The sequence below is a fragment of the Lagenorhynchus albirostris genome, chromosome X (genome assembly GCF_949774975.1).
Source record: "Lagenorhynchus albirostris chromosome X, mLagAlb1.1, whole genome shotgun sequence".
Classification (NCBI taxonomy): domain Eukaryota; kingdom Metazoa; phylum Chordata; class Mammalia; order Artiodactyla; family Delphinidae; genus Lagenorhynchus; species Lagenorhynchus albirostris.
Window position 1 is genome coordinate 28,853,337 of NC_083116.1, and position 111,566 is coordinate 28,964,902.

The 111,566-nt window shown below is 47.5% G+C and overlaps 1 protein-coding gene across 12 annotated transcripts; it reads left to right on the plus strand.

The window, feature by feature from the left end:
* Nucleotides 1-37,723: 37,723 nt before the first annotated feature.
* On the plus strand, nt 37,724-106,196 carry SEPTIN6 (septin 6). Of its 12 annotated transcripts, XM_060136820.1 has the most exons (11): nt 43,524-43,667; nt 51,661-51,775; nt 59,175-59,370; nt 77,170-77,356; nt 80,303-80,464; nt 86,351-86,447; nt 89,166-89,334; nt 92,179-92,311; nt 94,794-94,984; nt 97,052-97,096; nt 103,801-104,835. In XM_060136820.1, exons 1-10 carry the CDS (start codon nt 43,608-43,610, stop codon nt 97,053-97,055), a joined length of 1,314 nt encoding a protein of 437 aa, XP_059992803.1. In that variant the 5' UTR covers nt 43,524-43,607; the 3' UTR covers nt 97,056-97,096; nt 103,801-104,835. The 12 variants fall into 12 exon arrangements, 10 of the variants coding, with proteins under 10 accessions (XP_059992799.1, XP_059992804.1, XP_059992803.1 ...); XM_060136816.1 differs by lacking the exons at nt 43,524-43,667; nt 97,052-97,096; nt 103,801-104,835 and adding exons at nt 37,724-38,013; nt 105,400-106,196; XR_009538374.1 differs by lacking the exons at nt 94,794-94,984; nt 97,052-97,096; nt 103,801-104,835 and adding exons at nt 93,309-93,551; nt 93,838-94,308 and having other exon boundaries at nt 43,523-43,667.
* The last annotated feature ends 5,370 nt before the right edge of the window (nt 106,197-111,566 follow it).

Here is a 111,566-nt window from a genome sequence, read left to right on the forward strand (position 1 = left end):
AATAATAATAAATAAATACGAATTTTAAACAAAAAGCAAAGGGCATCACTGTGACATCCTCCGATCCAGAAATGCCACTGCTGTCCTCAGTTTCGGTAGGCATTGCCATCTCTCCAGATATAGGACATGACCCAGTTAAATGCTGTGGGACAGGACAGGCAGTGAGGCACTGGGAACCAGAACAAGATTGTAAAGTGAGCTTTAGGGGCCTAAGCTAAAGGCCTAGGCAGGTGACCAGACTCGTTTTTCCCTTCCACCTTCTGCCAGCACAGATGCTACCTATCACAGCTCTGCTTCCTCCAGGCAGCTCTAATCCTAATCACTTCCCTCTTCACAGCATCTTTGTTGCCTGTCACACCCAACATTTCATCGTATAGTATCCTGAGTGGTTCTCATATGACTTACATCTCAATTTCTCATCTAGGTTAAAGGTCCCCAAAGCAATCACAGGGGAAAAGGCAAGGATTTAGCAACCAGAACTGAGGCATGATGGGATGTGGGGCTGGGCCTCAGGAGTAAGGGGGCTGCCCAGTTGTCAGAACTGAGGTCTGAAGTCAGGGCTGGTCCAGTAGTAAGGATGACCCCAGGCAGAATCTGAGAATGCTGGGCTGGAACTGCTGACATCCTTCTGAGCTAGAGCCTGGGGCTGGGCTGAGTCTGTAGCTAGAGGGTTGGTTGATGCTCAGAAAGTGGCTCCAGTCATGGAGGGGGAGGAGGAGAGTCTGGGAACCAGGCAGGACCTGAGCCTGCATTGTTCCTTGGCCTCCCATTCAAAGCCCTTTACAATGTGACCCCATCATAATGATAACAGTTAACATCTGGTGAGCACTTCCTATGTGCCAGCCACTGCTCCAAGTTTACATGTATTAGCTCATTGAATCCTCAAACTAACCTTGTGAGCAGGTTCCATGATTACCCCCATTTTACAGATGAGGAAACTAAGGCACAGAGAAGTTAAGAGGTTAAGTGACTTGCCCAAGTTTGCACAGCTAGCATGTGGTGGAGCTGGGATTCAAACCCAGGCAGTCTGGCTCAAGGGGCAGATGTTCACCCAAAAGCCTGTGCTCTGAAATATTTGCCTTGTGACAGGGGGCTTCAATGCCTTAACCTGAAGGATTGCTCGAATGGTGGAGATCTCAGACACGCGGGAGCCTGATAGGGGAGAAAACGTTGATCTTGGAGACTTTAAGTTAGAGGCACACTCAACTCTGCCCTGAACCCTAAGTTTCATGGCGGCTCCTCTGTGAAACCGTATCTGTCTCTTACATGAGATAAATGAGGAAGAGAATCCCCTGCTTGGGTTTGTGGTATCTTTCTTTTCTTTTCTTTTTATTTTTTTGGCCACGCCACGCTGCGTGCGCGATCGTAGTTCCCCAACCAGGGATCAAACCCGTGCCCCCTGCAGTGGAAACGCGGAGTCCTAACCACTGGGCTGTCAGGGAAGTCCCTGTGGCATCTTTCTAAATGACCCAAGGCCTCCAAGCCATGGCCTTAATGTTTCAATGGCCCTTGTACGGGCTGAGGCTGAGTTCACCTGAACATTGTTTCCACTCAGATGGGCAGAGCCTGGTGAGATCTCAACTTGAAGCATTTTTGGTAGTATTTTGTATCGTGCCTCTTTGTCATTCATTCTGTTTCTGGAGTTCGAGAAATAGGGTCTGTGCCTTTACTGGCACTGAGTCTATCATCATCTGTGTATTCTGTGGCTTTGGGGAGACCATACTCTGTTTTCTTTCTTTTATTTATTTTTTATTTTTTTTGCTATACGTGGGCCTCTCACTGTTGTGGCCTCTCCCGTTGCGGAGCACAGGCTCCGGACGCGCAGGCTCAGCGGCCATGGCTCACGGGCCTAGCAGCTCCGCGGCGTGTGGGATCTTCCCGGACCGGGAAACGAACCCGTGTCCCCTGCATCGGCAGGCGGACTCTCAACCACTGCGTCACCAGGGAAGCCCTCTTTCTTTTTTTTTTTTTTTTTTAATTGAGGTATAGTTGATGTATACTATTATATAAGTTTCAGGTTTACAACCTAGTGATTCACAGCTTTTAAACGTTATACTCCGAAGATAGTTACTATAAAAGATATTGGCTATATTCCCTGTGCTGTACAATATATCCTTGTAGCTTATTTATTTTATACACAGTAGTTTGTACCTATTAATCCACTGCCCCTATCTTGTCCCTCTCCCCTCTCTCTCCTCACTGGTAACCACTAGTTTGTTCTCTATATCTGTGAGTCTGTTTCTTTTTGTTATATTCACTAGTCTGTTGTATTTTTTAGATTCCACATATAAGTGAGATCATATAGTATCTGCCTTTCTCTGTCTGACTTATTTCACTAAGCACGATACCCTCTCTGTCTACTTTCACCTATTGTTAGGGCAGGTGTGGGCAGTCCCTCACGACTGGTCTGCTAAGAGCATGATCCCTTTGTTCGGTGTGCTGGGGGTTTGGTCCAGGTTTGTAGAGGGGCAAGGAGGACCTCAAGCTGGGCACGGGCTTTCATGAGAAGACACTGTCCCTGGGTCAGCTCTTCCAGTGGGTGGCTAGGGAAAGGGAGAAGGAGAGAGCATCGCGGCTGGTCGCAGTGCCATTGCTAAGGGATTTGCGTGCCATCTTTGGCAAGCATGTCACAGGTTGCCAATCCCTGGAAGAAAGACAACCCTGCCTGGCCCTGCCAGGACAGTTGAGGGATCAAGGTCAACTGCCTGCTGGGTGCACTAAGACGCTGGAGGCGCCAGTTCAGTAATCCCTATCCCGGGGTGGTTCCCATTCTTTTGGAAGTTTAGCTGCTCCCTGAGGGCACAAGGAAGAACCCGCCCCAGTTTGGCCACCCTTTCCAGTTGGCCAGCTGGCATCATCAGGAGTTCTGTTCCTAGGGTCCCCTGGCAGCCAGTTTGGCAAGGGCGGGCTGGGAAGAATAGTCAGTTGATTTGTTTCCTGTCTGCCAGAAGCTCAGAGCTGCTGGAAATCCAGGCGGATGCAATAACCCGACATGGTTTCATTCATCAAGATCCAGAGGGAGGGCACACTCCTTCCGAAGACAGATCGGGCGCACATGCCTAATCTAGCAAGTCGGGTAGGGTTCACATTTCTCCACACATTTCAAATTATAATTAAATGTCAGGGCTGCCTCATGCACCTCCTTCTGTGCTCATAGAACACTTGTTTCTCAGGGGTCCTGGGGACAGAAGATTTTGTAAAGGAACAAAAGAGACCAAAAACACATATACAAGTTATTCATATTTATGAGTGAAAAACGAGTAAGACAACAGATTGGTGAGGCTTCTTTGCCAAGGCAGGAATTGGATTCCAGGCTGCGGGAATGGCAGGACAGCGCCCAGAGCAAAGCGGGTGGGGACACAAGAAGAATATTGTGCTCAGTTTTTGGGACCCATCTACAGGGGTGACCAGCAGTGAAGGGACTTCAGGTGAGAAGTGATTGAAAGTTGGGAATGTTTAGCTGGAAGAGGAGAAGGCTCACAGGGAACATGACAGCTGCCTTTAAAAAACCAGACGGCTGGGCTTCCCTGGTGGCGCAGTGGTTGAGAGTCCGCCTGCCGATGCAGGGGACGTGGGTTCGTGCCCTGGTCTGGGAGGATCCCACATGCCGCGGAGCGGCTGGGCCCGTGAGCCATGGCCGCTGAGCCTGCGCGTCCGGAGCCTGTGCTCCGCAACGGGAGAGGCCACAACAGTGAGAGGCCCGCGTACCGCAAAAAAACAAAAAACAAAACCAGACAGGCTGGCCTGTGGGAGAGAGGAGGGGACTTAAGGCAGAGTGGAGGAGTGGAAAGTGTGGGCTATGGGTTCAGGAACCCTCAGTTGAAGTCATTGCTCTGCAATTTACTAGGCCTGCTCTCTTTGGTCATTTAATCTCCTTGAGCCTCAGTTGTTTCATCGGTGCAGTGGCTTGGAAGATAATACCTTCCTCCCTGTGCTGTAAGGATCCAGTGAGAGGGGGTCTATAAAAGAGTGCTTGAAATCTGCAAAATGCTTAGCAATTGATATTACTATCAGTCTCTGTGGTCCTGGAGCACAGAGCCTGGTCCAGTGGGTGAAACTGACAGAGAGGCAGACTGTGGTGCAGTACAGTTATGAAGAGGTACCTAACCACTATAGGGGTCATAAATGAAAATAACTGCTTTGGGTAGTAGTCAGTTCATCATCACTGGAGATGTTCAGGCAAAGGCTGGACCAGCATTTTCTGGGAGGCTGTGTGGGGGAATTACTGCATATGGAAGAAAGTTGGAGTAATCACCTCTAAGGTCTTTTCCATCCCTTAGGGTTGAAGATTCTATACTGAGTTTCTGCCAAGACCTGTTGGTGCTCGATGCCATTCCCTCTCACTTACCTCAGGACCTTGCTACAGCAGTTGCCCTCTCTCCCCTGCGTCAGTTTTTCCCTCTCTACTGGATCTTTTCTATCACCACACAAGTATGCTGTTTAAGCTCCAATCGAAGAAAAAGAAAAATGGTTTCCTCTAGCTATTGCCCCATCTCTCTGCTTCCCCTTTTCTAACACTTGCAGAATGATGGTCTGCATTTGCTTCCCCCCACTCAGTCTATGTCCTCCAACTCTCTCTTTTACATACTCGAAACTGGCTTTTGTCCCCTCCACTCCACCAAAATTGTTCTTGTTAAGATCACTGTGAGATAATAGAGAATATATATATTGCTCTCTGTCCTGGTTCCTGGCACGGAGCTCCTAAAAACCTCACAATTTCCTAAGTGATAAGAATACTCAGAGCATCTCTTGTTCTAACATCTGTCTTCGACCCCATCCCTGACACAGGGCTCTTAAAACCGTTATAAATTCCTAAGTGACGAGAGCAATGAGGAACATCTTTTGTTCTACTGAGGTGATTCTGGGTGGGCTCCTGGATGGGGGCTGGTCACCAGAGAGACCAAGCCATGATTAAAATCTTGGGATTTTCAGCTCCTCCCACATTCTCCAGAGAGAGGAGAGGGCCTGGAAATGGAGTTAATCATGGATCATGCCCATAATATTTATGAAAGCCTTCATAAAATCCCAGTAGTAGGGGGTTCAGGGAACTTCCAGATTGGTGAACACATCCATACCGGGAGGATGACACATCCCAGCTCCACAGGGACAGAAGCTCGTGCACTTGGGATCCTCCCAGACCTCAGCCTCTGTATCTCTTCATCTGGCTGTTCTGTAGCCTTTATCATATCCTTTGATAAACTGGTAAATGTGTTTCCCTGAGTTCTGTGACCTGCTCTAGAAAATTAATCAAACCAAAGAAGGGGGGCATTGGAACCTCTGATCTATAGCTGGTTGGTCAGAAGCACAGGTGATAACCTTGGCTTGCGACTGGCATCTGAAGTTGGGTGTGTGTGGCAGTCTTGTGGAACTGAGCCCTTAACCTGTGGAATCTAATGCTATCTCCGGGTAAATAGGGTCAGAATTGAGTTGAATTGGACACCCCACTGGTGTCCGAGAATTGCTTGTTGGTGTGGGGAACACCCCCCGACACACACACATTTGGTGACCAGAAGTGTCAGAAGTGAAATGTTCTCTCTGTAGGTAAAGGAGACGTACAGGGAAGAAACACACAGTGGGGAAGAACTGGGTTTTTCCCTACATGTGAAGGAAAAAGACTGAGGTTTTCCCTATATGATCATCAACAACTTACATGCTGTCAAATCCAAGGGTCAGTTTTCTCCATCTTCCTGTGACTGGTCCCATCTGCATAACTGACAAAGTTGACCTTTTCTTCTTCCTCCTCCGGGACACCACACTCTCTGGCTTTTCTCCTACCTCCCCGGTTCTCAGACTCCTTGGCAATTTCCTCCTCATCCCCTGACTTGTAAATCGTGGAGTGGCCCAGGGCTGTGTCTTCAGATCTCTGTTCTTTCCTAGTGTTTCCTAGTGGTCTTATCTAGACCATGGCTTTAAATATGTACTGGATATGGTTCTTGCATCTGTATACTGGACAACTCCCACAGTCATAGTTCCACCAGGGACCTCTATCTTTTTTTTTAAATTATTTTATTGAAGTATAGTTGATTTACAATGTTGTGTTAATTTCTGCTGTACTTCAAAGAGATTCAGTTATACATATATATACATTGTTTTCATATTCTTTTCCATTATGGTTTATCACAGGATATTGAATATAGTTCCCTGTGCTATACAGTAGGGTCTTTTAAAAAAATTATTTTATTTATTTTTGGCTGTGTTGGGTCTTCGTTGCTGCGCGCAGGCTTCCTCTAGTTGTGGCGAGCGGCGGCTACTCTTCATCGCGCTGTGCGGGCTTCTCATTGTGGTGGCTTCTCTTGTTGCGGAGCACGGGCTCTAGGCACACAGGCTTCAGTAGTTGTGGCACACGGGCTTAGTTGCTCCGCGGCATGTGGGATCTTCCCGGACCAGGGATCAAACCCGTGTCCCCCGTATTGGCAGGCGGATTCTTAACCACTGTGCCACCAGGGAAGCCCTACAGTAGGACCTTGTTGTTTATCCATTCCATATGTAATAGTTTGCTAATCCTGAGCTCCCGATCCATCCCTGTCCCACACTCCTCTCCCTTGGCAACTACAAGTCTGATCTTTATGTCTGCGAGTCTGTTTCTGTTTCGTAGGTAAGTTCATTTGTGAGGGACCTCTGTCTTGAACTCCACATCTGTATAACCAGAGGCCTCCTTGGCATCACCACCCGGATGTCTTGTTGCTGCATCACATTTAGCAGGGTCAGCACCAAATCCTCGATGCCTTCCCCCTAGACCTGCTCCTCCCACAATCCTCTTCATTTCCAAAATGGAGACTCCATGCTTTCAATCACTCAGACCCAAAACCTTGGGGTCATGACGGGGTTCAGGGCAGGCCACCCCCAAATATACCACTTTGGTATATTAATTATTTTGATTTAAAGTTATCTGAGAAACAGCCAGTGCAGAAAGGACCCTATGACCCTCCTCTCTGTCCCCCTGAAAACAGGAAATACACCTCCCAAGGGAAAGGTCCTCTCCCTGCACCAGGAGGTAGAGAGACATCCTTATTGCCAGAGATAGGGAGGTTTCTTCAGTTCTTAGAACAGTGCCTGGCACAGGGTAACAAACTCTGCTTAGTTTTTTCACCGATTAGTACCCAAGTCTAAGTTTCTTTGTCTTGTCAGTTCTTCACACATTTATTGTTTCTTTGTCTAAAAGGTATAAAATCTGCCTGCTTTGGTCATTTCTTTGAGTCTCATATTTCTATGAATTTCTGTAAGTACCAAATTAAAATTTGATTTTCTCCTGTTAATCTGTCGCACTTCAATTTAATGACTAGATCAGCCAGAAGAACCTAGAAAGGTAGAGGAAAGTTTTTTCCTCCCCAACAGTCATTACGCATCCCACAGACAATTCCTCAGCAAATCCCGTCAGCTCTATCTGCAACGGGTATCCAGAGCCCGGCCACTTCTCACTTCTCGGTAAAACATAAATCCGATCAGATAATTTCTCTGCTCAGAGCTGCCCAATGGCTACATCTTACTCCAAAGCCAAAGCCAAAGTCCTCATCTCCAACTATTCTCCCCATCACTCACCCTGCTCTGGGAATCAGTTGACCTTTTTGTTATTCATTTAACATGCCAGCCAAGCTCCTGGCCTGGAATGCTCTTTCCCCAGATGTCTGGTTGACCTGCTCACTCACCTCCTGCACATCTTCTCGGTGAGGTCTTTCCTGACCATTCTATTTACAATTGCAGCCCCTCCTGCCATCCCCTCTCTTTTACTTTCCCTTCTCTGCTTCCCTGCTTTACTTTTCTCCTTAGGACTCATTATCACCTAGCATACTATATGTTTTACTCACTTATTTTATTCCCCCCCTTAGAATGTAAGCTCCGTGAGGGCAGGAATTTTTGTGTTGTACACTGAAGTCTCTCCAGCTCTTAGAACAGTGCCTGGCACAGGATAAGTGCTCAATAGATGTTTGTTAATCTCCCAGACGGACTGGTAAGTGACAGACGCAAGTTGCAGAACAAGAAGAATCAGTGTGATCTAATTTATGTAAAAGAATACCCACAAAGCACCACTCTGTACCCGTATATATTCATGCATATGGATGTCAATGCACAGAATAGGCCCTGGAAGGAGCACACCAAAGCACTAACAGTGGTTATAACTAGGGCTCTTCTCAATGGGCCCAGGAGTGGGAGAGGGGTGTCCAAGGAGATTTTAGTCATATCTGTAATGTTTTCTCTTTTTTTCCAAGGAAAATGTATCCCTGTATTACTTTTGTGGAATTCAAAAGAAATAAAAATGAGTCAATTAAAAGTTATAATTAAAAGTTATATTTTGCAATAGTTTCCGGAAAGTGAACAGAAGAGTTTAAAGGACTCAGTAGTGCTAAAAGCCATTCTCAGGGCTGGGGCATCTAGGAGGCACCCCTCCTCCACTGTCTTCCTACCCCCCCACCCCATAAGACACATGATTTTTGTTTGCTTGTTTGTTTCTTTTGGCCACACCATGCAGCTTGTGGGATCTTAGTTCCCCTACCAGGGATTGAACCCGGGCCTTCACAGAGTCCTAACCACTGGACCACCAGGGAATTCCTTCTTTTAAAAAATTTATTTATATTTTAGTTATTTTATTTTGGCTGCGTTGGATCTTCTTTGCTGCGCGCAGTCTTTCTCTAGCTGCTGCGAGCGGGGGCTACTCTTCGTTGCGGTGCGCAGGCTTCTCATTGCGGTGGCTTCTCTTGTTGCAGAGCACAGGCTCTAGGCGCGCCGGCTTCAGTAGTTGTGGCACGTGGGCTTCAGTAGTTGTGGCTCGCGGGCTCTACAGCGCAGGCTCAGTAGTTGTGGCGCACAGGCTTACTTGCTCCATGGCATGTGGGATCTTCCCGAACCTGCCAATGCAGGGGACACGGGTTCGATCCCCGGTCCGGGGAGATCCCACATGCCATGGAGCAACTAAGCCCGTGCGCCACAATTACTAAGCCCTCTTGCTGCAACTACTGAAGCCCATGCGCCTAGAGCCCGTGCTCCACAGCAAGAGAAGCCACTGTAATGAGAAGCCTGTGCACCACAATGAAGAGTAGCCCCTGCTTGCCACAACTAGAGAAAGCCCAAGTACAGCAACGAAGACCCAACACAGCCAAAAATAAATAAATAAAATAAATAAATTTATATATAGAAAATATATGTATATACCACCCCAGAATACACCTCTTTGGCATATTGATTATCTTTACCTGGTTATTTTTTATTTTATTTCTTTGTGGTATGTGGGCCTCTCACTGTTGTGGCCTCTCCCGTTGCGGGGCACAGGCTCCGGACGCGCAGGCTCAGCGGCCATGGCTCACGGGCCCAGCCGCTCCATGGCATGTGGGATCTTCCCAGACCGGGGCACGAACCCGTGTCCCCTGCATCGGCAGACGGACTCTCAACCACTGCACCACCAGGGAAGCCCTACCTGGTTATTTTTAAGAAACAGCAGACACAGGTGAAGCTCTGAAAACTGAGTGGAAGTTACCCTTTTGTAAGAGACTTTTACATTTGTAGGGGACGTCTCCAAATGTAAGGATGTCTCCCCCTCTGTACACGCTTCTCTAAGCGTGACTCTAAATCTCTAGAAACTTATCAATGCAGAAGGCAATGACTTGAATCTGCATAACACCCTTAATCTGGTTTACTGTTTACTGTGCTTTTCCTGCTAACCTCCCCAAACTGTTTCCCACACCCCCATCTCCCCAATATATTTTGTCTTTAGCTGGAGATGGTATTTAAGATGGCAGCTTGGGCCATTTCAGGGAGTTACTCAGTTTTCCTGGTTATCTCTCACGTGTACAGGAAGCATATATATTATTAAACTTCTGTTTGTTTTTCTCCTGATAATCTCTTTTATTACAGCCTGTCTCAGCCAAGCACCTAGACGGGTAAAGGGAAAATAATTCTTCCTCCCCTACAGTCTGTAGGGGAAAACCCAGTTCTTCCCCACTGCACGTTTCTTCCCTGTGGGTCTCCTTTACTACTCGTGCCAAACACTTCACTTCTGGTCACAAAATGTGTGGATTGTTTTTTCCTTTTTTATAAATTTATTTATTTATAGTAGTGGCACATGGGCTTAGTTGCTCCGCAGCAACTAAGGGATCTTCCTGGACCAGGGATCGAACCCGTGTCCCCTGCATTGGCAGGCAGATTCTTAACCACTATGCCACCAGGGGAGTCCCAAATGTGTGGTTTTTTTCCCCACATCAAACAATTCTCTCTGACACCAGCTAGGTGTTCTACAATTTAATTCAGTTCTGATATTGTGTACCAGTGATAGCCTCAGACCCCACAGGTTAAGGACTCAGTCTCACAAGACTGCCCCCCACCACTTCAGCTGACAGTGGCGAGCCCAGGGTATCACTTCCGCTGCTAGCCAACAGGCTAAAGGGCTATAGGTCTGGGAGGTTCCAATGATCCCCTCCTTTGGTTCAATTAATTTGCCAGAGTGGCTCACAAAACTCAGGGAAACACTTACCTCCGTTTACCGGTTTATCAAAGGATACGATAAAGGATACAGATGAACAGCCAGATGAAGAAATAGGCTGAGGTCTGGGAGGGTCCTGAGTGCAGGAGCTTCTGTCTCTGTGGAGCTGGGATGTGTCATCATCCCGGTGTGGATGTGTTCACCGACCGGGAAGCTCCCTGAACCCCCTACTATCGGGATCTTATGGAGGGCTCCTCATGCGGGCATGATCCATGATTAACTCCATTTCCAGCCCCTCTCCACTCTCTGCAGGATGGGGGGTGAGGTTAAAAATGCCAAGCTTCTCATCATGACTTGGTCTTTCTGGTGACCGGGCCCCCATCCAGGAGCCCTTGGGCAATTTGCAAAAACTGGGCCCTCTTCCTCATTCTACACAAAGGAGTTTCCGGTTTGTAGAAGGAAGGTGGTAACGACGATAATACCTACTTCTGAGGTTGTGGTGGCAATTAAATGAGTTTTGTACTGCGTGTAAAAGCTCTTAGAACAACGTCTGGCATATAGTAGGTGCTCAGTACAAGGAGGCAGTTATTTTTACTTTGATTGAAATCACCTTTTATTTAATTTACTGGTTATAGGGATTTCCCTGGCGGTCCAGTGGTTAGGACTCCACATTCCCACTGCAGGGGGCGTGTGTTCGATCCCTGGTCGGGGAACTAAGATCCTGAAAACGGCCCCCCCCAAAAAAATTTACTGGTTATACAGCCCTGCAGGAAAGAATGAACAGAGTGGGCTTTGAAGTCAGACAGACCTGGTTTGAATCCCAGCTTGGGGACTTAACTAGGTGACCTTTGTAAGGCACTGCACGGTTCTGTGCCTCGGCCTCCTCCGCTAGATAGGTCATAATAATTACGTCTGCCTTCTAGCAGTGTCCTAAAACTTGAAGTTGCTCCTCCAAAGACAGCAAATGATGCTGGCGTGTGGCAAGCCTTAGTTAATGGGAGCGGGGTTTGGTTTTGGTTTACGATCTCCATTTGGCTGTGAGCTTCCTGTCTGGCCTTGGGCTCGCCGTCCTCTCCCTGGAGCTTGTCTGCTTCAACTGTCATTCAGAGAGTAGTGTCTGGCTCTCCCCTCCTGCAAACCGAGCCACTCAGCCTCGGCACGCCCCTTGGCTCCTGCCTGATGGGCTGTGACGGGCCCTGCAGGAGAGTTGCTGGCCCTGCCCACCCTCTGGCCCCCTTTCCAGCATCTGGGTCACTCAGCTCCTCCGGGGAGGGGACTTCAGCGCTCCTGGTCTTGACTTTGGTGACTAGACATTGAGTGCTAAGTCTATTTGTCACTGAGATGTCGAAATGGCACAAGTGCGGCCACCTTGCCCTGCAGCCCCAGCTCCTAGCTTAGGAGGAGGCGGAAGCAGGGATCACTGTTGTGCCCCCCGCCATTCCCAGGCCTGCAAGTGACATCTCTCTGCTCAGTTCACTGTCACACAGGAGGGTTCATGTGCGGTTTTCTCCAGAGCCTAGACTGCCCTCCCGCCACTCAGCTCAGCTTGTCACTTCCATCCCTCAAGCAGCGCCTCACACTGCCATCCCGATACAGCCTCAACGCGACAGCCACTGTCCTGGGCTCACTTCATGTGCCCCTTTGCCCAGGCCTGCTCAGCAGCCGCATAGAGGAGGAGACTTCTCCGGGGCAGAAGCACACAGCCTGAGCTGGTTGGACCCCGGGTCCCTGCAGTGTCCTTCACAGGGCTGTCGGCTCCAAGTGGGTCCTCTTCAAGAGCCCCGCTGGCTGCCAACTGGCCCACTCCAGGGAGGCAGTCCTGCCAAGGGCTGCCGCGATCGTTGTTGTGAGAGAAGCAGCTTGTCCCCCATAGACACATTGGCTTCCATACTCACGGATGTGGACATGCCTCAGGAATTTGCTTCCTCCACTCCTCGAGTTTTGAAAACTGGCTAAAATGGGCAGCCGAGGAGAGAGGGAAAGACCTTACTGTGATTGGAGCCCTAGGTCTGGCGGTGACCGGCTGTGTGATCTTGGGCCATCACTTAACCTCTCCGAGCCTCTATTTTTCCATCTGAAAAATGGACATGAAAGGAATGACTTTATTACCTCCCAGGCCTTTTGTGAGACTCGAACGAGATCATGGATGTGAATGCTCTTGGCCAGATTACAGGTGATGAGGGCTGCTGCTGTGTGTGTGGTGTGGGTGCAGCATTTCCACTATGACGCAAAATGCTGATTTTGTGTGTGTGTGTGTGTGTGTGTGTGTGTGTATGTGAGAACAAGTAAAATTTGCCATTGATTCTCCTCTGAAGTACTCAAAGACTTTGCTCAAGCAAGTGTCCCCTCCTGTTCTTACATCATCAACTCCCCCCAATGGAGCATTGCCATCCATATTCAAGCATACTGTGCTGTTCCCTCTCTTTAAGAGAACCACAACCTTCTTGAGCCAATATCCCTGTCTACCCACCACTCCATTTCTTTTTTTTTTGAAGTACAGTTGATTTACAGTGTAGTGTTAGTTTCTGCTGTACAGCAAAGTGATTCAGTTTATATATGTACTTTCCCATATTCTCTTCCATTATGGTTTATCACAGGATATTGAATATAGTTCCCTGTGCTATACAGTAGGACCTCATTGTTTATCCATTCTACATATACTAGTTTGCATCTGCTAACCCCAAACTCCCACTCCATCCCTCCCCCACTCCCCTCCCCCTTGGCAACTACAAGTCTGTTCTCTATGTCTGTGAGTCTCTTTCTGTTTTATAGATATGTTCATTTGTATCAGATTTTAGTTTTAGTTTTTCGTTTGTTTGTTTCTTTTGGCCGAGACTTGAGGCTTGTGGGATCCTAGTTCCCTGACCAGGGATTGAACCCAGGCCCCGGCAGTGAAAGCGCCAAGTCCTAACCGCTGGACTGCCAGGGAATTCCCATTTGTGTCGTATTTTAGGTTCGACATATAAGTGATATCATATATTTATCTTTCTCTGTCCAACTTACTTCACTTAGTATGATCATCTCTAGGTCCATCCATGTTGCTGCAAATGACATTATTTCATTCTTTTTTTATGGCTAATATTCCATTGTGTGTGTGTATATATATGTTTGCATATAGTCTTGGCTATTGTAAGTAGTGCTGTTATGAACATAGTGCTGTTATGAACATGTATCTTTTCGAATTAGAGTTTTGTCTGGATATATGTCCATGAGCCCACCACTCCATTTCTGTGCCCTCTTTTGCAGCAGGACTGCCTGGAATTCAAATTGTCTTCTCTGGCAGCCTCTACTTCTTTACCTCCCGTTGTCTCTTGAACACATTCCAATAACGTTCCTACCCCACCAAGCCTCAGAATCCGCTCTTGCCGAGGCAGGACCGGCTACACCATTTGCAGGGCCCAAGGCAAAGTGAATACGTGGGGCTCTCTGTTCAAAAGTGTATTTTTTCCCTACAGTTATCGTAACAAATTACCGCATGCCGGGTGGCTTAAAAGAACAGAAATTGATTCTCTCACAGTTCTGGAAGCCGGGAGTCCAAAATCAAGGTGTCAGCAGGGTAGGTTCCTTCTGGAGGTTCTGAAAGAGAATCCATTCCTTGTGTCTCTTCTAGCTCCCAATGGCCACAGACAGCGCTTGGCGTTCCTTGGCTTATAGATTCATCACTCCAATATCGGCCTCTATCTTCACCTTCTCTGTGTGTCTTTCCCCACTCTCCTCCCATTAGGACATCTGTTGCTAGGTTTAGGGCCCACCCTAATCCAATCTGATCTCACCTCAAGATCTTTACCTTAAGTACATCTGCAAAAACCCTTTCTCCTAATAAGGTCATATCCGGGTGGACATACCTTTTGGGAGAGAGGTCATCATCCAACCCACTGGAAAAAGTTGCTTAAGAGTTTCCAGATGGCGACAGAAGAGCATTAGACTAGCGCAAGACCCTGCTGAGAGCGGACTGTCCAACTGCACAGGTTGCGTGCCCGTGAGGCAGGAGCGTGCCAAGGTCATCCACGGCCTCCCTGCCTGCTGTCAAGTCCAATGGTGAGTTCTGAGTCCTCATCTTACTGGAGCTCTCCGGGCATTTGATGCAGTCCATCATTCTGTCCTCTCTTCGACCCTTGCTTCCCTTGGCTTCTGGGACAGCAAGCTCTCCTGCTTTTCCTTTGATTTCACTAGCCAGTCAGTGAATCCTCAATGCCTTCTGCTGGCTCCTCCTCTCAGCATCCTCTAGCGTCTGGAGATTGCAGAGCCACAGGGCTCTGGCTTTGGACTGCTTCTCTCTGTGCATTCCCTCCTTTGAGGGTCTCATCTGGTGTCAGGTTTTTAAATGTCCCCCCTGCTGCTCTGAACCCTCCTCTGGGTGCTAGACAGACAGATCCAGTTGCCTGCTCGACAGCTCCCCTTCGAGGTCTAATAGGCCTCCCAAACTCAGCGCGTCTAAACTGGAGTCCTCCCCAGCTTTCCCCGAGTCTCCTCCGCGTCACTTAATGGCATCTCCAGCCTTCCAGTTGCTTGGGTGAAGACCTTCGCATCACTGTAATGCCGCACTTTCCTCTCATAACTCAACAAGTAGTCTCAGCAACAGCTCGCCAACCCACTCAGAGGGAGGTCTCCACTTCTTGCTGTACGTGGCTCACAAGGCCCTCTGTGATCGGGTCCTCCTCTACCTCACCCACCCCATCTCCTGCTAACTTCACCCCGACCTTCACTCCCTCATGCTCTTCTAGCCCTCCCCCACCCCACCTGCTTGTTCCTTGATTATGCCAAGCACACTCCCACCTCAGGGCCTTTGCACCTGCAGTTCCCTCTGCCTGGCGTGATCTTTCTCCATTCATTCAAGATCCTTTTGCTCCCTCACTTCATCCAGTCCTGTTCAAATGTCCCCTGACCACCGTGTCTAAAATGGCACCCTCTGGTCTCTCTCTCGTCCCGTCCCCTGCTTTATTTTTATCCCTTTTGCTCTGTGTCAATCTTTCCAACTAGAATGTGAGCTCCATAGGTTTAGGGACTTGTTTTTTTTCACTGCCATCACCCCCACTACTAGCGCAGTGTGTGACACACACACACACACACACACATATTTGGCCGCGCTGCGCGACATGCAGGATCTTAGCTTCCCAACCAGGGATCGAACCAGTGTCCCCTGCAGTGGAAGCGCAGAGTCCTAACCACTGGACCTCCAGAGCTATTCCCGTGGCACACGTATATTGAGTCAAAGAGTGACTCAATCTGACCATGTTGCCCTCCCAGCTTAAAATCCAACAATGCTCCTTCACACCTAGGTGCCTCTGCGCATGTTGCACTCTTCTCGGAAGGTGCTTCCTGCTCCTAGTCTGCCTGGAAAACTTTTATTCATCCCTTAAGACCCAACCCAGCTGTCACCAGCTTCGTGAAGCTCCCATGTCTCCAGGCAGTTAGCCAGTCGTTCCTCGTGACCCTGCGGCACCCTGCACAGGCCTCAGTTAATGTCTGAGTCTCATGCGATTGGTCTGTCTGTCCTCTCCAGTAAGCGGTGAGCTTCCTGAGGGCAGGCGCTGGGTCTTCTCATCCCTGTATCCCCAGAGTCTAGTCCGGTGCCTGCACAGCTATCAGTGAGTATTTGGAGAAGGTTTGCTGTCTGAATGAATAAATGAACCAACAGATGAGGGAAAAAGGGAATAGAAAGGAGGGAAAGGGGAACTATTTCTATCTCAGTAGGTGCTCTCAGGGTTCCTGGGAGCCCTGTTCTCCAGACTAATCCTGACACGCTCCCCTCATCCAAAGTTTCTAGAAACAGGTGCTAACCTCTCTGCCACAGTGATTTAATTTCCACCACCCCAAATTAGGACCCACGATCTGACAAGTTTAAGCATGGGTTTTAGAGACAGTAAGACTGAATTCTTGAAATCTGTCACCTGCAGGACCTATGGCTATTCAGGTTTATTTTCTGGTGAATGTGACCAAGAATCAGGGCTTGTGGATCTAATATATATTTGCTAGAGATTATTTGAAAATACAGGTACGTGCAGGGAAAACCCATCCACAATCCTACATCCTAGATGCTAAACATTGTTACTATTTTGACATAACTTCCTCTGGCATGTATGTAGGCATCAACATATGTGCATGTGTGTATATGAAACATAATATATACCTGTAAGTGCATATGTGAAATACATGAATGGAATCTCCCTGCACCTTCCATTTCATACCAATGGATCATATTGTAGCAGATGCCTGCCCACTCTCTTCATTCCATGAGTAGCTGACAGTTGGGTGTCCACACCAGACACCCCAGGAGACCTGGCTCTGCCTAGACTCCCCATGCTGCCCCCACCTACAAGCAGGACCTCTAGATGTGCCAATGTGCCCAGAGGGCCAGGGCCAGCTGTGGGTAAATAGAGCAACGGGGGGCAGAACCAGGAGTTGGGGTGACCCTCCCACCTATTCCTCAGATCCTTCCTGTGAGGTCCAGGAGCTGAGGCAGGGGATGGAAGGAGAAGACATTTCCACAGAGATGGAAACTGGGACCCTGCTTGGAGAAATCCAGCAGTGGGGGGCTCTGCAGCCTGAACTGTCAGAATGCTGTGTTGCTGTGTTGCTTTTTTCCAGACATTTCTGGCGTATCATGCTGGATGGTGTAAGAGACACTCAGATTTTCTCCTCTATGTTAAAAAACAGGCAAAAAACCAGTAACAACAGTCTCCCTCAATCACTCTTTTTCCTTGCCTCTCCCAAGGTAACACCTTTCCTAGAGGGAAATTATGGGAATAAAAAAGATGGTTAAAGAAGATGTGATACAGGGACTTCCCTGGTGGTACAGTGGTTGAGAATCCACCTGCCAATGCAGGGGACATGGGTTCAATCCCTGGTACGGGAAGATGCCACATGCCACAGAGCAACTAAGCCTGTGAAGCCACCACAATGAGAAGCCTGGGCACCGCAACGAAGGGTAGCCCCCCCCCCTCCGCAGCTAGAGAAAGCCTGCACACAGCAACGAAGACTCAAAGCAGCCAAAAATAAGTAAACAAACAAATTAATTAAAATATGCTGTACATATATACCATTGAATATTTCTCAGCCATGAAAAGGAACGAATTTGGGTCATTTGTAGAGGCATGGATGGACCTAGAGAGTGTCATACAGAGTGAAGTAAGTCAGAAAGAGAAAAACAAATATCGTATATTAACACATATATGTGGAATCTAGAAAAAAGGTACAGATGATCTTATTTGCAAAGCAGAAATAGAGACACAGACGTAGAGAACAAATGTATGGATACCAAGGGGGGAAGGGGGGATAGGAGGAATTGGGAGATTGGGATTGACACATATACACTATTGATACTATGCATAAAATAGACAACTAATAAGAACATACAAAAAAAAAAAAGAACATACTGTATAGCACAGGGGACTCTACTTAAGACACTGTGGTGACCTAAATGGGAAGGAAATCCAAAAGAAGAGGGGATATATGTATATGTATAGATGATTTATTTTGCTGTACAGTAGAAACTAACACAACATTGTTAAGCAACTATACTCCAATAAAAATTAATAATAATAAAAAAAGATGGTTTTTTTTTTAATAAAGTGGAACCTGGGGGTAAGAACTTGGCTGGACACTAGGGGGCAGCAAAGTGCGCCTATTCTTGGAGGAAGACAAGAAAGCCTTTCACATCCAGCCGGTAAGGGGAATCAATCTTTAGCCATATAGCAATAATGGCTCAGGCACTGAATTTACAAATGACTGGCCATCACCCACTCCAGCGTCAATATTTGGAAAAGAAATAAGAGTTTAAATCTCAGCTGAGCCACTTAGGATATGCCCTTGGGCCAGTCGCAATCTATTTCAAGTTACTCATTCTTTTATTTATTTATTTATTTTTGGCTGCGTTGGGTCTTCGTTGCTGCGCGCGTTGCTGCGCGCGTTAGTTGCGGTGAGCAGGGGCTACTCTTCGTTGTGGTGCACGGACTTCTCATTGCGGTGGCTTCTCGTTGCAGAGCACGGGCTCTAGGCGCGCAGGCTTCAGTAGTTGTGGCGCACAGGCTCAGTAGTTGTGGTGCACGAGCTTAGTTGCTAAGTGGCATGTGGGATCTTCCCGGACCTGGGCTCCAACCCGTGTCCCCTGCATTGGCAGGCGGATTCTTAACCACTGCGTCACCAGGGAAGTCCCAAATTACTCATTCTTAAACTAGGGATACCTGCTTCCCAATATCACACCTTCTTCATATAGTTTTCTTGATAATTAAGTGGATTAACTAAGGTAATAGATAAAATGCTTGGCATAAAGCAAGTGTCCATATGTTAAATATTATTATTACCATATAAAGAACCAAGGGAATAGTTATTTGAATACCTATTATGTGTGAAGCACTTTGAATCCTTAGAGCAATCAAGTGAGGAATGATGACAAATTAAATGAGAGAGTGAATGACAGATTAGAGGTTAAAGAATATGGCCAAGGCCAAGTAGCTAGCAACAGTAATAGCAGCTAATGCGAAGCAGGCACTAATTATGCGCCAGGCACTCACTGTTCTAAGTTGCATGAATTATCTCACTTCTTACAGAAGTCCTCTGGAGTGGGTACTATGATTATGCCCATTTGTCAGAAAGGGAAACTGAGGCACGACAAGTAACTGACCCAAAGTCACTGCTTTTCCCTAAGGTTGGCTCTGTCTTCTTGATCTCCAATTCCCAAGTAAACCCTTATAAAATAATCATCAACGGGTATTTATTTTATGCCAACTATTTACAAGACATCGTGTTGAGCACAGTGAAGACTTGCACTGTTACTGAGGAACATAAAGGAAGACCTGAATGTTTGGAGGGATGCACCATGTTCAGGAATGGAAAGACTCAATATCATAAAGATGTCAGTTCTGGCATACAGAATTCATAGTTATGAGATAATAAAAAATATAAGTATTGGGCTTTGACCCAGTTGCTGGCACAGAGCTTCTGAAACCCTGTAGTTTCCTAAGTGACGAGAGCAGTAGGAGCATCTTTTGTTCCAATATTTGGTTTTTAACCCTGGTTTCTGACACAGGGCTCCTGAAACCCTTGTAATTACCTGGGTGGTAGGAGTGTCTTTTGTTTTCATGAGGCGACTCTGGGTGGGCTCCTGGATGGCTCCTAGATGGGGGCTGGTCACCAGAAAGACCAAGCCATGATTAGAAGCTTGGGATTTTCAGCCCTTGTCCCCCGTTCTCTTGAAGAGGGAGAAAGGCTGAAAATGGAATTAATGTTCAATCCTGACTATGTGATAGAGCCTCCACGAAATCCCAATAGTATGGGCTTCAGAGAGCAACCACATTGGTGAAGAGCTGGAGATGCCGGGAGAGTAGTGCACCTGAAGAGGGCATGGAAGCTCCACCCCCTTCCCACAGAACTCGCCCTGTGCATCTCTTGCATCTGGGTGTTCATCTGTATCCATATCATATCCTTTAATAAAACTGGCAAACGTAAGGAAGTGTTTCTCTGAGTTGTATGATGAGCTGTTCTAGCAGATTAATTGAACCTGAGGAGGGGGTCATGGGAACCTCTGATTTATAGCCGATTGGTCAGAAGCATAGGTGACCTGAACTTGCAATTAGCATCTGAAGTCAGGGTGGGGGGCATCTTTTGATACTGAACCCTTAACCTGTGGGATCTGACACGATCAAATTGTATCAGAACTGATGTGAGGGAGTTCCCTGGTGGCCTAGTGGTTAGAATTATCTGGGCTTTCACTGCTATAGCCTGGTCTGGGAACTGAGATCCCACAAGCCACCTGGCACGGCCAAAAAAAAAAAAAAATTGATTTGAATTCTCAGTCACCCTGCTGGTGTCCAAGAATTGCTTGTTGGTGTGGGGAAGCACCACCCCCCACACACATTGGATTTGTGTCCAGAACTGAAATAATAGCTAATGAGGGTTTAAAAAAATGTTGTGCCAGACTGTAAATACTGTTTTGCAATATTTTTTCGTTTAACATTATATCTGAGTTCACTCCCTTTCAGTGCACATATAGATACACATACAGAGTCAGCGCTTTAGAAGGATGTATGTCAAACACTGGTAACCTCTAGGGATGAGATTAGGTTTGGAGATGACTGATGAAAGGGAACTTTTACTTTATTCTTTTGTTTTTGTTTTCTTTTTAAAATAAGAGTGGAGGGGCTTCCCTGGTGGCGCAGTGGTTGAGTCCGCCTGCCGATGCAGGGGACACAGGTTCGTGCCCCGGTCCGGGAAGATCCCACATGCCACGGAGCAACTAAGCCCATGTGCCACAACTACTGAGCCTGCGCTCTAGAGCCCGCAAGCCACAACTACTGAAGCCCGCATGCCTAGAGCCTGTGCTCCGCAACAAGAAAAGCCACCATGATGAGAAGCCTGTGCACCACAACAAAGACCCAGAGCAGCCAAAAAAATAAAAATAAATAGAAGACATTAAAAAAAAAAAAGAATGGATTCATGTAGGATGGACCTAGAGATTATCATACTGAGTGAAGTAAATCAGACAAAGACAAATATCATATGATATCGCTTATATGTGGAATCTTTAAAAAAGGCTACAAATGAACCTGTCTACAAAACAGAAACAGAGTCACAGATGTAGAAAGCACACTTATGGTTACCAAGGGGGAAGGGGGAGGAGGGATAAATAGGGAGATTGGGATTGACATATACACACTACTATATATAAAATAGATCACTAATAAGGACCTACTGTATAGCACAGGGAAATCTACTCAATACTCTGTAATGACCTATATGGGAAAAGAATCTAAAAGAGAGTGGATATATGTATATGTATAACTGATTCACTTTGCTGTACAGCAGAAACTAACACAACAGTGTAAATCACCTGTACTCCAATAAAAATTAATTTAAAAGAAAAAAAAGAATGGATTCATGTGTTACTTGTGCCATTAATAATAAATTTACATTTATAATATAACGATACAAACTTAGTGAATGGGAATTGGAATCAAAAGGGTTTGCTGTCCTTCTTAGAATGTTCTAAAATGTCAAGGCAGTTGCTTGTGTTTAACTGTGAACAAATAAAAATTTATTGTTTTGTACTAAAAAAAAAGGATGACTCCTATGATTTTGATCTGTGTGACAGGCTAAATGGTGGTACCATGCTCTGAGAGGTGGGACACTGATGAAAATCAGGTTGAGGGTCAAGAGCAGGGAGGAGATGATGTATTTGTTCTTGAATTTGTTGAGTCTGTTTCTTTTGAAATATCTAAGTGGCAATGCCAGACGGGCACCTGCATACATGAGGCTGGAGCTGGACAGTTTGGGCTGGAGGTGCAAATATGTACTATATTGGATATTGTCCTTAACAATATTTTTTAATAGTCAGCAAAAAAGCATTTTACATGACTCTTTATTGTAATGATCAAAAGTGGAAGGTATATGGCCTTCCCTGGTGGCGCAGTTGTTGAGAGTCCGCCTGCCGATGCAGGGGACACGGGTTCGTGCCCCGGTCTGGGAAGATCCCACATGCCGTGGAGCGGCTGGGCCCGTGAGCCATGGCCGCTGAGCCTGCGCATCCGGAGCCTGTGCTCCGCAACGGGAGAGGCCACAACAGTGAGAGGCCCGCGTACCGCAAAAAAAAAAAAAAGAAAAAAAAGTGGAAGGTATAGCATTAGAAGTAAAACTCAGGGAAAGTGATCCTGCAAAGGTGACCAAATACACAGGTTTCAAGTGCTCTAATTTGACTGAAGAAGAGGACTTAGAGTACCCAGGAGAGTGAATGGACATCCAAGGTGTCTGACACGAAGATTGCAGACCCAAACATGGCCTGGGAAAGGGGGAGTTGTTGTTTGTGCCTGCCTGAGATTTTTAGCTAAATTAACGAATCTAATTTACTTAATAACTAATACTTAATGGCTTTTATTATATGTCAGTACTGTTCTAAGCATTTTATAAATTTTAACATATTACATCCTCATAATAACCCCCTAACATAGGTAATCTTATTATCATCACCTGAATTTTACAGGGAAAGAAGAAATTGGGGCACAGAGAGGTTAAGCATTTTGCCTAAGACATATAGCTAGCAAGAGACATACTGAGATTTAAACCTAAAGGGTCTGGCCCCAAGGTCCACGCTTTTTTAAAATTTATTTATTTTGGCTGTGTTGGGTCTTCGTTGCAGCATGCGGACTTCTTAGTTGCAGCACGTGGTATCTAATTCCCCGACCAGGAGTCGAACCCATGCTCCCACTGGACTGGGAGGGAAGTCCCCATGCTTTGTTTTTAAGGCCAACGCACATGAATTAGGAGGTCCCAACCAGCTTTTTTTTTTTTTAAGTATTAACTTTTTTTTTTAATTTTTATTTATTTATGGCTGTGTTGGGTCTTCGTTTCTGTGCGAGGGCTTTCTCTAGTTGCGGCAAGCGGGGGCCACTCTTCATCGCGGTGCGTGGGCCTCTCACTATCGCGGCCTCTCTTGTTGCGGAGCACAGGCTCCAGACACGCAGGCTCAGCAGTTGTGGCTCACGGGCCTAGTTGCTCTGCAGCATGTGGGATCCTCCGAGACCAGGGCTCGAACCCGTGTCCCCTGCATTGGCAGGCAGATTCTCAACCACTGCGCCACCAGGGAAGCCCCTAACCAGCTTTTTTAAAGGACTTTAAAAAGTTCTAAACATGGAAAAATTCACTTGTTATACATGGAGCGCCTGCTTTGAAAGGCAAATAAGATTTAAACAATGTATTCAAGCCAAGAGAAATTTGGGGGCCCAGCTGTCATTGCCTCATACCTCATGCCATGAATTTTGCAAGTCCAGTTTACCACATGGTGGGATGGAGAGAGCAATGAAGATTATGAATTTCCTCTGTGCTCACGCCTTTAATCATGAGCAGTTTAGGAGCTGTTTAGAAGAGACTGATCCCAAGTATGGAGATTTACCGAGCTGCCATCTCCAATCAAGGACTTTTTGGAATGATTCCCCAAGTCCAATTTGTTAGACTTCCAGTGATTCACAAGCTTATATTTTCTTATGGATGTGACAAGACATCTGAGCACATTGAACTTGAAACTGCAGGGGACAAACAAAAGCTCTGTTGATTTGTTCAAGGAAATGCAGACTCCAACTGGACATGTGGATTGGGCAGATGGTGACTGGAAATCCCTCATTTTCCATCGCTGAGCCTTCTTGAGTTCAAGGCATTCATAGATTTTGAAGAGTTCTGCACTATATTGGTGGAAAATAAGTCACCATTGTGCGAAGATCCCTTCCCTGGGTGCAAGGGGAGGGGTGCAGAGGAGAGTTTAGACCACAGGATCCTGAGAACCCAGGACTGGAGGAAGGAGCCTCTTACCTTAGTCCAGATACGCAGAGTCAGGCATCTGTAAGCCAAAACAGCAAGAGCAATAACAGCAGGGTCAGAGGCAGCTTCCAGGCCTGGGCCATGCTTGGCCAGTGCCAGGAATTATTGATTGTCCTGTATTTCGCGTAGCCCGGTAGGATGCAGAGGGCCCAGGGGAGTTTAAGGCACAGTGGTGAGGTGGTCAGAAGAGGCTGATAGGTTTTATTTTTCTCTAGTATAATAGGTTTTTTTCCTGGTCAATGCCACGCAGCATGAGGAATCCCAGTTCCCTGATCAGGGATCAAACCCGTGCCCCCTACAGTGGAAGCACGGAGTCTTAACCACTGGACTGCCAGGGAAGTCCCTCTAGTATAATAGATTTTGTTTTTTGTTTTTGTTTTTTTTTTTGCGGTACGCGGGCCTCTCACTGTTGTGGCCTCTCCCATTGCGGAGCACAGGCTCCGGACGCGCAGGCTCAGCGGCCATGGCTCACGGGCCCAGCCGTTCCGCGGCATGCGGGATCTTCCCGGACCAGGGCATGAACTCGTGTCCCCTGCATCGGCAGGCGGACTGTCAACCACTGCGCCACCAGGGAAGCCCTAGTGTAATAATTTTAATGAGATATAATTCACACACCACACAATCCATCAGGTTCATAGGTTTTGGTGAGCACACACAATCCTTTAATTTCATAAACAAACAAAATATACTTTATTTTTTACAATTTTATGTATTTATTTATTTATGGCTGCGTTGGGTCTTCGTTGCTGCGCGCGGGCTTTCTCTAGTTGCGGCGAGCGGGGGCTACTCTTTGTTGCGGTGCACAGGCTTCTCATTGCAGTGGCTTCTCTTGTTGCAGAGCACGGGGTCTAGGCGCACGAGCTTCAGTAGTTGTGGCGCACGGGCTCTAGAGTACAGGCTCAGTAGTTGTGGCGCACGGGCTTAGTTGCTTCGCAGCATGTGGGATCTTCCTTGACCAGGGCTCAAACCCGTGTCCCCTGCATTGGCAGGTGGATTCTTAACCACTGCGCCACCCTGGAAGCCCCAAAATATACTTTAAAAGACAATTTTATGACTGTCTTGGGAGTACAGGCAGTATTAGGTTGTCATTTATTCATTTATACTTTGCTTACAACTAAATTTTCAAACCCACTACTAGTGTGTGTCAACGTTCAGCTCAGTGAACTGGATTCACCCAGAATTTTGCAGGTGAACATTATCCCAACGTCTTAGGTTGGATGGCCAAGCTCTAGACAAGGTTAAGTAAGGTCCTCCTGATGCAGCTTAGAGTGTGTTCTCTTTCTTAAAACTGCCAAAATTGAAGCCCGCATCAGGAGTCTGTCTCTGAAGTCAGCATAAGACAGCCCCAGACTGAATTAGGTCTCACTGTTCCAGGTCATTTTGTTAAGTGTCAGTGTTCTACTCTTATTATTGAATCAATCAAAACTGACCAACGACCAACAGACTTACAAATGTGCGCTTTTGAATGAATACAGTTGGTTAAACTTTTGGGGGATGCTTTTGTATTACTGTCTCTACAGTCCATATAGTTGACCAGCCAACAAGCCATATTTCACTATTACTATCAATGTATGCAGCCTGTACATATCTCCATCTTTTATCATGTGACCTACAATGGAAAAAATGTGGATGCCACAACCCAAGCAAACTTTCCTAAAATTTCAGTTCTCTTATCTAGATTTGTGATCAGAACTACATGGCAGGGGACTTCCCTGGCGGGCCAGTGGTTAAGAATCCACCTTCCAATGCAGAGGATCTGGGTTTGATCCCTGGTTGGGGAACTAAGATCCCACATGCCGAGGGGCAACTAAGCCAGCAAGCCACAACTAGTGAGCCTGCATGCCACAATGAAGAGCCCATGCATGGCAGCTAAGACCCGACACAGCTAAATAAATAATTAATTAATTAATTTTAAAAGAAGAACTGCATGGCAGGCCATTTAAACCTGTCATCTCTGATAATGGCTTAGCTAGTATTTTCTCTCTGTTGTTTATGGAGGACTGATCCATTTATTTTGGAAACCTATAGAGGAGGTGGTTGGTAGATATTCTGTTACGAAAATTGAGAAGCTCGACCTCTGGTCTCACCTAAATGGAAGGTCATATGCCTTCTGGAGGTGGGCCATGAAGCTACTTATAGTGAAGCCCAGATCTTCCTCAGGAAGCTACTTTGACTATTTGCCAACAGGTCAAAAAACACTGCGTTCTGTCCCTGAGTTCTACAATATGGAGCATGACATTAATCAATAACCTGCCATAATCCTAGCAGAACCTCTGTACTATTCCAGCTCAGCAAAGGTCACATATGTCCCCTCCAAGGAGTGGGAATGGGGCATTCCATATAAAAGCAAGCTTCCAGAAAGGGTGTTTGTCCTTTCTGCTAAGATCTTACCTGCACTTGAGGCATGCTTATTTTTGCCTTGCTTACTTTTTTTTTCAAATTTTATTGAAGTATAGCTGATTTACAATGTTGTATTAATTTCTTCTGTACAGCAGTGACTCAGTTATACATATACATATTCTTTTTCATATTCTTTTCCATTATGGTTTGTCACAGGATACTGAATATAGTTCCCTGTGCTATACAGTAGGACCTTGTTGTTTGCTTACTTTAAAAAGTACTTGCTGGGACTTCCCTGGTGGCACAGTGGTTAAGACTCCAAGCTCCCAATACAGGGGGCCTGGGTTTGATCCCTGGTCAGTGAACTAGATCCCACATGCATGCCGCAGCTAAAGAGCCTGCGTGCCGCAACTAAGACCCAGTGCAACCAAATAAACAACTAAATATTTTGTTTAAAGTACTTGCTCTTCAAAGTCCCCACGCCCCATGTCTCTGCAGGAGAATGAAAGGTTCTTAATTCTGGAACCTACTCCCCCACCTGCAATATACACATCCATGCTCACCCTTGTTTTTTTTTTAAATTAATTAATTTAATTTATTTATTTTTGGCTGCATTGGGTCTTTGTTGCTGCATGCGGGCTTTCTCTACTTGTGGTGAGCAGGGGCTACTCTTCGTTGTGGTGCGCGGGCTTCTCATTGCGGCGGCTTCCCTTGTTGCGGAGCACGGGCTCTAGGTGCGCAGGCTCCACAGTTGTGGCGCACGGGCTTAGTTGCTCCGCGGCATGTGGGATCTTCCCAGACCAGGGCTCAAACCCGTGTCCCCTGCATTAGCAGGCAGATTCTTAACGACTGTACCACCAGGGAAGCCCCACCCTTGGTTTTTGACTCTAGCTCAAGATAATGGACTCACACCACTGGAACCCACCTCTGAACCTTTGCTGACCATCTGGCATTTCTCCACCCATTTCTGGTTACTAGTGTTTTCTTCTTAGATCTCAGCTTGATGAGATGATCATTGCCTTTGTCTTGTTCGCCCAACTCCTACTGCCATTCAGGCCTCAACTTAGTTATCACTACCTCTGGAAAGCCTTACTTAATTACCAGAATTAGGTCCCCATCCCCTGAGGGCCCCATAGCATCCAGTGGTTCTCTTTATCACGTTGTATTATAATAGCCTGTATATCTTTCCCTCCACGCCCACCTAGACTGTAAGTTCCATAATAGCACTTGTTCACTGCTGTATCCCCAGCGTTATGTACAGTGCTCTGTAAACCTTTATTGAATAAACAAATAAGTGAATTCATTCCACTGGCTTCCCAACCCTGGAAACCCTGGCCGTATCCATTTTTTTTCCTTTTCTTGCGGTACGCGGGCCTCTCACTGTTGTGGCCTCTCCCATTGCGGAGCACAGGCTCCAGATGCACAGGGCCAGCAGCCGTGGCTCACGGGCCCAGCCGCTCCACGGCATGTGGGATGTTTCCGGACCGGGGCACGAACCCGTGTCCCCTGCATCGGCAGGCGGACTCTCAACCACTGCGCCACCAGGGAAGCCCTGGCCGTATCCTTGACTTGATCCTGCAGCTGGTGATTGACACTATGGGATGTCTGATTTTAAGTAACATGAATTACCCATGAGCAGGCTTGGTTGAATTAGCTGCAAGTCAATATGGCCTGAGGTGAATGAATCTACTTTATCAAGTTATTTAATATTGACCAGTTGAGTATGGAAAATATGTGCTAAAGTCAATGGTTACAATTTTACTTTACTTACTTCTATTAGGAGCAAAATACTAGGTCTGATTATCTCTTGAGGTCCTTCTCGGCAGGTGATGATAGAATCATGTCACTAGCTTACTAAAAGCCCCTGAATGTCTTATTTGCCGTGGTAGGGAGAATATCTGTGCAGGTGATTGAAACACAGATTCAAATGATTGGAGTAGAAATTTTAAAAGAGAGGGCAGGCTCTTGGCAAGTGCCTTCTGTCTTAGTATGATATCTGAAATAATGAATTGAAAAGATGAGGTTAGAGGTGTTACCTGGCCACCAGAAGAACTCACAAGATGGTTAGTACCTTGGTGGATTCACTAAGAGCCACAGTCTGTTCATCACCTTTGAGATTTAAAACACCTCAGCCTCAGGAAAGCTAGTTCATGAGAGCCAATTTCACATAAATCAAAGCAGAGGGCCAATTTACTAACTCACAAAGAAGGGCAGAACACCAAGGGAAAAAATCATAAAGGGAAATACTGATAGATTTTGACTGTACAAATATTTTAAACTTCTTTCCACAAAAGTCTGCTATAAATAAATGACAGTGTTAATATACATATATATAAAGAGCTCATATGAATTAACAAGGAAAAAAGTGTTCCAGTATAAAAGCAGGCAAAGGACACGTACAAGAAATTGACAAAAGAAAAAGGTAACTGATAAATATTTCAATGCTTTCTGCCCTTGGTGGTGTGCTGGAGCCTACTTGCAGGGCTTGAGAACGCACTCACATTGAGAGCTTGAAATCAGTTGTGGTGAGAATATTTACACCACGGAAATAAGCAAATGCTGCATATCAGGGTTGCTTTTTTCTTTTTTTTCCTTCTCAGAGAACCAGCTGTCAAACATTTAGCAGCACATTACTGCACATCTTCTATCACTCTCTCACCTGGATCCTTTCCAACAACATTCAAACCTTCGCAGGTCTTTTCTGCCATCTTTAAAGAAACTCCAACCTCCCACATCCTTCTCTAGCTACCATCTCTGTTTTCCTTCACAGCCAAACTTCCCCAAATAACTGACTATATTTCCTGAATCCATTTAGTCATTTCCCAATCGTTCTTCCACACGCTCAAGCCATTTTTTGCCACCATGTCTCCCCTGAAACAGCTCTTGTTGAGCTCAATGACCTCCATGGACCCTAAAGTCTGTGAACAGTTTTCCCTTACTTCCTTTGACCTCTTGGCAGTATTCAATTCTGTTGACGACCTTCTTGAAATCCTCTTGTCCTTGGGCTTCGGCAGCCCATGATCCTGGTTTACCTCCAACCTCTCTAGTTTCTCCTTTGCAGTTCCCTTCTCAGGTTCTTCTTCTCGAAATGCTGGTGTTTTTCAGGGATCAGTCTTGGGTCCTTTCTTTACTTTCTCCCTAGGTCATTTCATTTATTCCCATGGCTTTACACACTACCTATACACCAATGACTTCTAGATTTATAGCTCTGGTCCTGGCCCCTCTTCTGGGAGCTCCAGTTGCCTACTCGACATCTTCCCCTTCAATGTCTCAAAAGCATCTCAAACTCAAGCTAATCCCAAACTGGAGCCAAAGACTTTCTCTCTCTTCCTCGAACCTGAGGTTCTCCAGTGTTCCCCATTTCAACGAATTGCAGGACCATATAAGTCAGAAACTTAAGAGTCAACTTCGGCATATCTGTCTTCCTCGTCTCCCACATCACAAAATCTGGGTTGTCTTTACCTTCTAAATAGCTCCCCAATAAGTTCTCTTCTCTCCATCTCTACTTCTACTGCCCTAGTACAAGCCTCCATGATCTTTCAGCTGGAAGACTAAAAGAGCCTCCTAACGGTTTTTTCTTTTTTTCTTTCTTTCTTTTTTTGGCCGTGCCGTGCAGCATGTGGGATCTTAATTCCCAGACCAGGGATCGAACCTGTGCCCCTGCAGTGGAAGCTCCGAGTCATAACCAGGACTGCCAAGGAATTCCCCTAACTGGTTTTCTGCCTCCATTTTCTTCTCTTCAATATGCTCTCCATACTGAAGCCAAGGAACTTTTCAAAACACGAGTCTGATCATGCCACACTCCTGTCACAAACTCCTCAGTGGCTCCCATTGCTTAGGGTAAAAAAGTCCAAACAGCTCTGTACAATGGCCAAGGGCCCTGATTATCTGGCTCTGTGCCTATGTCTGCAGCCTCATTTCATTCCCCTCCAGTCTGTCTGTACTCCAGGAACACCAGCTTCCTTTCCGCTTCTTTTTTTTTTTTTTCCTTTCCGCTTCTTGAACAGAGCCTTCGAACATGCTCTTTCCTTTGCCTGGAATGCCCTCCCCACTCCCGTCCTCCCTTCACCTAGCTGACTCTTATTTAATCCGCAGATCTCGATTTAAACATCACTTCCTCCACGAAGCCTCCTACACTGACAAGCTAGACTAAGTCAAATCTGCACCGCCCCCCCAATAAGTATGTCCTTAATTGCTCTTACTGCAGTTTTATTTCTTCATTTTATGCGTGTGATTATTTGATGTTTGTCTGTCCTCCCTACTAGATCATAAGCTCTATGAAGGCCAGGACCAAGTTTGTTTTTACTCACCAATGATCTCCAGCACCTAGTCTAAGACTTGGCACACAGTGGGTTATCTATTAATATTTGTGAGATTAATGAATCAGGGATCCCTGTGTACAGAAAATACGTAAAACTAAGCCAGCTAGTATTTCTCCTTTTGTTATATCTTCCAAGAAGCTAAGAATCCTATTTAAAGCTTAATCATGGCAATTATATCAACCCACTAGATTCAGCATATCTGAATTCTCCTTTTTGATACCGATGTTCTATTCCCAGTTTATTGATCCATAAAATCTGTTTTGGAATAAGGCGCTGTGCATGTGTGTGTGTGTGTGTGTGTGTGTGTGTGTGTGTGTGCACATGTACGCGAGCACACGCCTACATGTGCACATGTATATGAATGCAAAGCTAAATCAATACCTAAACGCAAAGCATTGACAGATTGATAAAAAAAGACTTCACCTTAACCGATGACTAATGGTGGTGATGGTGAGGCCAGTATCTCACTGAGTGTCGTTACCATCTTGATTCCATCTCTGTGGCTCATTTCAATCCTTTCACAGTGCTGGTGGCTCATCTGTGGAAGACTGCAGGGTCACTGGGTAGAGACCTTCTTTCTCTAGATTCTGTGCCATGTCTAGGGGCTGTGGGTGAATGTCATTCAACTCACAGAACTTATTGTCTTTTTAAACCTTCTTTTATCTCGTGAAATGTAACACATATCCCAAAGAGTTCCTAAAGCAGAAAGATAAAGCAAAAATCAATATTTATAAAGCAAACACCCATGTGATCACCACTAGGTTAAGAGCTAGAGCCCTGGGGGAATTCCCTGGCAGTCCAGTGGTTAGGACTCGGCGCTTTCACTGTCATGGCCCAGGTTCGATCCCTGGTCGGGGAACTGAGATCCTGCAAGCTGCACGGCGCAGCAAAAAACAAAACAAAAGAAAAAGAAAACAGAAACAGAGCATTGTATTTATTGTCTATGCTTCATATTGGATACTGCCTTAAGGCACATTTGTTATTTACTATTTGACTTTTAGTGCATATATATCTCTGTCTCCCCAGTTAGACAGGAACTTCCTTCAGAACAGAAGCCATACCTCATATTTCTTTCTACCTCTCCCAGTGCCTAGTGCAGTGCCCTGGTAGGTACACAATGCATTTGACATGATTACACATCTTAGACTAACTCTGATTCTGGGAAGACCACTGAGGACTAATTGTGGTGAACAAGAATTGGTTGAGGGGGACTTCCCTGGTGGTCCAGTGGCTAAGACCTGGCACAGCCAAAAAGAAAAAAAAAGAATTGTTTGAGGAAACACAAGATTGTATCATTTGTCTAAGTCTATGTGTACAAATCAGGGTCTAAGGACAATTAGTATCCCTGATATGGGCAGTGTGCCCAGCCTTCTCTTGAGTTCTGGCTCTTGCCCAACACAGAAAGCCAGCCTAGGACCATGGCAGTAGCCTCCTAACTGGTCTTTCTGTCTTTGGTCTTGCCCTCATTCAATGAGTTCTTCTTGTGGTGACTCAAGTGTGCTGTGTAAACATAGATCTCACTGCCATGTCACTGCTCAATAACCTTTACATGGTGGTTCTCCAGCTGCGATGCACCTCACAACCACCTGGAAATCTTCTTACACACCCATACTTCTACCAAACAAAGATTCTGTCTCGGCAGGTCTGTGGTGGGGTCTAGGCCTTGGCCTCTATAAGAAGCAGTAAGGGTGATTCTGATGCAGCTCAGGTACCATCCACCAAGAAACACTGCTGCAAAGGCTCTTTATTCCCTACAGGGTGAAACCTCAGCATCCTTAGCAGGGCACACAAGGCCCTTAATGGGTGGCCCATTTTAAAGCAGACTCTGTTCCCTCCATGCTACTCCAGTCCCGTGTCACTGTCACCATCATTTCTTGCCTGAACTGCTACAACAGTGTTCTGGTTCCTGAGTCCTAATCGCTTCAATTGCTCTCTGTTCCAATCTTCTCCCCAACCTGGAGCCAGAGTGACCTTTCAAAATTGCAAATGTATTCATATCGTCCCCCTGCTCAAAACCCTTCGGTGGTTCCTCACCATCTAATGGACAGTTTCTCCAACTGGTTCAGGTGGCACGGCAGCTGGAAGTCATGATGGTCTTTCTAGAATGCCAGGAAATAATTGATATAGGATATCGCATCATATGAAATAGAACACTTTTCAAAAGAACACTTCTGCTAGCAGAAAATACGTCTACATTATGTGTGTGCAACACAAAATCATAGCCACAAGCACAGATGTCCATGAAAAAGAAATAAACTGTTGAATTAAGCATAATCAGTCCTGGGATTGTCTTTAATATTCTTTTGCTACATGTTCACTCATTTTGTTGCCTGCTAGCAGATAAGAAGGAGCATCTGTCAAAGACTGAGCAAAACTTTATGGTTAAAAAAATTAAAATAGAGAAGTTTCTACCCATTAACTGATTTGTTTTTCACTGTGCGCATCCGTCTCATTTGCACCGGGCCTGGTTCCAGAACGAGCAGGCGTTGTCCCTGGAGAGCACAGCTCGAGAATCCCTACTCTTGAGCATGAAGGCTAAGCTCTTTGGCATATGACCAATGTGCCCCTTCCAGCTCTGACCCCACCTTCTCTTCCAGCCGCATTTACAACCGCTCTCCTCTCCTCCACCACTCCCTCTGGCCAAGAGTTGGAATTCCCTAAATGTTCTGTCCTTTTCTTCTGTGGTTTTACATATAGTGTTCTTCTACTGTTCCCCCCACCCCTTGATGGCCAGATAAGCTACTACTCTTTCTTCAAGATTCAATCCAAATGGGTCTTTTTTTTTTTTTTGGCCACACCGCACGGGCATGTGGGCGCTTAGTTCCCCGACCAGGGATCGAACCCACGCCCCGGAAGCGTGGAGCCCCAACCACTGGACCACCATGGAAGTCCCCAAATGGGCCTTGAGGTGCCTTCCCTCACCTCTCTGGGTCTCCACCTCTCCAAGGTCTTGCTCCTGACTGATTATATCACTTATCACGTTACTGGTTGTTTGTGGAACCATCATCTGGCACCTGGCCTGGGCGCTCCCTCAGGTCATGGCAAAGGTGCTTGGCACCCATTTTTCTTGAGTCCTCTGGCACTGAGCACAGTGGCTGATATGCAGCTCATATTTGTGGAATGAAGAGTAAAATTTCAAAGGCAGCAAAGTTTATCTTTAGAAACTTCCAGCTCCCTACAGGGGTCCCCTCTCCACCTTTCTGGTACCTCTTCTCCAACCCTAGGCACTCTGTACTCTCATGCTGCCCACTGGTAGAAATCCACCAGGATCTGCCATTATCGCTACAGCCCAGGCTTCAGAATTTTCCCTCAGTATCCTGCCAAACTTTACCCAGTCCTGTGTCCCATCCCTCCATGGCTAGATTTCAGATAAACCAGTGGTTCTCAAACCTTAGCATAAATTAGAATCCCCTGGAGGACTTACTTATTCAAAGGGTCCCAGTCCTCAAGGTTCTGATTCAGTAGGTCTGTCTGGCCTGGGGCCTGAGAATTTGCATTTCTAACTTCCCAGGTGATGCTGAGACTGCTAGACAATGACATATTTTGAGAAGCACTGGAATAAAATAATGTAAAGCCAGGGGCGACAGGTAATGATGCACAAAGGAATCCTTACTTCATCCTGACTCAGCCCTTCACTGAGTTTCTGGTTCTATCAGCACTGTCTGCATTTGGTTAATCTCAGATCATTTTCCCTCTGCTTCACCCTGTCCTCTTCCTCCAGCTTTCTGAACTTACTTTTCAGATGCTTCTCAGAGCGTCTCCACTTTAGACCAACTCTAGTATCCTCTTTCTCCTTTCATAAAGCCACAGTTTCAGGACAAAGCCCTTTGCTGAGCTCTTAGCTCCACTTCACGGCCCTCCTCCCCTGCCCTGTCCCCTTCCCCCATCCAGTCTGAGCACCCCCTGCCCCAGCCGTCAGGTTGACTTTGCTAAAGCTTGACTATAATTAGGCCCCCTCCTATCTAGCAGGGAGGGCCATTTCCCCTCCCCGGGGAGTCCGGTTCCACAAACAACATTAGCAAATTAATGACAGTCACCTGCTGGCCTGGGGAAGTCGCTGCTTGCTCCAGCTTCCTTAAGGACAGTGGAAACACTGAAAACACCACATTTACAGGCTTCCGTTTATTCATTCACTCAACAAACATTGAGCACCTGCCAGATAACTGTGCTGCGCCCAAGGGACCCCACCAGGACACATCGAACATGAAGACATGTTCATGGCAGGGCCTGAGGGTCCACAGTGCCTCTTCAGGAAGGGGATCTTTTGGTCCCACTCATCAACAGGGACAGACATGCAAGAAAGCAACTGACCACTCGTCAGTTGGTCGGAGCAACTGACTCTTGCCTCGGCCCTCCCGTGTCTGCCCCGTGCCTGGGCAAGTGACCCAGCACCAAAGACAAACCCAGCGAATTTCCAAATTTCTTTGTTTTCATTTTATTTTTTTCCCCTCCCTCCCTCCAAGCTTGTTTAAATAAGTATTATAATCCACAGCATTCAGTTACTGGCCTCCTGCATTGAGTCAGGTAAGGTATGTAAAGCCCAGAACGCAGTGAGCTAAAACCTCTCTACACATACGCACACAGCCACTGACACACACATTGACATGTACATACTAACACACACACAATACCGGCACGCACACCTTCTCATACATACCACCACACACCAAAAATTCACACTGACACACACACATCGACACAGACACACTCACTGAAACACACACACTGGCAGGTACACAAGAACAAATACAAACATAGGAGTAAGCACATGCCCGTACACACACACACTGACATGCACTGAAACACACAGACACAGCTGACGCACACTGACACAGACAAATGCACGCCTACTCACACATCAACAGCAAGCCACACCCCACGGAAACCGGGAAGCCCAAGCCCCGGGAGGCACTTGCAGACGCAGGTGACAGGTCTTGCAGGGACCAAGGGGTTGAGGGAGACTTGAGTTACACACTTGGTTCCAGTCTGCGAGGTCTAGCGTTTTGGAGGCGGAGGCCTCCGCGAGGTTCTGAGGGTCCCTAGGGACAGGTGGGCAGAGGGGGGCACACTGGCGGGGCACCAAGGGTTCCCCGCTAAGGTACCCCCAGCGCTGGGCCGAAATGCACGGAGCTTTGGGGAGCGTGGAGCGCTAAGGCGGGAGGGCGGTGCTGCTGGGGGCAAGCAGGATTCCCCAGGAGCCCCGCAGTCAGCCAGCCCAGCTCTGCTGGGCCCTCCGCCGGCTCGCCGAGGCTCCGGGTATCAGCTCTCAGCTCTGCTTTCCAAATGTGCGCCTCTCGTCCCGCAGTCACCCAGATCCCACGTCCGGGTCAGAGCTAATGAGCTCCAGCCCCTCCCAGTCCTCCATGCCCCAGTCTTTGCAGGGAAGACCTGTCTCCCTGCCAGACACCCAGTCTGGAAGCGGCCAGTCCCCTCTGACTCCCCGCCCCCAGCCGGTCCCGGCCCAACCTTACAGCGGTTCCTCATATACAGCCCTGCCCCCGCACATGGCTGCCACCCCAATCCAGGGCCTGGCGCCTCGCCCAGGCCCTGCCCCAGCGCCCTGGTGGGCCTTGGAGACAACAGCCGCCCCTCTTCTCTGCCACCACCATCTGCCCTGTGGGCCTGCGCTGTCTGTCTACAGAACTCCCCTGTACTGTCCCAGATTGTGCCAGGCCCTTCTCTTTCGGCGCCTCCTAGGTCTCCAGCACAGTTGGCACCTCCAATACTTGGCTCTTCTGTCCCTACAGTCACCTCTTGATTGTGTCTCTTCTTTCTTCTGTACCCCTCCTCCCAATCCAAGTCTTCTGCCCGCTTGTTCAGGAAATGCTTAATTGGGCGCTTGGTGGATGCCAGGCCCCGAACTAGGCACTGGGGGACGCATTTTGCGGAGTCCTTGTTCTCAAGGTTCACACGCACGTAAAGAGCTCCCTGAGACAGTGTGAGCAGCACTGTCCCGGCAGGTGGACACTGCCAGGGGAGCGCTTCATATGGCCACCCCAATTTCTCTGCCTTCCCCCCTCCCCGCGCGCACGGGCCTCTGGGTTGGGTCCCTTCTTCTCTCTCGTTGGTTCCCGTTTTTCTTCTTTCCTCCCTCCTGCCCCCGCCTCAGCCGCTCCCGCCTTGGGCCATTTCCCACGCTGCATCCCAGCCCCCTCGCGGGCCCAGCTTTCGCCCATGGATCTGTCTCCCTCCGCGGTCCCGGGTTCCACTCGAGGGTCTGAGTCCCTCTCCGAGACCAGGGCACCTGTCCTCTTAAGGAGTGGAGTGGAGTGGATTGTCCCGCCCGCTCGGGCCTCGGGCACGCCAAACCTGCCAGGGTTCGCCTGTCACTAGAAGCTAACAAGGGGCCACTCCCAGGAGAGGGGGTGCGGGGCGACAGGCCGGAGACGGGGAGAGGTGCCGAGGGCAAGGGAGGGGACCCGCGGTGGCGGTGGGCCGGGAGGAAAAGGAAAGCAGGCGGGCAGAGCCTCTGCCTTCGGAAGGTCTCCTGCACGCCGCGGCCGCCTAGTCTCGGGCTGACCCAAGGTTAAGGGGAAATCAGGGGGCGGGACAGAGTCACCGGAGGCAGCTCCGCGCTCCTCCCCAATATCCCCTTCAGTTGAGCTGGGAGCCTTCAGCCCCAAGCCCCTCCTCTGAGACTCCCTGGCGGTCCAGGCACTACGAGGGAGTGAGTCGTCTGAGCCTCCGTTCACACGCTGAGCGTCTAGGGCTCGGTGGGGAGAGGAGGCGTGGGGTCCGTTTGTATGAAGTACCCAACGGTGGTGAGCTCGGAAATGACAGCCCACAGCACCCGCCGCGTGGAAACCCCAGGGCAGAAGGGGCGTCTCGTCTCAGGACCGCTGGCCTCGGACTCCGCAGGTCACAGCTCAGCTGCTGGGCCCGCAGTGCGGCTCCCCCCAACCGCCTCCTTTCTAAGCTCCACCGTGGGGCGGCAGGTGCCGCAACTCGCCCCCGCCCCAACAGCACTCCCAGGCCGGGATGGGGGAGGTGGGGGGAGGTGTGGTGGAGCAGCGAGACTCCAGCGGCGGGCGCTCCCCTCCAAGCACCCAGAGATCTCGGTGAGGAGGAAGAGGGGGTACAGGGGGCGGGGATGAGGGAGAGGAGGACCGCAGGGCTCTGCCGCCGAGTTGTGCGCGACGGGGGCGAAGGGCGGGGGCTCCCTTCCAGCCTCCGGGGTCTGGGGACTCAGGGATGTAAGGCGAGAGCAGGGGGGTGTGTGACAATTCAGCAGAGGTCGGGACGTACCACGGAGCCCAGTGGCGAAGGGGGGGGCAGAGGACGTGGTCACCGAGGGGAGCCCCCGCCCCCCTTCGCAAAGGCCTACAACTGAGGCTGCAGGGAGAGCCGGAACTAGGCTCGCGGGAGAGGGAAGCGGCGCGTTAAATCCGCCCCCTCCCCGCACCCCACTTCCGAGGGGGTGGGCGATAGAGGAGAGGTTGGAGCCGCGGTGAGGGGGCCCCTCCCTTGCACCTCCCCCCACCGGACTTGGTCGCGCCCGAAGTGTAACACTTTCTCTTTGTCGGAGGAGCTCAACGGTTTCCTGTAGCTCGTGCTGAAGCTCCCGTTGCGGAGGCGCCGGTGGCAGCCCTGGCGGAGGCAGGAGCGATGGCAGCGACCGATATAGCTCGCCAGGCGGTGAGTGCGGGGCGTGGGTGCCAGCGCCGGGGCCGGGGTCCTCGGAAGGGCCGAGGGGACCTGGCCGCCGCCACCTCCACCGCGAGGAGGGCAGTGGGCAGTGTCCAGGAGCCAAGGCGCGGGGTCAGCGACTCAGTCCCCTAGCCTCCCGTCCCCCAGAACCGTGGTGGCTGGCGTGCGGGTGGGGGGCCTGGTCCGGGTTGCGGGCCAGCGACTGAACTTGCATTGCCCAAGAGCTGCAGTCGGCGCCGCCGCCTCCCTGGCTGCAGCTGCGGCCCCGCCGCTGGGGCGTTGCCGAATGAATGGCCGCACTGGCCGCCAAGCCCTCCGGGTCCCGGCACGCTGGCCTCGCTCCCTCCGGCTGCCGGGCCGCGCCCCTGCGCCCCGCAGCCCGCCGGGACCCGGGCCTCCTCAGCCAGAGGGGCTCGGGGCTGGGGTGAGCCTGGGGCGGGAGGCGGCGAGTGGTGAGGGGGGCGGGGAGGTGACTGGCTGGGGTAGGGTTTCTCCATATGCATTACATATGTGACTGCGTCTGTGTGTGTATCACTGTGTGCGTATGAGTGCACGCGCGCGCGCTCCTGCCTCCCCGGGCGGGCGGCGGTGCCCGGCTTGTCTGTGACCCTAGATGAGTCTGCCAGTTTCTTGGAGTGTGCTCGCCTCTCTGGTGCTTGTCCCTGTGTCCGGACGCTTCTCTCGCCGTCTGCTTGTGCTGTGTGCCTCTGGGTCCCATTTGTGCGTTTTGTGGGGTGCAGTCCTCTGGCCTGTAGGTGGTTGGCTGCGTACTTTGGCGTGTTTCTGAGCACCTGACCAGGGTTTTGCGGGCCTCTGGGCAGGGGGATCTGTCTCCGATGCGTGTTCAGTGTAACTGGCTTGTGTGCCAAAACCTGTGGAGCTGGCTTCTTGTTATGGGGACTAAGGAAAATCAGTGCGACGCTTGCAGAAGCGGTGCCCTCTCTCTCTTTTTGTTGGCAGTCGACTCTGGAAAAAAAAAATCCTCATTTAACGAACTGAAGTTTTCCAGACTGGGATGTGCAGAGAAATTATACTGAAGTGACCCGAGGCTCCATGTTTGTTTTTTTAGACCAGAAGTTTCGTTGCCAAGGGAGGGGATGATTCCATTTGAGGGAACAACCTAGCCTTTCTATTCATCCATGGGTATCTGGGATTTTAAGAAGCCCACAATTACCAGCACCCTGAGGTGAGGAAGGAGAGTGAAGTAGAGGAAGGTCAGATCCCATGACACTACACACACACACACACACACACACACACACACACACACACACACACACACACACACACACCCTAAACCTTGTGGCTTACTTATTTAAGGAAATACTCCATGCAATGCAATTTCAGTGCAAAAAATATACATAGCCTCTAGATATTTGGTGTAATTGAAACTGATTTGTTTTCAAAATCTGAATCCAGAGTCTGATAGCATTTCCTCTCCAGGAAATGGATACATTTATTCCATCCTCTTCTTCTTGTTTGGAAGGGCAAGGTGATTTCTTTGGAACCTCCCCCACCCCCCTGAAAGACCCCAGCATGGAGCTCCTTATGCAGTCATGATGTGGAAGGACCAGCAGAAGATGGGAGGCAGTGCTCTGTGATAATGGAATCTGAGAGAATTCTCTTCTCCCCAAGATTGGCACTGTAATATGTATTGCTTTAGTGTTTTGAGGGTTCCCAGAGTACCTTTCTGCTCCTCCATTATCTGCATTTTAGAGATGGCATGCCTTAAGTAGAGGACTTAGTCTCCTGGATTACACTTGCTCCATCCTTAGTGACCAAGAAGGACACTAGTGATTTTTCTTGTCAGCTAATTAATTTGCATCGACCTGCCCATACTCTCTCACCAGTCCCCCTAACCTGAATTAAGATTGCAGGGCCGATGTAGCAAAGGGGAACATTCCAGAAGGTTGTGTTTCACCTCCGGCAACCCAGAGATCCCTTTGTTCTGCAAATGGAGGTGGGGGTGATTTAGGGCCACTTGGTTTGCTTTGGTTGTTTCCAGTTTGCTCTGGCGGGCCTTGCCCTACTGTATGATGAAGAACATAATTGTATGCCAGATTCTGAAGCTGAAAGAGCAGCCCGAGCACTTGAGACCTTGTTATCGTGATAAATGGGTTTCTGGGAAAACTGACGTCACTCTCCATGCCCCCCTCCCCCAGCTAGTGAAGCCCTTGTTTATGTGTCATTTGTCTCTCTGCCTGCCTTTGTGTCTGCAAGAAGTTCTAATTCACCGGGGGAAGATGGAATTAACTCGGGAGGCCTTTGGACGTCTGGCTGCTGATTGTTTCTTCCTGGGAACGAGTATCCAGGATTTGGGAAAAGAAGACTGGAGACTAAACCTAAGTGTGCCTGGCTTAGGAGTTCTTTTTAATGAGCTCTGAGACATGGTGCCCTGCAAGTAGTGCTCTGGTGTGTGTGTGAGGGATGGGCTGTCCTTTCCAGAGTCAGTTGAGGGTCACTGGCTTGTAAGGTAACATCATTAGTGACAAAAACAGACCTTAGAGTTGCTGGATAGGATCCTTATTTGGGCATGCATGCAACTTGGAAGTTCAGCTTTTGTGTACGTAATACAATCCCATCCCATCTGAATGAACACCACAAAGATTCTGTAGGACAAAACTGTTTCTTCATCATGTCCACAAGTGTTTATTTGATTAACTGCTAAGTGTCCAGCACTATGGCTGGCTCCGGTTAACTATACCAGAAAAAAGTAGTAGACATAGTTCCTGGCTTTTACGCTTATTGCAGTCTAGTTGGAGAGGCAAATTGTGGACACGGTGAAATAATTAGAGAACTATAGAAGATTCTTGGGATGTTTCCATCCCCAGCCCCTGCCTGTGAGGTGGCTTGGGCTGCTGTTAATATATACTCTGAGAGGTTCCATGACTTGTCCAAGGTAACTTGGCAAGGCACGGTGCAGCCAGGTAATGGTCTTTCTCCCTAAAGAAAGAGCTTGCAGGGCCTAACGCTGCCCTAGCTGTGCTGGTCCTGGGGCAACTGTCCCGGGGCAGCTATCCCAAGGCAACCGCCTATAGGTGGCTGCACTCTGGTCTTGCTATCAAATGACACTTAACCTTGATTCCCATTGAAGTGCCCTGCCTCAGCCATCTCCCCACCTCGCACTAAAAGTCATATGGTGCCCCAAGCAGGGAGAGGAAAACCCCAATATCCACCCATCCCTCTACTGTGAATACAGCACTGAAGAAAATTTGCATGGCCCCAAATATTAAAAATTCTTGAATCTAGGTCGTGGGTATATGAATGATCATTGTACTATTTTCCAACTTTTCTGTGTGTTTGAGACTTTTCAAAATTAAAAGTTGGAGGGAAATTACAATGTCCACCCTCCTCCCCACAAATGCACATGGCCCCTGCCCTCCGGGAGTTTACAGTCTAGTAGTGGAGGCAGACACAAATAATTATAATTATCTTTGTGATGTGCTGCAGAGGAGTGCTACTGCCCGCTAGGATAATTCATTACAAGGGGACCTGATCCAGCAGTGGACAGGGGCGGTGGGTGACAGGAAAGGCTTGCTGAGGGTTTTAACTAGGAAAAGGGTAGGTGTGAAGATGGGTGAGATCTCACTTCTGCTCCCAGGCTGGGAACATTTCATTTGTTAATTCACGCACTTTTATTTTCATTCATTCCTTCAACATGTGTTTATTGGGCACCGACTCTGCCAGGCCCTGTGCCTGGTGCTGGGGATATAGTGGTGGCCACGGCACACACGACAGCCCTCTCAGAGCTTCCCCGTGAGAGGCCGGTATAAGCCCCATTTCCTCTTCATATCCTAAAACCTGGAAATGTGAGTGTTCGCGGCATTCTTATTACAAAACTGCATTACAGCCGAGCGATTTGTCTGTATAGTATAATGAGATTTTGATCTGCAGTCATGTGCACAGCATTTACTTTGTAGAGTCTCTGCTGTAAATTTTCTATTAATTGCTGGCTTTGTTACCCAGTATGGCCCCTCACTTTTTGTGCTGTAAGGGAGCGAACCCGTTGCATTAGCCTGAGCAAAACTAATTAGAAAGATAAGTCCCCTGGATAAAGGTATTCCAGAACTAAATAGGACTGATTTCTGGACTTGCATGGGTTTCTGGATTATCAGAGCCTTGGTTTTGTATTATCGTGCGCAATTGAGGAGCGCTTTCAGTTGCATTTACGTTAAAACCACATTCCAGAAAGAAAGAGACAGAGAAAAGAAAAGAAAGAAAAAGAATACCGTAGATAAGTGTAACATGTCTCTTTCAACGATCTCAAAACGCTTCCATCTGTATGATTTCATTTTCCCCAGCAGCTTCCTGGATGAGTATTACTGTTCTTTTCATTTTATGGGTTCAGGAAGACCAAATGACTTAGTCCAAAGTGTTACTGCTGGTCAGTGGATGAAGCAATGAAACACCTTCCAGATGACACAGATTCGTTTTTTTTTTTTCAGATTCGTTTTTATATAAAAAAACTCTGGCCTTTTTATCATGTTTCCAAGAAATAAAAATCCTGCCATGTCCCCTCTTCCCCCTCTTTTCACTGCGACACCCCCACCCCCACCTCAGTATACTCATGGAGGTTGAGAAGAGTATACTTGGGTGCTTTGAAGACTCTGATGTTAAAAAAGATTCTCAGCTTAAACTCCAGATAGCACAGTCATGGCTATGTGGGCTTTCTTCCTTCCTTCCTCCCCTCCCTCCCCTCCCCTCCCTCCCCTCCCTCCCCTCCCTCTCCTCCCTTCCTTCCCCTTCCTTCCCTCCCCTCCCTCTCCTCCCTCCCCTCCCCTCCCTCCCTCCCTTCCTTCCCCTCCCTTCCCTCCCCTCCCTCCTCCTCCCTCCCTTCCTTCCTTTCCTTCCTTCCTTCCTTCCTTCCTTCCTTCCTTCCCCTCTCCCTCTCCTCCCCTCCCTCCCTCCCTCCCTTCCTTCCCTCCCCTCCCCTCCCCTCCCTCCCTCCCTCCCTCCCTCCCTCCCTTCCTTTCCTTCCTTCCTTCCTTCCTCCCTCCCTCCCTTCCTTCCTTCCTTCCCTCCCCTCCCCTCTCTCCCTCCCTCCCTCCCTCCCTTCCTTCTTTTCTTTCTTTCTTTCCCATACTTTAAATAAAAATCTTGGAGCCACCAGCCACGTAATGATGGATTATTTTAAGTAACAACTGGAGGAGGCGTGCAGAATAAATTTGAAACACAGACCCTTCCTCCTCGGTGTGGCAGGAGGAGGCTTCTGCTGCCTGCACAGAGGAAGGACCACATGCTCGGGAGGGGGAGATAACGTTCCCGCTTCTGCAGTGTCTTCTCATTAGAGCAGCCATCTGCTGAATTATGCAGCACGCTCTCTGCTGGCCCTGCAGTGGGGTCATCCCTTCCACTCACTTAAAGGTGACTGGGTGAAAGATTCACGGGCCTTCTCGGGGACAGGACCCAGGGCTCAGGTTTCTCCTGCCAGGGCCCTCTCGGGAGCAGAGCTCTGCGCTTTCACGGCCCTGATGAGGTGTGAGGTCGTGTTCAGTTTCCTTTCGCAGCAGAGGCCCCCAGCTCTGAGCACTGGCGCTGAGGCAGGAACTGGGTTTTTTCAGATCCCCTTTAAATGAGACCAGATGGAGGCAGAGGCAAATTCAGGCTCCCCAGAGGACAGCTGGGCGTTCATCCAGAGGCCTGTGAGTAAACCTTTTTTTTTTTTTTCTCTTTTTAACAGATTGGAGATAACAATGACCAGAACACCTAGGAAACTCTAAATGGCCTGATTTGAAGGGAATCTGTCAGGCCTTTGTGGGAAAGTTGACCCACCCTGGGCAAGGGTCACCCCTGGCTGAGGTGGAGCTATTTCACCTAGAATCTGGCTGGCTGGGTTCGGTAGCCCTGGGGCTCTTGAGCAGAGGCCAGGCTGAGGCTCAGGCTTGAGTCAGCAGTGAAGGAAATGGGAGCTAGAGGTGGGAGAGAAGATGCAGAAGAGGGGCACCAGCGTCTCCTGGCCTCCACCGCCTCAGTTGCCTTGTGTGGGCCAGAGGCGCCTTGGTGAGCCCACGGGCTTCTGGGTCATTTTCCATGACCCTTCTCCTCCCGACTGGCATCAGCACAAGCCCAATGTCCCAGAATTCTAGCAGCAGAAAGAAATCTATGCGCCACTTGAGTCAGCTTTTCCATTTGAGAGCGGCGGTCTGCTTGACAGGGCCCTGGGTCCCAGCACCACTCTCTGCCACTAAATCACTCTGTGACTCGGGACAAGTCACTTCCTGCCTCTGAGTCTCTGTTTCCCTTTTTGTCAAATGCGCGGGTTGGATTAAGTGATCCGTAAGGGTGTTTCCAGCTCTGACGTGGTCCACTTCTTGTGTTTCCTCCAGCCTGATTTCTTTTAGGTCCTTGCCTGCTTCTGCTTCTGCTTCCAAACGAGGTGGCGGAATTTAACTCCACCCCTTCCCTGCTTTGACTCCTTGAGCTGGGTGGGGAGACGGCTGTAGAGAAAGCAAGTCTGTGCTTTTAGCTCAGCAGGGTCTCTGGAACTGGAATAGAAACAAACAACCCTTCGCATATTGTCTGTCCGTCCGTGTAGGTGTATATAGCTATTGACTTCCTATAAAGGTACGTGACAGCTGAATTTTTGTCTGTTGAATCCCCTTTTACATGCACTAGGAGAGCTGGCTATCTAATAGAATCCTGCTGTGAATCCTTCTATAGAATGAAAAGCCACTCTGGAATTGATCAGGTGTATTAAAATCCAGAGTTCCATCTATTGGATTTGCCAAAACTGGGCCTTCTCCCTGTATGGTGAGGATGGTTTCCTTTGTGCTTCGTCAGGATTCCCTAAGCTGCTCCCCCACTGAAAGGTACTGGGGCCCCTAAGGGGTGCTGCTAGCTTTGGCAGGTTTTATTTCTCCTCCGAAAGGCCCCCAGATTTCTCTCTCCCAGTTCAGGGCATCGCTACTACTGTCAGTTTCCTCTCAGCTCAGCTTAATTGGAGCCAGGGAAATCGTGATGTTTGATGTGTTAGGCATACTGGAGTTGTTGTTGTTTTAACCTCTGGGAACTTAGCAGTGCTCTTGTGGTTCTTATGGCTGATAATATGGGATAATAAGTGGCATTCACTCCCTTGGTAACACCGGAGGTAACAGATAGGGCTATCATCCACCTGATTGTTTCAGCAAGACTTTTCGCTGCATGTTTCAGGGTATGTGATTTGACTTTGACTTCTGGTTCACATGAATCTTTATAAGAATAAGGCATACTGTATAATAATGTTATACTGCATATAAATATGTTATAATAAGAAGAATAATAAGGTTTTATTGTGTTATTGGGAAAATAAATGTTTTATATACAATAAAACTGCCAGAAAGCTGAATACTTCACCAAATTTTCTGGTTATCTGTACATAAAGCAACTTTTTGGCTGTAACTAAAGATTTTGCTAAAATATCTGAGGCCACTTTCCTGCCTAGGAAAGTATCATCATAGAATCTTAAAAAAATAATATTTTAATTCTGATTATAAAAGTAAAATATGGGGCTTCCCTGGTGGCGCAGTGGTTGAGAGTCCGCCTGCCGATGCAGGGGACACGGGTTCGTGCCCCGGTCCGGGAAGATCCCACATGCCGCGGAGCGGCTGGGCCCGTGAGCCATGGCCGCTAAGCCTGCGCGTCCGGAGCCTGTGCTCCGCAATGGGAGAGGCCACAATAGTGAGAGGCCCGCGTACCACAAAAAAAAAAAAAAAAAAAAAAAAAAGGTAAAATATGCCTACTGTAGAAAATTTGGAACAGAAAAGCAGCAGCTCCTACAGCCCCTCCAAGCCAAAAGCAACCATTCTCACCATTTTGGTATATATTCTTCTAAGTTTTTAAAAATGCATGCATACTTTTTTTCCTCATGATTGGGATGATCTTGTATACACAGTTTTTTATCTAACAGTATTTGGTGATCATTTTCCTATGCCATTAAATATTCTTAGAATATGTTTTTATCAGCTGTTTAATATTCCATCATGCATCATTGAACTATTCATTGAGTTTGAGCGTCCTGAAGATTTGCAGGGTCTCTCAGAGATTGATAGTCAGAGCTGGGGAGGGAGATAGAGGAAGGGAAGGTGTGAGAGATCGGGCCCACCAGTAAGTGACACATGGGGCTGCCGGAGATAATCCTATTTCAGTGTTTCTGTCCTTTCCTAGCATCTTTGTGCCAAGGCCAGAGGAGAAAGTTAAGGACAAGCCCGGTCTTTGGCCATGAGTTCCAAACTTTTTGTTTTGATCTTGTCCTTCAGAATGACAGCTACTAACTTGGCCACCCCGGTTTTAAACGGAGGCCAGAAATTCTCCGTCGACACAGATGCGCCCTCGGTTTCCGGAGGCTTCCTACGTGGCTTGCGTCCTGTGCCACAAAGGTTGGAAGGGGGGAGGGGGGCAGGGGTTGCCCACTTGGGTGCTTATGGGACCCTTTATTTTCAGAATCACAGCAAGGGGAAAACGATGCACAGCTGGAACTGCCCTCACTCGTACTTCATAACACGAACCTCCGACTATTCAATTAAAACGCGCAATCGGTGTGTCCTCGGGGGAGGAGGCGGAAGAGAAAGCGTTGTTTCTGCCTGTGATATGAAATGTGGTATATAACGTATTTCAAGACCGCAGGTGACTGCAGATGAGGAGAAAACAGGAAACGTAATTGGGGAGGGGAGTGGGGCCTCTCCCAGTTCTCAGGAGCACGCTTTCATTTTTGCCTGCCTTTTAGCTCCTCTCAGACGCTGCAGCCTAATTACCCCTGCTGCAAAGCTGAGCCAGAACTCGCTTTTCGTGTATTAAAAATAGTTTTTAAATTACACAGGTAATGTGTGAATACATTCATGCTGTAAAAGAATCAAACAATGCAGAAGCACACTGACTACCCCCCGAGGAAGCCCCTAGTTCCAGTCCCCTCCCCTGAGGTACCCTGAGTTCTAGGTGTGGTGGGTGCCTTTTTAGTCCCCTTTCTCTCACATAGATTTAAGTGCAAATACACGCAGAGGTTTTTTTTGCATATATGGCCTCATACTGTGCTTATTGTTCTGCAGTTTCTTTTTTTCTATATTATAATATGTCTTGGAGATATTCCGATCAGTACTGCATTCTTTTTTTAAATTATTAGACCTACTGCATTCTTTTTTTAAATTATTATTGGAGTATAGTTGATTTATAATGTTGCGTTAGATTCAGGTGTACAGCGAATGAATCAGTTATACATACACTTATATCCACTCTCTTTTAGATTCTTTTCCTATATAGGCCATTACAGAGTATTGAGTAGAGTTCCCTGTGCTATACAGCAGGGCTTTATTAGTTAACTATTTTATATATAGTAGTGTGTATATGTCCATCCCAGTCTCCCAATATATCCCTCCCCGCCCTTACCCCCTGGTAACCATTAGTTTGTTTTCTACCTCTGTGACTCTGTTTCTAGATCTACTGCATTCTTCTTAATGGCTGAGGAATATTCCAGAATATGCACGTACCATAATTTAGTTAACTGGTTTTTCTGTCACAACATATGAAACACCCGAACGAACTTTTTGGCCAACCTAATATTTTTTCCCATTGTCGGACATTTAGGTTTTTTTTCTAAGTTTTCAGTATTATAAATAATTCTGTAATGAGTTTCCTTGTACTGTACGTGGACCTTTGTACAGGCATGTGAGTCTCTGTAGAGCAGATCCCGAGGGGAGGTTGCAGGTCACGGGAGGTGGGCCATTTAACATTTTGGTGGCTGTGACCTTTCTAGCCTCTCAGTTCAAAGCGTCAAACGTGGCACCACCTGCTACTCAAGATGATAACTTAAGGTTTTAGTGTCAGACGTCCTGGGCCAAGTTGCCAGTTCCATCTCCTTTTGTGCACTTTGTAATCCAGGGAACATTCAATTGACTGCAATCAAAGCAGTCAGGACCTCAATTAATCAGGCCACGTTAAGGAGAAAGAGGAAAGAGATAAGCTATCGGAGGTTTAGAGAGGGAAGAGGGAAGAAACTTCCAGGGGCTGTCCAGGGGTCAGTGTCCATTCAGCCCAGTGTCCTGTCGTTTTCACCATTACGTATTTACCTCTGAACAATGAGGACTGATGTTCATAACGGTGACCTTGACATCTTCTAAGATTCATCAAAGCAGAAGTGAATGGTGCTCGCTAGGCAGGATTTCCTAAAGCAGGAACTGCATATACAAATTCATTTTCGAAGCTTTCTCAACTACAAGGATTGAGACATACAGTTTGCTGCTTAAATCTTGATTAGCAAGAAAGACGCATTACCCAGATTCCATGTTCCCTAGTCCCCAAACCTTCCAGTTAACTTAGGTGTATTGGACACCGGCTAAAAAGATACAGAAGAAAAAAGGATTCTAAAAGTTACCAGTGGACTTTACCAAATCCAGACCAATGGTCGTTTCTCTGTAATTCTTCCTGACTTCAATCTTGGCCTCTGGTGATAGAAAACTATTGGGTCATCTCTTACTTTTCTGATCATCCCCCCACCCCTTGGAAGAATTCTCTTCATCTTCCCATTCCTTACTTGTGGGCATTGCTTATATTCAGTCCTTAATTCTTTTCTCCCTGTACTGTCTCTTGAAGAACACATCCAGTTTCATACCTCTCACTGCTAAATTTATATCTCAGTCCTGAATTCTCCCTGAGCCTACAATCCCATATTGCTAAGTACTTAGTGGGTAGATGTGTCACCATAAAATCAAAACTATCTTGTTTTCTTTAGTATAGAAAATGCTTTTACAAATCCAGAAGAGAAAGACAAGCACCCATTTTAAGAAAATGGACAAAGACGTGAATAGTTAACTCGCATATACATAGACACAACACACATATGTAGTTGAACAATAAAAAAAGTTCACTCTCACCAATAAAATGCAAATGAAGTTACATGATGCCATTTTGCAGTGATTCAATTCACAATGGTTAAAAAGCCTCAAACTCAGTGCTGGTCTAAGTATGTGTAAACAGACACTCTTGCATACTGGCGTTAGAAATAGACATTTGTAATATTCTCTGTTGAACGATTTCTCGGTGTGTACCAAAGTCTTTCCAATGTGTGTGGCCTTGCACCCAGCAGGCTTTAATTCTAGGAATTTAGCTTAAGGAAATAATCAGAGACTATGCAAACCTGTAAGAACAAGAATTATTACTTATAATGTTGAAAACTTGGAAACACGCTAAATGTCTAGTAGTGGAAGACGTTTCACTGGTTGAGAAAATGTGGTAAATTCCCACAATGGAATTCTATGTGGCCAAAAAAGTAATGTTTTAGAAGTATACTTAATTACTCAAGAGAACATCCATACTATATTAAGTGTCCGGTTATTAAGCCAGGTGATGAAAAGGAATATACAGGATTATCCCTATTTTGTAAACAAAAAAAAAAGAAAAAAAGTATTATATATAGACTGTAGGGAAATACATGTAAATACTAATAGTGACTGTCTCTGGAGAGTGATATTATGGGTGATTTTTATTTTCTTCTTTATAATTTTCCATATGTTTTAAAATTTCTACAGCGGACATGGATTACTCTTATAAAAAACCTGATAAGTGTAATTTTAAAATAATGGCTATTTAAAACTAGAATCTTCGACTTTTCCACTAAAGCACCCTCTTCTGGCTTCCCTCTTTCTGCCCTTGGTGCCATCGATCCAATCTCCCAGGTGCAGGACCTTGCAGCCTTACAGCTTTGATTGCTCCCGCACTCTCTGCCCAGTCATTCACCGAGTCTCATCCTTTCTTTAGGACGGCTCTCAAATTTGTTCCTCCCTCCTGAGTCCCAAGTCAGATCAGTTCACTTCAAGCAGCATTTATCGTCACAGTGCCTGGCTGTCACTCTGCCAGTTCAGCGTTATTGGAGTCCTCTCCTAATATGTCTTCCTGCCCCTTCTCCCGCTCTCCTCCCATCCATCAAGCGCCCTGCAGCTGGAATGATCTTTTGAAAAGACTACTTGTGTCATGGCCCTTCCTGCTCAAAACACTCAAAATGCCCCTTTTAAACCCCATTGCCTAGGGAATAAAGGCCATACTCTTTCTTCTGCTATTTAGGGCTCTCACAGCACTGGGCTAGGTGGGAGATAACTGTGGGCACGTGGGAGGTGCTTGGGTGAGACTTGACAATGAAATAAATCTTTAAGAATAAGATGTGGAGTTCTCCCCGCTGCCCTTCACTGTCTTCAGTTTGAAAATTCCCTTTCCTCATCTTTTGGCACTTGGACCAGACGCCCTGGAGCACTTGAAGTTTCATGGTGCTGAATTTGGACACAGGAAGAGGCAGCCGGGGGTGATGATATATGGCTCAGGAAACCTCAACTCTGAGTGCCTCCCAATTTCCGATGCCTGCTGAGTAGGAGACTCCATCGAGAAAGCATATTGGCTCTTAGGTTTCTGTCTCCCCTGCAGTCTTGAGGACCAAGAATGAACAGTGGGAAACTTACATCTTTTTTTAAAAAAAAATAATTAGTTAATTAATTTTTGGCTGTGTTGGGTCTTTGTTGCTGCGCGCGGGCTTTCTCTAGTTGCGGTGAGCGGGGGCTACTCTTCCTTGCGGTGCGCGGGCTTCTCATTGCGGTGGCTTCTCGTTGCGGAGCATGGGCTCTAGGTGCGCGGGCTTCAGTAGTTGTGGCATGCAGGCTCAATAGTTGTGGCTCGCAGGCTCTAGAGTGCAGGCTCAGTAGTTGTGGCACACGGGCTTAGCTGCTCCGTGGCATGTGGGATCTTCCCAGACCAGGGATCGAACCCGTGTCCCCTGCATTGGCAGGCGGATTCTTAACCACTGCGCCACCAGGGAAGCCCCTTACATCTTTTTTTGATTGCTTTGATAAAAAGATGGCGAAAAGGGTGAGGGAAAGCAAAAGGGGGTGAATGTAGCCCTGAGTGATGCAGGCCACTCATAAAACCCAGCTGTCTTCAGGTACCCCTCTGGGGCCCAGAATATACCACCCAGGACTGAATGATGGCATATGGTTGTCTGTTGAGACTACTCCACTGGAGGGTGTGAGGTGAGATATGTGAGGGTAGCAGTCTTGCCAGATGGCAGTCACGGGCATGAGGGATCTTTAGTTGTGGCATGTGTGTGGGATCTAGTTCCCTGACAAGGGATCAAACCTGGGCCCCCTGCATTGGGAGCGAGGAGTCTTACCCACTGGACTACCAGGGAAGTCCCAAGAAGAGAAATTGCTTTTTGAAGTCCCTTTGTCGTATTTACTGAACACTTATACATATTCCAGGCATTGTACTAAGCTCGTTACATGTGTTGGCATATTTGAGTCTCCCAATCATCTGTAAGGTAATATTATGTCATTTGACAGATGTGAAAGGAAACTGAGTCTCTGTGAGGAGAATTAACCCAAGGCTGGGAACCTTCTCATCCCCTGACCTCCCCCCCGCCCTCCCACCCCTTACAAGCCGCCTCTGTAGTTTGCTGTGTCTGGAACTATGTGACGTTCATTATGGAGCCTCAAGGATGACTGTACCCAAGAATCCATGATTTCTAAGCGAATGGGTCATTTTGCTTTGGATCAGGGACTAGCTAAGGGGAGATGGGCCCCAGTGGGTGTTAATTCCTAGCACAGAGAGCATTTGGATGGGGAAGTGAGACCCAGGTTGCTTTTAAGCACATTTTCATTTTCTCCCCTCCCTCCCCTTCCAAATTAGGGTGAAGGTTGCCGAACTGTCCCCCTGGCTGGACATGTGGGGTTCGACAGCTTGCCCGACCAGCTGGTGAATCAGTCAGTCAGCCAGGGCTTCTGCTTCAACATCCTGTGCGTGGGTGAGTATTTCCATAGCAGGAAATTCTATTACAGAATATGGATCCTTAATGGCTGGGTGTGGCTCTGCAGGTCATTAGGTTCAATAGTGTGTCATTCTGATCTATTTGCAGGAATTTTTCTGCCCCTCTTCTTCTTTTGTCCCTCTGCTTGTTTTGGTGAGCAGCTGGCTGTAGTTACATTTTTCCCTGCCCAGACCAGAATGCGGGGCCATACCTTGGGGGGAGCTGAGCTGCGTGACACCCAGTGGAAATTCTGTAAGGGAGCTGGCTGGCTCAGCTACTCTTACCAGGTTTGTTCTGACTGCAGAAAATAGGAGCCAGGGCGGAATTGGGAGGGAGGTAATGGCTGTGGAAAGATGCCTGCTTACCAGCTGTGGGCAGTGGGTTGGGTCTGTCTGTTTCCTCTGCAGCCCTGCTGTGCTTGGTACAGTTTGAGCTCTGTGCAGGCACCACACAGCTGTGTGCCAAGTTCTTTTTATTCCCTTTAAGTGTATCTGTGCCTGGACCTTTAGTCTCAAGTGTGGGAACCATGTCTTAGTCACCTCTACTGTGCTAATTACAGCACAAAGAGAGTTCAATAATGTATGTGAAATGAACGCATGAATTATCCCCGCAGGAACCACTCACTACATTTCTCAACCACTTTCCCATGTTAACAGTTTGGGTCCTTACTAGGACTCTGGGAAGTGAACAGACCAAGTGGCATTCATATCCTCATGGAACAGACGGAGACCAAGAAACTCGGGCGGGGGGGATAAGGGACTTAGCTGAGGCAACACAGAATAAGTGGCAGAGCCATGACAGGGACCCAGGTCTGCCTGACCCTTTGTCCCTCCCACTGCTTTGGTAACCGCTGCCAGAGACATCTCTTGAGAATGCAGAGGCACTTTGGAAACTGTCAAGCACTAGTCAAGCAAGTCTCAGGAACAGCGGTTCCTTGACATTCTTTGAGAATCTCTCGTTAGACCTTAAATAATCCCAAATTTGCAAACACGATCACAGTGTAAAATTTTCACTATACAGTGCAGTAAGGCGTACCTGCATATTTTTAGTGACATACCTCCAAACCTTAATGATTCTATAAATACCATAATAATGGCAGTTTTCATGCCCGGTCGGAACACTCAAAACACTTTTGCTAATTGCCTTTTCCTGTTTTTGTACAGAGCATACGGGGAATTCATTCATACTGAGGGTGTGAACCACTACTGAATTGGATATTCTACTCTCTAATGTAGTCTAAAGTTCTGTTTTGTAACTAAGGTCATTCATTTTCTTGGACTCTGTTTTTTCTTCTCCCTCCCTGGCACTCCTCAGATCATTTTCTGTCAGAGAATTAGCTACACACTCGAGGACAAGTAGAGAAAACAAAGCCACTTCTAAGTATGGTTGACAGGCAGTCAGCTAGGCTCACTCACTAGTGAAATGACTCACTCTCACGCACCAGCTTTGGAACCTATGAGATGAAAATATGTGCTTCACGGATTTACATATCATGGGCCTGAGAGTCCAGATCTAGGCTGTTAATTCTTCAGATGCCAAAAGTCTACCCATGGTTACGATGAGGTGCTATTAGGAGAGGGATACAAAATAAACAGCAGTCACGGTGATCGACATCAAGATCGAATACCATCACGTCCAGTATTAGCACTGCCAGATCGCTCCCATCTTTGGCTGATGGCCAACTTATTTCACATAACATTTGATTACTGAAAACCTTTCACACAAACATATTGGAGTCCCTTGGCATTCCTCCCAGAGCTCCGGGTGACCTGCATTGAAGCTGAGGGGGTGAGAAGTGAAGTGACAGGCCCACCCCCATCAGCCTCTCAAACCACGTGCAATTGGGTGGGCTAGTAAAGCTTTAGGAGGGAGGCCGCATAGGTCAGGATGGCTCTCTGAGGGTGGCAGCGTAGGGTAGTTGGACATGTGGTCCACAGGCTCCCCTAGGGCCCGGAGGAAGAGGCAGCCAAGCTCAAGGCAAAGTGAGTGGAAGAAATATTTCTTTATTTCTTTATTATTTATTTTTATTTTTGGCTGCGTTGAGTCTCCGTTGCTGCGCGCGGACTTTCTCTAGTTGCCGCGAGCGGGAGCTACTCTTCATCGCGGTGTGCAGGCTTCTCGTTGCGGTGGCGTCTCTTGTTGTGGAGCACGGGCTCTAGGTGTGCAGGCTTCAGTAGTTGCGGCTCGCAGGCTCAGTAGCTGTGGCTCGCGGGCTCAGTAGCTGTGGCGCATGGGCTTAGTTGCTCCGCGGCATGTGGGATCTTCCCGGACCAGGGGTGGAACGCGTGTCCCCTGCATTGGCAGGAGGATTCTTAACCACCGCACCACCAGGGAAGTCCCAAGTGGGAGAAATAGTAAACCCCTACCCACCCAGGCATCGTACATATGCAGCTGCTTCACTGTGCACCTGCGGGCATGGAATCGCTCAACTGCCCAGGACAGACCCTCCAAGAGGGGAAGGGTAGAAAGGAGACCCTCACACCCAAGGAGTCACCTCCTCTTTCTCTCTCTACTTATGAAGTTTCAGGAAACGGCTGCTCTAATAGCTCCCCTCTTAGCCGTGCAGGTGCACCCCTTGGATGCACCCGCCCAGGCTGGTTAACTGCACTTCCCATCCCTGATCCAAAAAAGCCTGCAACTCATGCATCCCCCGCTCTGGCTGGGCTCAGAAGCCTGTCATTGCTCTGAGAACCCACAATTTGGGCCAAAGTCACAGGCGGCTTACGGTGGCTCTAAGGCTGCAATCTCAGCCCAGCCGTGGGACTGGGTAGCGTCACCGACGTGGCGAAGGATCCATAGCTTGGCTGCTGAAGGTGATCGTTTCTCTCGCAGGACCTTCAGCGACCATACTTTCATGCTTACTGCCTGTGCATAACGGTCAGCTTTACTCCCTTAACGACGATTATAAAACGGTTCTGTTTGGGCATAGAATATGTTTCCCCAAAGGATTTTCTTTTCTTTTCCGATAGGGCATTTTAAATGTAAAATTATGGTAACACTGGCTTTGGTTATTAACAGAGATCTAGAATATTTTTATCACCGTATTGTTTATTGTGGTGCTGGGCTGCCGATCAGAGGCCCCAGCCTAGCGGAGTGAGTACCCTCCGTGCGTAAGTGCGCATGTGCATGCTGGCATGGAGAGGGAGAATTTTTATGAATCAAGAGCGTAATTTATACATAAGGGCACTGATGATGACACCTACGATCATTATTTTTAGAGGGCCAGGCACATGGGTGTGAGCATATTATGGCTCCTCTCCAACAGACGCTACGGTTGACAGTAATTACCGAGTGGGCTGAGGTCCCCCTCCTGTTCTAAAAAGTCTACTAGCCCACTCCCAGTCTACTAGCTTAGCTTTGGAAATCACTCGGATCCCAGGATTCTAGATATAGCACAGGAGGCGTTGGAGGAACGACTAGAGTCAGCAGTGCAAACGTTCTGCTGGGAAAGAGCCCCAAAGAGACTCAGCCCTCGGAACGTGCCAGCAACAGAGAATGCCTGACGAGCGCGAAGGGTCATAAGGCTAATATTTACTTTGAAACTGCTCAGGATTCCAGGCTCAACTAGGCTCTGTTGAACTTGGAGAAACAAAACATACAAGAGAAGCAGGATTGAGGCTCAGTGCAGGAGGAGGGGAAGGGCAGCTAGCACTCTCTCAGGGTTAGGGAGCGATGGTTTCTTCTCTCCATCTCTGGGAGAGGCAGCCGTCCACCTGTCTGAGACAGGCTGCCAGCGGTGGTGTGCTGGTCAGCGTCAAACCACCCACTCTCAGGAGAAAAGTTGCTGTGGTTTGTAGCATTTACCAATTTTTGTGCTGTCATTATTCCCACCATAGCTGGTTTTAAGCTGCCAACATGACATCACTGCACATGGGCTTGGGAAGAACTGCAGGAAGCCGGGCGAGCCGGCTCCAGCACACCCCTGTTTGCTAGGTCTCTGCAAGATCAGGAAGAAGTAGAGGGCAAGGTCACAGAGCCAGGCAGGACCTCGTCCCCATCCATAGGCTCCCTTGGCCAACAGGAGTTCCTGGAGAGTTCCCTTTTGGACACCTTCCGGTTGAACTCAGAGACGTTTCTCTTGGTTTATTCCAACATTCGGAGCCGGAAGAGACTAGCTCCTGATCATTGCTGTATCCCCGGCTCCTAAACCTGTGCCTGGCTCCTATTAAAGGTTCTAAATATTTGTCAAATGACTGAATGAAACAACATATCACACCTATGGGACACACTAGAACATGCATGGGCTCCAGTGTCAGACTGCCTGCGGTCAAATGCTGGCATTGCCACATACTACTTTTGTGACCCTGGGCCAGTTTCTTCCTCCACATTTTATAGATGAGGAACGTGACGTGCAGAGAGACTGAAGAGCAGGGGAACATTCACACAGCTAGGAAGTGGCTCGGTTAATCCATCTGTAAATTAAGGACAAATAGTAGTATTATCTAATACACAGTCTTACTTTAGGGAATAAATAAGGGAATATATGTAAGGTATTTACAGTGGTGCCCACGTAGTAAGTGCTCCAGGAGCAATAGCTGTTATTATTACTACTCAAACCTGCTCATTTTATGGAAAAAGAGACTGGAGTCCAGAGAAGGGGAAGGGCTAGGCTTAGGTCAACCTGCCTGGGACTCTGCATTTCATCACTTGCAAGGACTTAATTGCACAAGGTACCAGAGGATGCAAATGTTAACAGCAGATGAGGAAAAGGGCTTAAGCTTTTCTTTGTCACAGTGGTTTTGAACTCCCGGTAGAGAGGTCAACATCAGACTAGCCCAGGGAGTATAGCTTGAAAAAGCAGATTTCATATTGCATGTTTTAAATTGAATTCTTTTTTAAAAAGCTGGTGTTTCCGGGATCCTATCTACATTAAGTCAAGTGAGAGGAAATCCTCTGGGCTGGTGGAGATGACTTAAAAAGGGTTAAGAAACCCCGCTGTACACTCTGAGGAGGGAGGAGGAGAGAGAAATTGACCCCTCGGGACTGTTCAGGTTTCCTGCTGGAATCTAATTGCCAAGTCCCTACCTTCCTGCAGGGGTGTGGAATCTGCTGACCTGATCTGAGTTGAGCCGAGAGTGGCTCCCCTCCCCCGCTCAGTACCGGGCCCAGGACAACATCCCAGGCTCAGGCTGGGTCTGTGGCAGCCATCCAGAGAGAGAGAACTCCCACCCCTCCCCGCCCCCAGGCTCCACATTGATGGAAAACTGGAACGGGACAAGCACACTTGATTTTCTGCCCTCTTCTCATGCTGCATTTATCACAATTCCCTAGACACCCGCCGGGTCTTTTCTTCCAGACACTCATCATTGAGCATCTAATTTCCACAGCCCTTTTGCACTGGCAGGCGTCCGGGTGGTCATTTTCTCCGTTGCCCTGCCCTGCCCGGCCCACCCGGCCTGCCTTTCTACAGCTGCGCAAACAGGGCGGGCCCTTCCCTCTGTGGTACTGCTCCTGAGGCCTCTGTGTGAGCCTCTTGCTAGGCGCTCCGGGGAGTACCAGAAGTTGCCCATCCCCTGCTCTCTGGGAAGTCTTAGGATCAGGGAGTCAGGGAGCCAGCTCTGGGTGCTGGGGAGTCAGGGCCCGCCACGATCTAGGAGCTGCGGGGCGTTCAGCAAAGAGCTCACAGAACGGGAGAGAGGGTCTGAAAGTGGGGATGTACGTGGACACTGTATTAGGCACGGACAAAGACCGGCGAAAATGTAGCTTAAGCTTCAACGCCCAGAGGGAAGGCGAGTTAGGGAGAGGCAGCCACCCTGTGCTCCCGTTTCAGAGGTGCCGGCCCCTTTCCAGTGGAGCGGCACCCGCACCTTGGGCGGGGAGGGGGGCGATTTCTTCCGTTGCTTAGCCAAGTCTGCCACTTCCCATGGCAGCCAAGTCTGCCACTTCCCACCTCACCAAGTTTTTCTGGGGACCCAAATACTTCCTGTCCCTTTAGGGAGGGAGAAAAGGGCCTCTTCTGGGAGAGTCTTTGCTGCTAGTAGGTATAACAGACCCTGGCTGGAAGCAGGATCTGTGTGAGGAACCATTTCCCTGCATCCTGGCAATCAACCACATTAGTCAGACCTGGCTATGAAATCGGGCTGGGGAGCCGGGTAGCCAGGCTGAGTTGAATGTTCTCCTTGCTTTCTCTCTCTCTCACACTGATCCCTCCACATACAGAAAGCTCTCAGCATAGACACATATTTTTAAAAGCACCTCCTGCATTCATAGCTCATTATTCCGGATAAAAGAGGTTTGCAAGATGCAAAGCTAGACACACCCAGAGGTGGGAGGGGAGATGGACCATTTACGGTTATGGGTTGTGCAGCTCGAACCCTAGCCCTGGACTGCCCTGCAGATATGTGCTGTCGGTCACAAGAGGGGACCTTCCAGGCCAGGATTGGCCCAGGGCAAACCCACTCCCCCCATTCCCAACTGGGAAGGTGTGTCAATTCCCACATCTCAAGGGTTGTGAGCAGGGAAAGGGAGAAGAGGGGTGATGATAGCGCAACAGCAGGGTAGCCCGGGTCTTCAAAGCGCAGTCCTTGGTTCCTGGCAGTGACTTGACATCCTTTGCGTCTCTCAGGAATAACCTCCACAAACCTTCACCAGTCCCCGCAGCCCTTCCCCGACTCGTTGCCCTGGTGTGAAAGCCAGTGGTTTTGAAATTCCAGGGGTTTAATTTATTAGTATCCCGCAGCCTGTTAGTTAAACAAACAACTGACTGGCTTGTTTGAAATTTAAAGGGAAGAATAATTTGTGGCCTGCTAAATTCCCTCTCCATTAGCTAAAAATGGTCTCCCCACTGGGATGCGTATCTGGGTGCTGGCTGGGCCTGGCTGGGAGAGGTGGGGACTGAGAGGAGAGGATACTTATTTGATGAGGGACTGCTGTCCCTTTCTTGTAAACTTGAAAATAGCCCTTAAATTTTTATTATGAAAGCTATACACGTTCCTTGTAGAAAACTTGGAAAATAGAGAAAAGCATAAAGAAAGAAGTGAAAAGCGCACATAACCCCACCACCCAGACATGACCGTTGGTAAGAGTACATTGTACGCCCTTCCAGTGTTTTTCTAGGCATAACTCTACCTCGCCATCACTGCCTTTAACACGGTTTCTTTTTCTGACTATAAAAACAATGCATACTCAATTTTCAAATAACACAAAAATATGAAGACTAAAAGAAAAATGACCCCAGTTCCACTATCCTGAGATGACTGCTGCTAATATGTTGGTGCAGCTCCTTATACTCTTTTCCACTTAACTGAGATCAAATAGTCCATGTAGTTCTACGTGCTCCTCACTTAGTGTCTTACCGTGTACATTTTCCCATGTCAGTGAATATGCATCCGAAACATGTGTAATGGCTGCGTGGTCATTGTGTGAATGCATCATAATTCATTCTTTTGTTTTTCAGGAGAGACAGGTTTGGGCAAGTCCACCCTCATGGACACCCTGTTCAACACCAAGTTCGAGGGGGAGCCAGCCACCCACACACAGCCGGGTGTCCAGCTCCAGTCCAATACATATGACCTTCAAGAAAGCAACGTGGGGCTAAAGCTCACAATTGTTAGCACAGTGGGCTTCGGGGACCAGATCAACAAGGAGGACAGGTAAGGGAGGCGGTGGGGTGGGGAGGCTACTGGGAGGCCACGGGGAGGAGCTCACCACTGGGGTCCCGCTGGACCTCTCAGATGATGCAGGCAGGCAGCAGAGAGCTCACTAGCGCCGCCTCCGCCCAGGGTCCCTGTCTATTTCAGTGTTCTACTCCACACGCTTTGCCAAAAGCAGGATGTTTTTCTATTCCATTCGACAGACATTTATTGAGCCAGGTACTGCCGTGCTCCAACAGTCTAAAAAGGAATGACCTTGTCTCTGCCCTTGAGGCGAAGACTCACGGGAAACCTGGTCTTAAACAAACAAGTTCCTTTGAGTGTGACCTGCTCTGTAAAGGACAGGGTACACAGAGGTAAAGGACAAGCTACAATGAGAACGTGAAGGAGAGAACAGTCAGCTCCATGCAGGGAGGTCAGGGAGGCCTGCACAGAGGAGGTGCCCCTGAGCTGGCCTTTGAAGGGTGAACGATTTTGCTGGACAGACCAGGGAAGGTTGGGAACCCCATCCCGGGCAGGGACAGCTGCTTGTACAGAGGCAGAGGGATGTGGAAGACTGTGGCATGTTCTAGGGGACTGAGCTTGCTCTGTTTGGCTAGACCAGGGGTAGAGTTACTGTGAAGCTAGTGAAGCTTGTTTCAGGGCCCGCAGCTGCTCACGCACCTCCAAAGCCCTGGAACTAATTTCTAGTCATTGTGTTGTTTGATCTTTCTTGGAGGGCCCTTCAAATCGTGTAAACCTAGGGCCCCGCAATGCCTGCTGTGCCCCTGGGCTGGTGCTTGGCGTGAGCTGGGAGAAAAGTGAGGGGAGATGAGCCTGAAGAGGTAAGCAGGGACCAGATCATGGAGGGGTTTGTAGAATGTGTAGCTAAGGAGCCACTGAAAAGCTTTATGAAGTTGAACGATGTAGTCGAACTGGCCTTTGAAGAGGGGGCTTTGGGATAGTATGGGATGGGCTGGAGAGCAGGAAGACCAATTAGGAGACTGTTGGACCAATTTGATCGAGGCCAGCGATGACACAGGTGCTGAGACAGGGAAGAGGAGACAGATTTGATAACTACTGAGTAGGTAGACTCAACAGGACTTGGGGGTTGAGAGGGCAAAAGAAGAACCTAGAATGAGGCTTGGATTTCTGGCTTTGGAGGGTGGACAGATGGTTGGCAGCATTCAGTAAGAGTTACCATAAGAACCAGGTTTAAGAAGAATCAGCTCTGTTTAGGAAGTGTTGAGTTTGAGCTGCCTGCGGACCGTAGAGAGAGGATAGGCAGCTGAATATGCAGGATTAGAGGTCAGGAGAGGGTCTGCGCTGTAAACAGACTTGGGTTACAAGGTATAGGTGATATGTTCCAGCCACAGACACACGTAAGATCATCCAAGGATTGGAGCCGAGTGAGATGAACGCTGGGCTAAAGATAAAAACCTGAGGATGTTAAGTCAGCAGATGGCGGAAAAGACATCCTGGAAAGAGACCGAGCTGGAATAAGCAGAGAGGTAGGAGGAGAGACTGTGGGTGGTTGAGAATGGTGTGCCAGTGAGGGCTGGAGTGAGGCTCAGATGAGGACGAGATGAGGGCTGGGTTGAGGGAGGGGGAGGGCGTCAGGCACCGTCTGCATTTACCTAAAAGTCACATGGCTATCACAGGTGCTCTTCACAGAAAAAGTCATTCATCATTTTGAGCAGTGCTCATCCTTTGAGGATTCCCTTGCTTCTCAGATGAACTGTATCCCAGATTCTTCTATTTCTCCCTTAAAATAACAACAGCCATACTCATTTCCTTATAATGAGTAAATATATTTAGCTCCTTAATAATTGAACTGAATTCTGTTTTCCATTTGAAATTCTAGACGAAGGACACCTCTGCTTTGTATAGGCCTGCTTATTGTGCTAATCTTGTTTGGTGGAGAATAAATTAAACCCTGGGGAAAGGGGATACTTGGGTCACAATATGAGTGATTAATCTCAGCTGCAGATTGCTCAGCATTTCGTCCATTAAATTTTTCACAGTTCTCAGTAACATATAGTCGACATATCTAACATTGGAAAACGCCTGCATAATGATGGTTTGGGAGGGCCAAACTGATAGAGCCCCTTAGAGGCTAATCTACTTCTCTTGCCCCTTAGAGGCTAACCTACTTCTCTTATATTTTTAATATCCTTACTGTTTTTCCTGATTATAAATGTGATAACGTGCTTATATCAAATAATACAAACTTGCATAAGTAAAAATGAGAAGCCTCCGGGAAATGGGCTGGGGAACAGAAGTGGAGTAAGCTCCAGGGATTCGTAATAAAAAGCCGTGTTTTCTCCATTCTGACAGGGCCATGAGGACATAGATAGGTCAGTGCAGCTGCACTGAAAGAGAGCATCAGAAGGCCCTGCTTTACCCAGGGTGCAGGGGCAAACTGAGAAGAGCAGTGACGAAGGCCATATCCTGAAGGGCACCATTTGAAAGCTGCTGAAGCAAAAGGAACTCAAGAGGGAGACAGAGGACAGGCTGGAAAGGGGTGTGCTTAGGAACGCAGGCTTTGGTCTCAGACAGACCTAGGTTCAAATCCCATCCTGCTACTTATTAGCTCAGGGATCTTGGACAAGCGTTTTGTGCTGGTCTCGGCCTATCCATAACCAATGTTGCGGCTGGACCGGCCCTCGTGGTTCTTATTATGATTGCAAGACGCCCTCAGTAATAACCGTCAGGAAACTTGGAGGGGAAAAAAGGGTTTATTACTCACAGGTTCTGGAAAGGAGAAGGCACACCCGGGGCTACACAGCAAGGTCGAGGGTAGAGAAAGAGAGAGAGAGCACCTGGGCCTGGGGTTCTGCTTTCATAGGGATCGAGGGTAGGCGGCCTGTGGTTTTGCGGGCTTACTCTTTATTGGTGAATGTAAAACATAAGAGCGGGAATTTAACACGTGGGGAGAGAAAAAAACAAGTGGCCTAAATGGTCAGTTATAGAAATCCACCAATATCTTTAAAGCAAGGACGCCTGGGGTGGGGGGGTGGACGGGGCTGGTTCCTTATCTTTCTGTGGCTGGCAGTGTGTTTATTCGTGATAGCTGTCCTTGAAGTAGGTGCCTTTTTGAAGTGGATGCCTCCGAAATCAAAGCTTAAATCAGACACTTGGGTTACAAAAATGCAAGTTACAACTGTCAGGGCTTACACTACAACTAGGCACTTAAATTCTTTATGCCTCAGTTTCCTGTAAAGTGGGGATGGTGATAATACTGATATCTACCCAGAGGGTCATGGGTGAGGCATACTCCACGTGTATGGCATAGGAAACGCTTAAACAGTGCCTGGCACGGGGTAACTAACGAACAGAAGATACTGTTATGATCGTGACTTTTATTGGTAGAAGAATCAAGGGAGAGTTGTATTATGTAGCATATGTGAGGGAATGATAAACAGTGTCCAGAGAGATAAAAACTGAAAAATATCCATTGGGTTTGGCAACATGAAGGTCATTAATACACTTAGGAATAATAATTCCAGGGAAATCGTGGGTAGAAACTAGATTGCCATGAGTGAATGGGAGGTAAGGAAGTAAAGGCATCAGAATAGCAAAAGGAGGGACTTCCCTGGTGGCACAGTGGTTAAGAATCCACCTGCCAGTGTCGGGGACAGGGATTCGAGCTCTGGTCCGGGAAGATACCGCATGGCATGGAGCAACTAAACCTGTGTGCCACAACTACTGGGCCTGCGCTCTAGAGCCGGAGAGCCACAACTACTGAGCCCTCGTGCCACAACGATTGAAGCCTGTGCACCTAGAGCCCGTGCTCCACAACAAGAGAAGCCACCACAATAAGAAGCCCGTGCACCACAACGAATAGTAGCCCCTGCTCGCCACAACTAGAGAAAGCCTGTGCACAGCAACGAAGACCCAATGCAGCCAAAAATAAATAAATAAATTTATTTATTAAAAAAAAAAAGAAAAGCAAACGGAACAATTGAACAGAAAAATGAGTCCAAGATCAAATCCATGTTTCTATGGGCATTTAGCATTTGTAAGTTAGCAAGGAAAGAATGGACTATTCAAGAAAATGTGGACTTCCCTGGTAGCGCAGTGGTTGAGAGTCCGCCTTCCGATGCGGGGATCACAGGTTCGTGCCCCGGTCCGGGAAGATCCCACATGCCGCGGAGCGGCTGGGCCCGTGAGCCATGGCCGCTGAGCCTGCACGTCCGGAGCCTGTGCTACGCAACGGGAGAGGCTACAACAGTTAGATGCCAGTGTAACGCAAAAAAAACAAAACAAAACAAAAAGAAAATGTGCTGGGAAAATAGGCCATCCGTTAGGAAAACATAAGATGAGACCATCCCACACAAACACCATTCACAAAAATAGATTCCAGTTGGATTAAAAACAACTTCTAAAAATATGAGGAAAAAATATAAGAGAATATTTTTATAACTTTGGGGGTAGAGAAGGCTTTTTTTTAAACATCTTTATTGGAGTGTAATTGCTTTACAACGGTGTGTTAGTTTCTGCTTTATAACCAAGTGAATCAGTTATACATATACATATATTCCCATATTTCTTCCCTCTTGCGTCTCCCTCCCTCTCACCCTCCCTATCCCACCCCTCTAAGTGGTCACAAAGCACCGAGCTGATCTCCCTGTGCTATGCGGCTGCTTCCCACTAGCTAGCTATTGTTTTTTTTGTTTGTTTGTTTTGCTGTACACGGGCCTCTCACTGTTGTGGCCTCTCACGTTGCGGAGCACAGGCTCCGGGTGCGCAGGCTCAGCGGCCATGGCTCACGAGCCCAGCCGCTCCGCGGCATGTGGGATCTTCCCAGACCTGGGCCCGAACCCATGTCCCCTGCATTGGCGGGCGGACTCTCAACAACTGCGCCACCAGGGAAGCCCACTAGCTATCTATTTTACGTTTGGTAGTGTATATATGTCCATGCCACTCTCTCACTTTGTCACAGCTTACCCTTCCCTCTCCCCCTATCCTCAAGTCCATTCTCTAGTAGGTCTGTGTCTTTATTCCCATCTTGCCCCTAGGTTCTTCATGACCTTCTTTCTTTTCTTAGATTCCATATATACGTGTTAGCATACACTATTTGTTTTTCTCTTTCTGACTTACTTCACTCTGTATGACAGACTCTAGGTCCATCCACCTCACTACAAATAACTCAATTTCGTTTCTTTTTATGGCTGAGTAATATTCCATTGAATATATGTGCCACATCTTTATTTTTTAACATATTTATTGGGGTATAATTGCTTTACAATGGTGTGTTAATTTCTGCTTTATAACAAAGTGAATCAGTTATACATATGTTCCCATATCTCTTCCCTCTTACGTCTCCCTCCCTCCCACCCTCCCTATCCCACACCTCCACGCGGTCACAAAGCACCGAGCTGATCTCCCTGTGCTATGCGGCTGCTTCCGACTAGCTATCTGTTTTACGTTTGGTAGTGTATATATGTCCATGCCTCTTTCTCGCTTTGTCACAACTCACCCTTCCCCCTCCCCATATCCTCAAGTCCGTTCTCCAGTAGGTCTGCGTCTTTATTCCTGTCTTACCCCTAGGTTCTTCATGACATTTGTTTTTTTTCTTAAATTCCATATATATGTGTTAGCATACGGTATTTGTCTTTCTCTTTCTGACTTACTTCACTCTGTATGACAGACTTTAGGTCTATCCACCTCATTACAAATAGCTGAATTTCATTTCTTTTTATGGCTGAGTAATATTCCATTGTATATATGTGCCACATCTTCTTTATCCATTCATCTGTTGATGGACACTTAGGTTGCTTCCATGTCCTAGCTATTGTAAATAGAGCTGCAGTGAACATTTTGATACATGACTCTTTTTGAATTATGATTTTCTCAGGGTATATGCCCAGTAGTGGGATTGCTGGGTCATATGGTAGTTCTATTTGTAGTTTTTTAAGGAACCTCCATACTGTTCTCCATAGTGGCTGTATCAATTTACATTCCCACCAACAGTGCAAGAGGGTTCCCTTTTCTCCACACCCTCTCCAGCATTTATTGTTTGTAGATTTCTTGATGATGGCCATTCTGACTGGTGTGAGAGGATACCTCACTGTAATTTTGATTTGCATTCCTCTAATGATTAGTGATGTTGAGCATTCTTTCATGTGTTTGTTGGCAATCTGTATATCTTCTTTGGAGGAATGTCTATTTAGGTCTTCTGCCCATTTTTGGATTGGGTTGTTTGTGTTTTTGATATTGAGCTGCATGAGCTGCTTGTAAATTTTGGAGATTAATCCTTTGACAGTTGCTTCATTTGCAAATATTTTCTCCCATTCTGAGGGTTGTCTTTTCATCTTGTTTATGGTTTCCTTTGCTGTGCAAAAGCTTTGAAGTTTCATTAGGTCCCATTTGTTTATTTTTGTTTTTATTTCCATTTCTGTAGGAGGTGGGTCAAAAAGGATCTTGCTGTGATTTATGTCATAGAGTGTTCTGCCTATGTTTTCCTCTAAGAGTTTGATAGTGTCTGGCCTTACATTTAGGTCTTTAATCCATTTTGAGTTTATTTTTGTGTATGGTGTTAGGGAGTGTTCTAATTTCCTACTTTTACACGTAGCTGTCTAGTTTTCCCAGCACCACTTATTGAAGAGGCTGTCTTTTCTCCACTGTATATTCTTGCCTCCTTTATCAAAGATAAGGTGATGGTATGTGCGTGGGTTTATCTCTGGGCTTTCTATCCTGTTCCATTGATCTATCTTTCTGTTTTTGTGCCAGTACCATACTTTCTTGATTACTATAGCTTTGTAGTATAGTCTGACGTCAGGGAGCTTGATTTCTCCAGCTCCGTTTTTCTTTCTCAAGATTGCTTCGGCTATTCGGGGTCTTTTGCGTTTCCATACAAATTGTGAAATTTTTTGTTCTAGTTCTGTGAAAAATGCCAGCGGTAGTTAGATAGGGATTGCATTGAATCTGTAGATTGCTTTGGGTAGTAGAGTCATTCTCACAATGTTGATTCTTCCAAACAAGAACATGGTATATCTCTCCATCTATTTGTATCATCTTCAATTTCTTTCATCAGTGTCTTATAATTTTCTGTATACAAGTTTTTTGTCTCCTAAGGTAGGTTTTTTTTTTTCTCCTTAGGTAGGTTTATTCCTAGATATTTTATTCTTTTTGTTGTAATGGTAAATGGGAGTGTTTTCTTAATTTCACTTTCAGATTTTTCATCATTAGTGTATAGGAATGCTAGAGATTTCTGTGCATTAATTCTGTATCCTGCTACTTTACCAAATTCATTGATTAGCTCTAGTAGTTTTCTGGTAGCATCTTTAAGATTCTCTATGTATAGTATCACATCATCTGCAAACAGTGACAGCTTTACTTCTTCTTTTCCAATTTGGATTCCTTTTATTTCTTTTTCTTCTCTGATTGCTGTGGCTAAAACTTCCAAAACTGTGTTGAATAATAGTGGTGAGAGTGAGCAACCTTGTTTTGTTCCTGATCTTAGTGGAAATGCTTTCAGTTTTTCACCATTGAGGATGATGTTGGCTGTGGGTTTTTCACATATGGCCTTTATTATATTGAGGAACGTTCCCTCTATGCCTACTCTCTGGAGGGTTTTTATCATAAATGGGTGTTGAATTTTGTCCAAAGCTTTCTCTGCATCGATTGAGATGATCATATGGTTTTTCTCCTTCATTTTGTTAATATGGTGCATCACATTGATTGATTTGCGTATGTTGAAGAATCCTTGCATTTCTGGGATAAACCCCATTTGATTATGGTTTATGATCCTTTAATGTGCTGTTGGATTCTGTTTGCTAGTATTTTGTTGAGGATTTTTGCATCTATGTTCATCAGTGATATTGGCCTGTAGTTTTCTTTGTTTGTGACATCTTTGTCTGGTTTTGGTATCAGGGTGATGGTGGCCTCACAGAATGAGTTTGGGAGTGTTCCTCCCTCTGCTATATTTTGGAAAAATTTGAGAAGGATAGGTGTTAGCTCTTCTGTAAATGTTTGATAGAATTTGCCTGTGAAGCCATCTGGTCCTGGACTTCTGTTTGTTGGAAGATTTTTTTTTATTATTTATTTTTGGCTGCATTGGGTCTTCATTGCTGCACACGGGCTTTCTCTAGTTGTAGTGAGCGGGGACTACTCTTTGTTGTGGTGCGTGGGGGCTACTCTTTGTTGCAGTACGTGGACCTCAGTAGTTGTGGCTCGCAGGCTCCAAAGCGCAGGCTCAGTAGTTATGGCACACGGGCTTAGTTGCTCGGCAACACGTGGGATCTTCCCAGACCAGGGCTCGAACCTGTGTCCCCTGCATTGGCAGGTGAATTCTTAACCACTGTGCCACCAGGGAAGTCCTGTTGGAAGATTTTTAATCACAGTTTCAATTTCAGTGCTTGTGATTGGTCTGTTCATATTTTCTATTTCTGCCTGATTCAGTCTCAGAAGGTTGTGCATTTCTAAGAATTTGTCCATTTCCTCCAGGTTGTCCATTTTATTGGCATAGAGTTGCTTGTAGTAATCTCTCATGATCTTTTGTATTTCTGCAGTGTCAGTTGTTACTTCTCCTTTTTCATTTCTAATTCTATTGATTTGAGTCTTCTCCCTTTTTTTCTTGATGAGTCTGGTTAATGGTTTATCAATTTTTTAAATCTTCTCAAAGAACCAGAATTTAGTGTTATTGATCTTTCCTTTCATTTCTTTTTGATTTATTTCTGATCTGATCTTTATGATTTCCTTCCTTCTGCTAACTTTGGGGTTATTTTGTTTTTCTTTCTCTAATTGCTTTAGGTGTAAGGTTAGGTTGTTTATTTGAGATGTTTCTTGTTTATTAAGGTAGGATTGTATTGCTATAAACTTCCCTCTTAGAACTGCTTTTGCTCCATCACATAGGTTTTGGGTCGTCGTGTTTTCATTGTCATTTGTTTCTAGGTATTTTTTGATTTCCTCTTTGATTTCTTCAGTGATCTCTTGGTTATTAAGTAGTGTATTGTTTAGCCTCCATGTGTTTGTATTTTTTACAGATATTTTCCTGTAATTGATATCTAGTCTTATAGCGTTGTGGTCGTAAAAGATACTTGATACGATTTCAATCTTCTTAAATATACCAAGGCTTGATTTGTGACCCAAGATATGATCTATCCTGGAGAATGTTCCATGAGCACTTGAGAAGAATGTGTATTCTGTTCTTTTTGGATGGAATATCCTGTAAATATCAATAAAGTCCATCTTGTTTAATGTATCATTTAAAGCTTGTGTTTCCTTATTTATTTTCATTTTGGATGATCTGTCAACTGGTGAAAGTGGGGTGTTAACATCCCCTACTATGATTGTGTTACTGTCGATTTCCCCTTTTATGGCTGTTAGCCTTTGCCTTATGTATTGAGGTGCTCCTATGTTGGGTGCATAAATATTTACAATTGTTATATCTTCTTCTTGGATCGATCCCTTGATCATTATGTAGTGTCCTTCTCTGTCTCTTCTAATAGTCTTTATTTTAAAGTCTATTTTGTCTGATATGAGAATTGCTCCTCCAGCTTTCTTTTGATTTCCATTTGCATGGAATATCTTTTTCCATCCCCTCACTTTCAGTCTGTATGTGTCCTAGGTCTGAAGTGGGTCTCTTGTAGACATCATATATGTGGGTCTTGTTTTTGTACCCATTCAGCCTGTCTGTGTCTTTTGGTTGGAGCATTTAATCCATTTACATTGAAGGTAATTATCGATATGTATGTTCCTATTCCCATTTTCTTAATTGTTTTGGGTTCGTTATTGTAGGTCTTTTCCTTCTCTTGTGTTTCCTGCCTAGAGAAGTTCCTTTAGCATTTGTTGTAAAGCTGGTTTGGTGGTACTGAATTCTCTTCCCTTTTGCTTGTCTGTAAAGGTTTTAATTTCTCCGTCAAATCTGAATGAGATCCTTGCTGGGTAGAGTAATCTTGGTTGCAGGTTCTTCTCCTTCATCACTTTAAATATGTCCTGCCAGTCCCTTCTGGCTTGCAGAGTTTCTGCTGAAAGATCAGCTGTTAACCTTATGGGGATTCCCTTGTGTGTTATTTTTCCTTTGCTGCTTTTAATAATTTTTCTTTTTCTTTAATTTTTTATAGTTTGATTAATATGTGTCTTGGTGTGTTTCACCTTGGATTTATCCTGTATGGGACCCTCTGTGCTTCCTGGATTTGATTAACTATTTCCTTTCCCATATTTGGGATGTTTTCAAGTATAATCTCTTCAAATATTTTCTCAGTCCCTTTCTTTTTCTCTTCTTCTTCTGGGACCCCTATAATTCAAATGTTGGTGAGTTTAGTGTTGTCCCAGAGGTTCCTGAGACTGTCCTCAGTTCTTTTCATTGTTTTTTCTTTATTCTGCTCTGCAGTAGTTATTTCCACTATTTTATCTTCCAGGTCACTTATCCATTCTTCTGCCTTAGTTATTCTGTTGATCCCTTAGAGAAGGCTTTTCTAATCATGACACAAGATCCAAAAGTCATAGAAGACTGACAGATTTAAATTTGTTAAAATTAAAAACAAAACAAAAACAAAAACCTTTTTCTTGTGGGTGAAAAGTGTCGCCTGCTTTTTCAGTAAACAAAGGATATTGAGGCCATCAAGCCAGCAGCCACTGAGGCCACCTGCAACAGTGCACCCTGCGGGGACTCAGAATGGATGGAGAAAAGCAGGATACTGGCCCTAGATAGTTAAGATGCCTGTCAAAGGCATGATTTCAGTGAGCCCAGCCAGACTCTTGTCTCTTCCCATACATAGAAAAGTGCTACATTCATTAACTTGAGATGTCTGGTTTTCTTTAATTAACAGTAATCTTTTGATGTTCTGACTACCTGGTTTTTGTTGCAAAAACCCCTGTATATCCTGGCTCCTCCTTTACCTCTTTGGAGCAGTCCCTCAGAACTCTCTGAGAAGCTGTCTTCTGGGCTTAAGGCCTCAGTTTTGTCCACCAAATAAAACATAATTCTCAACTTTTAGGTTGTGCATTTTTTCAGTCAATAGTCTATTGAAACATACTATAAACAAAAGTAAAAACAAACTACAGATGGGGAGAAAATATTTGCAACCTGTATAGCAAAGGATTTTTCTAAAATGTAAAAAGAGCTTCTACAATTCAATGAGAAATAAACAAGTAATTGACAGAAGGGGAAATGTAAATGGCCCATCAACATATGAAATGATTGTCATTCAACTTCATCAGTGAGTAGGGAAATGCAAAATGAAACAATGAAGTATTTTTTTCATCTATCAGATTTGCAAAAATAAAACATAAAAATATAATATCCATTAATACCAGGTAATTTTATTCATGTTGCTGGGAGTATAAATTGACACAGATTTTGTAAAGGTCAAATTTGATGGTATCTGTTAAAATTTTAAATGTGAATATCTTATGATCCAGCAGGTCCACCTTTAGGAATATAGCCTAGAGAAACAACTGTACATGTTCATAAAAAGCATAGAAAAATGATGTTCGCTGCAGCATTGGTTATGGAACGAAAAAAAATTTTTAAACAGTCTAAATTTCCACCAATAGGGCAACTAAATGATCTATAGTACAACCATACCATGGAACTGTATTTGGCAGTGTAAAAGAATGAGTTAGATCTATATATACTTACATAAACATGTTGTTAAGTGAAAAAAAGAAGTTGAAAAATGATACACAGATCATGACGCCATTTGTATAAATCTGCCCCTTCCCAGTAAAACAAACATTTCTCTCTCTCTCTGTTTATAGAAGCAGAGAAAAAAGTCTGCAAGAATAATCAACAAACTAAAAATGGTAACTACTATTAGTAACCTCTGAGGAGGGTAGATTAAGTACATGTATTTTTTGCATAATTAAAAATAAATTTTGGGGACTTCCCTGGTGGCGCAATGGTTAAGAATCTGCCTGCCAATGTAAGGGACACGGGTTCGAGCCCTGGTCTGGGAAGATCACATATGCCGTGGAGCGACTAAGCCCGTGTGCCACAGCTACTGAGCCTGCGCTCTAGAGCCCACATGCCACAACTACTGAAGTCCGCGTGCCTAGAGCCCGTGCTCCGCAACAAGAGAAGCCACCACAATGAGGAGCCCGCTCACCGCAACGAAGAGTAGACCCTGCTCGCTGCAACTAGAGAAAGCCTGTGTGCGGCAATGAAGACCCAATGCAGACCCAATTAATTAATTTAAAAAATAAAAAGAGTTGAAAAAATTTAAAAAGAAGCAGATAAAGTGGATATACATTGCTCCTTTAAAAAGCTTTTCTGAGCTGGGAAAAAGATAAAGCAGTGTGTGGAGGGAAACAAGAAGGTCACAGGTGAGTTTTATGAGGATGGGAGAGATGACAAGGGCTTGAACAGGAGCAGAAGCTTCCAGGATGGAGAGGAGGGGGCAGATGTGAGAGATAGAAAATAGTAACCAATTGATGCGGGAGATCTAGTTCAGTTTATAAAATACTAAATGCCTACTGTGTGCCAGGTACAGTGTGAGGTGCCAGGGCTACTGAGAAATAAGACACAGTCTCTAGTTAAGGAGCTTGTAGTTGAGTAGAGGGGGCAAATATGTATACAAACTCTACATAATGTGGTAAGTACAGTAACAGAGGTATGTGGAGGGGGCCTGTGCGCACAGGAAGAGCAGCAGTCAAGCCTGGTGGCGGGAGTATAGGGTGCAGGTTGCTGAAAGGGGAGAGGAGGTGATCAGGAATGACTGGGCTAAGTCTTGAAATCTTGCAGGATGAGTACAAGCTAGTGAACTGGCTTAGAGTGGGTATTCAGTACACATTTGTTGAATGAATGAATGATATATACATTGATGGGAAAAAGAAAATAAACACCTCTAACTTTTCATCATTTAAAACCAAAAGTATCCAACCCACAGACATAGAAAACAAACTTATGGTTACCAAAGGGGGAAGCGGGGGAGGGCTAAATTAGGAGGTTGGGATTAACAGGTACACACTACTATAGACAAAATAAACAACAAGGACCTACTGTATAGCACAGGGAACTATGTTCAATATCTTGTAATAACCTATTATGGAAAAGAATCTGAAAAAGAAGATATACAGTATAACTGAATCACTTTGCTGTACACCTGAAACTAACACAACATTGTAGATCAACTATACTTCAAACAACAACAACCAAAAAAACCCCAAAGTATCCATTGAAGGTTTCAACTAGGATGCTGGTGAGGGTGGAAAATAGTCTACAGTGCGTTGAGGAATGAACGAGAAGTAAAAATAAATAAATGAGTAGATTATTCTTTCATCTACTCCATCCATGCATTAAATATTTATTGGGCACCTGTTACATGCCAGACCCTGTGGTAGGTGCAGAAAAGAAACTTGACTGCTAAGGGAAGAAAAGACACAGGGCAGTAGTTGGGGAGAAATGTGTGGTTGAGGAGGACTGGGCTGTGGAAAGATCTTTTTTTTTGGTCGTTGTTGTTGTTGTTGTTTTGCGGTATGCGGGCCTCTCACTGTTGTGGCCTCTCCCGTTGCGGAGCACAGGCTCCAGACGCTCAGGCTCAGCGGCCATGGCTCACGGGCCCAGCTGCTCCGCGGCATGTGGGATCTTCCCGGACCGGGGCACGAACCCGTGTCCCCTGCATCGGCAGGCGGACTCTCAACCACTGTGCCACCAGGGAAGCCCAGATCTTTTTTTTTTTTTGAGATGAGGGAAGACTTAAGCCTGTTTATAGGTTGCGGGGAGGGAGTAGTCAGTAGTAGGTGAGGAGCTGATAGATGAAGCCAGGTTCTCAAAGAGCCTGAAAGAAATAAGATCAAGTACACAAGGGATGGTGGACCTTGAACAGGATGAGGGACCCTTCATCCTCAGAGACCAGAGGGGAACAGGGAAGGGGAGGGAGTGAGGTGGGTTGGGGCAGTGTGAGCCTGGTGACCTTGATTTTGTTGATAAAGTAGAAGATAATACCGTCTTGTGAGAGGGAAGGGGTCATGAATAAGTTCTGAAGCTTGAGGAAAGTGTTGAAAGTTTGGCATGGTCAATGAAAGCAGTAGGAATGGAGCCAATCAAGGCCGGGCAAAAGGATTGTCGTGCTGTTTTAAAGGCCTATAATGAGGTTGGAGGCCAGGAATTTGGGTACCAAGACCCAAAGGTTTTTGTTTGTTTGTTTGTTTAATATTTATTTATTTATTTATTTTGGCAGCGTTGGGTTTCAGTTGTGGCATGCACGTGGGATCTAGTTCCCTGGCCAGGGATCGAACCCCGGCCCCCTGCATTGGGAGCACAGAGCCTTACCCACTGGACCACCGGGGAAGTCCCCAGGACCCAAAGTTTTGTGATTGCTTCGAGTCAACTTCAGCAGCAGTGGTGTAGGAGCAGAAAGCAGATCCTGAAATTTATTCCGCCCAGCAGGTTTGCTAGGCAGGGAGGGTAGAAAGCAGGGGTGTGGTGGGAGATGAGCTGATAAAAGAGCGTTTTGGACAATCAGTTATGGGGGTCAGCCTGGGCGAGAAGGAGATGAGGCCAGGAGGGGGTTGGTATCCTGTGAGATAACGGAGAGGTCAAGGTACCAGAGGATTCTATGAGGTGAAAGATCAGGTTTAGGCAGACTGAAAGCATAGGAGAGCTGGGAAGTTGTGCAGTGGTGGTCAGATAGTGGGGCGTTAGAAGCTGTCTTGGGTGAAGCTGGCCTGGCAAATGCTTTGATGTGTAGGTGGCTGAAGTAGAGGGAGCTGGAGGTTGGTGAAGTTGAGGCGATCAAGGAGTAAAGAGGCTGAAGGTTGATGGCCTGTCCTCAAGCACATTGCAGTCACCAGAACAGGGAGAAAGACGGGGTCAGGCACCACCACAAGAGGATGGAACAGGCCTCAAACGGAGACAGTTTTTTACACTGAGGTAGAGGATAACGCCCTAGAAGTGGCGCTGAGGGGCTACCTGAATGCCCACACACTGAGCCCAATGTACACAGGTTGTGGGAGAATAAGAAGCCTACACAGGGGACTTCCCTGGTGGCGCAGTGGTTAAGAATCCGCCTGCCAATGCAGGGGACACGGGTTCGATCCCTTGTCCGGGAAGGTCCCACATGCTGCGGAGCAACTAAGCCCGTGCTCCACGACTACTGAGCCTGTGCTCTAGAGCCCGCGAGCCACAACTACTGAGCCTGTGTGCCACAACTACTGAGCCTGCACGCCACAACTACTGAAGCCTGCACGCCTAGACCCCGTGCTCCACAACAAGAGAAACCACTGCAATGAGAAGCCCGCGCACTGCAGCGAAGAGTAGCCCCCGCTCGCCACAACTAGAGAAAGCCCGCACGCAGCAACGAAGACCCAGCACAGCCAAAAAAAAAGAAGCCTACATAGGAGGGGGCTGCCAGGCAATGGGGTCCTCAGGGTTGCGGGGTCCTCAGGGTTGCAGGGTCCTCAGGGGAGAATTGGGTTACCAGTAGTGTGAAGAGGTAAGGCAAGTTCTGTGAAGAGAAAGATGATATAGGCCAGCACTTCTCAAACTTTAAAGTTGCATACAAGCCACTGAGGCTCTTAGGAAGATGTAGATTCTGATCATGTAGGTCTGCGTTGGGGACTGGAGAGTCTTGATTTCTAACAAGCTTTCAGGTGACCACAGTGCTGCCTATTCAAGGACCACACTCTGAGTGGCAAAGAGGTAGGCAGTTTTGTTTACCATGGTTCAGGGGTTTCAGAGGGCACAGTGGACACATTTTTGAGGGGTGATGAGTCCATGAGGAGAGAGTGGAATAGCAGTGAGCATAGAGGGAAGAAGTGGCTGGAAGGATGGAGTAGATTAGGTATTGTCACTCTGGGCACTGTTCCGGTAGACCCGACCTTATGGTATCTTGGCTTTGATGGCTGAGATGGTGCTGTTCAAGTATAATGTCTGTGACCAGGCCTTCTGGGTTTCTAGCAGGGGAGCTTCTGACAGCTGCGTTTGCACTGAGGACTGGCACGTGGGAGAAGGAGACTGGGATGACTTCCGGGTGTCTAGGAAGCAGATAGGAGACAGTGATAACTGAGGCCATGGGAGTGACCAGGACCACGCAGGGCTAACGGGCATGTGATGTGTAGAATGACAACAAAAGATGGTCCAGGGGCTTCCCTGGTGGCGCAGTGGTTGGGAGTCCGCCTGCCGATGCAGGGATCGCGCGTGGGTTCGTGCCCCGGTCCGGGAAGATCCCACATGCGGCGGAGCGGCTGGGCCCGTGAGCCATGGCCGCTGAGCCCGCGCGTCCGGAGCCTGTGCTCCGCAACGGGAGAGGCCACAACAGTGAGAGGCCCGCGTACCGCAAAAAAGAAAAAAAAGATGAAGTAAAAAAGTTATGTAATGGAGGGAAAAAATGTAGCAGTGCCATAATTAGATCACTCAAGTGAGCCTGTCACCTGAAAATTAATTGGATAAACCTAAGGGATGTATCCCCCCGCCCCCACTCCTAATTCTTCAGGAACCTTCTAAGGATCTCTGCAACCAACAGATTCTTTGATGCTCTTACCCTTCAGAACAATGTTTGACTCATAGGGGTCAAAGGAAAAAGAAAGGACTATATTTTTAGATTTTTCTCTGAGGCTCCAGAGGTACCCAGCATCTGGCGCTCTCTGTATGTAGCTCTCAGAATCTAGAATTCTGTGATTCTTTTTAAAAGAGCTCTTTTGCCTTCTCTGCTAGGGGGATCTTTCAAAAAGGCTCAGGGTGGGAGCTGCTGCTCCTCCTTCAATCGTGTTCCCTTCCCACAGTGGTCTCTGCAGACTCCCTGTCCCGGGCCAGATGCTAAACCTCTTCCAGCTTGAAGGGAGAAGCCCTGGAGGGAGGGGCAGCGGACAGACGGGGAGATGAGAACAGAGGCAGGGCGGAGGCTAAGATGACCTAACTAGAGCAGGAAGAGGCTGCAGGGGTGGCAGGAATGGCCTGGGAGAGAACAGAGAAGCTTCCCAGGACAGATAGGAGACTCCCAGCAAGACTTGGAGCCACACGGGAGCGCCGTGCCTGGAGACTCAGTGAGCTGGGGGGTGGGGCGTGTGGAGTGTGTGTGTGTGTGTGTGTGTGTGTGTGTGTGTGTGTGTGCGCGCGTGCGCGCACATGTGTTAAGGTTGTGCAGGCGGGACTATCTTTACCAAATTTTGTCCGAATACGTAGATTTTAAAGTCATGACCTTAGAGGAAATGAGAACTGGAAAAATACCTGGACCTTAGGGGAGCCAAGTGGGGAGCGCCTCGAACCCAGGAAGATTGAGCAGAACCCACTGTGTTCTGGAAGATTCCCCAGCAATGGGTCAAGGAGAGGTCCTGACCACCACTGGGTACCAGCTTGAGTATTAGGCACTGCGGGGGAGACGCAGGAAGTGGAGACATGAGCCCAGCCTGGTGTGCAGTCAGCCCATCCACAGATACTGCCAGTGGGCTCCACACTGCATCGGGGCCCCATGGGGGCAGAGAAGGGCCCTTCACTGTCCCTGCCCTTCACAAGGACACAGTCTATTTGAGGGAACACTAATCCTTGTGAAGCAACAGTAAGCGATCCAGTAGCATAATTCTTTTTTACACTCCTGGGTCACAGAAGGGATTTCTGGCATAACTGGGGAATTGTGGAGGAGATGGGCATTCATCCGAGCCCTGAGGCCTGGGAGGGCAGGATTGGGATGAGAAGAGAGAAATGCATATTCTAGAGAGAAAGCGCGCTGACGGGCATATGGTTGGCTCACGTGGGGACCAAAGAGGTGGCCAGTCTGACGGAGTTGGAGGCCCCACTGAGAGGAGATGGAGAAATCCAGCTGGGTGGGGAGAGTCGGATTACCAAGGACATTTGCAACTTCTAAAAGAGTTTCGAAGCCTATCAAAATGCAGGTTTTTGAAGTGGTCTGGCCATTCCCCTACTCTCTCCTTTAGCTACAGGCCCATTGTGGAATTCATCGACGCCCAATTTGAGGCCTACCTGCAGGAGGAGCTGAAGATTCGCAGGTTACTGCACAACTACCATGATTCCCGCATCCACGCATGCTTGTACTTCATTGCCCCCACGGGTCATTCCTTGAAGTCTCTGGACCTAGTGACGATGAAGAAGCTGGACAGTAAGGTACCAAGGCCTGGGAGGCAGGGACCAGGGCAGGCGAGAGGCAGGGCAAGCTGGGCTCCCTCCTGCTGGTCTCTTGTGCAATGCAGATGCCAGAGCTCAGGAGAGGTTTTGTGGCATCTTCATCCTTCCCTTCATTCCCTGTCCCTCCATAAAGATGGTGTTGATTGACCCAGCACCTGAGTTGTATGCTTTGCGATGTTTTCCCAGCACTGGGCATGAGTCTCCCCTGAGCTGTCTTTCTGCCCTGATCCCTCTTGGGAATAAAGGTGGATGCAAGCAAGACGGCTGTCTGGGTCTAGGGCCTTAGGCTTTGGCGATGCAAAGGTGTTTTTCCTTTGTCCTGATGTTAACTGACCTTTACTCGAATCAAACATGCAAACTTGACTTCAAAAGTTACTATTCTTATTATCAATAATAATTTTATCATAGCAGCTAACATTTTTTAAACCCTTATTATATGTCACCACTGTAAAAGTACCTCATGGAGTATCTCATTGAATCCTCACAACAACTCGGTAAGGCAAACACTATCATTACCTCCCATTTTATAGAAGAGAAAACTGAGGCTCTAAGAGGTTAAGTGACATGCCCATTGTCATATAGCCAGCTCCTGGCAGAGCCTAGATTTGAACTCAGATCTGTGGCACCAGGTTATGTTGCCTCCATACCCAAGGAAGATGGCTGTGGGAATCAGGCACATCCTGCTTTAAGATAAACTGAAAAATGCAAGTCCCACATCCGATATAAATTAGACAGTGATTCTTCACGTTAAAGAATTATTGGCTGTGCAGAAGAGTCGACCACAGGATTCTTTTTTTTTCTTTTTTTTTTTTTTTTTTTTTTTTGCGGTACGTGGGCCTCTCACTGTTGTGGCCTCTCCCGTTGCGGAGCACAGGCTCCGGATGCGTAGGCTCAGCGGCCATGGCTCACGGGCCCAGCCGCTCTGCGGCATGTGGGATCTTCCCGGACCGGGGCACGAACCCGTGTCCCCTGCATCGGCAGGCAGACTCTCAACCACTGCGCCACCAGGAAAGCCTGACCACAGGATTCTTTAAAAAGCCTAATTACTAGTACGTTTCCTCCCCTAACATTTCATATGTGTCTGGCACTGTGATGAGTACTTTATAGGCATTGTTTTTATTTCCTCCTTCCAATAATCCAGTGTGGTGGGTACTATTATTATCCCCATTTTACACAGGAGGAAACTGAGGCACAGTCAAGTAGCTTGCTCCAGGTCAGACAACTTGTAATGGGTCTGGGATTCAGACCGAGCTCTCTCTGACTCCAGGGAATTTATTTTACAAAAAAAAATCTACTTTATATGCAGTTGTTTAGTAGCACATTCACTATAAAAACGGAGTTTCAGCTAGCATCGAAATAGGAGCAGTTTTTCGTTTTTCACAGCAGTGAGTTCACTGCCCACGAGTAATGGGCCGCTTGGGAAGTGTCGCCACATCCTGCATGTCTTGAAGAGGGTAGCAGAGTGATGCGGCTGGCAGCCTGGCGGAAGAGCTGAGTTAGGTAGGCCTGTGTTTACAACGTGCCAGTGGGGGACGTGGCGAAAAGTGTTGCCACCTTGCCAAGGGCTTCGGTCCCCACGCCCCAAGGCTTTAAGGGAGGTACCTCCAAGGTGCAGTCTTTCTTTGACCAGCACCTGAAGCTGCGGTGTCAGCCTTGAGAGGCGCTCCTGAGGCAAAGAGCAAAGGAGGTGGGATTTGTCTTAAGTCTAGAGCTCTTTTCAGGGCCCAAGTACCATCCATGCCAGCCCATTGGAGTCTGCTGGCAGGACCAACTGTGCTTTCTGTGTGAACTTGAGCTTAGCTGTGCTGTGTCTCACTCAGGCATGTAGGTTTCTTTACCCTCCAGCAGTAAAAGCCTTGTCACTTCTTGGAGGTATTTCAAGGATTGAGGTTCAGGTGGATTGAACTTTGGGTAGCATTAGTCCTTTCTCCTGCTGTCCAAAATTGGGCATTTGTACCTACTTTCTTTTTTTTTTTTTTGCGGTACGCGGGCCCCTCACTGCCGTGGCCTCTCCCGTTGCGGAGCACAGGCTCCAGACGCGCAGGCTCAGCGGCCACGGCTCACGGGCCCAGCCGCTCCGCGGCATGCGGGATCCTCCCGGACCGGGGCACGAACCCGCGTCCCCTTCATCGGCAGGCGGACTCCCAACCACTGCGCCACCAGGGAAGCCCTGTACCTGCTTTCTTTATGCAGAAATTAATCATGAGACTCTGGCAGTATAACTCTTTTTGGCTAAGTCTCAGATCAAATTGGTAACACAGAGTCATCATCACGTAAGTGGGTAGGTTCATCAGTGTTTGCTGCCAGAAAGAGGGCCAGGTGTGCATCTTCACAGAGCCCTGCCCTTCTTCCCTTCGCATGTGGTTCCTTTCATACTGGCTGGGGCTAGCCTGCGCCGATGGGCTGGGACAATTTACTGTTAGCAAGGAGTTGCCACCTCTCCCCTTGTCCACTGTCGATTCCCAACTCTCATCTTTGTGCTTCAAATCACCCAAGCAGTTCCCTTGATATTAAGATATCACATAGCTCATCAGTTTGGATCTGAGCTGGCAGGTTAAGACTGTGGACTTAGGAATAAGGCTAAACTTGGATGTGGATCCCAGTTCTGTTACTTACCTGCTCTGTGGCCTTGGACAAGCTCCTTAGCCTCTCTGTGCCTCAGTTTCTCATTGTGGTACTAATACCTCCTGGGAGGGTTTTTTGTCAGGGTTAATTGTGTTAATTCTTGTAAAGCACTTAGTTCAGTGCCCAGCAAACAGTAAGCACTCATTGTCGTATATTATATTGCTGTTTGGCCATGGAGGTGGCCAGTCCTGGACTACTGTGTTGAGCTGCTCCCTCTGGTAGCTGGTAGAAGTCCTAGGTCGTGCTGCTATCAGCTGCAGATTACCAACAATGACGCCGCTTTGCTCCTCCCTTCTCTAGGTAAACGTCATCCCCATCATTGCCAAATCAGATGCCATTTCTAAGAGCGAGCTAACAAAGTTCAAAATCAAAATCACCAGCGAGCTTGTCAGCAATGGAGTCCAGATCTACCAGTTTCCTACAGACGATGAGGCGGTGGCAGAGATCAACGGAACCATGAACGTGAGTGGGAGTACAGGGCTTCAACTTTCTGGCCATTTGCTCTTAATTATTATTATTTTACCAAATAGCAGTCAGACGTCACCATCCATCTTAGTGTAGTCAACTTTCATTATCCGAGTCTCAGGGATTCAGACCTCTCCTTCCACCCTCCTCTCTGATGCCACACTGGTCTAGGCCAGGCAGCCCCCATGGGACTGCCGGCAAGGCAAACGGTCCTTGTCTCTGACCAATTGATGCGGCGAAAGAAGGCAAGGCTGAAAAAGCTGGCTGCCTTTGGAGACTCGAGGCTAATCTGTACTCAGATAATCAAGCCCTTTGCCCCTGGGACATGTAGCCTCCAATTTTTCTGGTGACTAGAGAAATGTTATTTTTAAATTTCAGGGTTACGCTCTGCTTTATGAAGTGTGAATGAATTGAAGAAAAAACCCACAACCAACCGCTTGCCATCTTTCCTCTCACTCCCGCATTCCCCCTTCTTTACAATGTGTCGACGCTGTTGCTGTGAAATCGTCAATGTTGTGATTTCAAGGAGACAGATAATAGCTTGCAGAAAGCCTCTGCTTTGGGAACAGATTTCTTTTTCTCTGTTGAGAGGCATCAGTTTTTCCTAATGACATAATGCCTGGGTATAGCCAAACTCAGGAATGCCTTGTAATAAAAGCCATTTTTAGAAAACTTTCCTGCTGCCGCCACCCCCGAAGTTATCATTAGAGCGTCAGCTGCCACCTCCTATGAATCGGCCAACAAATTAGCATAGCGGGGCAGCAAGTCACTGTCTCGCCTGACTTCCTGCCCATCAATACACCCGAGATATGTCTGTGATGAGAGGTCCCTCATCATCTTTGACAGAAATCTGGCCCAAGGGTAGAGCTGTGTGGATTGTGGGAGGTGGAGTTGTAGCCTCTCTGACCCGTCATGAGCATTAAAAAAACTAAAAAAAAAAGATTAGTGTTTATCCTCTCCAGCAGTCAGGGCGTTTTGATGGAAACCAGCTTCTGGCATGATGAGAAAACCTGAAAGGGTGCCTAGTCTGCAAGAAAATTGGAGCCTAGAGAGAAGCGTCATCAGGCACTGATGTCTGGAAGCGCCTAGTCACCTCAGAACAGCAGGCCCCATAGATACCTTCTGAACGCGGATTCCATAAGTCACTAGGCAGCTTTCAGGCTTGTGGCTTGCTTTGCTAAGGACAGATAGGGGCGAAGAGTCCTCAGCAATCTCAGGGCATCACACAAAACGACCTCTGGCTGCATTGTGGGTCAGGAGTGGCAATCCCGTTGGGCTCTGCTCTCGACTTAGCTCTGGGCCCTTGCTTGGAGCTCAGGCAGCCTTGGCCTCAAGGTCAGAAACTTCCCGTGCTACGAAGCAGCAGTCCTCAACCATGCTGTTTTGGCTGTGAAGGGGTTCTGGGTCCTTTCTTACGTTAGTCCAGTGTTTCACTTTGAAAAACTAAATTTGAGTGGGTTCCGGGTTAGCCCTATAACAGCATCACTCAGCACTCATCCCCTTGCGTTACCCCAGGCTTTTTTGAGTGGGAAAGACGGGTGGCTCACAGCTAGCGTGCCTGAACTGGGCATGTGCACGGGAGGGGGCGTGCATGTGAACGCTGTGTGTTACATGTGTCGTGATGGGGGAAGGGTGGGGAGTTGCTGCTATAAAATATATACACAGGTTTGCTGAGCCTGCCTGCCACTGGAGCAACTGTGTCAAACTGGGTCTTCGGACAAGCCGTGCATATGAAGCTGCATCATCAGAGAGCCGGGCTTGGCTGGTAGGAGGAATGGGTGCTGGCCTTTCAATTCTGAATTTGACTCCAGCCTCACAGCCTCGGCCACCCCAGCCAATTGTCATGGGAACTGGATTGGAAGAGGGGAAGAAGCCCTTGCCCAAGTGCAGAAGAGCCCCCAGTCATCCTGCAGCTCCCCACTAGGGACTTTCATGGCAGGAAATGAGAGTCGTGAGGTCTAGCCTTCCCCTGGGCTTCTGGGTGGCTCTGAAAACCCTTATTTCAGCTTGAGGGGCAAGAGAAGGGAGGGAGAGGTCTTGTTGCGTGCTCCTTTCCACCTATGCTCTGAGAGCTCTCAAGGTTGTAGATTTTAATGCTTAAAATTGCTATGTGGTTCAGATCGAATGTTGTTCTTTGAATGCTTCAAATCATGGCCAGGGACCAGGGACTAGGCCCAGTTACTCGACTCGGCTCAGTCAGTTGGCTGCCTATGAGGTCTTGAGTTTGGCCCCCGCAAAGGCATTTGGGCCCAGTGAGAGCACATGGGTGACCGGGAGGGTCACAGGGAGACCCATAGGCACAAGCCTGTCTCCTCCTGGGGCAGCAGTGCCATTTCCATTGTTGGCACATACTTCTGTGGGCATCACCACCAAGGGTTGACTTTAGAGAATCAGACAATTCTCGGTCACTGGTAGGAGCCTAGAATGGAGGCCAGCATAACCGGCAGAACGACTGGGAAATACTGTCTGCCTGGGAGGAAACCACACCCATTCGGGATATTACCAGATGAGAGATAAACGGTGGTCCTGACACTCTGTTTCACGAGGCTTAGGGGGATGGTCATCTAACCTCCCTAGCAGAATGGGTGTCGTGGAACCAGAATACAATAATCATGCCAGTTGGATCATCAAACACTTTAAAATGTACCGAGAGGAATTTAAGGTACATATGAGGCTGCAAAGGTAGTGAGTCTGGGAACAGACTCCCGGGAGGAGGCTGAGACTGGGGCATCCGAGGTCTCTTGGGCGAGAGAGGGTAACACGGAGTCCCCTTAGGAACTTGTCCAGGTTTCAGCAGCTGCGCCGTCTTGCATCTCCCCTCTCCTCCCTGGGCCCACACATACAGAGTGTCAGCCCTGGAGGTGGGGTTGGTTGGAGGGTTTGCCTTTTCCCTGCTCTGCTCGACTCTATTCTGGTTTTCAGAGCCATCAGTGTCTCAAGAGCAGCATGGTTAAAGCTGAGCTGACTTCCAGCCCTGGGTGGTTGGGAGAGGCTGGCGGCTACAGTGCGGTGTCCTCACTGCTCCCTGGGAAGATCTGGGCACGGGACTTAGGGACCTGGGCAACTCGGTTAACTTGTCTCTGCACCAGTTTTCCAAATCACGAATGGGGTTTATACTAACCGCCCTGTAAGCCTGTTGTAGAATCGAATGAAATCTGCCTGGGAGCACTTGGAAGTGATATCCTTGCATGTACTTATCAGGACAGACTTTGACGCCAGTTGCAAAGGAGTGTGTGTGAGGCCTCGGGAGGGCTCTGGAGCTGCCGTGGCAGGGGCTGTGTGTTTTAGAGCAGGGAGGGATAAAATGACAGCAGTTTAAGGAGGAGGGAAAGTAAGTGACCCTGGCATTCTAACTAACAATGTCTTTTGGAGAGAAAAATAACAGTCCCAAGGGAATACTGACTTTTTTTTTTAATTCCTTTATTCTCGTCTTGGATTTTGTTTTCTTTTTTTTGCTCTTAAGCCCAGAGAAGTACTTCCCACTTCACATGCCCTCCTCCTCCATCACTTTCAGCCGAGAGCCCAGGATGTGTGAGAATGGTGCAACATCTCCTCCCTCGGTCTCGCCCTCTGCCATGGCTGCCCCTTCGTGTGACTGAAGCTTTGGGCTGTCTGCAGGAGGGGCAGCCTTTTCCTTGAGAGTGTTTGGGGGTGGATTTGAGGCTCCCGATGTGTCTTGGGTCTCTGAGGGGGAATGAGTTGTGTCCAGATGACCCCCCTGCAAAGCCAGCTGGCAGAGGTCACAGACGCCCTGGCACTTAGGCAGAGTTTTCAGGATTTCATTGCCCCCCATCCCATGCTCCATATGTCGCACGCCCAATGATCCTCGTGATCGGTCCCCTACTAGGACTGATGAGACATTTCCCACCTCCACCCATCACCCACCTTCCATATCCATAACCTCATCTTTCCCTCTGTCCTCTGTCCGCACTTCGGGGACAGTCATTGAAGTGGGAACACCTGAGATGATCATTGGAGAGCAGCTGAGAGGGGGTGAAGGGGGAGCTGCTTCAGCTGGATAGCCAAGCACCTCGGGGGGTTAGCAGGTGTCCTGGGGCTGAGCTCCTGACTAACGCCTGTGTTCCTCCACTCTGAAGAACATTCTTGGGGTGCAGAGTTAGAGGAGAATGGAAAGGAAGGATGGCTGTGAGATCAGATTTCAACTGCCTCTTACAATCTGGCCTTGCATGGCCAGTTCACCCCCAGGGTTTAGAGTGTTCCCCTCATCTGCTGCTCGAACCCCCCAAAAGGGAGTGGTAGACCAGCAGGGGTGGGCTTTGAAGTCAGAGAGACCTGGATTCCGCCCCTAGCTCTGCCTCTTACTGCGGTGTGGCTGCTGGCAAGTCATTTAGCCCTTCCGGACTTCAGTTTCCTCTTCTATAAAATGGGGATAATAAGAATACCTACATCCTAGTGTTGTAAAGATTCAGTGAGATAATACAACGTAGAGCACCTGGTATGTGGGAAACAGAGCTGCTGCTAATATCAGGTCCATAGCTCCCAATCCCGTTAGTACGATTGCTACTACCTACTCTGTGAAGCCTGCTTTGACTTCCCACGGAATTAGCTTCTCCTTCCTCTGAGTTCCTCCAGCCCTCAAGCCTCTGTTCATAGTCTGGACCTTGACTGTATTATCACTGTTGGTGCGTCTTTCCCCTACCACACTGTGCACTCGCCAGGGGGAGGCTCTGAGCTTTTTCGGCGTTGTATTCTTCTTAATGCCTGGCACATAGTAGGAGCTCAGTAAATATTTGTAGACTGGATGAGTGAGCAAGTGGGTCAGAATATCTGAGATTGAAGCCTGTTTCTCCAAGCAGGCTAAGAAAGCTTGTTCCAGTGGACTTTTTCCTTCTCTGTGTAAAGCCCTTTTGGCTAAAACTCCACCCGGGATCACCTGGTTTGTAAACAGTATTTATTCAGTGCTTCCATTTGGCCGGTGGTGACTCAGACTTATAACCTGGCCGGCTCCCTGTGGAATGGGGTGCAGTGCCGGTGGCCCAGGTCCCACGCTACCAGATGGGGGTGGCTGCCTCTCCTCCAGGCCTCGCTCCTTGTTACCCCCCTCCCCTGCAAGCATTTGTACTTTTCTTTCCTCTGCTATTCCTGTGGTCGTGCCACTGCCATTCAAGGAGTATTTATTAAGCACCTACTGTGTGCAGGGCACCAGACCATACACTTGAGCCCTTGGGCATATTCTGTCTTATGTGATTTGGGGTATGTAATTCAGTCTTCCCCAACCAGAGTGTAAGCTCCCCGAGGGCGAGAGAGTGTGTCTTCTACTCCTTTTGCTTCCCTTACAGCCCCTGACACAGAACCCCGCACAGGGATGGGCACGTGGGTAAATGCTTGGGGACTTGACTTCTAGGCTCAAGAGCTCAATGCGAGCTCTTGCTCTGGGGAAGGAGTGTCCATGTCAGTCAGCAGTGTGGTCTCTGTATGTGCCTATTCTCGGCGCTGTCACACGCCGGGAAGGGGGGGCAGTGATCCCAGCCCCTTGGCTCTCCTTTAGTCTCTCTCCACACATAGCCCCCCTCATCCCACTCACCTGCGCTCCAAAGGCTCTTCCCCTCGGCAACTGTGAAGACTGACCAGCTGGCTGATCTGTGTATCTGCTTATTATCCTGCTTACTTACTGTCTCTGTTCCCTACGCACTCGGCCGTGTCCTTGTTACCTTCGATTGTGAATTTCTGAACAGCAGGAGCTTGGACTAGGCCTGTTCTCCCTCCACAGCTCGGGAGCTTAAGAAAGGTCTCTTGATAATGGGGACAGCGAGGGACACTGCAGCTGGAGCGCCGAGGCCCCGGCGATGACCAGCAGCTGAACTGGGGGTCGCTCAGTGCCTTTCCCCGGAGTTCAGAGCTTTTGTCTGCCTCCCGTTCCAGGCCCACCTGCCGTTTGCTGTCATTGGCAGCACAGAAGAACTGAAGATAGGGAACAAGATGGTGAAGGCGCGGCAGTATCCCTGGGGCACGGTGCAGGGTGAGTGAATCTCCAGGAGGGGGGCTGCGCTCACGGATCCCCTTCTGTCTGTCTCTTTGCTTGTCCTCAGCCCCTGTGTGACCAGTCCCTAGCTTGTCCCCAGTCTCTACTCATTCAGCTTGGGCCTCAAACATCCGTAGGTGTTGCCAGCAGGCAAACCCTGGCTCCATACCTGGATTCTCTGCGGTGAGCAGGCTCTCTTTGTCTGTAATGGAGAAAGCATTCTTAAAACAAAAATAAATGTACTTGGAGTAAGGTAGCAAGGAGTGTGTGAGAAAGCATGCGTACTCGCCTGAGTGTACCAGGAGACCGACAACAGTGTCCACAGCAGCATTGTTCATAATAGCAAATAATTAGAAACGAGCCAGATAGCCATTAAAAATAGATTGGGAGAATTGTGGAATGTTCAAATAATGCAATATTATTCAGCAACGAAAATGGATGGACTTTAGTTACATCTACAGCAATGCATCTCAGAAACATAATGTTGAGCTGAGTAAATCACAGAAGAAGACAGGCCGTATGATTCCATTTATACGGATTCCAAAAGTAGATAAAACCAAACTTTAGGAATTCATGCATATGTGGTAAAACTATAAAGAAAAACAAAGGAAGGATAAATCCCCAGCTCAGGCTAGTGGTTAAGTCTTGTTGCAGGGAAGGAGAGGCATGAGATCAGGGACTCAAAGGGACTTCTAGGGCCCTGGTAACGTTTCACCTGGGCCATGGATACATCGGTGTTCTTTTTTTTTTTTTCTTTAAACCTTTAAATTGTACATTTCAAGCACTCTTTTGTATGTATGATTATTTTGCAAATTAAAAACAGACGTATTGCCTACGGGCTCAGGAAATTTCCTTTTGTGGTCTGCCTGACACACATTATGTGGTACTAGTCAGTTCAGTGGATAAGGCCCAGGACATTGCCATGGGTGTACGAGGTGTCTGGTCCTCCGAGGTGTCTGGTCCTCCATACGCTGGGTGGCAGATGGCAGGGGCACCGTGTGTGAGAGGGTGGCTGGTTTACTGTAAACTCATTCCGGCCACTGAGCAAACAACCAGAAGCTGGTGGGAAGTTGTCCACATCATATCAAAGGCTGGCAGGCTCTGGGGCACGCCAGACACCCTCCGGCGATAGCTGGCTTTTCCGCAGGTAAGGACAACGCTGGTCATCAGAACCATGCTAGGTTTTGGTCTTCTCTACCATTTGGGTCTGGGGATGCTCCTCCCAGAACATTTGCAAATGCTTTCTGGACCAGCAGTCCCACCCTGGGAGTGAATTTTGGAGTCTGAGAGACAGGAACCTGAGGTGAAATGAGGAGAAGCTAGCAGACGTGGTCCCAATGACATACTCCGATTCAGACCACCCCACACCCAACCAACAAAGGGGGTTTTCCAAGTGTTTCTTGTAAGTCGGAGTTCGTGGTTCTGTTTGAGAGAGAGAAGCCATGCATTGTCTGGGCCTTGCAGGGCCTTGGAGTCACTCCTTGTGACTGGCCATCAGGGACCACTCTCCAGGGATGGAGGAGGAGATTGTCCTGAGGAGTTGCCTGACTTAACGCTGATATGTTCTATGACAGCGAGGGGCTTTCTCCCAGAGGCAGTGTGTCTTAGGCAAAGGGGTTATGTGAGCTGATTTGGGCTTTGGAAAGATTGCTCTGATGACCGCAATGCAATCTGCTGCAACCCTGCCCCACCCTGTCATCCTCGTGTCCCTCCCTGTCCCCACGACCTTCTCCCAGACCCGTGAAACAGAATCTGGGGTGACTGTGCCTGTTCATCATCTCAGATGCTACTCTTTTGAGGAGGGGGCTTGTTCACTCAGGCTGGAAAGTGGGGCCCACTCTGTCCTGGTCATCATTGCTGCCATCAGGCCATTATCCACCCTCTGAAAACACCTCCTTTGAAGCTTCTACCATACAGATGGGCCACACCTGTGGTCCACATCCCTCCTTGTCACTGTCATCTATTGATGTCCTAGTTCTTCTCCCTTATCCTTTGGACTTTGGCACCTGGTCATAGCCTTTGTCTCTCCTTTAGAGGACCTGGATTGCAATCCTAACCCTGCGACTTCTAGTTGTGTAACCTTGCCTGACCTCATTGAGATCTTGCAAGGATGAGTCCCTTATCTGCCTGATTAATTCCTAGCCTTCCTTCAAGAGTCATCTTAGGGGTCGGTCATCTCTTTGTTGAAGGCTTCACTCTCCCTGGAGTTCCCAGGCCCCCGGGCTTTTCTGGGCTTTTGTTGCACCTTGGCTACATACCTCCATGTTGGTAATTTTTGCATTGTATTGTGTTCTTCCACTAAACTGGAAGCTCCTACGGGCAAGACTCCATGTTTTTGAATTTCCAGTGCCTCACATGATCCTGAGAAGAGAAATTTTGCAAGTATTTATCAGATGGATGGTTGAATGTGCATTTGCCATCGTCCTAAAAGTGGTGCAGAGCAAACATTTCTGTGAATGTCTGATGGGTGAATTTGGGTTGAGGTGCTAATGAATGTCTTCTTAGATATTTTTATGGTATTGCAGTTTTCCATTAGTGTCATTCTTGTAACTTTTCATTTGCCTTTTTAGTAGAAAAGCCAATTAGGAGGCAAAATTGCGAGCTCTATATACACAGATTGAAAGGCGATGTCACTGTTAGACATTTCCTGTCTCATTTTGTCCATTTCTGCTTCTTGTGACCTTCCTTTCCAATACCCCAACCGCTGCTATGCAGTTGAAAATGAAGCCCACTGCGACTTTGTGAAGCTGCGGGAGATGCTGATCCGGGTCAACATGGAGGACCTCCGGGAGCAGACCCACAGCCGGCACTATGAGCTGTACCGCCGCTGCAAGCTGGAGGAGATGGGCTTTAAGGACACTGACCCCGACAGCAAACCCTTCAGGTACCTCTCCCACCAGCCCGGCCCAGCTCAGCTCAGCATGCGGGGCGGGGCGGGGGGGGGGCGGTGGGGAAGCCTCGCCCTGGAGAATTCACAGGGGAGGTGAGACACGGGTGCCCAGACCTGGAGCCACAGGGCTAAGTCGCTCGCCACTTCCACTTGCCCGTCCCTTCTCTGCCTCGGCACACCTGCCAGGGGGAGCTGTGGCAGGACGGGCTTGGTAAGCATTGCTGTCCTGCTTATAAGGGTGGGGGCAGGGAGGAGGCCAGGGGATGGGCGAGGCCGATTGTCTCGCCGCCACAAGCAATCACATGGCAGCTGCGAGCCCTGAGCCCGGGCCTTGTTCCGCCACGTGGCAGTTTGTGTCTGGCCACTGCCCTACTTTCTACATCAGGCTCCTTCTGCTCTGTCGGGTTTCCAGTCTGTTCTTTAGCCCCCTCCCTGTTATCAAAACCAGATGGGACCAGGCAGCAGTCATTGCACAAGTGTTGATGAACTTCCGGCTCTTCAGTTGCTGTCCTTAGTGTTTGTGTTCAAGGGCAAGTTTTGTTTTGACCACAGGATGTTAATAATCATTGACATTTCAAATCAGAACCAAGATGCTTTCAGAGAAGAGGAATGTTTTTGAAAACATTGCTTCAAATGCTTTCAAATAACTATGCTGATGGGAGCTATATGTTTAAGTGTTTGATCTAGATGCATGGTGTGTGACGTAAGCCCCACATTGTAAATTACCATGTGGTGTCCTTTATTGGAGCTCAGGTCCCCTTTCAGGAGCTGTCAGGCCTCGATAAGCAAGTTAGGGGGATGCTTGTGGGATAAGATGGCCTTCAAATGGCCTCTGAGATCCCACAGTACTTGTTCACAGCAGAAAGCCAACCTGGGGGCAAAGCATAGCCATTCCTTTGGGGATGCCTGGTTCTGGAGGGGCGAGTGAACGCCCCTTTCATGGACAGGGGCTGCCGGAGCCCCTGGAGTTGGAGGAAAACATGTTGGTCTCTCTGGTGGGCGTTGCCTTTGCTTTCTCCCTCCTTCCCTTCGGACAGCTTTAATCTGCACCTGAGGGGGAAGAGGTGTCGTCTAGTCCCCTCCCCTCCTAGGTCGCCTCCAGCCTGACTACCTCTGTTTCCCGCGTCTTTGCCCTCTGCACGTTTTCTCTGCTGGCTCCTTTCCATGTTGCAGGCAGACATTCTCATCCTAAAGAAACTCTCCCTCACCCTGCTCCTCGTCACCAGCCTCCGCCCTGTCAAGGAGTTTGGCTGTGATGGGAAGGGGAAAGAATTGTTCCGTGTTTACTGGCTTCCGCCTCCACTGCACCACTGAATGCAGACGCCTCTGTCCAAGGTCAGCAGTCACATACTCACGGCCAATTCCACTGTGGCCTCTGAGTCCCATCTTTTTTTAATCTCAACATAGCATTTGATACTCGTCCCCTCTGCCTCCTTCCCGAAATTCTCTCCGCCGTTGGCTTTTCTAGCACTGGTCTGGCCGGTTTCAGTCCTCTCGCGCACGCTGCTACTCCTTCAAAGCCTCATCGACAGGTTCATTTTGTTCAGCTTCTGCCTTTCCCCGTTCTTTCTGATGGCCTCTGCTCCTTTCACTCTCTATGTTCTTTGCAGCTGCTTCTTTCTACTCTCACAGCCCTAATTACCACCTAGAAATAGATTACTCCCAAGCTAACATCTTACTTTCGAGCTCCAAACCCAGTGATCCCACTGCTTACTGGATATTTTCACTTGGCTGTCCCATAGAGGATGTACCTGAAACTCAAGCTGTCTCAAATTTAATTCATCTCCTTAAACGTACTCCTTCTCCAGTGTTCCCTGTCGTAGTACATAGCACCACCATCCACCTGGTTGCCCAAGTCGAAAAACCAGAATCATCTTGGACTCCTCCCAAGTCCTGGGAGTTCTGCTTCCCTCGCTTGTCTCCCATTCCCACATTCCTTCCCAGCCCTTGACGTTATTTAAGATCCTGTCATTTCTTACTTGGATTGTTGGAAAGTCCGTCCTTCACACAATGCCCAGAGTGGTCTTTCCCATTTTCAAAATGTATCAAGTCAGCCCTGCTTAAAACATCTAAGTCTTAACATGGCATCCAATGCCTGCTCTCTCCTGCCACACGCAGGAGCCTCGTCGCCCACTACTCCAGCCAGGTGTGCCGTTCCTTCTCCACATGTGCCCTTCCACAGGCTGCCCTCTTCGGAGCACACATCCTCTTCCTGTTCACCAGGCTAACCCCTATTTCTTTAAAACTAAGTCCAGGCCGGGGGCAGGGAGACTTAACCCAGGCATCTCCCACTAGACTGTGAGTTCCTTGGCAGGCACAGTGGCTGTTGGCTCTAGATATTGAGTGACTAGCATAGTATCACTTATTTCTGTGTCCAGCACATGGTGGAGTCTCATCAAGTGTTTGTTGAAATCGTTCATCAATGTGATCAGTTTCAGAGCCAGGACCTGGCAGCACAGTGCAGGTGGAAGGACCTAGATTATGAGACGAAACCCAGCTTCCGGTCTCAGCTCTCCCTCTAACTAGCTGTGTGATCTTGAGCGAGTCACCTCACTTCTCTGGGCCTCTCTCTTTATCTGTAAATCAGGGTATAGAAGCAGATGTTCCAAGTCACTCCCAGTTCCAGATATCTCTCGGGTTCACCGGGGTGGCCCCATAACCCCGCAGCACCCTGTGACCCTGCTGTCCAGGTGCCCACAGCTCTGTGCTTCTGCTTTTGCACGTCCCACAGAATTGAGGAAGAGAGGGTGGGAGAACCCAGGGAGGATCACTGGGGCCAGTTTTCAGTGAGCAGGAGCCATTCCAAAGGCAGGGGAATTAACCTGACCGTGTTCGCAGCTTACAGGAGACGTATGAGGCCAAAAGGAACGAGTTCCTAGGGGAGCTCCAGAAAAAAGAAGAGGAGATGAGACAGATGTTCGTCCAGAGAGTCAAAGAGAAAGAAGCTGAACTTAAAGAGGCAGAAAAAGAGGTAAATGTGAGCCTGCGTGCCAGGTGGGAAGGAAAAGGAGACTGAACTTGGGCAAGACAGGGGTTCCTGCCCCAAGAGAGCAGCTGCGGGAGTCTTGCAGCCTCCGGGCAGGAATGGGGCGCAGCATCTGTCGCCGTGCCTTGGCTGGCACAGAGGAGGCTGTGAGATCCGTGTCTTCTCCATCCCTCATTCCCCAAGGCCGGGATGTTTTCTCGTTCTCTGTTACTTAGTTCACTAGAGCCGCACTGTCCCATATGGTAGCTGCTAGCCCATGTAGCTATTTAAATTTAAATGAATTGAAATTAAGTACAGTTTAAAACTCAGTTTATAAATTGCATTAGCCACATTTCAAATGCTCAAGCCTCATGCCACAGAAAGTTCTATTGGGCAGCGCCACTCAAGAGTCAAGACCTGACCTAGCCCCTCGAGGTCAGGGGCGGGCTGATATTTCCCCCACCTTTCTGGGAGTTCGGAGCCCAGTAGGGACAGTTGATCACTTTCTTCGCAGTCCTGCTCCATCCTGCTTGCCCTGAGGGCCATGAGGAAAGATGGTCAGCCCTGCTTAAAACAGGGCTGAATCCTAAACCAGTGACAGCTGCTGCATTTCCCCATCCACTTGAATATTCTATTCCATTTCATGCTAGCATTAAAGAAACATTGGTGCGGCTCTAGCAAGTTTTTAAACTAAGGCTTGATGGTCTGTCTGGAGTTTTCATTACTTAAGCCGTGACTAATAGAGTAGAGTGCATTTAGCCCTCTAACCATTGCCTTGCCTCCGAGGTCCCACTACCGATTCCCCTACTGCTGCCAGATTAATTGGCCTCAGGCACAGTTTTGGTCACGTCAGCAACTGCTTCAGCTCTCTGGGCCTCGAAACCCATAAAGAAAGGAAGCACTTAATTACTTCCCAAGCCTCTTCCTCTTTTAATCTGCTGTCCGGTGTTATTGCCAAAGCCCATGGCAAGAGAATTGACTTCATTTCAGTTTCACTTTTCAGAAGAATAATATCACCCAGTACTTTTAGGAAGACAGGTGAGGGGATCTCAACGATAAAGAAAATGAGTGAAAGGCCAGTGAACAAAAGCCAGGCGAAAGCAACTGGTCAGCAGAGCTTCCACCACCAGCCTGCCCCAAGTGACTAGCAAAAGCTGGTTTACACAGCAGGTCTGTCATCCACCACCCCTTACTCAGTGACAGTCCCAGATACCTGTAGGACACGTGACCTCCTTCACAATGTACTGTGAGTACTGCAGAACCCTCCATTCCCTCCTGAATCCTCAAAAGAAAGTGAAATGATGCTTGGGCTGCTCTTACTATTCAGGGTAGTTTATCACATGCTAGTTTGTTACCACCTACACCCCTAGCTCTCTGATCCACCTATCACAGTGGCATGCCAGAATATCCTTGCTCTTCTCCTTTGGGTCTCTGGCTCTATTCAGGGCTAGTTAAGCCTCCCCTTGATCAAAGCTGAGGTTTCCGCAATCATCCCATTTTCTAAAATTCTTTTATCTCCTTCCATGTCCAAGAACAAGTCTTGTCTTTGACCAGCTTCGGCACTGCTGAAATTTTCTCTGCAACTCCCCATGATCTCCCTGATTGGAGGGAATAAGAAAAGGCAGGGGCCCCTTTCATATTGAGAGAGATGTCATTATATAATCATCTAAAGAATGAGTTGAAGGACTTCCCTGGTGGCGCAGTGGTTAAGAGTCCGCCTGCCGATGCAGGGCAGGGGACACGGGTTCCATCCTTGGTCCGGGAAGATCCCACATGCCACAGAGTAACTAAGCCCGTGTGCCACAACTACTGAGCCTGCGCTCTACAGCCCACGAGCCACAACTACTGAGCCCGCGCACCTAGAGCCCGTGCTCCGCAGCAAGAGAAGCCACCGCAATGAGAAGCCCACGTACTGCAGGGAAGAATAGCCCGCGCTCGCTGCAACTAGAGAAAGCCTGCACGCAGCAAGGAAGACCCAGTGCAGCCAAAAATAAATAAATAAAAAGAATGAGTTGAGCTTGGGCAAATTCCTTAACTTCTCATACCTTCTATTTCCTTATAAAATGCAGACAATAACAGAATCTACCTCATAGGGTTGTTGTGATGATTAAATGAGTTAATACATATAAAGTGCTTATAAAAGTCAGCGCCTGGCCTATAATAAGCACTCAATAAATGTTCTGTATTATCACTGATGTTATTTTTATCCACATGTAGTAACTCTCGGGACTCTTTTAAATAAAATGCTTGATTAAGCAGAATGCACGGTTCCCTGACCATATTCCGCAGCAGAAACACAGAGGTAAGATGGCAGAAGGGAACTGTCCAGAACATGGTGCCCTTTGGTGCTATCATAGCCGTCCCTGGCAGAAATGGCTCGTCAGGTCCCAGGGTCCTGAGGGTCGCAAGCCTGCCCATCCCCCCCCCCGGGCTCAGCTGGGATCTGCTCACAGGGGGTCTCCCCAAACTCCCTGTGCTTCCCTGCCAGCTGCATGAGAAGTTTGACCGTCTGAAGAAACTGCACCAGGACGAGAAGAAGAAGCTGGAGGATAAGAAGAAATCCCTGGATGATGAAGTGAACGCTTTCAAACAGAGAAAGACGGCAGCCGAGCTGCTCCAGTCCCAGGGCTCCCAGGCTGGAGGCTCACAGACTCTGAAAAGAGACAAAGAGAAGAAGAAGTAAGTAGTGGGCTGCTCTGGGGCGAGGGCCTGTCTCCCCTCCTGCTCATCCCCTCAGGGCGGTGACCGAGGCCAGCTGTGGGCTGATCTCGGTGTCCCCACTGGACCTTCGGATTCCCTGAGTTTGGGGAGCTGAGAGTAGGGGAGGGCGGTGTGTGGCCCCAGAGGCCCAGCCCCTCTGCTCGGCCCGCTTGGGAAAACCCTGCAAACTCAAGGTAGGAGGAGAGGGAGGGAAAGGGGGACGAAAAGCAAAAGGAATGTGAGACAGGAGAAAGAAGAAGGGAGGAAACAACGAGAAGCTGCAAAGTTACAGGAAAGAGATGAACAGAAAGAAGTGCAGAGAGAGGGTAGCAGGAGCCTCCGGGCACCCTCTTTCCCCCGGGAGGCTGGAGCCGATCCAGCTCACAGGCCTCTGCTCGCTTGTCCTAGGTCTAAGGTGGTTCACCTCTCCATGCCTGGAGACCCCCCCCTCGCCCCCCCGCTCAGTTCTCACGGCTGCGACCAACAGGGTTCAAGTGCTGCCGCTGAAGGCTGCAACCTGGTCCTGATTTCTCACCCCTTCCCGTCCCTCCCTCTTGGCTGCTTTGTTGTTCCCAGCCTGGGGTACCGGGGACTTGGTGGGGAACCCTCAGATGCTAGTATCCTCCGCGGGCACCATCCTCCACGCCGGGGATGACTGTACAATCCATCTGTCTCCCCTGGCGTTTGGTGAGGCAGGATAGCATGAGCTCTTGGTTACCATGTGGGTCAGTATCCCTGACCCAAGCCCAGGCCTTGCTTGCTGAAGTTATCCATCCCTTATCCCAGAACCAGAGAAGAGAAAAGCATTTCCGACGGGACCTGTACAACACCAGGAAAACATCCGGTGGTCCCTTGCGCTCTAGTTGTTTGTGCAGTGTGACTGGAGGAGCCCTCATTTGCAGTGTCAAGCAGTGTCCTTACTAAAGCGGCCCGAGGATCTGAAACATGTCCCTGGTCATTGCCTTCTGTTCTTAGCCACTTGTTGCTGGACTCAACTATTGGATATTTGCCAGAAGGCGGAAACATCCTTTCTTCTGTGCCTGACTTATCACTTAAGAATAAAACAGTATAACATTTCACCAACAATAAAATACAACAGTAAAATAGCTTATATTTAAAGGCACTCAGTTTTGCCATCTGAATATTCTTTTTTCAAAAGTGTAATTTGGGTATTTTCACCAATTAGTCCAGAGATTTTTTGTTACTGAATCTCACACTCTATGTCTAAGTCACAGACTAACTTTTCGTGGTATTACCTGATAGATAAAGTTCAGGTAGCCCGAAAAAAGCCTCTTTGGGCGCACTGTATATTAACTGACTTGTGTTAGTTGCGCGGCAGGAATGGATTCCTATTTTTAAGATCAGAAAAGTCTAAATTTGTCTTCCGGCCTTCCGTAGTCCTGTGGTGTTTGTTAACTCAGTCCCTGGGGCAGTTTCACGGCCTGCTGGCAGGAATTAGGAGATTCATTTGTTGGGACCCCACTGACACTCAACTATAAATAGTCCCTATTGAGCTGTTCAGTGGAAGTTCCTCCCAGACCAGGCTTTCTCCTCGTTGCCCTCAATTAACTGACTGCCACCCCACCCACAGGCAGAGGACCCCAATAAGGGGTCCTCTTCTATATTTCCAGATATATAAGTGGCCCCAGGTGTGGGCTTTTTATGTAATTCCCTGAACAGTTGGCTAACCTCTGGAAGACCCATCATTAGACCTGTGTCACTCTTGTCCCGTGGTGATGATGGGGGGGCGGGGGTTGAGGGCGGAAGTAGGGGTAGAAGCATTTCTTCTTGAGAGATGGTGATCGGATCTAATAGAGTCACATACTGAGAACTTCCTTTGGCTGCCCTTAAAGAGGTTAAGAAAGAGTACCGGTGTTTCGGGCGTCCCTACCAGCACACCCTCCCTTCTTCCCCTCCCCACTCCTCCTAATCTCCTCTGACCTCTAACTCTTCATTGTTCGTGTCAGCATAATATTATGTTTGATTCATAATATTTGATTTCTCCCCAAGCTCACTCCACCTTCATCAGCTTTTACTGTTTTACAGTTAACTCTGCTGTTTGCTGCATGCTGCATGAGACCCAGGGTCCCGGTAAGCTTTATTAACTCTAAATAGAACTGCCAGTGGCTTCTAGAACACACCTCCCCGAATCCCACCCCCTGCCCAACACACGTATCTAATATCAAAGAAGCTGCTTCGTTGTTCTAGCTGGTATTCTCTTGTGACTTATATTATGAAAAAATAGGCTGGTGTGATTTCAGGTGTACATGTGGGAATGTTTGCCTTCCTGATTACAAGTGGGGTGTTTTCAGACTTTTGCTGCTAGAACAGCTAGGTAGCATAGGTAGATCCTGTGATCAATATTTGAAGTTTCAATTTTGGCCATTTTTTTTTCTAAAGGCGCCTTCATCATTACTTTCAAAATTAACTAAACTGCTGTGACGAGGGGAACTGTTGAGCTCACAAGCCCTGTTCTGCAACGTCACGGTCAGCCTTGGCGCCCAGGTTTGGGAATGTTTTGAGCCAACGGAAACTTGCTTCTCTGTTTCCCTCTGGTGGCTGTTTCTTACCTGAGGGGTTCAAGTTCTCTAATTTCGTTTGGCCCCCAAAACTATAATAAAAGTGGAAGAAAATGAAGGTTCTCAGATATTATATTTAATTCTACAAGTACCAGCTTCATGAACACCTTTGCTAAGTAGGTAAGCAGGTAACCGTTGGTGAGATGGATTCCTCAGGGCTAGGTGTTGTGTCTGCAGGAGTGAATAAAGCAGCCCCTGGCATCACATAGTTTATACGTTGGTTATAGCGATGATTAAGTTGCTTCTATCTTTTTAACTAGACTCAGGTAGTGAGTGGGGAGGAACATAAATATTTTAAATCTAACATAATTAGGCATATTACCATTGTTAAACTTTACCATAGAAACTTTCAAGCAGGAACGAAAGAAGACAGAGAACAGTACAATGCAGCCCCATGTACCCACAACACAGCCCCCAAACAACTGTCAACATACGCCAATCCTGTCTTATCTATTGCTCCAAACGGGCTGGATTACTGCAAAGCGAAACCCATATCATTTCATTTGTAAATACTTCAGCATGCATCTCTAAGAGCTCATGACTCTTAAAAAAAATAAATAACGACAACGCCACCATTATCACACCCCCAAAATGAACAATTCGTTCACATAAAATTTCTAGTCAGTGTTCAGAATACCCCGGCTGTCTCATAAATGCCTTTTACATTTGCTTTGTTTGGGTCAGGGGCTATAAAATATTGAGAAGACTTCTCCCCACTCACCCATGGAACTTATGATTTAAATGGAGAGCCTGCTGTTAGTCACCGAACTAATCGCTGCAGCTACTGCCCTGGGGACTTTGGGCAGCTGGCAAAACATCCTACTTTCAGGCAAATCCCGAAGAGGAAGTCCATAGAGGCTTCTGAAACATAAGGCCCGTGAAATTGGGCCAAAGGAAACAACCCGAAAAGAACAATGAAATGATTTATTGTCTGGCTTAAAAGCAAGTCTTGGCGCCCTGGTAGTTGACTTGAATGAAACAGCAGGTTTCCACCTAGGAAGACTCACAACTCCGAGAGTGTCTGTCCATGGCTGCAGTCCCAGTGCCCAGCACAGAGGCCGACACTCAGTTCATGTGTATTTTCTTTGGCCCCACCCCCACCCCATTTTCAATGAGGACAACAGGAAAGTTGCATCCTGTTCAGTTAGATTTCAGTTAATGAAACCCAAATTAACGCTCTTTGACACAATTTGGTTCAGCCTTCCCAGAGTAAATCATTGGTAATGGCCATTACTAAAATGAGTCCTGGCAAAACTATAATTAAAGCCATACTTTCCAAGTGAGGGGCAATTGGCAAACAGTGGGAACAGCCAACCCCGACCCTGAGTAGGTTGGCTTTTTCTGGCATGCTCCTCGCCAGCACACCAGAAAAGCCGTTCCAAACCAAATAGGGGAAGGAGGCCTTGGCTCCCTGGGGTCTGAAAGCAGCAAAGGCAACCCGTCCATCCCCCAAAGCCCTCATTTCAGGGGTGGATCACAAAGGCCGCCCCTCATTAACTAGAGTGCAGGCAGAGTGAGGCTTACTGTTCCTTGCTGGTTTTGAAATGGCTTGAGGCACTGCTGGCAGCTGTCTGCAGTTGCAAGAGAAATCCTTCCTCTGTGACCCCCACACAGTTGCAGGTGCTATGTCTCAGTGGTTGCTGGCGCCTTGACCCTTGGTTGGGGGTGCCCAGTGCATGGACGGTACACACATCAAAATATTTCAGCCTTCCCGTGCAGCCCAGGACATAGGCTGTTGCAGTGTTCTATAGGTTTCTCTTCCCCTAGGAAGTAGACAAAGAAGAAAAATAGAGCTGAGCATTTGTATTACATTTTCATACTATTCAAAGTGTTTTTCCGTATGGTACCTCATTTTCACATTACAACAGTCCCGTGAGGTAGAGGAGAAAGGGCTAATCTTCAGTTGACAAGATGAACAAATGGAGGAGTGGGGAATTTAAGAGACTTGCCAATGCTCACACAGTGAGGAACAAGAATGCAAAACTCCTAGTTCCTGGTATACACTGCCGTTCACGTGAGTGTGTGTGTGTAGGTGTGGATGTATCCGCTCCGAGGAAGTGACTGTACAAACATACTCAGCATATGCTTTTAACTGTCCCTCCCCAGTATCTTTATATAATGAGATAACTGTTCAGGTAAAAAATAACCAGGGGCTTAGATCCACAGGCAAGGAGTTCTCAGGGACACTGTGGCGTGAAGGAAAGAGTCTTGATCAAACAGCCAAGGGATTCAGGTGCTGCGCCTCTTGGTTGTGACTTTCTCTGTGACCTCAGGCAAGTCCGTTGGCCTCACCGTGTTTCTCAGCCTCCTCATATGTCAAACTTGCGTCACAAGGATGAAGTTTAAATGGGAGAAAGTTCAAAGTGCAGTGTGAACACAAACCAATAATGGATTTCCGTAGTTCAGGTTTTCACGTGACTGTGGTCGGACCCTAGTGCAGAGCCCAGTTACTGCCCCCAGACACGTCTCGAACAGATCTTGCCCCAGGGGTACCAGGTAGTGGACTGGGACTCTCCGAAGGTGAAACCTCTACCTCCTCTGCTTTCCCTGTGGGGCGAGGCACTCAGTGGCTGAGAGCCTGGCGTGCTGTGCCGTGGCCTGAGGCCACCTGGAGATTTGCTAAAGGTATTCCTCTACAAGGTGTCTGGGTGGGGGGCACTAGTCAGGACCTAGTAATTAAGAAGAGAGAAGTATTCTTGTGGCTGTTGATAATTGTTTTGCTAGCTAATGCCACTGTGGTCGCCACTCGGAGGTGTGTGGGTGAATGAGAGAGAAAGCATGTTCCCAGAAGCCAGTGCAATAAGGACTTAAGACCATCTAACACAGCTATATTCTAATTTATCCATTAGTCATCAAGACATTTTCTTCTAACCTTTTTTTTTTTTTTTGACATTAATCCATCCATTCATTAACCCAACTTCTGTTTTCATTTTCAGTTTGGGCTTCCTGTAGACGCCCTTTTCCTGTGCAACAGAGCTGGGCTTCCCTGTCTCTAATTCCCCCTTAACACGTCTGTGGGCACAGAACCCGTGCCCTCCCCTTTCTTCCTGCCAAGGTTTATAGAAGCCGGAGAGTCTGAGGACGGCGTCTGGCCTCTGGTCAAGAAGCCATCAGTCACGTGGTTCAAAGATGCATCCTGCATCCCAGTGCCCCTCCCAGCACTCCAGCCGGCCACTCCCCACTCCATCTTTGCTGGACTGTAACATGTTCAGGGGTCCCACCTGCTCTTCTATACCACCAGCTTCCCTGTTCCAACTCTGGCTGCTGCTTGTTCCCCTGAGGTATTTGCATCCACCATGGCTGGGTGAGCACCAGTCAGCACGGCTTTCCCCATTAGTCCGCAGTCACTTGGCTTCCCCAACCATCCCTCAGCCCCCAACAGAAGAGCCGCAGCCTCTTCTCAGAGGGTTCCAGAAGGAGAATCCTTTGGTGCCTTCTCCTCCTGGCCTGTCAGCCCAGCCCTTTCCAGTTTTGATTCACTCAAAATAATTGCACTCAAGCTGTGTTAAAAACCTGGAACGAGTTTGCTTACAGCCAGCCCTTCCCAGACAACACGACTGCTGAAGAAAGTAGCATGAATTTCCCCCCTCTGTTATTCTGAGTACCCCACAGATGCAGAAGGCAGAATAAACCTGAATATTAGTACCAACCTAGTGTCTTAGGGAATTGTTACGAGGTGTCTCAGCATCTCCTCTGTAATTTCCCTTAGGACGCCACACCATCCCAATAAGGCAGGGCCCGTAGCAGGTATAATCATCCCCTGTCACAAACTGCTTAACTGAGTGGTCAAAGAATCAGTGTTTTCAGTTTTGCTCTGATGAATCTTCCAGTCTGTTTGGTGAATGTGATGATGAGTTTCAATCTGTATTTTGCGCGTGCCCCACAATAAGAAGAGGTGAGACTATCAGTTGGAGAGGAGAAAAGAGGTGTGCCTTGGAAGGTCCCTAACTTTGTCTCCAGTCTAAGGATTTGGTATTTTAAAAATCTTCCAGCCCTGATTTGTATGATGGGGCCCATCCGATAGTGGCTTTGGGAGCCCCTTTGAAGTTGAGAGCCCTCCATTGTCAGGGCCATGAGGCACAGTGGCCTTTGGTGTTTGGCCAGTGAGAGAGTGAGAGCTGGAGTGACCTGGCAACGATCTGTGGCTAACACGCCGTTTCTCTGCCCTTCCTTTGCAGTAATCCATGGCTGTGTACTGAATAGTATTCCCCGCTACAGCTGGACTGGACTCCATTTAGCCTTTTAAGCCAAGGTTCCTATTGTAACTGACAGCTTTCCTTTGGAGCGCCAGGCAGCTGGGTCCCCTGCCCCTGCCATGTATTTCCACTTCAAGCCCCACCTCTTCTTTTGATTTCTGCCTCACAGTCCCACTGGCACTGACCATGACCTTCTTTTTTATTTTTGAGGGTTTTTTTTTTTTTGGTCACTTTCTTTCAAAACACACAAACAAGGCTATGTGAAATTTTCAGGCCTTTTTGAAGTATTGAGAATGGGAAGGGGAGTTCTCTCTTCAATAATAGATAATGACAGGAAGCAAAAAGCAGAAAAAAACGAAAAGCAAACAAATGCACACACTTTATCTTTTCTTGTTGGCAAAGCAAGAGTGCAGTTTTGACATGTATTGTTTGGTGAGTCACTGATTGGTGAGTGGCCAGAAGCAAGTATGAAGGTGGTGCTGCGAAAGCGTAAGCTAGTTTCTTGAGAAAATCCAAGTCACACCGTGGAGCATTTTCGGAGACCCTGTGCTCGGAGATTTAAAAAACAAAAAAGCTTGGGTACTCAGCCAGTAGCTCAGGGAGATGCTAAGCTAGGGCTGTCAGGTCTTGGGAAAGGCTGCTTATTTGTAGCTTTGATGTTTCTGTGACCAGTTTCACGGCTGCTTCCCAAGAATCCCAAACATAAACAACGAATCGGTCTCCATCCGCTGTAATTATTTGCATTACAAATCGGAGGCTCCCTCATTTGCATTTGTTTACAGATTAACTACTTGAGGCGTGAGGAGCTCTGAAAACTTCAAAAGGTATTAGAGCCACCCGGCCTTTGAGAGACCTTCAGAGACTAGGCAGGAATTTCGTATGAGGGGAGACATTTTGGTCCAGAAGACAGATAGGATCCACTTTCTTGTAAGAGGAAATTGAGGCCCCGAGAAATGAAGGGACTTGCCAGACGCCCCAGTCCTGTTTCATGGCAGAAGCCAGGCTAAATTCAGTGTGTCCTGAGTCCCGAGCCATTTTACAAATGGACTCAATGTGTTCATGTATGTTCCTAGAGACAAGTCTTTTGATGTTCCAGAGAAAATGAATAGTTAGTATTAGAGGGCCTTTGAGGTTTTTATCCCATAAGAAAATATTCGAGGATGGGGTGGGTAGGGACAGGCAAAGCAGAGGGCTCTAGGCCAGCTCCTGAACTGAGCACTTCTGCTGACGATAAGAGTCACAGGCACCTGTTAGCTGCTCAGCTTTCCTGGGAGTCTGGAATGGGGCGTGCGGACGGATGTTTAACAGGTGCCCTAGATGATCCTTGTCATCAAGGAAGTTTGGTAAACAAAAATCTACCCTGTGAGTGAACACGAGACCTTTAGGAAGTCAACCAAGGCTATTAAAAGAATTAAAATGCTTATTTTATTGGGTAGCTTGTCTCACTGTAGACAGAAAGGTTTTCTTCCTTCTTCAGTGAAAAGACTTTTTAAGTGGTACAGTTATTACTATTTTAAAAAATACCCTAAGTACTCTGTTTACTTCTGGTGAAACAAAACCAGTCGTTAGAAATGGTCTGTGTCCGGCTCCACGCCCACCCCAGCCGAGACTGGGATAGAACGGTTTTCTTGAAAAATCCCCACGTGTACACACACACACCCCTCATGTCTCTTAAGCCAGAAGTTTGCTTTTCCTAGCTGCAGTACAGATCACTTTTTTGTTGTTTATGTTTTTTGTTTTAATTATTTGGCATTCACATGTGGCTGTTAATATGTGCTCTCTCTCTCTCTTTTTGTTTTAATTAAAACAAGAAGCTTTTAACTGGTGTGTGGTGTTCTTAAAACCTTCTCAGCACATTTCCCTGTGGTGATGGTCCATCAGCGACCCCATTTCTCACCTGTCTTCTCCAAGTATGCTCTGTGCTACCTCACACTGCCTACTTCCCTCACCCTGTCTTATTCTGAATATCCTTTTTCTTTAGCTAATTTCATGTTTTCTTTCTTTCTCTCTCCCTCTCCAGCTTTTTTTAATCTTGTCTTCAGCAGCTGCACTAAGTCTAAAGGAGAAGACTGCCATTGTAGAAGAGTTAGGGTTCCATATTGTCTCAAATCAGAAACCAACCAATTCCCTCTCCCTCCAAAGTGCGTGCGCATACACACACACACACACACACACACACACACACACATACCACACAACAAGTGTTCATTGTGTCCCTGTGTCCAGGCAAGACGCTCTCTCCCGACTTACGTGGTATTTTAAATGGAAGTGTCTTGTCCTAACCTAACAAGGCATGCAAAGAACCATCCGAGCTGGAGAATGGACCAAATGTAGCTTCAGAGAGACAACTGCAGGACGACTCACCCAAGTGTAAGTGACTGAGGCAGGAGACCTCAGCTGTGGGTGTGGAAGTACTGTTCACAAGTTTTCGTTTGTTTTCTGTTTTTCTTTTTAAACACCAATTCTCTGGTTCAATGGGTTGACTGTCTACAGCCACTATTAAACATTTCTGAATATGGATGAGAAAGTCGAGCAACATTCATATCTTCTTCAGCATTCACAGACCTTCTGCAGACCCCCCAGCAAGTGGGGGAAGTGGATCTACTAACTCTCAGGTGGAGAAGGGAGAGTCGGGGGAGTTTAAGCTTAGTGAGAGCAAAATGACTCCGTTCAACCTTCCAAGGCCAGTTGGGGTTTTGAGAGAAGTTTCTGCTCAACTTGGGATCTGGAGGGAGAGCTTTGATGTTGATAAATCTGCCTTGAATTCATTGGTTTAACTTGCATCAAAATACCATGTGAGTGTGCTCATTCCCATATATCCCTACAACCGTTGCCATTCCACTGTTCTGTGTCTCTTGAGAGAGCCTCTTTGCATGTTTTCCAGAGTCTGTTTTTCCTTTCTTCTCCTTTGTTCTTTTTGCTCAGAGATGTGACCAGTCATTGGCCCTCTGGGGCTTTCATTCGCCAGGAGAAACATCCCGAAACCAGCATTGTTTAGCTTGATACCTTTCTAATGTCCATGTCAATTTTCAATAAAATTCAAAGAAATGCTCAACGGCTGTGTGATCATTAGGTGATGGGCCGACCGCGGTTTGCCTTAGGAGGAGTGGGTGGCTTCCTTTCAAAGGGGGTGACCGAGGAGCTCAGGGAAGCACCATCAGCCAGTTTGCAACCTTCCTGGGTAGGCTGCTGGGCCTGCTCCCCCCACCTGGGCTTGAAATTTCCATGGGGTGAGGTGGAGATGAGCAGGAAGTCCTTTACTTTTCCTTCATTAGCATGGACTTAACTGATGCGTTGAGCTCATTATCTTCCAGGATAATAAATAGATGGAGAAAGTGGAGTTGCCAAACCCTACAGAATAAGATTTGGGTGAGTTTTAATTCCAGAAGGAAAAGAACTCTGCGCTGCATGTCTTATTTAATACTGTGATGTGAGCATCCCTAAAATTCATGGATATGACTTGAAAAGCCTTCTATGGATAGGGTCTCCTAGGGAGGGAATCCTCCTTTTGTCCCTGCCAGCATTAAAGCGGGCAAGAGGGAGAGTGGTCAGTTTTCCTAGTTCTGGTCGCCGTCGAGGTGCGGTTTCCTTTCCTCAGCTTCATTTCCCGAATGGCCAGATGCTGGAGACCGGAGGGTGGTGGATACCCTCTTCGAACCGAGGCCTGGAGGCGTCTGAGCGGGTACCGGGGGAAACGACACTGGCCTGCGTCTGCGCAGCTCGCACACTAGGGGGCAGCCGAGCGGGAACAACACTTGCCTGTGACGTCACCGAGCCCCGGCAGGCGCTGAGGTGTGGAAAAATACCGGCTCTGGAGCCAGACAGACTTGCCAGCCGTGTATGCTCTGGGGCAAGTTGTGGTCAAAACTTCCCTGTAAAAGAAGAATATCAGTAACTCCCTTGCAGGGTGATTGCGAAGGTTCCATGAGCTAATGTAAATTAAAGATCTGGGTGTTCACTAAACGGAATCCCTGTTAAGGATGGAGTTTCCCCTTTACTAGAAGTATCTTAGGTTCTTCCAATCCACGGTTTCTCAACCTCAGCACTATAGTCTTTTGATGCCAGATAATTCTTTGCTGTGGAGGCTGTCCTGTGCACTGTAGCATCCCTACCCACTAGATGTCAGTAGCACACTATACCATCCCATCCCCAGCTGTGACAACTGAAACTGTCTCCAGATAATGCTAAATGTCCCCTGGAGGGCAAAATCGTCCCAAACTGAGAACCACTGCTCTAGGGCAGGGGCCAACAAACTTTTTCTGGAAAGGGCCAGCTGGTAACTATCTTAGGCTTTGCAGGCCACGTGGTCTCTGCAACTATTCAACTGTTAGCTATAGAACAAAACCAGCCATTGATAATATGTAAAAAGATGAACGTGACTGTGTGCCAATAAAAGTTCATTTGCGGACACTGAAATTTGAATTTCACGTGTGGGTTTCATTTTCACATGTTCTGAATTATTATTATTTTGATTTTTTCCAACCATTTAAAACGTAAAGACCACTCTGAGCATGAGGGTCATAGAAATGCAGGCAGATGGACGGGATTTGGCCTGTGGGCCACGGTTTGCTGACCCCACCTCTAATGCATTTTGGTGCTTGTTGATGCCTCATCGAGCCTAAAGGTGTTAGAAGTGACAGGCTGGGGACTTCCCTGGTGGCGCAGTGGTTAAGACTCCACCTGCCAATGCAGGGGACGCGGGTTGGAGCCCTGGTCCGGGAAGATCCCACATGCCGTGGAGCAACTAGGCCCGTGTGCCACAACTACTGAGCCTGCGCTTTAGAGCCCGTGCTCTAGAGCCTGCGAGCCACAACTACTGAGCCCTCATGCCACAACTATTGAAGCCCACGCGCCTAGAGCCCGTGCTCTGCGACAAGAGAAGCCACCGCAATAAGAAGCCCACGCACCGCAATGAAGAGTAGCCCCCCGCTCGCTGCAACTAGAGAAAGCCCGCGCACAGCAACGAAAACCCAACGCAGCCAAAAATAAATAAAATAAATTTATTTAAAAAAAAGTGACAGGCTGGTCAAAAGAAATCAGAAATGAAGACAAATGGCTGATGTTTTAATGCAAGTTAGTGGAGAAATGGGTTTGATTAACTAAAATTTGCATATAGTTTTGCTAGAGCATAGATGGGGGCAAGGGTCTGCTGGGGCTCTGAGAGCCAGTTGCTGGGGCCCTGCTGAGCAGTGAGAAGGCCAACTACTTTTAGGGACAGAACCAGGCCGCTAATACCCTCAAAAAGGCTGAGCAAACTGGGCTCCAGTTGTAAGCACTGAGGTTAAGCAGTGTCCTTTTGTGTTCAAAATGCCCCGCTCGAGGAGATTCATCCCTTTGCTAAAAGGACAGATTTCTTGCAAGGCCATTCTTTTAAGATGACGGCGCCTCTTGAAAGACTTCTGCATTAGAACAGTTAATACCTCACGTTGGCTTTGCCACCTGGACCTACTACCTTCCGTCAATGTCCAGCCAGGTCCTGTACTATCTCTTAGCTTGTTTGGCTTGGACTTTAGAAAGTCCCTGCCCTCAGCTCAATACCTATAAAAATTATATATATATTTGTTATGTATAGGATTGGGCTCAAACTTCTTATCTTGGTTTTAGGCTCATTGAAATTATTTTTTCTTAATCGAGTGATAAGGGTGTATTGGACACCACCCGTGAATTTGGTCCAGTGCCCTCTGCTGTGGGGGATACTTTGCATGAGATCAGTTAGACACTGCTCTTGAGGAACTTACAGACTGGCCCTATCTTATTTACCCAACCATACTTTCCAATACTTCCTAATAGCCGTTTCCATTCCAGTCCATTCAGTCTCTGCACAGGCCTCTCCCTGAGTTAAGCAAACTATTTGTTGACATTATCTGAAATATCCTCTACTGATTTAAATCCTGCCTTTGAGGCTCAGGCCTACCTTCTCCTTGAAGCCCTTCTTGACCCCATTCACCTATCTTGATCTCTTCTTCCTTTTCTAACCTCCTGGCTGAAATTTTCTAACCTTCTCTGCTTCTCGTTTGAGGGACTTCATTCCTAAAGAGAGGTTAAACTTCCTAAGGGTAGGAACATCATTTCATAGCCCCCCAGAGGGCCAGGACAGTGCTGGACACACAATAAAAAGTGATTAAGAGGTAGCTAGATTGAGATTCTTAACCAATGTAGGGAACTATTGCACTTCTGAAACATTTAAATTTGAAATTAAGCTACAAGAATAATACCAAGTATACCCACATCCTCTTGACCCAGATGCACCAACTGATAATATTTTGCCCCATTTGCTTTATCATTTATACTCAGGCTCTCTCTGTATCTAGATAGATAGAGACACATAATATTTTTTTATGAACCATTTGAAGGTAATTTACATGTATCATGGCCCTTTACCCCTAAATATTCCAGTGTGTACTTCCTAAAAATAAGGATATTCTCTTACATAGCCACAGTCACCAACTTCAGTAAATTTAATATTGTTACACTGCTTTAATCTATTGAATAGTATACTTTACAGCAATTTTTCTTGTCATATAAGATTGGCTCTAGGATCACCCATTGTGTCCTGTTTCTTTAGTCTCCTTTAATCTGAAACAGCCTTTCTTCGTCTTTCCATGACATTGATATTTTTGAAGTCCCATTTAAAAAATAGACTGTTCTCATTTTGGGTCAAGGTGTTGCCCAGTCTCTGCACTATATAATCACTGTTTTTTCCCCTTCTTTGCTACTAGTAAACAATCTGTGAGGAGAAAGTATAAGTCCATGCAAATATCCTACTCCTCACCAAACATTTCCCCCTAGATTTAGCATCTATTGGTAATTCTTGCCTGAACCAATCTACAAAATGATGATTTTCCAACTCCAGCATTCCCTTCATATTTACCAGTCAGCACATGATATTCTGTTGTAAGCAAAGGCCCTCCCTTCTCTCTCATTATTTCTTTATCTACTTGGTATCACTGTGGACTTATGACTTCCTATTTTTTCAGTGGCTCATAACTGTCCTTAATAATTTTTATTTTATTTATTTATTTATTTTTTTGCGTACGTGGGCCTCTCACTGTTGTGGCCTCTCCCGTTGCAGAGCACAGGCTCCAGACGCACAGGTTCAGCAGCCATGGCTCACGGGCCCAGCCGCTCCGCGGCATGTGGGATCCTCCCGGACCGGGGCACGAACCTGCGTCCCCTGCATCGGCAGGCGGACTCCCAGCCATTGCACCACCAGGGAAGCCCTTTTCCTTAATAATTTTGGTGCTCAAATTACCGGGATTTGGCCAGCTCCTAGCTATTGTTTTTAATCCATTTAGTAGCCATTCCTCAAGAGGCTATTGTAGTGCAGAATACTCTGGTCAAGAACTTTTGGTGATCTAATTTCTGGGATAGTTTATGAGGGTGGTGCTTAGCCAGGTTCCCCTCCTCTCATCACGCACTGGCTTCCCCACAGGAAAGGGCAGGGAAGGAAGCTCAGAGCTGTCAGACTCTGTGTGTGTGTTTCATGTAAAAACAGTGGCAGGAGCCTGTGTTAGAACAGAGAAGGATGATGGAGGGGAGGAGGACAGGTGATTACAGGAGATTTCTGGATTGTTTTAGGATGGCAATGGCTGCTGTTATCAGAGCCCCCTCCTACACCTCTCTTCAACCATTATTCCGATAATCTACTTCTGCTTAGGGGTTTCAATTCCTGCTCACTGAGAAAACATCTGTGGCTTGTGAGAAGGGAATAGGCTGAGATAGGTTGGCTGAAGGCTTTTTTTGATCAGAAGGATTACCAGGGAAAGGTCATGGAGAATCATGGGAATTTTTGTTTTGTTTCCTAGAGATGAAACTGCTTATTCCATAGCAGGATTTACAAATGGACTCCAGCTATGGCTGTTCCAGAGCAATTGGCCTCTAACATCAATTCCATTGCCTTTCACTCTGTAATCCAAATTCACAAGTCAGATTGGAATTATTTGTTCCTGTATGATGGAAGAATTTTCATCCAAGGTGAGAGGAAGGCATTTTTATTTTCTCAACTCTTTTTCTAAGAAAGCTGTGTATTTTTTTAACACTATGGTCTTTTGGTATAATTATCTGTACTTCTTTTTAAAATTTATTTATTTATTATTTATTTATTTTTCGCTGTGTTGGGTCATTGTTGCTGCACGTGGGCTTTCTCCAGTTGTGGTGAGTGGGGGCTATTCTGTTGCGGTGCGCGGACTTCTCATTGCGGTGGCTTCTCTTGTTGCAGAGCATGGGCTCTAGGCACGCAGGCTTCAGTAGTTGTGGCTCTCGGGCTCAGTAGTTGTGGCTTGTGGGCTCTAGAGCGCAGGCTCAGTAGTTGTGACTCAGTTGCTCCGTGGCATGTGGGATCTTCCCGGACCAGGGCTCGAACCCGTGTCCCCTGCATTGGCAGGCAGATTCTTAACCACTGCGCCATCAGGGAAGTCCCAAAAGCTGTGTATTGATTGCAATGTTGATTTTGATGAAAGTTAGCATCTTAGGCTGAAATTAATCTAACTGTAAAATTACAAATCAGCTTAAAATGTAGGCCCCAAGAAAATGAATTTCACAAGTTTGGGACAACAGAAAGAGCCTTCATTCATTCAATCATTCATTTAATTCAACAAATACCTGTGGAGTTCCTACAGGAGCCAGGTATAGGTGCTAAAAGCAAGACAGATGAGTTCCTTGTTCTCATGGGGCTGTCACGGGGGGTGGGGAGGAGTCAAAATTTTTTAAAGTTCAGAAGGTGGTACACACTGCAAAGAAAGAAAACACAGAGCAATGCAATGGCAAGTGACTGGGGGAGCACTGGATGATGAGTCAGGTGACCTAGATTCTGATCTCAGCTTTGCCGGAAATGGTCTCTACAGTCTTCAGCTATCATTACACCTCTCTGGCCTTATTTTTCTCACTCATGCAATGATGATTTGAGTTTATGGTCTCTACGCTTCCTTTCTAGTATCATGTTCTTTGATTTGATGGTTCAAAGACTGTCATTATTTCAATAAACATGAATGCCTATCAGAGTCAAAGACAGCACTCCCTGTGTAATGGGAGAGACAGGCATGGAAATAGATCATTATGAAACAGTGTGAACAATGCTGTAATTTGCTCTTCTCAGTCCAACACACCCCTACACATAAATGTGTCACATAATGAGAAATACATCGTTAAACAAAAGGGGACAGTGGGTCAAAGCTACCTCATCCAACGGTCCTGCTGCCGTGGGACATTGAGTTCTGTGCAGGACTATTTCTCCCCACTAACACTATAATCAGTTCCAGGACAACAGAGAAAACCCGGTTTCTTTTTCCTTTGTATTGACTATACTGAGCACACAGTAGGTGCTGTGTAAATTCCCGCTGACAGACACTCATTAACTACTTTCATAGCACAGATTGGCAGACAGGGATTGAGGGATTGGGCTGGAGCAGAACCGCGCGTCTAGTAACAACGTTTGCCTACAGAGTGATTGAGCCATTTGCTGCTGTGCAGCTTTTAACCCTCTTTTGGGGGCTTCTTTTGCATTTTGTAATATTCTGCACGTTTTAAATTGATACAGTTAATACAGAATTATTTGAAGTCGTGATCACTACTGTGTAAACACGATGCTTGTCAACAATTGGGACGCAGTATGGATGATAAAAGTGGTTGACTAGAGAAGTGGCGCTGTGGATGATTTTCTAAGTATTTCGTTTTTAGTACTACTTCACAGTAAAACACAAAGCTAATCCTCTGAAGAAAAGGCGCCTCGGAGAGCTGACATTTAAAAAATAAAAAGGGTAAAATACATTTCAAACCCAAGTCCCTCCC

Coding starts and splice junctions, on each gene's coding strand:
- SEPTIN6 (XM_060136815.1), top strand. CDS start 43,608: ATGGAGGCAGAGGCAAATTCAGGCTCCCCAGAGGACAGCTGGGCGTTC. Junction 59,371..77,169: donor CAGATCAACAAGGAGGACAG/GTAAGGGAGGCG, acceptor TCTCTCCTTTAG/CTACAGGCCCATTGTGGAAT. Junction 77,357..80,302: donor TGAAGAAGCTGGACAGTAAG/GTACCAAGGCCT, acceptor TCCCTTCTCTAG/GTAAACGTCATCCCCATCAT.